General features: G+C 45.8%; 2 protein-coding genes and 1 long non-coding RNA gene across 5 annotated transcripts in view; all 3 read left to right on the top strand.

Annotated features, from left to right (window-relative positions):
* Positions 1-25,752, top strand: part of RCAN1 (regulator of calcineurin 1) — a 118,281-nt gene extending 92,529 nt beyond the window's left edge. Inside the window, exons 1-4 of one of the 2 annotated variants that reach the window (XM_056559577.1) lie at positions 10,626-10,905; positions 17,712-17,885; positions 18,322-18,481; positions 24,776-25,752. In XM_056559577.1, coding sequence (XP_056415552.1) covers positions 10,819-10,905; positions 17,712-17,885; positions 18,322-18,481; positions 24,776-24,954 — 600 coding nt within the window. In that variant the 5' untranslated portion in view covers positions 10,626-10,818 and the 3' untranslated portion in view covers positions 24,955-25,752. Of the gene's footprint in view, positions 1-10,625; positions 10,906-17,711; positions 17,886-18,321; positions 18,482-24,775 lie in introns of those variants that run through there. The other variant, XM_056559576.1, reaches the window with a different exon arrangement.
* A 16,500-nt stretch (positions 25,753-42,252) lies between these two features.
* LOC130358090 (uncharacterized) lies at positions 42,253-120,092 on the top strand. Of its 2 annotated transcripts, none has more exons than XR_008889411.1 (3): positions 42,253-42,671; positions 112,110-112,233; positions 120,028-120,092. It is a non-coding gene; the product is annotated as an uncharacterized LOC130358090 (long non-coding RNA). The 2 variants fall into 2 exon arrangements; XR_008889412.1 differs by having other exon boundaries at positions 112,110-112,320; positions 120,028-120,073.
* Positions 120,089-121,123, top strand: LOC130358089 (potassium voltage-gated channel subfamily E member 2-like). Its single transcript, XM_056560896.1, has 2 exons — positions 120,089-120,107; positions 120,623-121,123. Exon 2 carries the CDS (start codon positions 120,640-120,642, stop codon positions 120,997-120,999), a length of 360 nt encoding a protein of 119 aa, XP_056416871.1. The 5' UTR covers positions 120,089-120,107; positions 120,623-120,639; the 3' UTR covers positions 121,000-121,123.
* The last annotated feature ends 23,056 nt before the right edge of the window (positions 121,124-144,179 follow it).

Here is a 144,179-nt window from a genome sequence, read left to right as displayed (position 1 = left end):
AGTTATTTCATGGTGAACAAGGAGCCATTTTTGCCTTAAAAGTTACCACCTGCTGCCATGTTGAATCTGCCAGCCACGACCTTCAATATACCATTATGTGTCAACCATCATTTGTGTCCCCTGGGCTGGACTGATGTTGGATGATGCTTGTGCAGTACGTCCTGTTGGACCCTCACCCTAATATAGTTCATGGTCATACAGTCGACAAGTATCTGTGATGTGTGTTGCCGAATTCTAATCGCCATACATGTGATGCCCTAATAACAGCGCCTTTTGATGGTCCGATGCTATTTCCTTGTAGTGCTATACAATGCTGCCACCATACAGTGCAAAAATAATATACTGCACAGTGTCACAAAAGTACCGTATTTTTCGCCGTATAAGACGCATTTTTCTTCCCCAAAACTGGGCGGGGGGAAGTTGGTGCGTCTTATACGGCGAATACACACCTATCGCGGCGGTCCCTGCGGCCATCAACGGCCGGGACCCGCGGCTAATACAGGACATGATGCCCTGTATTAACCCTTCAGACGCGGCGATCGAAGCTGACCGCCGCGTCTGAAAGGAAAGTGACACTAACCCGGCTGCTCAGTCCGGCTGTTCGAGACCGCCGCGATTTAACCACGGCGGTCCCGAACAGCCCGACTGAATAGCCGGGTTAGTGCTTACAGGACACCGGGAGGGACCTTACCTACCTCCTCGGTTTCTTCTCCGTTCAGGGATACCCTGTATGCCGGCGCTCTCCTTCTTCGTCGTCGCGTACGTGCGTCGGCGTGCGTAACGATGTGATGGCGGCGACGGAGAGCGAGGATACCCGGCCGGCAGCAGAGACGTTCCGGAGCGTCGGGGACACGGCGACAGTGATGGAGCGACATCCAGGGCAGCGGTGACGGGTCCGGTGCGGCGGGGACACGTGAGTATTACCTCCTATGCATCGGTCTTCAATCTGCGGACCTCCAGAAGTTGCAAAACTACAACTCCCAGCATGCTGGGAGTTGTAGTTTTGCAACATCTGGAGGTCCGCAGGTTGAAGACCACTATTGGGTTCAAAATCTTAATATTTTTTTTAGATTTTGCACCTATAAATTGGGTGCGTCTTATATGCCGGTGCGTCCTATAGGGCGAAAAATACGGTAAATATCACCATATAGTGCCCAAATATTAACAAAGGGCTCCAAATATTAACAAAGGGCTCCAAATATTAACAAAGGGCTCCTTACGTTAAATAATTTATGATCCTCTATCACACCGGGAGATGTGCAGCCTTTTTGGCCATATTCGCTTCATGTAATGGGGCCCTTAGAGACCTGGTGCCAACAAGCGGTGCCCCTTTCAGTGATGGCAGCTGATATGTTCTGTGCTACTTCATAGACCGCACTGATCACAAGGCCGGAGCAGGTTATGGACACTTTTTGGGTTTTGTGATAGATTTTTTTGTTCCTACAAGGTGCTTCCAAACCCCCCCCCCCCCAAAAAAAATAAAAAATAAATAAAATAAAAACAGTTTACAATGTGGATCCTGTCTGTACTTTCCAGGAAGTTCATCTGAGGTCTCCGCTTCATGGTGCCTTATGTGAACAGCAGACAGAGAGTCTGGTGTTTTTATTCTAGGGACTTTCTCCCATGTGGATCATCTATCAAGAGGTTAATTGTGATCCGCCATTAGATACAGAAGCTCCAAACACATTAAATGGGCCTTAATGTTCACGCGCTCTCCTGCAGGATCTCACCCGAGCTCGGGGCCCAGTCGGCGCAAATCCAGAGTAATCTGCAATATTCAGTTACGGTAAAACAATAATTCCGATGAAACATTGTCCTTTCTGGTGTCACGGAGACGCCCTGTGCCGGCTCCTTTATTTGTTGTTCTCTTATTCACAGTTTGCTTTCTGGGAATGCAGTGTCCCAGTACAGTGTCCCAGCTATCTGTGTTAGGGGTATGGGAGGTTAAAAGAAACTTATCCCCTCTCCACAGGATAGGGGATATGTAGCTGATTGCGGGGTCCCAGTGGTCGGACCCCCGTGATCTCCAGGACAGGACACGTCGGGACCCGGCACGCCACGGATTACTATGGGAGCACTGAAAAGACCCGAGTATAGCTCTCAGGCATTATCCAGGCTCCCATAGAAATGAATGGATCGTGTGCCGTCTTGCTGTAGATGACACACGCTCCTCACTAAGATCACCAGGGTCCCGCCCCGGTGATCGCAGGGGACCCCAGCGGTCGGACCCCCTGTGATTAGCTACTTTATCCCCTACCTGCCTAACTGTCTTTTGTATATTGCACTGCCATGACACTGAGGTATTGCAGACATGTAGGGGTTAAACATTCGCATTTTATTTGTATTGGATGAGTGGACCATTGGTCACATGACACACTCCCCTAGTTTCTATGCAGTTCTAGAGTCTGCATATTCACTGTTGTTGGAATGTCCACCAGTGTCTTCCGTGAGGACATTCCCCAATCTTTCTGCCGCGTGAACATAGCCTAATGGGGATGTGCGGCCGACCATGATGTGAAATGAAGATCTGTACGATCGATCAAGCAATTCTCGAGCCGTGTAAAAGGCTTGACCAGCCGTTTGCCCATCCCCACTGCATCCTTTCGTGTTTCCTGCATACTAGCGTTGGGAATTGCAGCACATTTCAGGTGACTCAAATGAAGCTATTCTTGTTTAGTGGGTGTACTGGAGTGCCGCTGTACAGGGAAAATTGGTGAAGCAGAAGTTTTTTCTAAAGACCATGGGTGTCCCAGTGGTTAGATCCCTAGGTGTCATAAAGTCATAGCATATTTAGTGATATGCCAGCAGTTTACAATATGGAAATACCCCTTTGATAGGTCTTTGATACTGGACCTCCTATAAGTTATACCTGTGTTTCCCAACCAGTGTGCCTTCAGCTGTTCCAAAACTACAACTCCAAGCATGCCCGGACAGCCGTTGGCTGTCCGGGCATGCTGGGAGTTGTAGTTTTTCAACAGCTGGGTGCACACTTGTTGGGAAACACTGAATTATATTATGTATTCTATATGGCAGCATGGTTTTTGGGTCTGGTTTGTGGGAATAATGTGTATGGTTTCTGGGTGTGGTATGATGCGTGCGTTCTGGAATAGGACAGGATCTCGCTGCAAATCATCAGTCTAATAGTATAAACACAATGACTGGTACATCAGGGGCTATAACTATTAGGCACGTGCTGACATATACACTGACCCCTGTTCCGATCTGCAATGGTCCGAGAGGTGGGACCTGATCCAATCTTTAGTTGAGTGATGGGTAATATTTACTTGACAGGGGTATTGTCAAGTCCCTCCACTTACTCCCATCCCATACCCTTAAAATAAACACATAACACCAGAAAGGATTAAATTGGCCACAGCAGCCATTGTATTATTATAAACATATAAACTAACAAAGTATATTCAACTTGATCTCCACAGACGAGGACCTCGGAGCCTTTTACCTACAGCCGATGTACCCACTGGCTCGGAGGAACGACAACAATGAACCTGCATGCCCGACCGAGGCCTAAGCCCCCCCATCCTTCTTTCACTCTTCCCAGAACCACCCGCCATGAAACTTTTCCGCCCCGGAGTCCAGAACCAACTTTGGTTCCCTCCACCACCTTAAAACCTCTTCCTGTTGCTCCCAACTCCGAGGACCCCCTGCCACAACAGAAACACCTGACCCCCCTTAGGTGTTAGCGTCCCTCCACCACCTCTATGCCATCCCGCAAGCCCAAACACCACAAATCAGTACCTGGCATTTAAATAAATCCCATCCCACCTCCAAAAAAAGCCCCTTCCCCAGACTCCAAATCAGAATGGCATACAGCAACTGAGCCATTACGAGCCAAAAATGTACTCATCACTATGTTAACCTATATCCGGGCCTTATTTATTTAATCCACTGACCTTGCCAGCTTCCAAACCTTTCTCGGCACAATGTCCGATCAGACCATGACAGTCCGTGGATACATAACTAAGACAAGAACGGGCACCACCTGAATAAATCTACCATTGGGTGCAAGCTGGTTGCCATGAGACACATGTGAAACCAAGAAAAGAAAAAAAAGCTAGCAACTATAATGCTGCACACCAAAATAATTTGTGAAAAATACCATATATAATACAAAAAATTCCTTTATTGCACATATAAGAAACAGATATATGGGTACAGACATTTAAAAACAATTAAAATAATAAGAAATCTGGATGGAGGAATGTAATACTACTTCATCCACCCCGTGCTGGGTGAATAATCCCCAAAAAGGAAAGGGGAATCCTAGCCAAAGAAATATATTTATATATCAATCTGCCAATAAAATATGACCATAAACCTCAATGCCACGCAAATAATACAAAATTACTGGTGTATAAGTTCACCAAAAATATATACACAGATGACAAAAACAGAATACAATGCCTTAACCTGTATTCCTGGAAGACTCAACAAATACCATGAAAATAAAGTAAAGTGCACAGTCAGAAATCCCTAAAAAATACTCAATATAAGGTGCGTGTGGCTCAAGGGAATGTATAGCGATTGCTAGCTGGTAAATATGTATGGCTAGGGTATCCTCATCCAAGCACGGGGGGCGGCAGACACCACGCGTTCCGCCTCCAGCTACGGAGTTTTCCTCAGGAGTGATCTGTCCCCTCTCTTATATACTCTATAAATTATGTAACACCTGCCCCCCGTGCTTGGATGAGGATACCCTAGTCATACATATTTACCAGCTAGCAGTCGCTATACATTCCCACTTCAGCCACCAAGCAATGCCGAAACACAGCCAGAAATTGGAACCTTGACAAAAAGGACCCATTACCATGCCTCAAGAAGGTGCCATAAAAAAAGGGGACCTTGAATGATACCTCCCCAAACATTCAACCGGATACACTTCAGCCCCTGGAACGGCAAACAACACAACCCGCTTTCCTCTTCCAAACTGATCTGTCTTGGAGCTGTGCAACCTAAAGTTCACTCTATCAGCAAACAAATCAACATCATCATTCCACAATCCCCCAGCCCTCCTAATAGAGGGGCTAACTAACTCCCCTAAGCGGAAAGCCCCAAAAAAGGCAAAAGAAAAAGCTAGCCGTAAAAGAACAAACTCCCCTTCAGATGAACACACTTCCCTCAATCTTGCAGTTAATAACCCTAACAGATGAAACGATACTGGCCTCCGCTGATCAGCCACACTCCAACCCTTCATAAACCCCCTCAAAGCCTGCCGGACTAAAAGGATTTAGTTACACCCCCAACACCCGGGCCCGGCAGCCGAATGAAACACCAGCCATCTACTTACTAACCTTAAACACCGACCACCCCTCCTCCCTGCAATGACCCAACAACAATAACAGTTGCACATCTGCCCCCACATCCGCACCAAACAGACCACCCCATTCCTCCCACTGCCGCCACACAGCCGTGTATGCAGACCATGTAGAATGGGCCAAAAAAGCCGCAATCAAACCATCCGCCGCTGAAATGACACGTCCCACAACTCCTCTGGGCACAGGAATCCCTCCACATCCGCCTGAGGCACCAGCAACTGGAATGTGACCACTGTAAACGAGAAAGGGCATCGGCAATCTCATTCTTCACCCCCCACACATTCAAAGATAAACACAACAGCACAAAGTATTGCAACAACCGAATCACTGGAGGCGAAGATGCCGACAAATTCTGAATAGCCATCGCCGCCCATATGTTGTCACAATGAAAACAAATCTTTTTATTCCTAAACCTGTCCCCCTAGATGGCTAAGGCCACCACAATGGGAAACAGCTCGAGCAAAACCACATTTTTCAAGACTCCTTCAACAACCCATCTGTCTGCCCAAGGACCAGCACACCAACTGCCCTGACAAAAAACTCCAAAACCAACAGTATCAGTATACAATTCAAAATCCGCTGCATCCACCACCTCCTCAATCATCAAAGACCTCCCATTATACTGATCCAAAAAAGTGGCCCACACCCCAAGATCATCCCGCAATTCTCGTGACAACCTGACAAAATGATGCGGAGAAGCCACCCCTGCTGTAGCCCTAGGCAACTTTCTACAAAAAACTCCCCATGGGCATGATCCCACAAACGAAGTTTAAGTTTTCCCAGCAGAGATTGAAGGGCATGCAACCTAATCTTCCTGCTCCGACAAGCCACCTGCACCTCCTCCCACAAACCCACCAACTTATCCTCTGGCAATCTACTCTCTATCAAAACCAAATCAATTTCAATGTCCAAAAAACTAAGAACACTATGACCTTTTGTCTTGTCTGGTGCCAAGGGGACCCTGAAACGCCTAGCCACCGACTCCAAAGTGTGCAAAAGGACTGAACACCCATTAGAACCCGATGGGCCCATACACAAAAAATCATCCAAATAATGGATGAGTGACTTCCAGCCGGACACGTCGAGGCCCACCCATTCTAATAATGTACTCAAACATTCAAAATATGTACAGGAAATAGAACAACCCATGGGCGAACACCTATCTACTAAACAGCCTTCATCCCAAAAACATCCTAACAAATGCATACAATCTGGATGAACAGGCAAAAGGCGGAAAGACGATTCTATGTCCGTTTTTGCCATAAAGGCCCCTGGACCATAGGACCGAATCCAACCAATTGCTGCATCAAATAAAGTATAACTCGCAGAACATAAGCTAGGGTCAATCCCATCATTAACGGAGGACCCACGGGGAAAGGAGAGATGATTAATCAGCAGAAACTTAAAGGCTCTTTCTTGGGAACTACTCCCAAAGGGGACACCCTCAGGTTTTCCACCGGAGCCACAGGAAAAAGACCATACATTCGACCTAAACCCACTTCTTTAGCCAACTTATCCCACTCCACCTCCGGATGCTCCAAAGCGGAACACAAATTCTGCGTTCTTAACACTCCCCCTGAACTAACAGACGAAATAACAAAACCAAAAGAAAACCCCTCTAACAACAAACCAGCAGCCGCCCTGTTAGGATATCTATTTAGGAATGGTTCTCTACCACTCTCACTGTTGTCACCCTCTTTTCCCAAACCTTCCCCACTCCCTCTGGGACGCCCCTTGAAACACCATTGACAATCCATGGCTTCCGCCACAGCCCGAACACTTGTTCTTGAACTTGCACTTGGATCCGAACTTAAACACACCCTCATTAAAGAGGAAGCACAACTCTTTTTGAAAGGCTGCCGAGCGCCGGATGATCCCTACCCTTCAACCAAAAACTAATATCTTTGGTATCCCATCTGATAGCAGATTGCTAAATTGCTCGTCATAACAGAGCCAAACCTGGCCCCCATAAACTCTATGGGGAAGATTTTTCAAAACCTGTCCAGAGGAAAAGTTGCCCATAGCAACCAATCAGATCGCTTCTTTCATTTCACAGAGGCCTTGTTAAAAATGAAAGTGGGGATCTGATTGGTTGCTATGGGCAACTCAGCAACTTTTCCTCTGCACATGTTTTGATAAATCTCCCTCTATATGCCTCCCCAATGGAATCTAGATAGTAAAACAAAGCGGAGCAATTCTCCGGCGCCTTTTCCCCAATAACACTAGCAACAATTGCAAAGGCCTGTAACCAATTAGGAAAAGTACACAGAATCAAGCAATACTGACGATTCTCCTCCTTCTCAGTCTTTTCCTCAATCCGCTTGCCATCCAGATAAAATTTTTCCAAGGGAAGCAAAAAAATTTCACATACTCCCCACGCCAAATTTGCTCCTGCACATCTTGTTTAAGATGCGCCCCCAAAGGCCCTTCAAAACACACACATTCCTCCCCTCTAGCAGCATCCGCCAACCGAGTAACAACACTATCCACACTCCCACAATGACCCAGCTCCAGAGTTTTCACCGACACCGATACCCCAGACCCAGAAACCACACTCAGACTATCCCCCACCCCAGCAGACCACCGACTGGGCAAGGCACTCACAATATCACTCCGAACCCAAACACCAGCAGACCCCACGCCGCCACTGGCAAACTAACGCTATCCCCCCAAAGCAGAACTAAGCCCCGCCATTAAATCCCGCAAACCCACAAAAAATTCAGACACTCCCCTCTACACTGAATCCCCCTGTGCTACCCCAGCCCCCCGGCAAAAAAGTAGGAAAAACTGAAGGGTGCTCATCTGGCTGCCTGGGTGCTGTGGTCCCAGCAGCCGAAGATCTGGATCCCAGAAGCTGTCCATCCGTACTAGGTCCTGCCAGAACCCGTTCCTCAAGCTGGCCGATACCAAGACCCGCAGCAGTGAGGTCCGTCTCGGGGGCCAGCTGGCCCAGCAGCAGCAGATCCTCTGCCTGCTCCCCCCCTGCCCCCTCATTCCACACACCAACCCCTTAATCCCAACTCACAAACTCACATCCCCTCAAAAGACCATTAACCCCCTCTGTTCCAGTCCTGACAAACCCTGTCATGAGGGCCTCCTGATAGCTATGCTTCAGTCCGGCCTATCTTGAAATCTGTTGTGTCAGCAAGTTGTACAGTGTACTGTGTGTGTAGGAAAGGGTTAACCCTCTGCTCGGGGAGCGGTGATGGCGGTATACAGCTGTAATTACTGTTCGCTGTTATAACATTATTTCTCCTCTGAGCATTCGTATTTCCTCGAGTGTCCTGTCTGCACACACATTAGTAACCTCTGGTCAATATCCCAACGCTTGTTTCCCTGTCCGGGGGGACCAGACCTCGACCCCTCCGCTTCCTCTGCAGTAAATGATCGGCAGCTCTTCTTTTCTTTGGGACTATACAGTTTTTGTTTTTTTTACATATTTTGTGTCTGTGCTTCACTAGATCTCTGTATTCATTGTTAAAGGAGAATTATTATGCATAAAAACTTAATTGGGACGCCCCTCCATCTCCTGCACGGGCCCCCTGCTCTCCCCAGGAACGGAGCATCACAAATGAAGCCGAGGCCAACGCGCCCCCTCCATATATTTCTATGGGAGAGATGGAGATCGCTGAACAGAGATATATGGAAAGGGGACGGCCCGCTACAGGGAAGAGCCAGGGTCCGTGCAGGAGATTGTGAGGGTTCCCATTGGTCGAACCCCTTCACCACCTTCTCAAACACAAACAACCGACTAAACCCAATCACCCCCTACAGATTATGTACACAGTGACCTCAGGATCAGTACAGGATAAGTAATGTAATGTATATACACAGTGACCTCACCAGCAGAATAGTGAGTACAGCTCTGGAGTATAATACAGGATATAACTCAGGATCAGTACAGATTAAGTAATGTAATGTATGTACACAGTGACTCCACCAGCAGAATAGTGAGTACAGCTCTGGAGTATAATACAGGATATAACTCAGGATCAGTACAGGATAAGTAATGTAATGTATGTACACAGTGACCTCACCAGCAGAATAGTGAGTACAGCTCTGGAGTATAATACAGGATATAACTCAGGATCAGTACAGGATAAGTAATGTAATGTATGTACACAGTGACCTCGCCAGCAGAATAGTGAGTACAGCTCTGGAGTATAATACAGGATATAACTCAGGATCAGTGCAGGATAAGTAATGTAATATATGTACATAGTGACCTCATCAGCAGAATAGTGAGTACAGCTCTGGAGTATAATACAGGATATAACTCAGGATCAGTGCAGGATAAGTAATGTAATATATGTACATAGTGACCTCATCAGCAGAATAGTGAGTACAGCTCTGGAGTATAATACAGGATATAACTCAGGATCACTACAGGATAAGTAATGTAATGTATGTACATAGTAACTCCACCAGCAGAATAGTGAGTATAGCTCTGGAGTATAATACAGGATATAACTCAGGATCAGTACAGGATAAGTAATGTAATGTATGTACACAGTGACCCCACCAGCAGAATAGTGGGTACAGCTCTGGAGTGTAATACAGGATATAACTCAGGATCAGTACAGGATAAGTAATGTAATGTATGTACACAGTGACCTCACCAGCAGAATAGTGAGTGCAGCTCTGGAGTATAATATAGGATATAACTCAGGATCAGTACAGGATAACTAATGTATGTACACTGTGACCTCACCAGCAGAATAGTGAGTACAGCTCTGGAGTATAATACAGGATATAACTCAGGATCAGTACAGGATAAGTAATGTAATGTATGTACACAGTGACCTCACCAGCAGAATAGTAAGTACAGCTTTGAGGTATAATACAGCATATAACTCAGGATCAGTACAGGATAAGTAATGTAATGTATGTACACAGTGACCCCACCAGCAGAATAGTGAGTACAGCTCTGGAGTATATTCTCCGTTACATCGGTTACATAGTTTCGCCTCCTAGTTTACTAACAGCCATGGTGTGTTTTTGTGCTTTATTTTGTTCTCCTCTCAGATAATGCCCGTGTGTCCAGTCGGGCTGCATGCATTAACATTTTCCATCTTAAGACCGGCTCAAGTGGGGAGAGCATGTAGCCTGAGTGTTGAATGGAATTACTAGCTGTGGAAACTATGTAGCCAGAGGTCCTGATAAAGGAACTTGCTATGCAAACCTCAGCTGTTTTTCCATCCTGCAAAGCAGAAAAAAAAAAAGAAGTAAATTAGCATAGGGAAAGTGACTAAGGCTGACGTCACCCCCTTCCCAGCCAGTTCTGCTCCGTCCTTCTTCCCGGCTACTTGGAACAGGAGTTTGCTCAGGAATTCGCTGCCCCATAGGACTCAATCTGCAGTTTGGCTGGGAGGAGTTGGGGCCGGTGCCTTATAAACACAGTTTAGTGTAGGTTCAGCTTCCTTAAGTGTCTCCGCTCCGGTCTTGTAACTTCAGTCAGCTCCACTGTGCTCAACTAACACTCAAGATGCATTTCAGTAACTTCAACTACAGCTTCGCCTCCTTGGTGGCCTGTGTGGCCGATAATGATATCTTCTATCAGAGTGATATCCGGGTACGTAGAATATATATATATTTTTATTTATGTATTATTTTGTATGGCCTTACGTTTTTACATATTAGATGTAGCAGAGCCAATCCTGTGTTTTCTGAAATGTTTCTATGCACCGACTATACGTAGTGACATCACAATAGGTCACGTAAATCGACAATCTGGTCTCTGCTACACTGACCCATTCGGCTATGCTGCCGCCCGTAGCAATAACACATCAGGATTATCTTCTGTCCTATGTAAAAACCAACACGATACTCGCAATGAGCAGAGTAAAGTCAATGCATATGGAGGAAGTTGTTTCCCGACCGGTGTGCCTCCAACTGTTGCAAAACTAGAACTCGCAACGTGACACCACCAGCAGAATAGTGAGTGCAGCTCTGGAGTATAACACAGGATATAACTCAGGATCAGTGCAGTATAAGTAATGTAATGTATGTACACAGTGACCTCACCAGCAGAATAGTGAGTACAGGTCTGGAGTATAACACAGGATATAACTCAGGATCAGTACAGGATAAGTAATGTAATGTATGTACACAGTGACCTCACCAGCAGAATAGTGAGTACAGGTCTGGAGTATAACACAGGATAACTCAGGATCAGTACAGGATAAGTAATGTAATGTATGTACACAGTGACCTCACCAGCAGAATAGTGAGTACAGCTCTAGAGTATAATACAGGACATAACTCAGGATCAGTACAGGATAAGTAATGTAATGTATGTACACAGTGACCTCACCAGCAGAATAGTGAGTACAGCTCTGGAGTATAATACCGGATATAACTCAGGATCAGTGCATCTCCCATCTGTTGCAAAACTACAACTCCCAGCATGGCGATATCCTAGTTGGGAAACACTGATCTAAGGGGTCTTTTTCAATTTAGACCGTCAGAATTATGAATGCAGCTCTGGAGTATAATAAGGGTATGTTCACATGTGCAAAACATGCATCGGTTTCTTTGTCAAAATCATGCTGGGTCACTTTAGAAGACCATTGACTTTAATGGGGGTAAAGTGCCTTTACGCTTTTTTTCTGCACAGTGACTTGACACGGTTCTGCTCCTCCGCGGCTTAGCAAAAAACCGCAGCGGCGCAGCACTTCATATGGGCATTGGTTTTACACTTATGGTGAATTTACATGTTGAAGATTTGTTGCAGAAATTTCCAATTTATCTGATCTAACCTAATTTAGAGGAATGGAACCAATTTATTATTACAGAAATCTGCCGCCTGGGAACTCAAAAACTGTCTGTAGTTTATATGGTTACTTTTTCCATTTGTTGATTTTTGCTGTTTTGGAAATCTAGCATTTTAAAGTCCAATAATATAACATACAAAAAAATAAATAAATAAATAAATATTAAGAATTTGAGGGGATTGCTAAGAATTCGAGAAATCTATCGTTTTTGCACCAGGATTCGGCGGCACCCGAGGATGACGTCTCTTCTGGTGATGTTGCTGTTATCTTTTCTTCGTTCGTCTTCCCTAGGTGATTGTTTTTCATTTGTACCTTTTTTTAATTTATTTTTTTACGTATTCCTCTTTGTCTGCTAATCCAGAATATATTCCAGCAGCTATGTAGCACGGCTAACACAGGTTACTGGATTTTCCAGAAAAATTCAGTAGGGATAAATTCACACAGGACGGATTTGTTGCGGTTTTTCTCTGCAGATTTGTCCAGGTAAAAATCTGCACAGGATTAAAATCTGCGCAGGATTACAGTACCATTTTGGCGGATTAAACCAAGGATTTTTAACCCATAATTTTTTTTCTTCTTCACATAATCTGCAGTGTGATATCTGTACCAAAATCGCTGCGATTCGGTGTGGATTTGTCTTGCAGATTACTTGCGTATTCTGTGGCCCGTCTGAATTTACTTACACGGGACTGTCAAGGATAAACACAGGACCGGGTACCATGCTACTACGCAAGCGGTGTTACCGTCACCAGAAAGCAAAGCCTACGGTTCTGGGATGGTAAAGTGTATGGCCTTTATAAGGTTTTATTCACACAGTGTAAATCTTGCAGAATGTCTGCCCGGAAATCAGTTGGCGCTACGACCACTCGGAAATGCGGTGTGTGTCTGTAGACGGCAATGCATTTCCGTGTGGTTTCTTGCCAATTCTTTACGTGGAGGCCGGAATTGGAATTTTTGCAGCAGATGCGCAGGGTGCAGCAGAATCCCATTGAAAACGAAGGAGCTCTGCTGCAACGGAATAACGTCCACCCCCTCCCCCACTCTAACAGGAGAAAAATATACACTGTGCCATCCAGAGCGCAAAAAAGCCTTGGCGAAGTTCACATCCCCGCCTAGCACCGCCGCTTTCAGGGTTCGTTTGGCCTAATGTGAACTATAAATTCTGCGAAACCTTTTAGGCCGTCAATTAGCATTTTTTTCAAACAGAATATTCGCAATTCTGCCCGTGATAGATCTTCCCCACTGTATGGACATTATGGTAGGGGGGCACTTGGCGGAGCATGCGGGCATTTACCGAGGAAGTGTTTTGGGCACACAGTTTCCCCTGGTTTGTCCACGCTGACCAGCATCGTCCAGTCTGTCTTCATGAGACGGACATGAGAAGTTCTGCCACTTTTTAATATACAGTGACCCCCCCGACCTACGGTGGCCCCGACATACGATCATTTCAACATACGATGGCCTCTCAGAGGCAGCATCAACATACGATGCTTTTGTATGTCGGGGCCATCGCATAAACTGCTATACGGCAGTGTAGACTGCTTCAGCTGCCACCGGATAGCCGTTTACGGTGCCCCGTGTGGTCCGCTGACGATCACTTACCTGTCCTCGGGGCTCCGGCCCGTCCTCTTCGGGATCCCCTGCATCGTCGGCGCTCTCCATCGTCGTCATCACATCGCTGCACACGCCATCCCGTCATCCAATAGAAGCGGCGTGCGTAGCGACGTGATGGCGGCGACGGAGAGCGAGGATGTCGGGGAAGCAGAGGCCTTGCCGGAGCGGCGGGGACACCCCGGGGGCAGCGATGGAGGGCGACATCCAGGGCAGCGGTGACGAGCGGTGACGGTCCGGAGCGGCAGGGACAAGTGAGTATAACTTCCCATACCAGTGGTCTTCAACCTGCGGACCTCCAGATGTTGCAAAACTACAACTCCCAGCATGCCCGGACAGCCGTTGGCTGTCCGGGCATGCTGGGTGTTGTAGTTTTGCAAGGTTGTAGACCACTGTCCTATACTTTACATTGCACGGATCCCTCAACATACGATGGTTTCAACAAACAATGGTCCATTTGGAACGGATTACCATCGTATGTTGAGGGACCACTGTACTTTGGGGCATCTCCCTCTTTGTGTCTTATTTGCTCATCATTTTAAATACCTCTGCTTGCTGTCAGTAAATGGAGGCATTCTTGTTTACATCCAGAGGCTGAGAACCTATGGAATATACATCTCTGACAGTAAGTCACTTTTGTTGCCTGAATCCTTGGATTCTGTGCAAATGTAATAAATGTCAGCTCCTTGTTCTCTGAATGATTTCCTTGTTATTATGGGCCAGGATTATCATGCAATGTGTTCAGGGGAATGCCAAATATGTACAGGCTGAGACTGCCCCCTGCTGGTCACTTTGTAGAAGTGTGTGGTAATAAGAAGGTTTACACTGTGTTTTGCATTTACCTTTAATGTACAGGTTTTTATATTCTAGAAAGGGGGGCAAAAATGTATATATGTAAAACCAATGCTGAAAACAGATACCGCTATATGCCATACAGCAAAATCCGCATCCCATTGATTTTTATTAATTTTTTTTGCCTTAAATAACAGCGTAGTCAATTGCGCTTTTGTATACAGCAAAATAAAACATTTGGAAACATAAACCTATGAAAAGTCGGCAATCGTAGACACTATTGGGGAGATTTATCAAAACCTGTCCAGAGGAAAAGTTGCCCAGTTGCCCATAGCAACCAATCAGATCGCTGCTTTCATTTTGCAGAGGCCTTGTTAAAAATGAAAGTAGTGATCTGATTGGTTGCTATGGGCAACTGGGCAACTTTTCCTCTGGGCAGGTTTTAATAAATATCCCCCTGTGTAGATAAATTTGCTCTCTTGATCAGTTACGTAAAAAATGGCCCAGTATCTGCCTTTTATGTTGCGCAGAATTTCCAGCGAACTCCCAATTCCTCGTCGAAAGTTCCACTATAGAATTTAAGAAACAAATGGCAGCAGGAGGCTGCTGCAAGTGGATTCTGCTCGGAATTTCCTTGTGGAAATTTTTAGCAGAATCGCCACAGTCTGAATGAGCCCTTATAGTAAGGTTCTCCTTGTTGCCCATAGCGACCAGTTACAGCTCTGCTTTCATTTTACAAGAGCAATATGAGAAATGAAAGCTGAGCTATGATCGGTTGCTATGGGCAACAAAAAGTACAGGAATATTATATTCTATAGAAATATTGTTGTATTAGTCGGAGTTAACATCTGTGTCAGAGGCTTCGTTTGAGGCCTCCTTCGCAGATTCCGCTCAACTTTAACGGGGTCCATTGGGTTTCTGTCATTTTGCTTGATTTTACCAAGAAAAGGCCATATTACCATTGGCTTTAAAGGAGATCTCCAGCAAAATATAACTTTATCAGTTATTGTAAGTAGCTGACCGCTGGGGGTCCGACCATTGGGGCCCCCCCCCCCCGCGATCACCAAGATGGGACCCGGCACTCAGTGAGGAGTAGGTGCTGCAGCCAGCACGTGCCCCATTCATTCCTATGGGAGCGCAGAAAAGACCCAAGTATCGCTCTCGGCATCATCAGCGCTCCCATAGAAATGAGTGGAACATGTGCTGTCTAACGGTAGATGACACGCGCTCCTCACTGAGAGCATCGGGAGTGGTCGGACCCCCGCGATCAGCTACTTATCCCCTATCTTGTAGATAGGGGATAAGTTAATTTTAGCTTGAGATCACCTTTAATGGGAGTTGCGCAAATGACATAGCCCCATGAGTTGCGCTGTTTACGTAACTCCTGGAGATACTAGAGGAGCTACGCCATTTAAACTACTCCCATAAACTTGAATGGGAGTTATGCAAATATGGTAACTCGCCCCACTTAGGCTGTTTTCGGCTTTTGGTCCACTTCTGGTGGCTGCAAACAGGCCTGGAGGGGGCCAGGAAGCAGATAGGCCTGAGGCCTATCTTGTATTTACGTATGATGAATAAATTGTAGATGGATGGATAAAGAGATACAAGATGGATAGACACAGCGCCAGTACTGACTGAGTGGAGTCCATTAGAGGTAAATGTTGAAGCCCACTGCATTATATCCCATACCCGCACGGTAGGATGCATTACTAATAGATTCCCAAATGGACTATGGTGTAGTATAGATTGGTATGGAATAGCATAGTCCACTATGCCATCCCATATATCCCCTGACAGTAACCGACGGGGCACTCTATCAGTGACTCTCACAGGACTCTGTGGGCACGTTTGGGTGTTAGGCCACGTGTGTTCTCTGAATGTAATATGAACGTAGCCTTACACACAAATCTCCCGCTATAAATAGAGATGTGTGCGCATATAGGCTTATATATAGATACATTTCGTCAGTAGATAAAATTGCCACCATTAATGATTCCGCTCATGAATTATTCTACATACGTACAATACATAATGAGAATGGCGTACGTGTAGTAGTTGTCATCGCCGCACAGCATTTGTGTCAGGGTTGACAGTTGTTATATATGCCGCCATTTTCTTTTTATTATTTTACCACTGACAAATAGAAAAGCCTGACTTCCAACGTATCGCGACAGGTAGAGCGTCTTGTTGGATGTCTGCCGTCACCTCAGCTAGGTCAGCATTATACGGAGCCACGCTATCGATGACACGGAGCCCTCATAAACGGAATTAAGAGGACGCGTTCTCCCCTTATTACCGTGACATTCTTTCCACAGGGGGAGTGACAGCTGCTCTTTTCAGTAGGAAAGCGACAGCTGCGGCGGTGGAAAACATATTAATTTATTGTACAGACAAACTTGTCAGCACTTCTTTGTCAGTAAGCTGTCATTTAGGCTCCTAATCGGCGCATTACGCCCGGCACGCTTGTGGCATAGAGAGGCGCAATTCATTTGTCATAACCAACAGTTCTGACAAGAAAGACTCTGTCATCGGTGTCGCTAGCGTTCCCATACATCAAGTTCTCCAACTCTTGCAAAACTACAACTCCCATCATGCCCTGACAGCCTTCGGTACGCTTTATGGCCAGAAGGAGTCCCCACCCAGGGACAGAATGACCTACTTGGGAACAAGTGGATCTCCCCCCGGCGAGTTCCTTAATAGCACAGAAACCGAACCAGATTGTTTATGTATTTTGTTGTAGATTTGCCTACAACAAAATGAGCGTAAAATATATATATATATATATATATATATATATATATATATATATACATAGCAACAGGAGAATACAGCAGCACACTGCTAGCACAAAGATATAGATAAAACATGAGTATATAGATAGAACATAAAAAGCTATACAGCTGTAGTGCAATAAATGAAGATATGAAACTATGAAATTATGAGGTACTTAGCTTGCAAATTTGGCGCCAAATAGCGTGGACCGTCCCACCACGGTAAGGTGACCTCATTCTGGGACGGACCCTACACATACATATATATCATTTTTTTTTATCTGGACTTTTATTTGAATTTTGCTGCAGATGTGACTACACGGGGTTTGTTTGTAGTCTGTCACCATGGAAACACATAGGTCTGTCTGTTCTCTGATGGATTCGTGGGAATATAATGAATATAACAATTTTTCTTATTTCCTCTCTTTCAGACCAAGTTCGAGTCTCTCTTCAGGGCATACGATAAAGACGCCACCTTCCAGTACTTTAAGAGTTTCAAGAGGGTGAGGATCAACTTCAGTAACCCGCTGTCGGCCGCCGAGGCCAGAATCCAGCTGCACAAGACAGAATTCCTGGGGAAGGAGATCAAGCTGTACTTCGCACAGGTCAGTCTCGGACGCTATTCACACTTGAGCTTGAGGGTGAACTGTAAGCGCAGCCAGTAAGTGTGAATGTTCACTTTGTTATTGCTTTCCAGTAGACAACCATTAATGGCTGGCGTTATAGTTTCCATAGAGCAGTGTTCCCCAATCATTGTGACTCCAGCTGTTGCAAAACTGCAACTCACAGCATGCCCGGACAGCCAAAGGCTGTCCGGGCATGCTGTGAGTTGCAGTTTTGCAACAGCTGGAGGCACACTGCTTGGGGAACACTGCCATAGAGCATGAAATGACACCCATTTTCCCCTGATTCCTAAAGGGGAAATACTACGACGCATTATAGTGGTAGGGACATGTATTTTTGTTTTTGCTGGGTATAAGTAGTTTGTAAGTGGAGTGATCAGTCTGAATAGGACCCTGTCCCTGTCTTGTTCTTTTGTAGACCTTGCACATAGGAAGTTCACACCTTGCACCACCAAACCCTGAGAAACAGTTCCTCATCTCCCCTCCATCCTCCCCTCCTGTGGGCTGGAAACAGGCAGAAGACGCCACCCCGGTTATCAACTACGATCTTCTATACGCCATCTCTAAACTGGGTCCAGGTAGGCACTGTTATATATATATCTGTCTATCTATATCTAAATCTATATGTATGTAGAAAATTATGATCTTCTATACGCCGTCTCTAAACTGGGTCCAGGTAGGCACTGTTATATATATATCTGTCTATATCTAAATCTATATGTATGTATAAAATTATGATCTCCTATACGCCGTCTCTAAACTGAGTCCAGGTAGGCACTGTTATATATATATCTGTCTATATCTAAATCTATATGTATGTATAAAATTATGATCTCCTATACGCCGTCTCTAAACTGGGTCCAGGTAGGCACTGTTATATATATATATATATATATATATATCTATATCTAAATCTATATGTATGTATAAAATTATGATCTCCTATACGCCGTCTCTAAACTGGGTCCAGGTAGGCACTGTTATATATATATATCTATCTATATCTAAATCTATATGTATGTATAAAATTATGATCTCCTATACGCCGTCTCTAAACTGGGTCCAGGTAGGCACTGTTATATATATATATCTATCTATATCTAAATCTATATGTATGTATAAAATTATGATCTCCTATACGCCGTCTCTAAACTGGGTCCAGGTAGGCACTGTTATATATATATATCTATCTATATCTAAATCTATATGTATGTATAAAATTATGATCTCCTATACGCCGTCTCTAAACTGGGTCCAGGTAGGCACCGCTCTGTCTATCTTAATGTAAGAAAATGACACAAGCATTTCTACACAGAGGGATATGTGTATGTATGTATATATATATATATATATATATATATATATATATATATATAATTTTTTTTTCTTTTCTTTTTTTTATATTATATAATTCTAATATCTCTCTCATATCTATCTATCTATCTCTCTCATATCTATCTCATATCTATCTCATATCTATCTATCTATCTCATATCTATCTATCTTATATCTACCTACCTATCTCATATCTATCTATCTATCTATCTCTCTCTCTCATATCTATCTCATATCTATCTATCTATCTCCTATCTATCTATCCATCCCATATCTATCTATCTCATATCTATCTATATATCTCATATCTATCTATCTCTCTCATATCTATCTATCTATCTCATATCTATCTATCTATCTCATATCTATCTATCTATCTATCTCATATCTATCTATCTCATATCTATCTATCTATCTCATATATATCTATCTGTCTATCTCATATCTATGTATCTCATATCTATCTATCTTTCTATCTATCTCATATCTATCTATCTTTCTATCTATCTCATATCTATGGGTACTATATAATATATGTTCTATCAGCAAGCCGCACAGTATGCTCTGAATGTAGATAGAATGCTGGGAGATGTAGTTTGGCAACAGCTGGAGGCACACAGATTGGGAAACACTGCTCTAGGCAATGAACGGAGTGCCTTCCATGCATGGTGAGCTCCAGTCATTCCTGGGGATATTTCAGCTCTATTCTATAGATCATTGGGGTCACCCGGCCAAACCTGACTATTCCAGCAGGACCGGGAAACGGTATGGGGGAGATTTATCAACACCTGTCCAGAGGAAAAGTGGTGCAGTTGCCCATAGCAACCAATCAGATCACTTCTTTCATTTTTCACAGGTCTATTTCTAAATGAATGAAGCAATCTGTTTGCCATGGGCAACTGCACCCTCTTTCCCTGCACAGTTTTTGATAAATCTCCCCCTTATATGTTTATGGGGGCCTCTTGACTCTGATCAGGCACTTGGATATTATCTGCCTAATCCTTTTTGTTCTTAGAAAGATAAACCACCATGTCTTAAAGGGGTACTCAGGTGGAAAACTTTTTTTTTTTTTTTTTTTTTTTTTAATCAACTGGTGCCAGAAAGTTAAACAGATTTGTAAATTACTTCTATTAAAAAATCTTAATCCTTCCAGTACTTATTAGCTGCTGAATACTACAGAGGAATTTATTTTCTTTTTGGAACACGGAGCTCTCTGCTGACATCACGACCACAGTGCTCTCTGCTGACACCTCTGTCCATTTTAAGAACTGTCCAGAGTAAGAGAAAATCCCCATAGAAAACATATGCTGCTCTGGACAGTTCCTAAAATGGACAGAGATGCACTGTGGTCGTGATGTCAGCAGAGAGCTCTGTGTTCCAAAAAGAAAAGAATTTCCTCTGTAGTATTCAGCAGCTAATAAGTACTGGAAGGATTAAGATTTTTTTTTAAATAGAAGTCATTTACAAATCCGTTTAACTTTCTGGTACCAGTTGATTTAAAAAAAAAAAAGTTTTCCACGGTAGTACCCCTTTAAAGGAGATCTGTAGTGCTCTGAACTTTATGCTCTGAGCTCTGTGTTCCGAAAAGAAAAGAATTTCCTCTGTAGTATTCAGCAGCTAATAAGTACTGGAAGGATTAAGATTTTTTTTTTTTTTATATAGAAGTAATTTACAAATCTGTTTACATTTCTGGCACCAGTTGATTTAAAAAAAAATTAATTAAATAAAAGAAAAAAAAAAGTTTTCCACCGGAGTACCCCTTTAATGTCTCGGTCCTTAGGGAAAGGTAAATATACTGCATTCTCTTATCACAAGATACTGTTTGCTGATCCAGCTCTGCTACATCTGCCTAGCTCCAGTTCACTGGGTCCTTTGCCCAGATAATAGGGGTGAGATGCCACATCTCGCGTCGCTCAGTGGTCATTTCTTTTTCTCGCGCAGGAAGTGGAAGCTATTGACACAGAAGGTTTCCTCAGCCGCGGCCATAAATAGCTGCTGATTACAGAACATGCGTGGGGCCAAGTTTCCATTCTTTCCAGACAAAATCATTGGCTTATGTATTTTTTTTCTATGTAGCACATTTTTTCCTACATTAGGCTAAAGGGGAAAAATAAAAAAAAAATATCCCAGGACACAGCTGACAAACAACGCCTCATCCTCTTACTAATGTGGGAAAATTGGCGCAGGTCACACACAGGAGAAACCTTCATTAGATGTGACTAATGGAACCTGATTTCCAGGCTGTCTTAGTTTATTATCCTACATCATTGTTTTCCAAACGGTGTGCCTCCAGCTGTTGCAAAACTACAACTCCCAGCATGCCTGGACAGCCGTTGGCTGTCCAGGCATGCTGGGAGTTGTAGTTTTGCAACAGCTGGAGACACATTGTTTGGAAAACACTGTCCTATATGACCTGGCACTAGAAAACATTTTGTTCTAAATCAACTGGTGCCAGAAAGTTAAACAGATTTGAAAATGACTTCTATTTAAAAGTCTTAATCCTTCCAGTACTTATCAGCTGCTGTATGCCCCACAGAAAGTCCTTTGATTTTTGAATTTCCTTTCTGTCTGATCACAGCACTCTCTGCTGACAGCTCTGTCCATTTTAAAGGGGTACTCATGTGGAAACCTTTTTTTTTTTTTTAAATCAATTGGTGCCAGAAAGTTAAACAGATTTGTAAATTACTTCTATTAAAAAATCTTAATCCTTCCTGTACTTATTGGCTGCTGAATACTACAGAGGAAATTCTTTTCGGTTTGAAACACAGAGCTCTCTGCTGACATCATGAGCACAATGCTCTCTGCTGACCTCTGCTGTCCATTTTAGGAAGTGTCCAGAGTAAAAGGAAATCCCCATAGCAAACATATGCTGTTCTGGACAGTTCCTAAAATGGACAGAGATGTCAGCAGAGTGCACTGTGGTCATGATGTCAGCAGAGAGCACTGTGGTCATGATGTCAGCAGAGAGCACTGTGGTCATGATGTCAGCAGACAGCTCTGTGTTTCAAACGGAAAAGAATTTCCGCTGTAGTATTCAGCAGCTAATAAGTACAGGAAGGATTAAGATTTTTTTTAATAGAAGTAATTTACAAATCTGTTTAACTTTCTGGCACCAGTTGATTTAAAAAAGAAAAGTTTTTCAGCGGAGTACCCCTTTAAACAGATTTGTAAATTACTTCTATTTAAAAGTCTTAATCTTTCCAGTACTTATCAGCTGCTGTATGCCCCACAGAAAGTCCTTTGCTTTTTGAATTTCCTTTCTGTCTGACCACAGTGCTCTCTGCTGACACCTCTGTCCATTTTAATGGGGTACCCCGGTGGAAAACTTTTATTTTTTTAAATCATCTGGTGCCAGAAAGTTAAACAGATTTGTAAATTACTTCTATTAAAAAATCTTGATCCTTCCTGTACTTATTAGCTGCTGAATACTACAGCGTAAATTCTTTTCAGTTTGAAACCCAGAGCTCTCTGCTGACATCACGAATACAGTGCTCTCTGCTGACACCTCTGTCCATTTTAAGAACTGTCCAGAGTAGGAGAAAATTCCCATAGCAAACATATGCTGCTCTAGACAGTTCCTAAAATGGACAGAGATGTCAGCAGAGAGCTCTGTGTTCCAAAAAGAAAATAATTTCCTCTGTAGTATTCAGCAGTTAATAAGTACTGGAAGGATTAAGATTTTTTAATAGAAGTAATTTACAAATCTGTTTAACTTTCTGGCACCAGTTGATTTAAAAAAAAAAAAAAAAGTTTTCCACCGGAGTACCCCTTTTAAGAACTATCCAGGGTAGAAGTAAATCCCCATAGCAAACCTATCCTGCTCTGGACAGTTCCTGACATGGACAGAGTTGTCAGCAGAGAGCACTGTGGTCATACAGAAAGGAAATGCAAAAAGAAAATTACTTCCTGTGGATCATACAGCAGCTGATAAGTACTGGAAGGATTAAGATTTTTTTATATAAGTTATTTACAAATCTGTTTAACTTTCTGGCACCAGTTGATTAAAAGGAAAAAAATGTACCCCTTTAATTTTACAATGCCCACACAGCTTTCTGCAGACCATGAAAGACAATAAGACATGGTGGTTTATCTTTCTAAGAACAAAAAGGATTGGGCAGATAATATCCAACGTGCCTGATCAGAGTCAAGAAGCCCCCATAAACATATAAGGGGGAGATTTATCAAAACCTGTGCTAAGGAAAAGTTGCCCCTAGCAACCAATCAGATCGCTTCTTTCATTTTGCAGAGACCTTGTTAAAAATGAAAGAAGCGATCTGATTGGTGGTTGCTATGGGCGACTGGGCAACTTTTCCTCTACAGAGGTGTTGATAAATCTCCCCCATTCAGTTTCCCGGTCCTGCTGGAATAGTCAGGTTTGGCCGGGTGACCCCAACGATCTATAGAATAGAACTGAAATATCCCCAGGAATGACTGGAGCTCACCATGCATGGAAGGCACTCCGTTCATTGCCTAGAGCAGTGTTTCCCAACCAGTGTGCCTCCAGCTGTTGCATAACTACATCTCCCAGCATGCTTCCTACATGCAGAGTATACTGTGCGGCTTGCTGACAGAACATATATTATATATTACCCATTACTTCTATCTATAGCAGCGTTCTCCAACCAGTGTGTCTCCAGCTGTTGAAAAACTACAACTCCCAGCAAGCCTTCGGCTGTTTAAAGGGTATTCCAACAAAATAAATCTCAATTGGCTCCAGAAAGTTAAACAGATTTGTAAATTACGTTTAAAAAAAAAAAAAAATCTTAATCCTTCCAATAGTTATCAGCTGCTGAAGTTGAGTTGCTCTTTTCTGTCTGGCAACAGTGCTCTCTGCTGACATCTCTGTCTGTCTCGGGAACTGCACAGAGTAGAAGAGGTTTACTATGGGGATTTGCTTCTAAATTGGGCGGTTCCCTAGACAGGTGTCATCAGAGAGCACTTAGACAGAAAAGAACAACTCAATTCCAGCAGCTCATAAGTACTGAAAGGATTAAGATTTTTTTAATAGAAGTAATTTACAAATCTGTTTAACTTTCTGGAGCCTTCTGCTGGGGACCCCGGGGATCGCTGCTGCAGCACCCCGCTATCTTTACTGCGCAGAGCGAGATCGCTCTGCACGTAATGACGGGCAATACAGGGGCGGAGCATCGTTACGTCACGGCTCCGCCCCTCGTGACGTCACGGCGGGCTGTGATGTCATGAGGGGCGGAGCCATGATGTCACGCTGCTCCGTCCCCTGTATCGCCCGTCATTACGCACAGAGCGATCTCGCTCTGTGCAGTAATGATAGCGGGGTGCTGCAGCAGCGATCCCAGGGCTCCCCAGCAGCGGGACCGCGGCGATCTGACATCTTATCCCCTATCCTTTGGATAGGGGATAAGATGTCTAGGGGCGGAGTACCCCTTTAAGTACCCTAACAGATAATAGTGGGCATCTACCAGTATAAGTCTATATGGGAGAAGCTCCAGAATTAGCCACAAATTGATTAGGCAAATGTTAACAATTTCCATTAACCCTTGCCTCCTCTTTCTTCACAGGAGAGCAGTATGAACTACACGCTGCCACAGACACCACCCCCAGCGTGGTTGTGCACGTCTGCGAAAGCGATCCCGAAAACGAACTAGAGGTGGAAGAAGACGAGGACGGCATGAGCAAACCCAAACCAAAAATGATCCAAACAAGGAGGCCAGACTACATGCCCATCCACCTGAGCTGAAGAGGAGGACAGACGCGTTTCGAGGACAAACGCCAATTTCACTCCATGAATTTTTTTTCTCCATACCTGAGGACGACAGAACTCAGCGTGTACCGCAGTGGTGGGAGAGGCTGAATTTATACACAACGCGGCTCTTCCAAACCGGTGTGTTTTTTGGCTTGTTTTATTATTTAGCCGGCCAGGCAGCACCCTTGGGTTTCGGAGAGTCCATTGGGCCCTATACATTGACTGATAGAGGGGAGATCCAATGCCGGTTTCAAGGCCTCTTTGGGTTTTTTTTTCTTTTCTTGCTTTTCCGAAGACATTTATGTCATGGAACGGCGGGGGCTGGCTGTTTTGCGGCCTGTCGCGGGCAGAGGCGCAGGTGGCTTTACTATTAACCTACCTTTGTACATAGTTGCTGGTATGCGTTCAGCTGTCCATTGCAAGCTGGGAGGAAGAGTACTACATCATTTTTCCATTTTTTATTATTATTATTTTGCATGTGAACTCGATGCTGACACTTTTTCTATCATAGAATATGCTTAGAATTTTTGTGTTTTCCCGGTCACCGGACTGTGTGATTGCAACTGCGGAAAAAAAACAGGATGAATTTTTTTGGGTGACATTTTTGCAGCAAAAAATTTGGACTTTCTACCTTACTGGTTCATTAGCTATTGATCGTACGTACAGTCCGATATTCGGCAATGTCAGTGACTTTACCTTTGCAGTCTAATAGCTTTTTATGAATTCATCTTGAATGTGTACGCTGTCCGTGTGATCCTGGGAAGACCGTGAGATAAAGTATGCAATACCTTACTGCCTGTGTGCTGCTTTTGGAGTCTCCACTGTCATCGTTTTTTTGGAAATTTAAGATGGTGTTTGTCGTCGTTACTTAGTCACATGACCTGTCAAACATTATGTTTTGCGACAATCTGCACGGTTTACGTGTGGTAGAGGGGTTTCCAACCATAGATATTTATGGCATATTAACTGGATACTGCTGGGACCCCCAGTGGCTGAGTTTGCTTGCTGTATAGGGTTGTCAAGTGTTCTGTCCAAGATCCTTGCCTCTTGTACTGAGTACAAAGCGGCTGCACAGAGTATCTCTTGCACCAAGGAACCTGTCCTCTGACATTGATTTGAACAGACGCTGTGTAATACCTAGTTTCTCCAGTGGTGGCACTGTAGGGAAACTGAACACTTACTCCTCACAGATTACTGCTGATTACTAGGGGGTCCCAGAAGGAGGATTCTTATTGTAAAGGGATAGTCAATAGCGGAGAACCCATTTAATGGAAAAATAACCTCCTCCGGGATTAGGGAATGGAAGAGTCCATTCTCAGGATAGACTCGGTACCAGCAGTCATTCTGTTATGGTATATCCAGTGGAAACCCCCTTTAATTATACAAACGTACATACTGTATACCTTGCATATATTTGCAGGAGACCCGAGGTGGTCTAATAGAATTGTATATACCAGGATAAGGCTTTTTTTTTTTTTACATCTAGTTGTTTTTTTTGCCACCTTTTAGTGTATACGCCAGGGGAAACTCCAAAATTATACATTACACTCAAGCCGAAGACTGTCACTGGGCCAGAATAACCCTATAGCTAGACCTAGTCATCGTGTATGTTGGGTAAATGTGATGTGAACAGGACCTAAGATGCATCCCTGGGAGACCCGATTATATACTGTGAGCACAAAATGGAAGATTATAGTACTGTAGTTGTGACCTATTTTGGGTAAGATGTATATATTCCTACCCATTCTGAAGATATACTATACATACTTACCCTCATTTGAATCCCAAATCCTGAGACCTATAATCTTTGGTTCTTTTTTTATACAAAATAAAATAGACCCACCCCTTTTGTGGTCCAATTTTAAAAGACCGCCCACGAGGAGCCTGCAAGTATGCATTATATACGGTGTGCATTTTAGGACATAGTCAGCCGTAACTCCGTCCTCCGTCAGGTGAAACGGCGTCCCGCCTCCTCCCTCGGGCCAATCTCCGTCAGACGTCAGCCGCAACTCCCTCCTTTGTCATCCTAAAGTCTCTCATCCGAAAATCCGTCATCCCTCAGACGAAAAACTTTCCTGCCATATAGCAGAACCGAGTCAGTGTCCACTTTCTGCTATACGGGTTCCGCTGTACACGCTATTCAATGTCGGCTCTGCTATACAGACTCTGTAGCACATGTAGCATCTGTAGTACACGTGCAAGTTTCACAGTTTCGACTCTGCTATACATGCCGTGCAGCGTCGGCTCTGCTATGCGGCAGGAAGTTGCTTCTGAGGGAGAATCGTCTGAGGCATGACGGCGTTTTGGACGAGGGAGTTTCGGAGGAGGGAGTTGTGGCTGAAGGATGAGGACAATTGGTGTGAGGGAGGAGGCGGGATGCCATTTCACCTGACGGAGGACGGAGTTGCGGCTGACTACTAACGCCGATTGGTCCGAGGGAGGAGGCGGGACGCCATTTCACCTGACCGAGGACGGAGTTACGGCTGACGACTGACTATGTCCTAAAATGGACACCGTAATTATAGGATATTTCACTTATGGGTTTGTAATTGACGTTGGAGCTCCATCCGTACTGCAGGAACATACTTCTCATACTCTGCAATTTCTTGCCCTGCCATGTGGTGGTGCTGTTCATACACTATTTCTCCAGTCTGTAGAAAATAAAAAAAAATAAAAAAATAAAAAAATGTAAATCATTCTTTCAGTGAAACTAAACCAAGTAGTTCTTGTTGTCAAAGCTCTTTGCCATTCAGCTGGTTATATGAGGGACCTGTGGTGTGCCTTTCCTTATTTTAGTAGGAATTTTGCTTTTTTTTATTTTTTTATTTTTTTTTCAATAATATTGTGTATACTGTTGCCTAAGAATCAGACGTTAGTGTTTATGAATATTATTTGCTTTGACGTGATCTGCAGCTACTTAATACGTGCTGTAACCTATATAGCAGTGGTCTTCAAACTGTGGTAGACCTCTATATGCTGCAAAACTACAACTCCCAGCATGCCCGGACAGCCAACGGCTGTCCGGGCATGCTGGGAGTTGTAGTTTTGCAACATTTACAGGTCTACCACTGTTTGGAGACCTCACACAGAAGGTCATGAATGGTTGTGTCTACAACATGACTAGAGATGAGCGAACTTACAGTAAATTCAATTCGTCACGAACCTCTCAGCTCGGCGGTTGCTGACTTTTCCTGCATAAATTAGTTCAGCTTTCCGGTGCTCCGGTGGGCTGGAAAAGGTGGATACAGTCCTAGGAAAGAGTCTCCTAGGACTGTATCCACCTTTTCCAGCCCACTGGAGCACCGGAAAGCTGAACTAATTTATGCAGGAAAAGTCATCAACTGCCGAGCTTAGAAGTTCGTGACGAATCGAATTTACTGTAAGTTCGCTCATCTCTAAACATGACCTATTGTGCAGTATAGACGTTACCGTATGTGTGTGAACCCTATCTTCCCACCCCCTGCAGTGATTGACACCCATACAGTGTTAGGACGGTTTTACACTAGTATGAAACAGGACTCCTTTTTGCATCCATATTAAAGGGGTACTCCGGTGGAAAACTTTTTATTTTTTTTTTTATCGACTGGTGCCAGAAAGTTAAACAGATTTGTAAATGACTTCTATTAAAAAAAAATCTTTACCCTTCCAGTACTTTTTAGCAGCAGTATGCTACAGAGGAAATTCTTTTATTTTTGAATTTCTTTTTGTCTTGTCCACAGTGCTCTCTGCTGACACCTCTGCTGTCCGTCTCAGGAACTGTCCAGAGCAGCATAGGTTTGCTACGGGGATTTTCTCCTTTTCTAGACAGTTCCTGATACGGGCATCAGGTGTCAGCAGAGAGCACTGTGGACAAGACAAAAAAGAAATTAAAAAAGAAAAGAATTTCCTCTGTAGCATACAGCTGCTAATAAGTACTGGAAGGGTAAAGATTTTTTAAAAGAAGTCATTTACAAATCTGTTTAACTTTCTGGCACCAGTTGATTAAAAAAAAAAAAAAGTTTTCCATCGGAGTACTCCTTTAAGCCCTGACCTGATGACCCGACAGCTGTCCGTTTGGGTCATCAGACCCATGGCCAGGACTTCTGTCCATAATATGGAAGCAAAAATGCGTCTTGTGTTATACACACATTCACTGATGACATCACACGTCATATATATATATATATTTGGGGAGATCAAAGCTTAAAGGGGTTACCCAGGAAAAAAACTTTTTTTTATATATATCAACTGGCTCCAGAAAGTTAAACAGATTTGTAAATTATTTCTATTAAAAAATCTTAATCCTTTCAGTACTTATGAGCTTCTGAAGTTAAGGTTGTTCTTTTCTGTCTAAGTGCTCTCTGATGACACCTGTCTCGGGAACCGCCCAGTTTAGAAACAAATCCCCATAGCAAACCTCTTCTAAACTGGGCGTTTCAGGTGTCAGAGAGGATTTAGACAGAAAAGAACAACCTTAACTTCAGAAGCTCATAAGTACTGAAAGGATTAAGATTTTTTAATAGAAGTAATTTACAAATCTGTTTAACTTTCTGGAGCCAGTTGATAGATATATATATATATATATATATATATATATATATATATATATATATATATATATATATATATATATATATATATATAAAAATATAAAGTTTTTTCCTGGAATACCCCTTTAATCTAGTTCATGCTGTTACCCTGTAATGTTGATCCACAGGAACCAGAACAAGTGCTTCTGTAAGGCTTCGGTTACACCATATTCATAGATGGGTGGAATAGGTCTATAAGCCTCATATAGACTATACAGATAACAACCTATCGATGACATAATCCCTTATATGGGATGGGAAATAAAGAACCACTCATGCATTTTTTTTCTTTTTTTTTATGCCTATATCGAGCAGCATAGGCTATTATTTGCGAATAATTTAAAGGTTATTGTATGCCTTGTGCATACCTGTTTTAGCTGATGTGGCAGGCATGAAAAAAACACGTAAAAAAACTGTATAAACACTATGGGGGAGATTTATGAAAACCTGTCCAGAGGAAAAGTTGCTGAGTTGCTCATAGCAACCAATCAGATTGCTTCTTTCCTTTTTTAACAAGGCCTCTGAAAAATGAAAGAAGCGGTCTGATTGGTTGCTATGGGCAACTCTGCAACTTTTCCTCTGGACAGGTTTTGATGAATCTCCCTCTATAACAACCATTAACCTCACCCCATAGAGATAGCAGTAGTACACAGAGCTGGAGGGGAGGGGTATAGCCTATAGTATACCTACTCAGGGGCGTACCTAGAGCATTTGGCACCCGGGGCGGACCCTTTGTTTGGCACCCCCCCCCCACACACACACACACACACACACACACACACACATATGCACCCCCTTTAATTACACCCCCTCCCTCCCCCCAGGGGCTGACAACGATCGAGGCCCCCGGACCAAAAAAAAGGTAAGGGCCCCTGCTAGTCTCTGCAGCTCGTCAATCTTCTGCCACTCCCCTATTCCACCCAAATCCCACACACAATAAAAAAAAAATTATATATGTAAGAAACACTTTAACGTAGGTAAATTTCCATGACCAATAATACTGGTATACAAGGAGTAAATATATACCACCACACAATAACTGGATAATACCCCCATACTGTACTGAATAAAACCACTATACACAGACCATTATACTATACAGGATCTGTACACAATATAAGTGATTATATACAGGACCATATGGTGGTAGATATCAGCTGTACACAGGATCTGTGTACCATATAAGTGATTACAGTTACATTTTGGGACTCACAATTACGTATTTTCAGATCAGCGGCGTCCTCTTTCCTTTTCTTCTCCGTCCGGATAAGACCGCCATGTAGATCTCTTAACATCTGCAGGAAAAACTTGTCAGACTCTGCATTTTTTCAGAGCCCTCCCCTCCTCGACACAATCTTTCCATCTATAGGCCCACAAACTGTAATGATGCCCTCCTTTGTGTCCTGCACAGTAAAAGGGCAGGTAGGTAGATAGCCCGGTAACCCCCTCTTTCCCATAGGTATATGCAGAGCTACACCCCCCCTCTTTACCATAGGTATATGGAGAGTTACACCCCCCTCTTTCCCATAGGTATATACAGAGTTACACCCCCCCCTCTTTCCCACAGGTATATGCAGAGCTACACCCCCCCCTCTTTCCCACAGGTATATGCAGAGCTACACCCCCCCCCCTCTTTCCCACAGGTATATGCAGAGCTACACCCCCCCCCCCTCTTTCCCACAGGTATATGCAGAGCTACACCCCCCCCTCTTTCCCATAGATATATGCAGTTACACCCCCCTCTTTCCCATAGGTATATGCAGAGCTACACCCCCCTCTTTCCCATAGGCATATGTAGAGTTACACCCCCCCTCTTTCCCATAGGCATATGCAGAGTTACACCCCCCCCCCCCTCTTTCCCATAGGCATATGCAGAGTTACACCCCCTCCTATTTCCCATAGGCGCCTGTACTGCGTGCTGCGTGGGGACGGAGGTCACGTCTCCTCTGTGTAGCTGCAGATGTGGCTCACACAGAGGGGACGCCTTCTCCTGTATGTGCGTGTATCGCGCATACAGGAGAATGTAGCGCTGTCTGCTGGGGATCTGGGACGAGTGTCCCAGATCGTCAGTAGTGGCGGTGGGTCAGTCCGCCCCTGGCACCCCCCTTGTGAGTGGCACCCGGGGCGGGCCACCCCCCCCCCCTTGGTACACCATTGTACCTACTATATATCCTGATCTTATAGAGATAGCAGCAGTGTACAGATAGAGCTGGAGGGGAGGAGTATATCTACTATATATCCTGATCTCTTAGAGATAGTAGCAGCAGTATACCCTCCTGGACACACCTTTACACCCTATCTGCCTTGGTGCACCTGGATGTAGATGTCTGGACTATAAAGTGAGCACAAGAGCAGAGCTGGCTTCATGGACTGCGTATACACAGTATTATCAGCAGCCTGGGATCTATCGGTGATGACCGATATCAGCTATCCCACTGATGCCCTCCAATAACCCTCGAGATGCCGTGATCAGTACTGATTAAGTATTAGGAGGGGCGTGTAGAGACTCATTGGACCACCTGCAGTCTCCTCACCTGCCTCCATCGCCGTTCCAGTGATGCTCCTCTATAGAAGTAGATTGTCCATTACACTGATCCGTGTGGAGACATCACATCCCAGAAAAAAGGCAATAAGAAGTGATCAAAAGTCACATACAGTGACCCCCCGACCTACGATGGCCCCGACATACGATAATTTCAACATATGATGGTCTCTCAGAGGCCATCGCATGTTGAAGGCAGTATCAACATACAATGCTTTTGTATGTCGGGGCCATCGCATAAACGGCTATCCGGCAGTGCAGACTGCTTCAGCTGCCACCGGATAGCCATTTACGGTGCCCCGTGTGCTCCGGTGATGGTCACTTACCTGTCCTTCGGGCTCCGACACTTCCTCTTCGGGATCCTCTGCATCGTCGGCGCTCTCCATCGTCGTCATCACGTCGCTGCGCACGCCGTCCCGTCATCCAATAGGAGCGGCGTGCGTAGCGACGTGATGGCGGCGACGGAGAGCGCGGATGCCGGGGAAGCAGAGGCCTTGCCGGGGTGTCGGGGACGCGGCGACAGTGATTGACGGCGACATCCAGGGCAGCGGTGACGGTCCGGAGCGGCGGGGACAGGTGAGTACAACTTCCTCTAACAGTAGTCTACAACCTGCGGACCTCCAGATGTTACAAAACTACAACACCCAGCATGCCCGGACAGCCGTTGGCTGTCCGGGCATGCTGGGTGTTGTAGTTTTGTAACATCTGGAGGTCCGCAGGTTGTAGACCACTGTCCTATACTTTACATTGCACGGATCCCTCAACATGCGATGGTCCATTTGGAATGGATTACCATCGTATGTTGAGGGACCACTGTATACGCAAAAGTGGTACCAATAAAAACTACAAATCACGTCACAAAAAATTAGCCCTCATACAGCCCTGTATACGGAAAATAAGAAGTTATAGGGGGTCAGAATAGGGCAATTTTAGACTTACTTATTCTGTTAAAGTTTTTTTTTTTTTAAGCAGTACAATAATAGAAAAGCGTGTAAACATGGGTATCTCTTCGTATTGGCCCACAGAAAAAAAACAAAAAACATGTCAGTTTCACTATAAAGAGCACTTCAAAACTGAAAATGTCCTGTGCCCTCAAGGCAAAAATAGGCAAAGATAGCCACGTTCTATTGTTTGCCTAAAGTGCATAAAGGCACTAACCCTCTTAAAGGCTGCCCTATAGTGTCAGTGAATGGTTCCCTGACAGAGGCCATAGGCATCTATGTTGATCGGATACTCCGAAACGTTGTCACGACCCTGCCCTTTTATGTCCGTGACACCATGGATTTCCTTAAAAAGGATTGATGACATTACCATGGAGAAGGGGGTGGGGCACGCAAGCATCGATGTCGAAGCACTTTACAGTTCTATTCCGCATGAATGTGGGCTGATGGCTGTTGACCATTATCTGAGAACAAGGGGAAATTTTTTTCAAGCACATAGTCGTTTTGTTTCTTCATTAGTACAATACATTTTGACTCATAACTATTTTCTTTTCGATGGGAGGATCTACTACCAGCTCAGGGGGACCGCCATGGGGAGCCCCTGTGCCCCCACATATGCAAATCTCCTCCTGGGCTGGTGTGAAGACCATCTGGTCTTCCCACCAGATGACAACATCTGGACACAGCATAGAGTGGTCCCTCAACATACGATGGTAATCCGTTCCAAACGGGCCATCGTTTGTTGAAACCATCGTATGTTGAGGGATCCGTGCAATGTAAAGTATAGGACAGTGGTCTACAACCTGCGGACCTCCAGATGTTGCAAAACTACAACACCCAGCATGCCCGGACAGCCGTTGGCCGCTGTCCTCGCCGCTCCGGACCGCCACCGCTCCTCACCGCTGCCCTGGATGTCGCCCTCCATCGCTGTCACCGTGTCCCCGACGCTTCGGTAAGGCCTCTGCTTCCCCGGCATCTTCTCTCTCCGTCGCCGGCATCACGTCGCTACGCACGCCGCTTCTATTGGATGACGGCGTGCGCAGCGACGTGATGACGACCATGGAGAGTGCCGACGATGCAGGGGATCCCGAAGAGGACGCGCCGGAGCCCCGAGGACAGGTAGGAGACCATCACCGGAGCACACAGGGCACCGTATACGGCTATCTGGTGGCAGCTGAAGCAGTCTGCGCTGCCGGATAGCCGTTTATGCGATGGCCCCGACATACAAAAGCATCGTATGTTGATGCTGCCTTCAACATGCGATTGCCTCTGAGAGGCCATCGTATGTTGAAATGATCGTATGTCGGGGCCATCGTAGGTCGGGGGGTCACTGTATTCTGTTATGGGCCAGATACATAGACGACATTTTCGTTCTATGGTCTAGCTCTAACGAAAACATTTTGGAATTTGGATAGGGGATAAGATGTTTTCAGCGGAGCATCCCTCTAAATTTTGCATAATTCCATGGCGGAATCCTATTGAAGTCAATGGGGGCTTTTGAATTTTGTTTTGAGCACACAGGAATTCAGTCGAAATTCTGCTCCTATTCCGCTAAAATTTTCACAGCAAGCAATGCAGACCGGAATCACAGGAATTGCGCTGTGCGAACATAGCCTTATAGTTTTGCAACAGCTGGAGGTCCACACGTTTGGAGACCTAGGTTCTAAAATGTCGCTGCTACATCGCCCGGTGTTACAACCCTGGAAATTTTCTGACCATCAGTTAAAGGGGTATTCCAGGAGAAAAAAAAATGTTTTATATCAACTGGCTACAGAAAGTTAAACAGATTTGTAAATTACTTCTATTAAAAAAAATCTTAATCCTTTCAATAATTATCAGCTGCTGAAGTTGAGTTGTTGTTTTCTGTCTGGCAACAGTGCTCTCTGCTGACATATCTGCTTGTCTCGGAAACTGCACAGAGTAGAAGAGGTTTGCTATGGGGATTTTCTTCTAAACTGGGCGGTTCCCGAGACAGGTGTCATCAGGGAGCACTTAGACAGAAAAGAACAACTCAACTTCATCAGCTTATAAGTACTCAAAGAATTAAGATTTTTTTATAGAAGTCATTTACAAATCTGTTTAACTTCCTGGAGCCAGTTGATATATATATATATATATATAAAAAGTTTTTTCCTGGATAACCCCTTTAATCTTGTCAGTCTTCACTGCAGTTCCGGCATGCTATTCAAGAGCCAAAAAGTAGAGATGAGCGAACTTACAGTAAATTCGATTCATCACGAACTTCTCGGCTCGGCAGTTGATGACTTTTCCTGCATAAATTAGTTCAGCCTTCAGGTGCTCCGGTGGGCTGGAAAAGGTGGATACATTTCTAGGAAAGAGTCTCTTAGGACTGTATCCACCTTTTCCAGCCCACCGGAGCACCGGAAAGCTGAACTAATTTATGCAGGAAAAGTCATCAACTGCCGAGCCGAGAAGTTTGTGACGAATCGAATTTACTGTAAGTTCGCTCATCTCTACCAAAAAGCTCAGGATGGACTGTGACCCCGTATAGAGGTAGTAGAATTGGATTATAAAACGTCTAAGGGGGAGATCAAAACCAGAGGAAAAGTTCCTGAGTTGCCCATAGCAACCAGATCGCTGCTTTCATTTTTGAAAAGGCCTGTGCAAAATGAAAGTAGCGATCTGATTGGTTGCTATGGGCAACTCGGCAACTTTTCCTCTGGTTTTGATAAATCTCCCCCTTAGTAGGTAAACCATAACCAATAACCTGCTCTATAGGAAATGGACTGTTCTCCTGCAGGATCTATGGTCCGACCGCCACTTGTTCCATTGATTCCTATTGTCTTCTTATAAAACTGGACGTCCATGTTGTTTTCACGTGTCGTGTAAATGTTTCCAGACAATAAACTTCCTTTGTATTATTACGTTTATATCAACCCGTCTTGGTTCTGGGTTTTTGTGTGTGTGTTTTGATGTCTATAGTATGTGAAGGACCTGCATAAAATTGTTGGGTGCATCAGCACGCAACTTCCACTAGTGTTTCCTGACCAGGGTGCCTCCAGCTGTTGCAAATCTACAACTCCCAGCATGCTCGGACAGCCGAAGGCTGTCCGAGCATGCTGGAAGTTGTAGTTTTGCAACAGCTGGAGGCACCCTGGTTGGGTTACACTGATATAACAGTTGCACTTAAAGGGGTACTCCAGTGGAAAACTTTATATATATATATATATATATATATATATATATATATATATATATATATTTGTTTTTTATCAACTGGTGACAGAAAGTTAAACAGATTTGTAAATGACTTCTATTAAAATATCCTTACCCTTCCAGTACTTATTACCAGCTGTATGCTACAGAAGAAATTCTATTCTTTTTGAATTTTCTTTTTTTTGTCTTGTCCACAGTGCTCTCTGCTGGCACCTCTGTCCATATCAGGAACTGTCCAGAGCAGGATAGGTTTGCTATGAGGATTTTCTCCTGCTCTGGACAGTTCCTGATACGGGCATCAGGTGTCAGCAGAGAGCACTGTGGACAAGACAAAAAAAAGAAAATTCAAAATTAATAGAATTTCCTCTGTAGCATACAGCTGCTAATAAGTACTGGAAGGGTAAAGATCTTTTAATAGAAGTAATTTACAAATCTGTATAACTTTCTGGCACCAGTTGATTTAAAAAAAAAAAAAAATGTTTTCCACCGGAGTAACCCTTTAAGCTACCTTATTAGTTTTGCAACAGCTGGAGGCACACTGGTTGGGAAAGACAGGTATAACTTATAATAGAAAGTCCGGTATCAAAGGGGTATTTCCATATTGTAAACTGCTGGCATATCACTAAAAAGGCTATGACTGTATGACAGCTGGGGATCAACCAATGGAACTCCCATGATCCTCTGAACAAACTTCTGCTTCACTGATTGTTCCCTGTACACTGGCACCCCAGCACCCCAGCACACCCACTGAGCAGAGACAGCTCCATTTAAAGGGGTACTCCAGTGGAAAACATTTTTATTTTATTTTTTAAATCTACTGGTGTCAGAAAGTTAAACAGATTTGTAAATTACTTCTATTTAAAAATATGAATCCTCCCAGTACTTATCAGCTGCTGTATTCTATAGAGGAAATTGTGTAGTTCTTTCCAGCCTGACCACAGTGCTCTCTGCTGCCACCTTTGTCCATGTCAGGAACTGTCCAGAGCAGGAGCAAATCCCCATAGCAAACCTATCCTACTCCCGACAGTTCCTGACATGGACAGAGGTGGCAGCAGAGAGCACTGTGGTCTGACAGAAAAGAACTACACAACTTCCTCTGTAGTATACAGCAGCTGAAAGGTACTGAAAGGGTTAAGATTTTTAAGTAAAAATAATTTACAAATCTGGATAACTGTCTGGCACCAATTGATTTAAAAAAAGGGCTTATAGGTATGCCCTGGAGTCCTGGGACTTAAGGACCCAGGGCGTACGCTCGTGGGAATTCCGGTCCCCGCAGCGATATCGGGTCAATCGGGTCTACGGTGACTCATAAAAACACTCTTTAGCAGCAGGAGTGGGGTGGTAGTGATGGACGATCGTCTTGAATCAGGACTCCTGCCGTGGGGTGTCCTTAACGGCACCCGCTCCGCCCCTATTCCATAGGGCAAGAGCGGGTGCCAGGAGTATGTACCTTGAGCGGGGGCCCCAGATCCCCGGCATCGGCGTCTGGATCAGGCCCCCAAGAGCGGAGTCAGCGGCAGGGAGGAGGATCTTGGAGCAGCAGGAGGAGGTAAGGCTAGCCTCCTGCTGTTGCTTAGCAACAACTCGGAGCATGCACAAAAGGGCATGCTGGGAGTTAAGCAACAGCAGAAGGCACAACTACAACTCCCAGCATGCCCTTTGATAGTTTGTGCATGCTGGGGGTTGTAGTTATGCAACAGCTGGAGGCACATTTTTTTTCTATGAAAAAGTGTGCCTCCAGCAGTTGCATAACTACAAGTCCCAGCATGCCCTTCGGCTGTCACTGCATGCTGAGAGTTGTAGCTTTTGCAACAGCTGGAGGCACACTGGTTACGAAACACCGAGTTAAGTAACAAACTCTCAGTGTTTTGCAACCAGTGTGCCTCCAGCTTTTGCATAACTACAACCCCCAGCATGCACAGACAACCAAAGGGCATGCTGGAAGTTGTAGTTTTGCAACAGCTGGAGGTTCCATCCCCCCTAATAAAAATGAAAAACCTCTCATATGGCACTGTTTCCAAAAAGGAGCCTCCAGCTGTTGCAAAACAACAACTCCCAGTATTGCCGGACAGCCATTGACTGTCCAGGCATGCTGGGAGTTTTGCAACAGCTGGAGGCACCCTGTTTGGGATTCACTGCCGTAGGGTAATTTTGGTATCAGAGGCAAGTCTAATTCTTGTATCAGGGTCTGTCCCCAGGCAAATCCCTAATTTAGGCCTCAAATGCGCATGGCGCTCTCTTTGGAGCCCTGTTGTATTTCAAGGAAACAGTTTAGGGCCACATATGGGGTATTTCCGTACACGGGAGAAATTACACTACAAATTTTGGGGGGATTTTCTCCTTTTATCCCATATGAAAAGCTAAAGTTGGGGTCTACACCAGTCTGTTAGTGTAAAAAAAAAAAAAAAAAAAAGTTACACTAACATGCTGGTGTTGCCCCATACTTTCCATTTTCACAAGAGGTAAAAGGAAAAAAAAGACCCCCAAAATTTGTAACGCAATTCCTCTTGAGTACGGAGATACCCCATATGTGGGCGTAAAATGCTCTGCGGGCGCACAGAGAGGCTCAGGTGAGAGCGCACCATGTACATTTGAGGCCTAAATTGGTGATTTGCACAGGGGTGGCTGATTTTACAGCGGTTCTGACATAAACGCAAAAAAATAAATACCCACATGTGACCCCGTTTTGGAAACCACACCCCTCACGGAATGTAACAAGGGGTACAGTGAGCCTGAACACCCCACAGGTGTTTGACGAATTTTTGTTAAAGTTGGATGTGAAAATGAAAAAAAAAATAATTTCACTAAAATGCTAACATTTTCACAAGGGAAAATAGGAAAAAAAGCCCCCCAAAATTTGTAACCCCATTTCTTCTGAATAAGAACATACCCCAGATGTGGATATAAAGTGCTCTGTGTGTGCACTACAATGCTCAGAAGAGAGGGAGCGCCATTGGGCTTTTGGAGACAGAATGTGTCCAGAATTGAAGGCCATGTGTGTTTACAAAGCCCCCATAGAGCCAGAACAATGGACCCCCCAACATGTGACCCCATTTTGGAAACTGCACCCCTCACAGAATGTAATAAGGGGTGCAATGTGCATTTACGCCCCACAGGTGTCTGACAGATTTTTGGAACAGTGGTCCGTGAAAATGAAAAATTACATATTTCATTTGCACAACCCACTGTTCCAAAGATCTGTCAAACGCCAGTGGGGTGTAAATACTCTTTATTTCCATCTCTTCTGAGCATTGTAGCAGTTTGCTGTCTCGGCATGCTGGGATTTGTAGTTTTGCAACATCTGGAGGGCCACAGTTTGGAGATTAATGTGCAGGGGTCTCTAAACTGTGGCCCTCTAAACCTTGCAAAACTACAACTCCCAGCATGCACGAACAGCAAATGGTTGCCTCGGCATGCTGAGAGTTATAGTTGCATGCCTCCAGCTGTTGCGTAACTACAACTCCCAGCATCCCCTTCGGCGATCAGTACATGCCGGGAGTTGTAGTTTTGCAACAGCTGGAGGCACACTGGTTGTAAAATACTGAGTTAGGTTACAGAACCTTACTCCAGGTTTTCCAACCAGTGTGCCTCCAGCTGTTGCAAAACTACAACTCCCAGCATGCACAGTCTGTCAGTGCATGCTGGGAGTTGTAGTTTTGTAACAGCTGCAGGTTTGCATCCCCCTTCCCCCCCCCCCCATGTGAATGCACACAGATGAGTTTCTTGCTCCAAGTCTGAGCTGCTGCAAATTTTCCAGAAAACCCGCTGTAAACACCCGCCAGTGCGAATGTACCCTGAAAACACTACACTACACAAAATAAAGGACAAAACACTACATATACACACGTACACTCACCCCCCCCCCCCCCCCCCCAATAAAAAAAACTCTTGTACGGAAGTTTTCTAAAACGGAGCCTCCAGCTGTTGCAAAACAACAACTCCCAGCATTTCTGGACAGCCATTGACTGTCCAGGCATGCTGGGAGTTTAGCAACAGCTGGAGGCACCCTGTTTGGGAATCACTGGCGTAGAATATTTTTAGTCGCGGAGGCATTTGTAATGCTTGCATATGGGTCCGCCCCTAGGCAAATCCCTAACTTGGCGCTCTCTCATTTCAGAGCCCTGTCATATTTTTCAGGGAAACCGTATAGGGCCACATGGGGTATTTCCGTAATCGGGAGCAATTGTGTTACAAATTTTGGGGGGCTTTTTCTCCTTTTACCCCGTATGAAAATGAAAAGTTGGGGGCTACACCAATATAAAATAAATGTACACTTTCATGCTGGTGTTGCCCTATACTTTTCATTTTCACAAGAGGTAAAAGGGAAAAAAAGACCCCCAAAATTTGTAACACAATTTAGTACGGAAATTCCCAATATGTGGGCGTAAAATGCTCTGCGGGCGCAAGACATTGTCCATTTGAGGCCTAAATTGGTGATTTGCACAGGGGTGGCTGATTTTACAGCGCTTCTGACATAAACGCAAAAAAATAAATACTCACATGTGACCCTTGGCTTTTTGAAAGCAAATTTTGCTGAAATGGTTTTTGGGGGGCATATCGCATTTAGAAAGCCCCTAAGGTGCCAGAACATCAAAAAAACTACAACATGGCACTATTTTGGAAACTACACCCCTCAGGGAATGTAACAAGGGGTATAGTGAGCCGTGAAACCCCACAGGTGTGCAGGGGTACAGTGAGCATTTACGCCCCACAGGTGTCTGACAGATTTATACATGACTTTTATACCGACTTTAACGAAAAGTTGTCAAACACCTGTGGGTGTTAAGGCTCACTGTTCCCCTTGTTACGTTCCTTGAGGGGTGTAGTTTCTAATATGGTATGCCATGTGTTTTTTTTTTTGTTGCTGTTATGGCACCATAGGGGCTTCCTTAATGCAACATGCCCCCAAAAACCATTTTAGCAAAATTCACTCTCTAAAATCCCATTGTCACTCCTTGCCTCCTGAGCCTTGTAGTGCGCCAGCAGAGCACTTTACATCCACATATGAGGTATTTCCTTACTCGAGAGAAATTTGGTTACAAATTTTTGGGGGCTTTTAAATTTAAATTTAAAAACTGGGTCTACAAGAACATGCGAGTGTAAAAAAATTAAGATTTAGAATTTTCTGCTATTCCTGTGAAACATCTAAAGGGTTAACACATTTTCTGAATAACATTTTGAATACTTTGAGGGGTGCAGTTTTTATAATGGGGTCATTTATGAGGTATTTCTAACATAAAAGCCCCTAAAATCCACTTCAAATTGAACTGCTCCCTGAAAAATTACAATTTTGAAATTTTTGTGAAAAATTTGAAAAAATTGTTGCTGAACTTTGAAGCCCTCTGGTGTCTTCCAAAAGTAAAAACATGTCCACTTTATGATGCAAACATAAAGTAGACATATTGTATATGTGAATCAATATATAATTTTGTGCAACACAAAAAGAGAAACACAGCCGCACATCCACCATTTGTATTTTGATCTACTTGCTTCTCAGCATAATTTCAAAAACAAACAGGTTGTTAGTATACATTTTGATCAAAAAGTACAAGCCCACTCACCACGTCAAGGCCACCTCGTTAGAGTGGGTCCCTAACCTGACACTGCCTCCGAGACCCCATGCCCAACGGGGGGAGCGACCCAGTGGCCAGGCAGCCCCGCTACTGCCTGACCAAGCCCCCGGCTCTCGGCCACTCCACCCCACAGACAAAGCATCACAGAAACAATGGCCGCCACAGAGCACCACACCAGTGTGAACACCTACCATGTGCTCCCTGCCAGAGGGCTGGGAGAATGGTAGGAGGAAACCTATATGCAGTTTCCTGCTAATTAAAAACAAAAATGGACAGAGGTGTCAGCAGAGAGCACCGTGGTCAGACGGAAAAAAACAACTCAACTTCCTCTGTAGTATTCAGAAGCTGATAAGTACTGGAAGGATTAAGATTTTTTAAATAGAAGTAATTTACAAATCTGTGTAACTTTCTGGCAAAAACAAATACTGGGCGGTGTTCTGAAATATTTCTGGACCAGCGTCATTTCCATCCGCTACATCACTTGCGGCTGAACCTACCCTAGCCCGTCTTAGCTAATCAGAAGCTGCTACATTAGCAGTCGAGAAACATTTCAGAACAGCGGCGGGCTTCTCGCCCAGAACATGATTGGCTGCTCTCTGCACTGCACGCAGCGGGCCGACATTGCACACAGTCGGCTCTGCTTCATATGTGTAGCAGAGCTTGCTCTCCTCTGCTACACATGCAGCAGAGCCAGCTGTGTCATTTTGACAACTTTGCTTAATTATGGCTATAAATACGAAATATAAATATGACTATAAACATGAAAACAGGCAGTGTGAACATGGCCTCATGGGGACGCACTAGATGTCTGTTATATTTGTCAGTTGCTCCTAAGCAACAGCCGATCATATGCCACCCTATATGTTATAAGAAAAGGTGGTGGTGTATATAGGCCTCTGCTGAGGAGCAAGTAAGTGTCATGTGTAACTAACGTGCGAAGGGCTAGTTTCTTAAAGATAAATCTTTTTTGAACCCCTTAAGGACTCAGGACATACAGGTACGCCCTGAGGTCCTGGTACTTAATGAAACAGGGCGTACCTGTACACCCTTGTGAATTCCAGTCCCCGCCGCTTGCCGGGCAAGCGTCGGGGACCGGAATTCCCACGGGCGTACAGGTACGCCCTGTGTCCTTAAGTACCAGGACATCAGGGCAAACCTGTATGCCACGTGTCCATAATGGGCATGTCCTGGCATGCTGGGAGTTTTAGTTTTGCAACAGCTGGAGGCACCCTGGTCAGGAAACACTAAGCGGAAGCTTTCCCTCCTGCAGGTCTGCGTTTTAGCAGGGTGAAGTTGACCCTAATGAACGGCCAAGGCCCATGGGCCTGTGCCCTGTATATTAGTGAGGGTCCCAAGCAGAAGACCCCATCCTATGACAACCTTATAGGACATATGCACAGAGGTCATCTTCATGGGACAACCCTTTTTAGGGCAGGGTCACACGTGCCGTATTTCGCTGCATATTTTCTAAAGCTGATTTTGGTACCCATTGACTTCAATAGGTAGGAAAATATGCAGCAGCAAAATACGCAACAAAATACGTCACGTGTGACCCAACCTTAAAGGGGTATTCCAGGCCAAAACTTTTTTTTTATATATCAACTGGCTCCGGAAAGTTAAACAGATTTGTAAATTACTTCTATTAAAAAATCTTAATCCTTCCAATAGTTATTAGCTTCTGAATTTGAGTTGTTGTCTAACTGCTCTCTGATGACTCACGTCCCGGGAGCTGTGCAGTTCCTATGGGGATATTCTCCCATCATGCACAGCTCCCGGGACGTGACATCATCATTGAGTAGTTAGACAGAAAACTTCAGAAGCTAATAACTATTGGAAGGATTAAGATTTTTTAATAGAAGTAATTTACAAATCTGTTTAACTATCCGGAGCCAGTTGATATATATAAAAAGAGTTTTGCCTGGAATACCCCTTTAATTGTTGAATTAATAAAGTAATAATATAGGCAGCTAATATGTCATCGCTATGTGCCAATAGCTGGCCCCTCATTGACTACAACAACCCTAGCCCTCCACATATAAAGAGGTTATCCAGGAGGAAGAAAATAAACAATAGGGGGGAGATTTATCAAAACCTGTGCAGAGGAAAAGTTGCTGAGTTGCCCATAGCAACCAATCAGATCACTTCTTTCATTTTGCAGAGGCCTTTTTAAAAATGAAAGAAGTGATCTGATTGGTTGCTATGGGCAACTGGGTAACTTTTCCTCTGTATACAAAAAAGAATGTTGCAGCAGCACTCTTGGTCAAAAAATGGAGGCTCTTAGCTCACTTTTTGTTTAAAGTGTGCCCCCCATCCACCACACGGAGGTGGCCTCATTTCGGATGGGAGGTAGTTGTGCTGGCTATTTTTCTTTTTGTTTTTGCTGTTCAATTTAGGGGGAGTGGCACCCTCTCTAGCCGTGCACCCCTCCCTATTCACAGGAGGTTTTTTAAATTGATAGTGGATCCGGCATGTCCCCCAGTCAGAGGCCATATGCCCAGCAGAGGTGAGGGAAATGAGTGTTAGGGTCCCATCGAAAATGAGGCCACATCCGCTTGATGGATGGGGACACATTTTGATCAAAAAAGTGCGCTATGAACCTCCATTTTCTGACCAAGAGTGCTACTGCAACCTTCTTTTTTGTATACTTAGTATTTGCCACAGCAGCGTGCACCCGAGTATTAGGTAGTTGTGCTGGCTATTTTTCTTTTTGTTTTTGCTGGGCAACTTTTCCTCTGGGCAGGTTTTGATAAATCTACCCCTACCTTCCCTCGCTCACAGTCCTCCATATCCGACTACCTGTCTCCGCACTGACGCCACAGGAGGAATGTATTAAAGGGGTACTCCAGTGGAAAACAATTTTTTTTTAATCATCTGGTGCCAGAAAGTTATACAGATTTGTAAATTACTTCTATAAAAACAAAACTTAATCCTTCCAGAATTTATCAGCTGCTGTATGCTCCAGAGGAAGTAGTGTAGTTCTTTCCAGTCTGACCACAGTGCTCTCTGCTGACACCTCTGTCCATGTCAGGAACTGTCCAGAGCAGGAACAAATGCCCATAGCAAACCTCTCCTGCTCTGGACAGTTCCTGACACAGACAGAGGTGTAGGCAGAGAGCACTGTGGTCAGATTGGAAAGAACCACACAACTTCCTCTGGAGCATACAGCAGCTGATAAGAACTGGAAGCTTTAATCATCACCTTGCCAAAACCTGGCAAATCTACAGAACTCTCCCAAAATTACTGACCTATTTATTTATTAAACCAAGATATAAATATATTTGCTAAAATTCTAGCAACATGGCTAGCTTCTATTTTACCTTCCCTTATCGGTCCGGACCAATCAGGATGCATAGCAGGAAGACTAGCCAAGGATTCAGCAGCCTACCTTCAGGTGGTGAAGTGGTTAAACCACACCCTGGAGTCACGAACACAAGGGGTTAATGCCATCTGCCCCTAAGGTAATTCCATCTGCCCTGCATCACACCCTGACCATAAACTTTTGGCGTTACGAACAGGATATGGGTGTGCGCCTTATCCCTAAATTACCCCCCCCCCCCCCAGTCTGAACTGTGTCCAGCACTGCAGAGTAAAACGCACGAGATGCGAACCAAAATTTTGCCAGAAAGTGTACAGGACTTTGTCAGTAAAGAGTGCTTAATCCGAGGCGCTTGTGAAATAGAGGGGGAGGGGAAGAAAAGACTGTTATCTGCCTTTGTGAACTGTCCTAGGACTGTGCCGACCATGTGTAAAATCAGGTCCGAAGAAATGCTAATGTGGTGCTCGCCTTGTGGATGTCTATGTGGTGATCAGGATGTTGCTGTGCAGATTATAAAGGGTGCTATTAACCCTTGTCAGTCGTGACGCCAGGGTGAGGGTTAAATGCTGTGTGTCTTGGCCTATCACCACCATTCCCAAGGACGATAGGTGTTTGCAGAATAAAGTATTGTCCACAACCAGAGCTTCGCTGAAAACTTGCATCAACTTTTACTGAAGATTTTCTGTAACATGCAAACATACAAACAGTCTTTGTAACAGAGTCAATGAACAGTTTGGCTGAGATTGACCGTTGGTTGGGACTTTGAGCAAGTTCTTTAGCTTGCAGGAATTTAGTATGTGCAGATCCGCTGGATATGGGGTTACGTTTAGGTCCAGGGTCCTTGGCAGTAATTACGGAGAATTTAGTAATTCAGCCGAGGCCGCAAGGCTTTGGCCTGGTAATTGTCGTTGTAAGTTGCGGAGGTCCTACCTCATTCAGGGACAGCAACCCAAGAGAGAGAATAATGGCCGCAGCTCCCTTATATGGGCAGGGGCTGGCCGTTTTAGGATTGGTCCATGCCATCTGTCAATCAGCCTCACAAAGCATTGTGGGTAACACATGGCCCATGAACCTCCAAAGGTCCTTTTCACTAACCATAGAGACTAAACCTCGTCACGTGACCCGCAGGTCCTGCGACGCTAGCGCAAGGTAAGTACACTTTCTATATACATTTATACACATTTACCTTAACAATATATTCACTTTCTAAGGGGTGACTAGGGGAAGACTAGATCTGAGGACCCCACGGTTCCAAGGAACTCTGACTTTGGGGACCACTACCAAGGTACTGTATGTAATACGGTACCGGGACACCACTCTATGTAACAAACCATTGCCTGTACCTGCAAGGGTTAAAGATGTGTCAGAGAAGAGTGCAAAAATTGCCCACGCTTGTCAACGTCCCACCCCCGGGGCGTGGAAATCATGTTGCTGTATCGATGCCAAAGTGGAACTCTAAATATCCGCCCCTTGTTGCCCCTTGGGGGAGCGGAAGTGAGCGCTGCACCGCTGAAGCACTTCTGGCGGGCGGCCATTTTCCCGAAGCCCAGCATTAAAGGAGAAGTGCCGCCGGATCCTCTCAGTTTGCCGGAAGTCTGTGAGTGGAGTAACATGGCGGAACAGGCAAGAACGAGGTATGAGAGTCCCAAGATGGCGCCGGAGGCCCGGAAAGTTGCCACGGCGCACATGTTCCAAGAGCTGGCAGATCGTCTACAACGGATCTCCATCGGGGCCGAAGAGGCCTGCTACCGAGTCCCGCTGCCCGAGGATGATAAAGACTGGCTAGCAACCCCAGCAGAGGGAACGCCGGCATCTTCCCGAGGATCATAGACAGTGAGGATGTTCCCTCACCACCAGACCTGGGGATCCTGGGATCCATACAGAGGAGTTAGAAGTGAGTGCCCCAGCTGAGGCCACTTTCTCTACCCCTCCTTCTACCCCTAGCCCAGAGCAAATTCCCCAGGTCCAGAAGTCTGTAGTATGTTCCCGGCCACCACCGTTACCCCGGTGGCTATTTGGCTTTGAGCGTGACTGATCCAATACAGGAGAGAGCACCTTCTTCCCCTGCCGGGGAAGCCCCATCCCCCAGTTTTGACGGCCCAGTCCGAGAGGGCTAGGTGAGAAGCCCAGGTGGCCGAAATTGTAGAGGGCATGAGGGCACAAAGAATGAAGAAATATGGGCCGAAGCTGCTATATGGGCTATATATGAAGAAATATGGGCCGAAGTGCAGCAGCAAGACATCAAAGCAATAGGCCCTGTACATTAGAATGTTGGACCATCCCCTGTAGCTAATCAGTCTATTATCCCAGTCCATAATAGTCAATAATGTCAAATGTCTAACGACTTTCCTGTCCATTGTGTGCAGGGTGCTCTACTGGCCAGAGAGTTCTCCTGGGAGCTAGATAAACACGTATAGTGAAAGAGCTACCATGTATAAAGGTAATATCGTCATGTTTTGTCAGAAAATGTGTATTTGCTATTTGTATAATGTTCTGGGGAGAAGTAGCTATAGCCGAAGGGCCCCAGCAGCTAAGGCATTCAGGTAGAAAGCCTCCGGCCACCGGATCCGAATCAAATGAGGCAGTTGCAAGACTTAAAAACTTCACATGTCTAACCATCCCAGTTATCCATACCCTTGCTAACAAAGGAGCCTGTGAGGACATTCTCACCAATGCTACATGGACTCGTCCCCTGTCATTTGTTGTTTATTCCTCAGACCGAGAAGAACATTTGGTATCAATGCTCCAGAAACTGTTTGTATCATCAGTTCCCGATGGCCACTTTAATGTCGTCCGCCCTCCAGGACTGCACGCTGAGGATGGCTGTTGTTAAGAGGGGGAGTTTGTGGTGGCCCAGTACAGGAGTTGCACCCCTGTACCCTTGCTGTCCTGTCAGGCAGCTTCAATACAGTGACCCCTGCCCCCCCCCGGCACCTGTACCCTATGTATATTCCTAAGTGCCTGTGTTGTAAAGTGTATTGCATATAAAATGTGTTATGCCTTTAAGACCTGTTGTCATGTGAATGTAAACATGGAAGGTACCAGTGACCATGTGACCTACAGGGTGACCTATGGGACCCCTCAGAGTCTCCCCCATATAAGCCCTGGGTGGAGCCTCTGCTCACTCTCTGACTGTTGAGACCCAATTAGCTCCTAGCAGGCTATAACTACCCCTCCCCCTTATTACAATAATTAATTAAATAATAACTGACACAACAACAATTCAACTTTTTATGGGTGGGGATCGGCCACAGCTTTATTTATAAAATTACTTATATAAATAACAATTTAACTGTAACAAAGACACCGATTGGCTTCTTGCCAACCCGAGAGGTGCTGCCACACTGTCCTGTGTGGAGGTCTACCCCGGGTTGACCCCGCTTTCACCGTCTTCTTACCGCCACGGAGGAGACCAGTTAGCCCTACACTGGGCTCCGACCCCCACCCAAGAGATACTGGATAGCCAACACCTGGGGCCACTTCAGCCCCCCGGACACACCCAACACATTTCCTCTCCAGGAAATCCGCTCAACACATTTCCTCTCCAGGAAATCCGCTCAACACATTTCCTCTCCAGGAAATCCGCTCAACACATTTCCTCTCCAGGAAATCCGCTCAACACATTTCCTCTCCAGGAAATCCGCTCAACACATTTCCTCTCCAGGAAATCCGAGGTACCTGCCGCCAGGACCTATTTCTTATATAAATTTGTATTCATTCATTTTATTTATTAATCTTTTTTTTTTTTTTTAATAACTCTTGTGCGAACACATCTCTCAGACTCACCTATACATCAAACAGAGCCGCAGCACTCGCACCACCTTGCGGAAAACCACTCGCAAAACATAACACATATGGGAAACATCAAACTGGGCGAAAATAGCAACGCAACATGCAGATCGCCAGCGCCCCACGCGCTGCGCTACCCTCTCCGGAAACCAAGCCATCTCCGCCGGCCCCGATACAAAAGAGGGCGAATCTCAAACTCACAACACCCCATCCTATCAAAGAAAAGCAAAACCCAAAACAGACAAAAAACTCGAAACTGAATAATCGGGGGCGTGGAGCAAAAAAGAAAAAGGGGGGGGGGGGGGGGCGCCCCACAGCCACCCCGTCAAGCAATAGGACGACAACCCGAAAAACAGAACAAGCTGCGCTACCTGGATCGCCGAAGCAGTCTCGGACAAAAAAGGGGGCCTTTAATTTTTATAATTTTTTTTAATTTTTTAATTTTTATATTTTTTATTACTGTGTTGCAAATTGCACAAAATAGGCACCCAAAAAACAGACACCCCAGTCCCAGATGAGGAGAAAGGAAGTGCCCCATCCACATAGCCCCGAAAAAAGCCAGCGCAAACCTCGGATGAGCAAAACGACGCAAAAGTGACAACCAAAAATCCGACCCGCAGCTGCCACCAAGTGACCCAAAAATGATAGGAAAAACCGGTCGCCGACAGCAAGGCCACCCACTCGCGGGCCCAGCCCCTAGGTACGCACCAACATCCCACCAACCACAAAGTAGAAAAGAAAAAATTAACCCCCGCCATGCGCCAACCGCACCCCACTGGGTCGCAGCACAATGGGAAAGCCACCCACCTGTTTTCTCCTTTTTTTTTTTGAATAGAAGGTGATTCACATGAACAGGTGAAGATACCCGGCGTCATGTACTAAGAATGTTATTTGGATGCACAGAGAACACAGCCCAAATCTCGAACCTAATTGGAGAGGTGACACAGCAGTCAACTTCCGTCATCACATCATATGAAAACGAAATAGGAATAAACATCAGAGCCCGGAAGGTTACTACAAAGGGCATTCCAGGTACGAAAAACAAATCCCCTATCCACAGACACATTTGGATCCTCCGGGACCCCCCTCCACTGTAGACATCCCGGCCACCACACCACCAACCACTCGCAAACGCCTTACCGTGAGTGTGACCAAGTCGCAGGAGCCACCAAAGCGGACCAAGAAATACACACCAAACTCCACGATGACCCACGGGCCAGCCACACAGGCAAACCTTCCGACTCCGCTCAAGGGAGCAACCTCCGGAACCACTGCCAGAGAAAAACGAGACAAAGCGTCAACACCCAATACCGACCCCAGGGAGCACAGCCCCAAAATAAATAGTAACTCCAAACAGCGAAGCACTAGGCACAACAAGCCGAACACAAGAAGAAATCCGCAAGAGTAATATCAGTGACAACTCCCCGAATGTCAGACCGACAACACGCCACGATCACTCAAAGCACCCAAGAAAAGAAGAAAAGTAACACCAAATTAGAGCGCTACCAAGCGCAGGGGCCAAGCCAACCCACACAGTATCGTTACAAGTCCAGAACATGAGCTGCCGAAGCAAGCACCCAAAGTCCCACAACCAATACCAAGGCAAAAGCGCTAACAAAACCCAAGCATGGCAGAAACCTACTGACTACCAAGACCCAGGGCTAAACCACCCAGCAGCACCACTGGGAAACCAAACCACACCAACAACCAACCAAACCGGCCACATCCGGAAACAGAGCGAGCTTCCCGTGAGCTGCAACGGGGGACAGAAAGCAGGCCTGTCCACTGCACGACACATGAAAAAACCCCAACCAGCTGAAACGTCAGCCCTTAGCGCACCCGGGGCACATATGCGGGGGCACAGATACCACACACCCTCGGCGGCCAGAGACAACCTGGAGGAAAAAACTCCGCCCGGAACCATATTCCACGTGGAACAATCAGGAAACCAGCAAGGACCGTCACCAGGGCACCTAGCGAGCCCCGAAGAAACCAAAACAGAGAAAAACGCAATCACACCCAGACCACAGGAAAGCAGCAGACCAACGCCAACGCGGCATGCGGAACCCATGCTAATCTACTCAGTATTGTTCCAATTTTAACATATGTGCTGCCGAAGCGAGCACCAAATATGGAACGCTTCACAATTTGCTTGTCAGTCTTGCAACAACAAACCACACCCCCACAAGCGCAGAGCACAGGAGAATCGCCCTCCGGAATACCACCACGAACAGAAAAACTCACAAGGCAAGGCAAACAGAGACTCAAGCGAACCTACCCCCGGAGACTCAAGCGAAACCAACCCACGAACACAGCAGCTAAAGCACCCAAAACGACATACAGAAGTCCCATGCCTACCAGAGATTGGGAAAATACGGAGAGATAAACCAAACAAAAGGGGGAGAAAACCAAAAGAAACAAAACCGTAACTGGGCGGCATCCACCGAATCAGGAAAAGGAACAAGCCGCAGGAGCTAAGTCTGCCAAACCCGGCCACCCAGAGCGTAAGGCCAAAAGAGCACTCACCGCAGAAAACATTTATTTTTTTATGATACCCTACCAAAGCACCCTGAAATAGAGGAGGAAAGCAGGATTAGAACTCTGGTCTCCCACACAATACACATTCAACTGATGGCTGCTCAGACCACTGACCTACAGCCAGCACCCAAGAAGAGATGTACCCAACTCCCAACCAGAGACCAAACTCAACATACACACAGAAACAAAAGGACGAACACTGCACAGAACGCAGCCATAAGCGCACTAACCGGGGAAGTGGCCAAGCCCCGTATCAGAACACCCACCAATTCCAGAAGATGGAGAAGCCAACAGCTGGAAGAATCACTTCACCACCGCCGCAGGCGTGGGACAAGGCAAGTCGGAGACCGCCGGGTCGCGGGCACTCCGCCACCACACTCACTACCCCTCCACGGGGGGCATTGGAGAGGCAGGAGGAAGAAGGGGGGGGGAGATCTGGGGACACGGGGTGGAGAGGTGATGGGGGGGGGGGGGGCAGACGCAGTGGGCAGGGGGGGGTGGTAAGGGGAGAGGTGCCAGCGTGGGCGGAGTGAGAAGCTGGGTAAATGAGAGGGGACGATAGGAGAGCTCAAATAGTTTGCGCCGTAATCTGAAAGAGCCCGCAGTACCCTTGCCATTTTCTCGGATTGTTTTATTTATTTATTTTTTTTGTGAACGCCGTTTATTAATACATATAGTAGAAAAATTTACCGAATATGCTAAACAGAAATGTCATATGTGTATTAAATTACCAATATTATTTATTATGTATATCATGTGTATAATGAAATTTTATATTTATTTATTTTAATTTAAAATTATTTTATTTGAATTATTCATTTATTTATATTTGCGTGCACGCCATAGACGGAACACTTCAAACGACGACATATTGTTATACCCCAGACATGCACGCATGAGGAGATACCACATACATGCATGTCTGCAACACACATATTTTTTTTTTTATTTATTTATTTCTAGTTATACCTATATATACACTTTTATTTATTTATTTATCAATTTTTTTCCATTTATTTACACATATATATATATATATATTTTATTTTTTTTTTGTATTATTTATTTATTTTTTTATTTATTTTTTTTTGGATGGGGAAAAGGGGGCAAACCAAACTTTTATTATTGAAGGGTTAAATGACCTTTATTGACTTAATTCTTTTTTTTTTTTTTTGTTTGCAATGTTATAGCTCCATAGGAGCCATAACCCTGCACACGCTGCTCCTAACACTGATCACTTGCCATGTATTAACATGGCAATGATCGGTGCCATCAACGATTGATTAAGCCTGAATTTCAGGCTTGGAGCAATCAATCAACGAGCGGACGCGCAGGAGGCAGGTAAGTGACCCTCCTGCTGTGTCCCAGCTGATCGGGACAACGCGATTAGATCGCGATTGTCCCGATCAGCCCGACTGAGCAGCCGGGATGCTTGAAAGTACATCTTCAGACGCGGTGATGAACTTAGATCGCCGCGTCTAAAGATGTAATGCCGGACATCTGCCCGATCGGCGATGTCCGGCATAGCATAGATCCTGGTTGCTAAGAGCAACCGGGACCTCACGGATATAACGTATATAGCATTATATCTGAAGGAGCGCAAATGGACGTTAATAAGCGTCCATTTGCACATAGGGAGTTAAAAAAGCAGCAGCCCCCCAGGGGCCGCTGCCTCCAGAGCCAGGGGGGGGGGGAGGGGGGGAAGAGACGGAGGGGACCGCAAAGAGGAAAAAGAGACGGAGGGGGACAGGGGGGGGGGGGGACAAGGAAAACAGCAGAGCATGCTCATAAGGAGCATGCCCATAGGGAGGGATAGAGGCACAGGCAGGGGAGAGGGCTTTGGCCACGGGCAGGGAAGAGGGCAAAAGGAACGGGCGGGACAGGGCTCACAGGGACTATAGTGGGTAGGAGAGCGGGACTGTGAGAGGTCCGCCAGCCTCCCAAACCCGCCTCGGGTGCAACAGGAGGGGAGGCCAGCTCAGCCACAAGGGAGCATGCCAGCCCTCACCCTCCTGCTCCATCCGGGCCACAAATAAAAGGAAGACACATACTAGCCAGCAGTCAAAACTCCGGGTCCTGGGCAGATTGAGGGGGGAAGGGAGGCACCACAGCTATAAATACCCAGGGGAGGGCCCCTGAAAGCCCGGGAAACTATTAGACCCCTGATTGGTGCACTCCTTCCCGCCCCACCCATGGGACATACCACTATAGTTACCAACAAGTTTTTACAGACGGGGGAGGGGGCTAAAAACCTTGCCTGTATATTTCTTAACCCCTTAACTGCTCACCAGTCAGGGGGCAAGCTAGTTATGCACAGCATGCCCCTCCATACTGCTTAGCTGAGTTGCAGTAAGGTCAAGTCCTGTCAGAGTGTGTCTGGAGTCCAGAGGAGGCCTAATGTCTACCACGGATCCACAAGTCCACTATCCGCCCCCCCAGGTCCAAGTCAAAACCTGGTAAGCTACAAACGGGGTATAGTCAGTCTCAGTCAAGTCCGTCCAAGTCAATCTGTCTCAGGTCAGCGTGGCTCTGCATCAAATCATCCCAGTCCACCATAAGTCCCAGCAAGCCCTGTGGTCTCTAAAGTCCCTGGTCACCTCCTTGGGCCTAGCCAAGCTGTATAGACTGTTATACCTGTCTTACTCAGTAAAGCTGCCGTTGTTCCGTAACTTGGTGTTGGAGTCATTATTTTCCCCCGTGCCCAGCCCAGGATCCAGCGGCCTACCTTCAGGTGGCGATGCGGTTAAACCACGCCCTGGCATCACAAACACAAGGGGTTAATGTCATCTGCCCCTAGGGTAATTCCATCTGCCCTGCATCACACCCTCACCACAAACCCTTCCAATTAACCTATCCTTATCAGTATTGAATTATCTACAAGCAGCTCATACCTTTGAATGGTGCCAGAAAAGCATCAAATCTTAGGGAGTCAATCTGATATACCCTCATTCCAAGTTGTATAAAATGAATTATATACCAATCTAAGCAGAATTAACCTCTGATATACATAAGTACTCTAAAATGGAAATATCTGGGGTAGGGCATGTGGCTACCTTTAAAATGTTTCTACTGCCCAAACTATTGTACCTTTTCAGAACTTTACCAATTTACCTCCTGGGTTTTTTAGTCTCCTCCATTTTATCTATCTTTATATGGGCAGGGAAAAGATCTTGTTTAAAAGTGACTTTATTATCCAAATCCAATCGGGCGGGAGGAATAGGTGCCATAGGGCGGGGCTATGACGTCACGAGCTCCTGGCCCTGGCTCCAGACGCTGAACAGTGGAGTACCCCTTTAAAGAACTTTATTTAGCATATACACAAGCGAAGCGGATATACAGTATGTATCAATCCCATATAGAATCAGAGTATAAAATTATTCTGAGATGGTATCTTACACCAGACAAAATAGCACAAGTATATCCAGAGGCAGTAGATACATGTTGGAGGGGATGCGGACAAAAGGGAACGACTTCATATATTCTGGAGTTGCCCCTTAATACAACCCTTTTGGGAACATTGTAGAGGTTTCACAGAGGATTTATTGAGAATCAAAGTCAGTTGGTCACCACAGTTAGTGCTTCTTTTTGTAGGAACCCAGGCAATTCCTCGGACACTTAGAGACATTCTGTATTATAAGTATTATAGCTAAATTAGGGCTCCCTAAACCTTGGACAATAGCAACGATTCCAACACATAATATGATAATGTTAAGGATCGTCCGAGGGGAGTCTTTCAAATGTGATTGTGCTGATATATACTGCCAAGTGTCGACATAAGACAATATACACCACACAGGATGTTGGTATAATTCTCTCTTAGCAGGAAACTCAGCTGTTCCCCAAAAGAGTTCTGTTTGATCCAGGAAGTACATTTAGTTTTTACATTGGACAAAGAAGGAGGTTTAGTTATGACATCAGAATTAGCATGTTACTTTTTGATTGGTTGCTTGATTATTGTGTCCGTATATATAAGCATATCTAGTGTCCATTAATTTCTTGGCAGAAGTTTCTCTACTGGGAAATTCCAGATTTCTCTGTTTGTCAGATATTTAGTCTATTACTCCTTATCTCAGTTGCATCAGCGTCATGGCAAGGCCTCAATCGTAGTCACGAGCATATTGCAAGCTGATGTATATGGGTTAAGGGGTAGGTAACAGATATATTTTTCCAGAAGCAATGGCAATAATAGATAAACTTAATTTAACATATGCTTTTGAATATACCTTAGCCAGAGGTACTGGTTCACTCATCCAGTTTAAAGGGGTATTCCAGTAAAAAACTTTTTATTTTATATATATATATATATATATATATATATATATATATATATATATCTCAACTGGCTCCAGTAAGTTAAACAGATTTGTAACTTACTTTTATAAAAAAATCTTAATCCTTCCAATAATTATCAGCTGCTGTAGTTGAGTTGTTCTTTTCTGTCTGGCAACAGTGCTCTCTGCTGACATCTCTGTCTGTCTCGAGAACTGCACAGAGTAGAAGAGGTTTGCTATGGGGATTTGCTTCTACTTTGGACAGTTCCCGAGACACGTGTCATCAGAGAGCACTTAGACAGAAAAGAACAACTCAACTTCAGCAGCTCATAAGTACTGAAAGGATTAAGATTTTTTTTAATAGAACTGATTTACAAATCTGTTTAACTTTCTGGAGCCAGTTGATATATGAAATTTTTTTCCCCCTAGATAACCCCTTTAACAATAGATGGATAACATAGTCTGCCTCTCCTCTTAGTATAGATTTTTAATAACTCCTACTCGACAAGAAATCCTGGAAAAGAAGACTGCCCTTCTCATTGCCCCAAAAAAGAGCTGCGTTAGGCCATGTTCACACTACGGAATTCTCGCGGCTGAATTCCGCGAGCGGAGATTCCGCCTGGCAGCCGCCGCCGAAGATACTTCGGCGCTAGGGCACCATTGACGGCTATGCAGTGCTTGCGGATCCGCGCAAAGAATGAACATGTTCTTTCTTTGCGCGGAACAATTTCAGCGGCGGAATTGTCCGCCGCGGAAATTCCGCAGTGTGAACGGGTCTCGCGGAGACCAATTCACACTTATGTTAAGTTCACACCGTGGAATTCCGCTCTTGGAATTCCGCGAGAATTCCGTAGTGTGAACATGGCCTAAGGATGCAGGCGAAGTATGGTGTTAAAAACAGGCCGAGCTAGATAGAAGATTCTTGATTCAAATAGTTTAGCTATTTCAGTTATAATTTGTTAACAATAAATCCAATACAGGTAGGTGTATATATATCCTAGGGGGGTTACACCCCGGTAGCTATGTTTATGTTTATATACAGAGTAAGGGGGCATTCACATCACGATTTTACCATCCTACTTCTTCTCACGATTTTTAACTTTGAAATCGTACAAATCTGCACGCCAAGTCGTATCCATTGACTTCCATTCATTAATGTTAAACAACAAATGCATCAGTTTTGATCCGCATCCGATTTTGCACGATTTAAGATCGGAGGTAAAATCGTGGTTGACCACGATTTTTCGTCCAGATTCAAAATCGGATAGAAATTGTGTCCGATTTTTTTAAATTATTGATGTCTATGTAAATCGCATGGAACCGCACACAATTTTTTTGTACGCATGCGCTGTAGACTTCAAAACACATACACTTCAAATATATAAAACTTTATTGCCATTGGCATACAGATTAATTTTAAAAACAGGATCAGATTTTTATTGAAAATCGGATGGAATTTTCATCTGTACGATTTTTGGATACGATTTTAAAATCGGAAAGCAAAGAATTTTTTTTACATATGATTGCATACGGTTTTTTGCAATCCGATTTTGTCCGATTTTGCGGTCCAATAATCATATGGTTAAATCGTGATGTGAACCTAGCCTAACCTGTTCTTTGCTTTTTATTTGATTGATGTATTGATGTAAACTTTTGAATGAAAAAAATTATAATAACTATTGAAACTAAGATTTTTAAATAGAATGATTTACAAATCTGTATAACTTTCTGCCACCAGTTGATTTTAATTTTTTTTTCCCACTGGAGTACCCCTTTAAAGGGGTGCTCCGCCCCTCCAAAGGATAGTAACAGCGCACAGGACTTCAAAGGTAAAATGGTTTATTTACCCGGCATGCAACGCGTTTCGCTGGATAACCAGCTTCATCAGGCATGCCATGCCTGATGAAGCTGGTTATCCAGCGAAACGCGTTGCATGCCGGGTAAATAAACCATTTTACCTTTGAAGTCCTGTGCGCTGCCTCTATCCTGGTTTGTTCCCTGGAGGGATCCGCTTAATTTCTTCGCCTGTGTGTCCAGGAGCAGCTGCCGCTCTTCGCCCGTTGCAGGGTCACTTCACGCCTTCACCATAGTTGTACTTGGTCGCAGTACAACTATACTTGGTGAGCAAGTTTTCTTGTCTATTATCTTTTCTTTGACATTACGCTATCACACTAGGAGCGCTCTCCTTGTTTGTCCAAAGGATAGTGGATAAGATGTCTGATCATAGGGGATCCAGCTGCTGGGACCCCCCGTGATCTCCGGGCCAGAATAAATGTACTGAACACAGAAGCTTGGGGCTTCCATGTTTGTGACCTCATGCCACGCCCCCTACATTCATGTCTATAGGAGGGGGCGGGGCAGCTAGTACATAGCTGTCATGCCTCCTCCAATAGACATGCATGGAGGGGGCATGGCGGCTGTGGTCGCCAGTCATTCGGCACGGAGCGGAGTTGGCTCCATGCCAAAAGATCACCCCGCAAAAGATCACAGGGGGTCCCTGGTGATCAGACATCTATAGGTGAACTCTGGGATATAACAACTTATCCCCTATCCTATGGATAGGGCATAAGCGTCAGATGGCAGGGGGTCTGACCGCTGGGTATTCCACGAAACGGTGTGGGTCCTGTGCATGAAAACCAGACAAAGTGGCGCACAGAGGTAATAGAATAAAATTGCGCTTTATTGTAACTTGGCATCATAGGCTCAAAGGCTGAAGAAAAAAAAATCCTGGAATACCCCTTTAAGTCGTCACGTTAGTTTTTGAGGCAGGGTCCGTTGAACTGTGTGCTCCATTAGCGTGAAACAGCTGTCACCGATCAGAGCACTACACATTGGTGTCTATGCCTGCTGAATTCTTGTATGGACTGAATAAATGAAGAAGTTAAAAGACTTGCTGAGTGCCACTTCTTTCTTTTTTTTTTTTTTTTACATACAGTGGCAAAACTACAACTCCCAGCATGCCTGGACAGCCAAAGGCTGTCCAGGCATGCTGGGAGTTGTAGTTTTGAAACAGCTAGAGTTCCACCATGAAAGATACACATAGCTGGGGACAAAACACTAAATAAAAAGGATTCACAATAATTACATCACAATCCTTAAATGGTCCTTCAGCTGCTGCGGTTCTTTCAGGTCTCCTGAATGTGGGAAATTTTTTTGCAACATATGGATGAACCCATTGGGGGGAAAGGGGTATAATTCCTTAGCGCAGATTTTTGCGCGATACTTAACCTGCTGAACAAGTGTGTAGTTTTCGCAGTTGCGGCGTAAAATGTATTACATTGTGCGTGTTAGTTCATACATTTGCGCAAATAACAAGGGGCCCCTGGTAGTGCGAAAAAAGGTAAAAGAAATTCACACACATTGCTAACCTAACTGGTCACTGGAGTACATTAGCGCTAACATTGTTTTTGCTCATGTTACAGCGAGCGCTCTGATCCCCGCCTCCAGATCGGAGCGCCCGCTGCCTGCCTCTGTGGCCCCCGGTCCCCGTCGTCTCCCGGTCAGAGACACCGACCGGGAGCGCGGGTCCTACTGTCCCAGGGTCGCGGCTCGCGTGGCGGCTGGCCACCGCTCACGTGCCGCGTCCTTCTCCTTCTCCCCTGCGCTCCGGCACGCTACGGCTCCATCCTCGGCATTCTGGCTCGCGCGGCCCTGCTCCCCACGGCGCGCGCGTGCCGTCTATGGTAAATTTAAAGGGCCAGCGCACCAATAATTGATGCGCTGGTTCCTGATTCCCCCACTGTGTTCCTGCCTATTTAAGAGCTCTACCCCTTCCTGCCCTTGCCGGATCTTTGTGCCTAGTGCCATTTTTAAAGCGTTCCCTACTGTTGTGTATTGCCTTGTCCGTTGCCGTACCCGTTGTCCTCTCGCCTGTGAACCTTTGCCGCCTGCCCTGACCTCTGCTACGTCCGACCACGCTTCTGCCTTCTCCTTTGTACTTCGCCTGTCTCAGCAGTCAGTGAGGTTGAGCCGCTACGGGTGGACACGACCTGGTTGCTACCGCCGCAGCAAGACCATCCTGCTTTGCGGCGGGCTCTGGTGAAAACCAGTACCAACTTAGAACCGATCCTCCGGTACGGTCCATGCCAATCCCTCACTGACACAGAGGATCCACCACCAGTCTGCCGAATCCTGACAGCTCAATTGATAAATTCAGCGCACCAACCAGCATATCTGCTAACCATGCCCTCTGCCCCTAAGTACACAACAAGGATGACTAAGTCAGTGTAGACCACATAAAATAGCACAAAAAATTTGACGATAATTTTGGCGCAAAATACAAACACAACACATTCAATTTTGAAGGTGCGTGCTAATTGATATATTCCTCCCAAGGTGTTTGCACTATTAAGGGTCTGTTCACTCTACAGAAATTCCGTCCAAAACTTCCATGAGAAAAATCCGGAGGGATTCCGCTTGGAGCAGCCTCCCATTGATTTTACTAGGATTACGATGCACCGTTCACACTGTGGAATTTCCCTTGCGGGAATAGCAGAATCCAGATTCCACTGAAAGTGACAGAATCCCATTTTTTTTCATATGTAACTTTTTTCTTGACTCTTATTTCTGTGGGTAAATTCTGTGTGAAATACATCAATTACGGGTGGTAATGATTCTGCAATTGAGGAAACGGCATCAGCACTATCCAAGCTCTCCAATGTTAATTAATGTCTCTCTCTCTCTCTTTTTTTTTTTTTTTCCCGCTCTAAGATGCAAATCCATGCTGGGCATCTGGTTGGTAAAAAGAAAGAAAGAAAAAAAAATGTAATCTACAACTAATCCATCTAGTGAATTATTGTAATAAAGATTACAGTTGTAATTTGCTAAGTGGCCACAAGATGGGAGTAGAAAGCTTACAAAGTTTACAGGCAGCTCTAATGCTGGAATAACTGTGAGATATAGATAGATTAGATATATAGATATGAGATAGATAGATAGATATGAGATAGATAGATATGAGATAGATAGATAGATATGAGATAGATAGATATGAGATAGATATGAGATAGATAGATATGAGATAGATAGATATGAGATAGATATGAGATAGATAGATATGAGATAGATAGATTAGATAGATAGATATGAGATAGATAGATTTATAGATTAGATAGATATGAGATAGATAGATATGAGATAGATAGATAGATAGGTAGATATGAGATAGATAGATAGATAGGTAGATATGAGATAGGTAGATATGAGATAGATAGATATGAGATAGATAGATATGAGATAGATAGATATGAGATAGATAGGTAGATATGAGATAGATAGATATGAGATAGATAGATAGATAGATATGAGATAGATAGATATGAAATAGATAGATAGATAGATATGAGATAGATAGATAGATATGAGATAGATAGATAAATATATAGATAGATATGAGATAGATAGATATGAGATAGATAGATAGATAGATAGATAGATATGAGATAGATAGATAGATATGAGTTAGATAGATAGATAAATATATAGATAGATATGAGATAGATAGATAGATAGATATGAGATAGATAAATAGATAGATAGATATGTGATAGATATGAGATAAATAGATAGATTTGAGATAGATAGATATGAGACAGATAGATATTAGATAGATAGATAGATAGATAGATGTGAGATAGATAGATAGATATGAGATAGATATGAGATAGATAGATAGATATGAGATAGATAGATATGAGATAGATAGATAGATAGATAGATATGAGATACATAGATAGATATGAGATAGATAGATAGATATGAGATACATAGATAGATAGATATGAGATAGATAGATGTGAGATAGATATGAGATAGATAGATGTGAGATAGATAGATATTAGATAGATAGATAGATGTGAGATAGATATGAGATAGATAGATAGATAGATAGATAGCAACAGGAGAATACAGCAGCACACTGCTAGCACAAAGACATAGATGAAACATGAGTATATAGATAGAACATGAAAAGCTATACAGCTGTAGTGCAATAAATGAAGATATGAAACTATGAAATTATGAGGTACTTAGATTGCAAATTTGGCGCCAAATAGCGTGGACCGTCCCACCACGGTAAGGTGACCTCATTCTGGGACGGACCCTACACTGTGAATATGCCTCTGTGTGAACAGTACAACAGGCATTGCAAGGTCTGAAACATCCAAGGCACCTTATATACACCTAATAGAGGTGGGTGGGGTGCAGGAGCCAACATGGAGGTAGCCACTCCCCCGTATGTGTAATACAACCAAAGAATAAGTTGGCCAGCACTATTGATCCAAACTATTGTAAAGACCTGGCTTGCAGGTGCATGCTGCTGGGCTAAATATACAGCAACAGGAGTATACAGCAGCACACTGCTAGCACAAAGACATAGATGAAACATGAGTTTTACTCATGTATTATCTATATACTCATGTTTCATCTATGTCATGTTTTATCTCTTTATCTATATACTCATGTTTTATCTATATCTTTGTGCTAGCAGTGTGCTGCTGCTGGGACGGTCCACGCTATTTGGCGCCAAATTATCAAGCTAAGTACCTCATAATTTCATATCTTCATTTATTGCATTACAGCTGTATAGCTTTTCATGTTCTATCTTTATACTCATGTTTTATCTATATCTTTGTGCTAGCAGTGTGCTGCTGTATTCTCCTGTTGCTGTATATTTAGCCCAGCAGCCTGCACCTGCAAGCCAGGTTTTTACAATAGTTTGGAATTAATAGTGCTGGCCAACTTATTCTTTGGTTAGATAAATAGATAGATATGAGATAGATACATAGATATGAGATAGATAGATATGAGATAGATAGATATGAGATAGATAGATATGAGATAGATAGATATGAGATAGATAGATAGATAGATATGAGATAGATAGATACATATGAGAGATAGATAGATAGATATGAGATAGATAGATATGAGATAGATAGATAGATATGAGATAGATAGATAGATAGATATGAGATAGATAGATATGAGATAGATAGATAGATATGAGATAGATAGATAGATAGATATGAGATAGATAGATAGATATGAGATAGATAGATAGATAGATAGATATGAGATAGATAGATATGAGATAAATAGATGACTGGGGGTTGGTTAGAGGGGTGGTGAACATGGGTGACAGGAAAGTGGACAAGGGTGAAGGGGCGTAACAGAGGGGTGACAAATGGGGGTGGACTGGGTGCGAGGGTGCATTACCTTAATTAAGCTGGGTAACATCAGGCCGGCTGGGGACAATCCGGTGCACTATCCCCATTGCATTCAATATCTCCTGGCCTGCGTGCCTCAGGGGGGCGCTGTGTGCACAGTATACTGTAGGGGGGCGCTGTGTGCGCCCGTACACGCAATGCGTACGCAGGGTTCCCTTCCCCCCTGTGTCGCCATGACGCGCAGGCAGGGGCGGGAGATTTAACAAATAAAAAAATTGCCAATTGGAGCCCATGGAACCCCCGGTAGTTCTCAAGGGAACCCCGTGGTTGGGAATGGAGGGTATAAAATAAGCAACATTCAAACTGCTGAATATGTGTATATAGAGTTTTTTTTTTGGGAGCATTATTGATCCACAGAAAAGTGATCTCTAGTTCCTATACTGCACTCCGGGGGGTACGGCTCCGCACAGGGAAGTCGCCACTGTGAAATGGTCGGTGTCTCTAATAAAGAGTCCATTCAGCATATATTAGTCAGTCAGCTCATCCACCCGTTCTATCAGCTCACAGGGAGGAGAATTTTCCCATATGTTGTGCAAATAATGTGTCTCCAGCTGTTGCAAAACTACAACTCCCAGCATGCCCGGACAGCCAAAGGCTGTCCAGGCATTCTGGGAGTTGTAGTTTTGCAACAGCTGGAGGCACCCTGTTTGGAAAACACTGCTATAAGGGAATCAGAAGTTGCACAAATCCTGGTTCTTTAAATTGTACCGCAGTTTGCATTTCATCCACTTGGTGGAGACATTGCATCAGTTACTAAAGTAGATAATAATCTCTAACTGTGGCTCTCCAGTGCCATTGGCTGTCCGGGCATGTTGGGAGTTTTGCAACATCTGGAGGCACACTGGTTGGGACACACTGCTTTAAAGTGTTAAATAACCTCTACTTACTAGGCATTACATTCATGGCACCCCTGAAATTCTTCTAGAAAATTAAGTATTTCTCACAGAAAAGGATTGCAGTAACACATGTTTATTCCCTTTGTGTGTATTGGAACTAAACCAAAAAAGGGAGAAAAAAAGCAAATTGTAGATAATGGGGGAGATTTATCAAAACCTGTGCAGAGGAAAACTTGCCCAGTTGCCCATAGCAACCAATCAGATCGCTTCTTTCATTTTTCACAGGCCTTTTTAAAAATGAAAGAAGGAAGCTGATTGGTTGCTATGGGCAACTGGACAAGTTTTCCTCTGCACAGGTTTTGATAAATCTCCCCCAATGTGACCAAACTCCAAAAATGGTCTGGACAGAATTATTGGCACCCTTAACTTAATATTTGGTTGCACACCCTTTGGAAAAAATAACTGAAATCAGTCGCTTCCTATAACCATCAATAAGCTCCTTACACCTCTCAGCCGGAATGTTGGACCACTCTTCCTTTACAAACTGGTCCAGGTCTCTCTTATTGGAAGGCGCCTTTTCCCAACAGCAATTTTAAGATCTCTCAACAGGTGTTCAATGGGATTTAGATCTGGACTCATTGCTGCCACTTCAGGACTCTCCAGCGCTTTGTTGCCATCCATTTCTGGGGGCTTTTTGACATATGTTTGGGGTCATTGTCCTGCTGGAAGACCCAAGATCTTGGACACAAACCCAGCTTTCTGACACTGGGCTGTACAATGTGACCCAAAATCTGTTGGTAATCCTCAGATTTCATGATGTCTTGTACACATTCAAGGCCCCCAGTGCCAGAGGCAGCAAAACATCCCCAAAACATCATTGACCTCCCCCATATGTCACTGTAGGTACTGTGTTCTTTTCTTTGTAGGCCTCATTCTGTTTTCGGTAAACAGTAGAATGATGGGCTTTACCAAAAAGCTCTATCTTGGTCTCATCTGTCCACAAGATGTTTTCCCAGAAGGAAAACTCAAGTTCATTTTGGCAAATGTATTCTTGCTTTTTTATGTCTCTGTCAGCAGTGGGGTCCTCCTGCGTCTCCTGCCGTAGTGTTTCATTTCATTTAAATGTCGATGGATAGTTCGCGCTGACACTGATGCTCCCTGAGCCTGCAGGACAGGTTGAATATCTTCGGAACTTGTTTGGGGCTGCTTATCCACGATCTGGACTATCCTGCGTTGACACCTTTCATCAATTTTTCTCTTCTGTCCACACCCAGGGAGATTAGCTACAGTGCCATGGGTTGCAAACTTCTTGATAATGTTGCGCACTGTGGACTAAGGCAAATCTAGATCTCTGGACTTGTAACCTTGAGATTGTTGCTATTTTTCCACAATTTTGGTTTTCAAGTCCGCAGACAGTTCTCTTCTCCTCTTTCTGTTGTCCTTGCTTAGTGTGGCGCACATAGACACACAATGCAAAGACTAAGTGAACTTCTCTCCTTTTTATCTGCTTTCAGGTGTGATTTTTATATTGCCCACACCTATTACTTGCCCCAGGTGAGTTTAAAGGAGCATCACATGCTTGAAACAATCTTATTTTTCCACAATTTTGAAATGGGGCCAATAATTTTGTCCAGACCATTTTTGGAGTTTGGTGACATTATGTCCAATTTGCTTATTTTCCTCCCTTTTTTAGTTTAGTTCCAAAACACACAAAGAGAATAAACATGTGTATAGTAAAACACATGTGTTACTGCAATCCTTTTCTGTGAGAAATACTTCATTTTCTAGAAATATTTCAGGGGTGGCCACATGTACGGCCATGACTGTATATATTCCCACATTCCTAGCAGTAACTATATCACCATCTTTGCTGAGTTGGCGTTATCAGTCGTCTTGCCCATCTAGGGGCGTCTGACGACTTCCAAGGAATCAGTAATTGTATTCCATGGCACATATAAATCACAGAATTATTATAATGTTTGCATCTAATAATAATATAACTATAACCCTTTGAATACCCAGCTGAAAAAAATGCAGCCGTGCAATTCGGCACAAAACTGCATGTTAAGTCTCGGAACTGAGTTTAGCGCTAAGAGTTAAATCTATTGCTGGGAAAGGTGACTGAGTCCAAATATGGCGGCCATTATAATTCCTACAGAGATTATTACCCAAAGTCCTAGGTGGTAGATTTGTGCAGTGAATATACTGGGGCAATATTATACCAGGTGGTGCCCACAGAGTGTGGCACATGCTGGGAGTTGTAGATTTGCAACAGCTGGAGGCACCCTGGTTGGGAATCACTGGATTAGATAGATAGTGTCAGACTGTGTACACACCCTATTAACAGGGGGAATGGTAACGCCCAGTTGTCAATGTATTCATGCTTGTCCAGGAGGAATAAAAAGAGAAACTGCACAATAGATAATTTTTAATAAAGATTCAACAAAATTGTTTTTTTTTTAATGGAGAATATAATAATTTACAGATTGGTCAACAGAGCCAACGGGGGTTCTCTTTAAAGAGGTTATCTGGCATTTTGCAAAAATGTATAACTTACTGTGGCCGGGGGAAAAAAAACTATACTTACCTAGCCCCGGTCCCCTTCTGGTCCGGTCCCCTGATCCTCTATCTTCTTCCTGCTTCTTAGATGGGCGCTTGTTGCAGGGCCTGCCAATTACTGGTCACATTGGTGTCCCATCTCATCCAGTGTCCTCATCCCGGAATAAAATAGAAGATTAGGGGACCGGATTGAGATGACTGGGAGCTGTGGGAATCGGTGCTAGGTAAGTATAGTTTTTTTGTGTTTTCTTTTTTTCTAGTTTTTTCTTTTTTTCTTTTTTTTAGCCCCAGCAGGATATAAATGTTTGCAATATGGTGGATAACGCCTTTGAATGACTGCAAGACGCAACCTATGGATATGAATAGTGCTGTATCTAGAAAAAAGCTGACTTACTGACTTCGTCCCAGCCTGTACTTCAGCTCGGACAAAGATGATGATGCAGCTGGACAGAATGATGTTCTGGATGGTATAGGGACCCCTAGTGGTCTTTTTTTATAAAAAGGATTTTTATAAAAAGGAGATACTGAGCATTTGCCCATTTAAGTGTTCTAGAAGGATTTGGTGGGTTTAATAGGTGCCAAGGGTGTGCATACCTGCCCCCTGCAGGGGAAGTGTGTCCCCTGCAGGGGGCAGGTATGCACACCCACGGCCTTTCTGGTTATAATAGCTGATCGTAGTTCCAGACCAGAAGGAATTGCTAGTGTTGCTCGTGAATATTCGCAATGCGAATTTTATTCGTGAATATCGCATATTAGCGAATTTGCGAATATTCTCGAATATAGCGCTATATATTCGTAATTACGAATATTCGTTTTTTTTTGTTTTTTCACAGTACACATCACAGTGATCATCCCTCTCTGCTTCCAGCTTGTGTGGTGTAAAGAAGGCTCTAATACTACTGTGTGAGACTGGCGTACGGATTCTCGCATATGCTAATTTTTGTATATGCTGATTTTCGCATATGTCAATTTTCGCATATGCGAAAATAAAACGAGAATATTACGTATATGCGAATTTAGCGAATATATGACGAATATTCGTCCATATATTCGCAAATTCGAATATGGCCTATGCCGCTCAACACTAGAAATTGCTGGGAGGAGAGTGTCCAGTGGAGCAACGCCCTTATTTTATCCTTCTTTTTGAAGAAGAGGTTGTAGAACTTGTAGTTCCTGCCTACAGCTGTTCTCAGAATTTTTGTCCCTGGTGTCAAGTGGTTAGTGACTTTAAACTTCTGGAGGGAGATTTGTCAAAACCTGCCCAGAAGAAAAGTTGCTGAGTTGCCATAACAACCAATCAGATCGCTTCATTTTTCAGACGCCTTTTCAAAAATGAAAGTAGTGATCTGATTGGTTGCTATGGGCAACTCAGCAACTTTTCCTCTGGAGAGGTTCTGATAAATCTCCCCCTGATGTCCAGGATTTACTTCTTAACCCTTAAATTCTGGTTTACAGTTTTGCAGCTCCTGAAGACATATGGTTCATCACCCGATCCCTGGTGTCAAGTGTGGTTGACCAGTGCTTTGTTTCTCCGATCCCTGGTGTCAAGTGTGGTTGACCAGTGCTTTGTTTCTCCGATCCCTGGTGTCAAGTGTGGTTGACCAGTGCTTTGTTTCTCCGATCCCTGGTGTCAAGTGTGGTTGACCAGTGCTTTGTTTCGCCGATCCCTGGTGTCAAGTGTGGTTGACCAGTGCTTTGTTTCTCCGATCCCTGGTGTCATGTGTGGTTGACCAGTGCTTTGTGTCTCCGATCCCTGGTGAGCTTTGGCATGTGTCCAATGGATTAGCACTCATTCTTGCAATGCATTTGTTTTGTACTGCACTTAAAGGGGTACTCCCGTTGAAACCTTTTTTTTTTTTTTTTTTTTATCAACTGGTGCCAGAAAGTTAAACAGATTTGTAAATCATTTCTATCAAAAAAATCTTAATCCTTCAGGTACTTTTTAGGGGCTGTAGACTACAGAGGAAATGCTTTTCTTTTTGGATTTCTATTATGTCACAAACACAGCGCTCACTGCTGACCTCTGATGTCCATTTTAGGAACTGCCCAGAGCAGCATATGTTTGCTAGGGAGGGATTTTCTCCTGCTCTGGACAGTTCCTAAAATGGACAGCAGAGGTCAGCAGAGAGCACTGTGTTTGTGACAGAATAGAAATCCAAAAAGAAAAGCATTTCCTCTGTAGTCTACAGCCCCTAAAAAGTACTGGAAGGATTAAGTTTTTTTTTAATAGAAGTCATTTACAAATCTGTTTAACTTTCTGGCACCAGTTGATTTAAAAAAAAAAAAAAAAAAAAAAGGTTTTCCACGGGTTTAACCCCTTAAGGACCAGGCCATTTTACACCTTAGGACCGGAGCGTTTTTTGAACATCTGACCACTGTCACTTTAAACATTAATAACTCTGGAATGCTTTTACCTATCATTCTGATTCCGAGATTGTTTTTTCGTGACATATTCTACTTTATGTTATTGGTAAAATTTTGTCGATACTTGCATCGTATCATAGTGAAAAATTTCAAAATTTGCTGAAAAAATTGAAAATTTAGCATTTTTCGAACTTTGAAGCTCTCTGCTTGTAAGGAAAATGGATATTCCAAATAAAAAAAAAATTTATTCACAAATACAATATGTCTACTTTATGTTTGCATCATAAAATGAATGAGTTTTTACTTTTGGAAGACACCAGAGGGCTTCAAAGTTCAGCAGCAATTTTCAAATTTTTCACAAAATTTTCAAACTCACTATTTTTCAGGGACCAGTTCAGGTTTGAAGTGGATTTGAAGGGTCTTCATATTAGAAATACCCCATAAATGACCCCATTATAAAAACTGCACCCCCCAAAGTATTCAAAATGACATTCAGTCAGCGTTTTAACCCTTAAGGTGTTTCACAGGAATAGCAGCAAAGTGAAGGAGAAAATTCACCATCTTCATTTTTTACACTTGCATGTTCTTGTAGACCCAATTTTTGAATTTTTACAAGGGGTAAAAAGAGAAAATTTATACTTATATTTGTAGCCCAATATCTCTCGAGTAAGCACATACCTCATATGTCTATGTAAAGTGTTCGGCGGGCGCAGTAGAGGGCTCCGAAGCGAAGGAGCGACAAGGGAATTTTGGAGAGTACGTTTTTCTGAAATGGTTTTTGGGGGGCATGTTGCATTTAGGAAGCCCCTATGGTACCAGAACAGCAAAAAATCCCCACATGGCATACCATTTTGGAAACTAGACCCCTTGGGAAACGTAACAAGGGGTAAAGTGAACCTTAATACCCCACAGGTGTTTCACGACTTTTGCATATGTAAAAAAAAAAAAAAAGATTTTCACTAAAATGTGTGTTTCCCCCCAAATTTCACATTTTTGCAAGGGTTAATAGCAGAAAATACCCCCCAAAATTTGTAACCCCATCTCTTTTGAGTATGGAGGTACCCCATAAGTGGACCTGAAGTGCACTACGGGCGAACTACAATGCTCAGAAGAGAAGGAGTCATATTTGGCTTTTGGAGAGCAAATTTTGGTCGGGGGGCATGTCGCATTTAGGAAGCCCCTATGGTGCCACAACAGCAAAAAACCCTCACATGGCATACCATTTTGGAAACTAGACCCCTTGAGGAACGTAACAAGGAATAAAGTGAGCCTTAATACCCTACAGGGGTTTCACGACTTTTGCATATGTAAAAAAAAAAATATTTTTTTTCACTAAAATGTGTGTTTCCCCCCAAATTTCACATTTTTGCAAGGGTTAATAGCAGAAAATACCCCCAAAAATTTGAAGGTACCCCATAAGTGGACCTGAAGTGCACTACGGGCTAACTACAATGCTCAGAAGAGAAGGAGTCATATTTGGCTTTTGGAGAGCAAATTTTGCTCGGGGGGCATGTCGCATTTAGGAAGCCCCTATGGTGCCAGGACAGCAAAATAACCCCCACATGGCATACCATTTTGGAAACTAGACCCCTTGAGGAACGTAACAAGGTGTACAGTGAGCATTTACCCCCCACTGGTGTCTGTCAGAACTTTGGAACAGTGGGCTGTACAAAATTTTTAATTTGCACAGCCCACTCTTCCAAAGATCTGTCAGACACCTGTGGGGTGTAAATTCTCACTTCACCCCTCATTATATTCCGTGAGGGATGTAGTTTCCGAAATGGGGTCACATGTGTTTTTTTTTTTTTTTTTGCGTTTGTCAAAACCGCTGTAACAATCAGCCACCCCTGTGCAAATCACCTCAAATGTACATGGTGCACTCTACCTTCTGGGCCTTGTTGTGCGCCCCCAGAGAAGTTTGCGCCCACATATGGTGTATCTCCGTACTCGGGAGAAATTGCATTACAAATTTTGGGGGGCGTTTTTCCCTTTTACCTCTTGTCAAAATGAAAAGTAAAGGGCAACACCAGCGTGTTAGTGTAAAAAATTTATTTTTTTACACTAACACGCTGTTGTAGACCCCAACTTCACCTTTTCATAAGGGGTTAAAGGAGAAAAATCCCCCCAAAATTTGTAACACAATTTCTGCCGAGTACGGCGATACCCCATATGTGACCCTAAACTGTTGCCTTGAAATACGACAGGGCTCCAAAGTGAGAGCGCCATTCGCATTTGAGGCCTGAATTAGGGACTTGCATAGGGGTGGACATAGGGGTATTCTACGCCAGTGATTCCCAAACAGGGTGCCTCCAGCTGTTGCAAAACTCCCAGCATGCCTGGACAGTCAACGGCTGTCCAGCAATACTGGGAGTTGTTGTTTTGCAACAGCTGGAGGCTCCATTTTGGAAACAGTGGCGTACCGGACGTTTTTCATTTTTATTGGGAGGAGAGGGGGGCTGTGTAGGGGTATGTGTATATGTAGTGTTTTTTACTTTTTATTTTATTTTGTGTTAGTGTAGAGTAGTGTTTTTAGGGTACAGTCACACGGGCCGGGGATTACAGCGAGTTCCCGCTGCGAGTTTGAGCTGCCGCGCAAAATTTGCTGCATCGCAAACTTGCAGCCTGATACTCACTGTAAGCCGCCTGCCCATGTGAATGTACCCTGTACATTCACAGGGGGGGGACCTCCAGCTGTTACAAAACTACAACTCCCAGCATGCACAGTTTATCAGTGCATGCTGGTAGTTATAGTTTTGCAACAGCTGGAGGCACACGGTTGGGAAACACTGAGTTAGGAAACAGACAATGTTTCCCAACCAGTGTGCCTCCAGTTGTTGCAAAACCACAACTCCCAGCATTCTCAGACATGCTGGGAGTAGTAGTTCGGCAACATCTTTAGAGCCAGATGTTGCCGAACTACAACTCCCAGCATGCTGGGAGTTGTAGTTTTGCAACATCTGGAGGACTACAGTTTGCAGACCACTAATACAGTGGTTCCCAATCTGTGCCCTTCCAGATGTTGCAAAACTAGAACTCCCAGTATGCCAAAACTGTCCAGGCATGCTGGGAGTTGTAGTTCTGCAACATCTGAAGGGCCAGATGTTACAGAACTACAACTCCCAGCATGCCTGGACAGTAAGGGCATGCTGAGGATGTGTAGTTTTGCAACATCTGGAAGGGCACAGTGGTCTCCAAACTGTGGACCTCCAGATGTTGCAAAACTGCAACTCCCAGCATGCCCAGACGCCAAGGGCTGTCTGGGCATGCTGGGAGTTGTAGTTTACAGGGTCCCAATACAGCAATGCATGTCGCTTTACGGCGACGTGCATTGCTGTAAAGGGCCCGACCGCGGCTGAAGATCTACTCACCTGTCGCCGCCGTCTTCATCGCCGGGATCCGGGTCTTCAGGGACGAGGTAAGTACCGGGGCCGGTCCCCAGCACTCCCGCGTCCCCCGCCGCGTCCTCCGGTCTTCCTCCCGTCCTCTCCGGACTTCAAGGGGCCGGGCAGGACGGGAGGAAGTAACCGCCCCTCCTGCGATTGGTCGGTTAACTAACCGACGGATCGCAGGGGATAGGAGGAGGTGGCCGGCTTGCCACCTCGCTCCGATACTTCAGCATGGTCCTGGCTGTCTGTGACAGCCGGGATCATGCGAAATTACCGGGCGGTCGGGTCCCAGAGACCCGATCAGCCCGGTATCGCCGCAGATCGCAAGGGCGATTTCCCTTGCGATTTGCGGCGATCGCCAACATGGGGGGCCTACATGGCCCCCCTCTGTGTTTGCCCTGGATGCCTGCTGAAGGATTTCAGCAGGCACCCGGTTCCGATCTCTGCCCGGCGCGCGGCAGGGACCGGAAATACAACAGGACGTTCTCTAACGTCCTTGGGCATTAAAGCCCAGGTAGTGAGGACGTTAGAGAACGTCCTATGTCCTTAAGAGGTTAACAGAAAGCAGATTCTTATTAGGATGGAGTATGAGGATGATGGATGGGGCAAACCTGTAATGATACAGTAGGGTTATTAGAATGTGGGTCAGTGAGTTCAGATACTGCTGGATGTTACAATTATGGGAATCTTACTGTACATTTACACAATTATAGATAAATGATATTTATTGCTCATCACTGGGAAGGTGACAACCATGTTTAGGATTTTGCAATCGAAATCTATCATTTCAGACAGGCTTTTCGGAATTCCCAAACTGAAGAGTAGAGATGAGCGAACTTACAGTAAATTCGATTCGTCACGAACTTCTCGGCTCGGCAGTTGATGACTTATCCTGCATAAATTAGTTCAGCTTTCCGGTGCTCCGGTGGGCTGGAAAAGGTGGATACAGTCCTAGGAAAGAGTCTCCTTTGACTGTATCCACCTTTTCCAGCCCACGGGAGCACCTGAAAGCTGAACTAATTTATGCAGGAAAAGTCATCAACTGCCGAGCCGAGAAGTTCGTGACGAATCGAATTTACTGTAAGTTCGCTCATCTCTACTGAAGAGGTCATTTTTATAAGGAACTTATTCCCTGGTGGATTTGTGCATTGATTTTACACTATGCCAACAGATTAATAGGGTCCATCACGTTCACACACCAGGTTACAGCTCTCAGAGGGGTTTTATTCTCTAGGGCAGTGGTCTTCAACCTGCGGACCTCCAGATGTTGAAAAACTACAACTCCCAGCATGCCCGGACAGCCGTTGGCTGTCCGGGCATGCTGGGAATTGTAGTTTTGCAACATCTGGAGGTCCGCAGGTTGGAGACCACTGCTCTAGGGTCTATGGTAGTGGGCACTTATGGTGGCGTGTTTGGCTCAAAACCTGGGGGTGCTGTGCAGTAAGGCCCGAGTCCAGCCTCTGTGGGACAAGACATTGGACTGGCAGAGAAACTGAGAGGCTTTGGGAGCCATTGCTAAATCAGAATTAGAGGGCCCAGTGACTGGCGAGGGATAGGCTACCGTGTGGTCTTGAGGAGCCTTTTGAAGCCTATCAGACTTAGTAAACAGCTTTTGACTAGCTGGCACAGTTCCTTTAACCCCTTAAAGGGGTATTCCAGGCAAAAACTTTTTTATATATATCAACTGGCTCCGGAAAGTTAAACAGATTTGTAAATTACTTCTATTAAAAAATCTTAATCCTTCCAATAGTTATTAGCTTCTGAAGTTGAGTCACTGTTTTCTGTCTAACTGCTTTCTGATGACTCACGTCCCGGGAGCTGTGCAGTTCCTATGGGGATATTCTCCCATCATGCACAGCTCCCGGGACATGACATCATCATTGAGCAGTTAGACAGAAAACTTCAGAAGCTAAAAACTATTGGAAGGATTAAGATTTTTTAATAGAAGTAATTTACAAATCTGTTTAACTTTCCGGAGCCAGTTGATATAAAAAAAAAAAAGTTTTTGCCTGGATAACCCCTTTAACCCCTTAAGGACTCAGGGTTTTTCCGTTTTTGCACTTTCGTTTTTTCCTCCTTACCTTTAAAAAATCATAACCCTTTCAATTTTCCACCTAAAAATCCATATTATGGCTTATTTTTTGCGTCGCCAATTCTACTTTGCAGTGACATTAGTCATTTTACCCAAAAATGCACGGCGAAACGGAAAAAAAAATCATTGTGCGACAAAATCGAAAAAAAAACGCCATTTTGTAACTTTTGGGGGATTCCGTTTCTACGCAGTGCATATTTCGGTAAAAATTATACCTTATCATTATTCTGTAGGTCCATACGGTTAAAATGATACCCTACTTATATAGGTTTGATTTTGTCGCACTTCTGGAAAAAATCATAACTACATGCTGGAAAATTTATACGTTTAAAAATGTCATCTTCTGACCCCTATAACTTTTTTATTTTTCCACGAACGGGGCGGTATGAGGACTAATTTTTTGCGCCGTGATCTGAAGTTTTTATTGGTATGATTTTTGTTTTGATCTGACTTTTTGATCACTTTTTATTCATTTTTTAATGTTATAAAAAGTTACCAAAATACGCTTTTTTGGACTTTGGAATTTTTTTGCGCGTACGCCATTGACCGTACGGCTTAATTAATGATATATTTTTATAGTTCGGACATTTATGCACGCGGCGATACCACATATGTTTATTTATTTTTTTTTTTACACTGTTTTATTTTTCTTATGGGAAAAGGGGGGTGATTCAAACTTTTATTAGGGAAGGGGTTAAATGACCTTTATTAACACTTTTTTTAAACTTTTTTTTTGCAGTGTTATAGGTCCCATAGGGACCTATAACACTGCACACACTGATCTCTCATCCTGATCACAGGCGTGTATTAACACGCCTGTGATCAGCATTATCGACGCTTGACTGCTCCTGCCTGGATCTCAGGCACGGAGCAGTCATTCGTCGATCGGACACCGAGGAGGCAGGTAAGAGCCCTCCCGGTGTCCGATCACCTGTTCGGGACGCCGCGATTTCACCGCGGCGGTCCCGAACAGCCCGACTGAGCAGCCGGGATACTTTCAGTTTCACTTTAGAAGCGGCGGTCAGCTTTGACCGCCGCTTCTAAAGGGTTAATACCGCACATCGCCGCGACATTCAGTCAGCATTTCAACCCTTTAGGTGTTTCACAGGAATAGAAGCAAAGTGACGGAGAAAATTCATAATCTTCACTTTTTACACTTGCATGTTCTTGTAGACCCAATTTTAAATTTTTACAAGGGGTAAAAGGAGAAAATGTATACTTGTATTTGTAGCCCAATTTAGCTCGAGTAAGCACATACCTCATATGTCTATGTAAATTGTTCGGCGGGCGCAGTAGAGGGCTCAGAAGCGAAGGAGCGACAAGGGAATTTTGGAGAGTACGTTTTTCTGAAATGGTTTTTGGGGGGCATGTTGCATTTAGGAACTGTGTGTTTCCCCCCAAATTTCAAATTTTTGCAAGGGTTAATAGCAGAAAATACCCCCCAAAATTTGTAACCCCATCTCTTCTGAGTATGGAGGTACCCCATAAGTTGACCTGAAGTGCACTACGGGCGAACTACAATCCTCAGAAGAGAAGGAGTCATATTTGGCTTTTTGAGAGCAAATTTTGGTCGGGGGGCATGTCGCATTTAGGAAGCCCCTATGGTGCTAGAACAGCAAAAAAAAAAAAACACACGGCATACCATTTTGGAAACTAGACCCCTTGAGGAACGTAACAAGGAATAAAGTGATCCTTAATACCTCACAGCGGTTTCACGACTTTTGCATATGTAAAAAAAAAAAAAAAAATGTTACTAAAATGTGTGTTTCCCCCCAAATTTCACATTTTTGCAAGGGTTAATAGCAGAAAATACCCCCCAAAATTAGTAACCCGATTTCTTCTGAGTATGGAAATACCCCATGTGTGGACGTCAAGTGCCCTGCGGTCGAATTACAATGCTCAGAAGAGGAGGAGCGCCATTGAGCTTTTGAAGAGTGAATTTGTTTGGAATGGTAGTCAGGGGCCATGTGTGTGTTACGCCGAGCGCTCCGGGTCCCTGCTCCTCCCCGGAGCGCTCGCGGCGTTCATCTTTCTGCAGCGCCCCGGTCAGACCCCCTGACCGGGAGCGCTGCACTGACACTGCCGGCGGGGATGCGATTTGCATAGCGGGACGCGCCCGCTCGCGAATCGCATCCCAAGTCACTCACCTGTCCCGGCCCCCGGCTGTCATGTCCTGGCGCGCGCGGCTCCGCTCCTTAGGGCGCGCACGCGCCAGCTCTCTGAGATTTAAAGGGCCAGTACACCAATGATTGGTGCCTGGCCCAATCAGCCTAATTAGCTTCCACCTGCTCCCTGCCTATATTACCTCACTTCCCCTGCACCTCCTTGCCGGATCTTGCTGCCTTGTGCCAGTGAAAGCGTTTAGTGTTGTCCAAAGCCTGTGTTCCAGATCTTCTGCTATCCTCATTGACTACGAACCTTGCCGCCTGCCCCGACCTTCTGCTACGTCTGACCTTGCCTCTGCCTAGTCCTTCTGTCCCACGCCTTCTCAGCAGTCAGCGAGGTTGAGCCATTGTCGGTGGATACGACCTGGTTGCTACCGCCGCAGCAAGACCATCCCGCTTTGCGGCGGGCTCTGGTGAAAACCAGTAGCATCTTAGAATCGGTCCACCGACACGGTCCACGCCAATCCCTCGCTGACACAGAGGATCCACATCCAGCCTGCCGAATCCTAACAGTGCGTTTACAAAGCCCCCCGTGGTGCCAGAGCAGTGGACCCCCCACATGTGACCCCATTTTGGAAACTACACCCCTCACAGAATTTAATTAGGGGTGCAGTGAGTATTTACACCCCACTGGCATTTGACAGATCTTTGGAACAGTGGGCTGAGCAAATGAAAAATAAAATTTTTCATTTTCACAGACCACTGTTCCAAAAATCTGTCAGACACCTGTGGGGCGTAAATGCTCACTGCACTCCTTATTACATTACGTGAGGGGTGTAGTTTCCAAAATGGGGTCACATGTTGGGGGGTCCATTGTTCTGGCACTATGGGGGCTTTGTAAACACACGTGGCCTTCAATTCCGGACACATTTTCTCTTCAAAATCCCAATGGCGCTCCCTCTCTTCTGAGCATTGTAGTTTGCCCGCCGAGCACTTTACATCCACATTTGGGGTATTTTCTTACTCAGAAGAAATGGGGTTACAAATTTTGGCTGGCTTTTTTCCTATTTTCCCTTGTGAAAATGAAAAATTTAGGGTAACACCAGCATTTTAGTGAAAAAACATTTTTTTTTTCATTTGCCCATCCAAATTCAACAAAAAATTGTCAAACACCTGTGGGGTGTTCAGGCTCACTATACCCCTTGTTACGTTCCGTGAGGGGTGTAGTTTCCAAAATGGGGTCACATGTCGGTATTTATTTTTTTACGTTTATGTCAGAACCGCTGTAAAATTAGCCACCCCTGTGCAAATCACCAATTTAGGTTTCAAATGTACATGGGCTCTTACTCCTGAGCCTTGTTGTGCACCCGCAGAGCATTTTACGCCCACATATGGGGTATTTTCGTACTCAGGAGAAATTGTGTTACAAATTTTGGGGGTCTTTTTTTCCTTTTACCTATTAGCTTCTGAAGTTTTCCTTTTACCTGTTTTTTACACTAACAGGCTGGTGTAGACCCCAACTTTTCCTTTTCATAAGGGGTAAAAGGAGAAAAAGCCCCCCAAAATTTGTAGTGTAATGTCTCCCGAGTACGGAGATACCCCATATGTGGCCCTAAACTGTTTCCTTGAAATACGACAGGGCTCTGAAGTGAGAGAGCGCCATGCGCATTTGAGGACTAAATTAGGGATTGCAAATGGGTGGACATAGGGGTATTCTACGACAGTGATTCCCAAACAGGGTGCCTCCAGCTGTTGCTAAACTCCCAGCAAGCCTGGACAGTCAGTGGCTGTCCAGAAATGCTGGGAGTTGTTGTTTTGCAACAGCTGGAGGCTCCGTTTTGCAAACACTGCCGTACAATACGTTTTAAATTTTTATTGGCGGGGGGGGGCAGTGTAAGGGGGTGTATATGTAGTGTTTTACCCTTTATTATGTGTTAGTGTAGTGTAGTGTAGTGTTTTTAGGGTACATTCACACTGGCGGAGGTTTACAGTGAGTTCCCTGCTAGGAGTTTGCGCTGCGGCGAAATATTTGCCGCAGCTCATACTTGAAGCAGAAAACTTACTGTAAGCCTGCCCGTGTGAATGTACCCTGTACGTTCACATGGGGGGCAAACCTCCAGCTGTTTCAAAACTACAACTACCAGCATGTACTGACAGACCATGCAGGCTGGGAGTTGTACTTTTGCAACAGCTGAAGGCACACTGGTTGGAAAGCCTTTAGTTAGGTTCTGTTATCTAACTCAATATTTTCCAACCAGTGTGGCTCCAGCTGTTGCAAAACTACAACTCCCAGCATGTACTGATCACCGAAGGGCATGCTGGGAGATGTAGTTATGCAATAGCTGGAGGGATCGCAACTACAACTCCCAGCATACTGGAGAGCTACAGTATAGAGACCACTGCAAACTGTGGCCCTCCAGATGCTGCAAAACTACAAATCCCAGCTTGCCCAGACAGCAAACAGTTGTGTGGGCATGCTAGGAGTTGTAGTTTTGCAAGATCTGGAGGGCTATAGTTCAGAGACTACCATATAGTGGTCTCAAACTGTAGCCCTCCAGCTGTTGTAAAACTACAACTCCCAGCATGCCCAAACAGCTGTCTGGGCATACTGGGAGTTGTAGTTTTGCAACATCTGGAGTGCTACAGTATAGAGACCACTATATAGTGGTCTCGGACTGCAGCCCTCCAGATGTTGCTAGGCAACTTACCGACTTCCGTCGGATCCAGGGAGCTTGCTGCACGACATCGATGATCGTCGCCCGCAGCCTCCGCAGATCGGTAAGTGGACTCCAGCGCCGGTTTCCCCGTTCTGCCCCGCCTATTGTGGGTGGGCAAGACGGGGAAAACGAAAGTTAACCCCCCCCCCCCGCCCCCGATCTGCTATTGGTGGTCGCGTCTAGACCACCAATAGCAGGGATAGGAGGGGTGGCACCCCTGCCACCTCACTCCTATCTCTTCAGGGGGATTGTGGGTGTCTTAGACACCCGCGATCCCCCTTATATTCCGGGTCACCATAGAACCGTAATGACCCGGAATCGCGCAAATCGGAAGTGTAAATTCACTTGCGATTTGCGCCGATCGCCGACATGGGGGGGTCTGATGACCCCCCTGGGCATTTGCGCGGGGTGCCTGCTGATAGATATCAGCAGTCACCCCAGTCCGGTCCCCGCCCGGCGCGCGGCGGGATGCGAAATTCCCACGGACGTATGAGTACGTGCCTGGTCCTTCAGAGGTTAAAGGGGTACTCCGGTGGAAAACTTTTTTTTTTTTTTTTTTTATCAACTGGTGGCAGAAAGTTAAACAGATTTGTAAATTACTTCTATTAAAAAATCTTAATCCTTCCAGTACTTATTAGCTGCTGAATACTACAGAGGAAATTATTTTCTCTTTGGAACACAGAGCTCTCTGCTGACATCATGACCACAGAGCTCTCTGCTGACATCTAAGCATATGTTTTCTATGGGGATTTTCTCCTACTCTGGACAGTTCTTAAAATGGACAGAGATGTCAGCAGAGAGCACTGTGCTCGTGATGTCAGCAGAGAGCTCTGTGTTCCAAAAAGAAAATAATTTCCTCTGTAGTATTCAGCAGCTAATAAGTACTGTAAGGATTAAGATTTTTTAATAGAAGTAATTTAAAAATCTGTTTAACTTTCTGGCACCAGTTGATTAAAAAAAAAAAAAATAATAATAATAATTCCACTGGAGTACCCCTTTAACACAGAAGTGGTGAGCAGAGGACTACAATTTCCTTTCAGGTAAAAAGTTAAAAAGGTTTTATTTCCACTAGTCCTTGTATGATATCCTATTTTATGTTGGAGTCATGTGACACAGTGGGGGGCATGTAAGATGGCAACTAAACCCTGTTTGTTATGATCTATGATTAACCCCTTAGGACCACGGGTTTTTCCATTTTTGCATCTTCATTTTTTCCTCATCACCTTCTAAAAATCATAACGCTTTCAATTTTGAACCAAAAATTCCATATTATGGCTTATTTTTTGCGCCACCAATTCTACATTGCAGTGACATCAGTCATTTTACCAAAATATCCACAACGAAGCGGAAAAAAATTCATTGTGCAACAAAATTGAAGAAAAAATGCAATTTTGTAACTTTTGGGGGCTTCCGTTTCTACGCAGTGCATATTTCGTTAAAAATGACACCTTATCTTTATTCTGTAGGTCCATACGGTTAAAATGATTCCCTACTTATATAGGTTTGATTTTGTCGTACTTCTAAAAAAAAAAATCATAACTACATGCAGGAAAATGTATACATTTAAAGTTGTCATGTTGTGACCCCTATAACTTTTTTATTTTTCCGCGTACGGGCCGGTATGAGGGCTCATTTTTTGCGCCGTGATCTGAAGTTTTTATTGGTACCATTTTTATATTGATCAGCCTTTTTGATCACTTTTTATTCATTTTTTCATGATATAAAAAGTGACCAAAAATACGCTATTTTGGACTTTGGAATTTTTTGACCGTGCGGTTTAATTAATGATATATTTTTATAGTTCGGACACTTCTGCACGCGGCAATACCACATATGTTTATTTTTATTTACACTTTTTTTTTATAGGAAAAGGAGGGTGATTCCTACTTTTATTAGGGAAGGTGTTAAAAGATCTTCATTAACTTTTTTTTTTTACACTTTTTTTTGCAGTGTTATAGCCCCCCCTGGTGGCTATTTCACTGCACATACCGATCTCATACACAGATCATTGCAGTGCATTGACACGGCAAAGATCAGTGTAATCGGCGGTCGATTGTTCAAGCCTAGATTTCAGGCTTGGAGCAATCAATCGTTGATCGGACTCGACGGAGGCAGGTGAGGGGACTTCCACTTGCGTTCTAGTTGATCGGGACATTGAGATTTCACCACGATGGTCCCGATCAGCCTGACTGAGCTGCCGGGAAGCTTTTACTTTCATTTTAGATGCAGTTATCAACTTTAAACGATGTGTCTAAAGGGTTAATAGCGCGCGGCACAATGATCGGTGCCACATGCTATTAGCCCAAGGTCTCGGCTGTCATTAGCCACCAGGTCCAACCCGGTATGATGCGGGGTCACGGCATGACCCCGCGTTTTATACCGTGACCGTGTGCGGAGCATACATGTACGCCCTGTGTCCTTAAGAGGTTAAGACAATTGCCGAAACATGTTAGACCTATGCATGTGTCTGTTCTGGCTATCTGAACATGCTTTTAACCTGATGAAATAAAGCAAGAAGTTTTATCGTATTGTGGTGTCAACAGGGTGTAAGGTGTAATTGTCAGTTCGTGATGCCAGGGCACCGTTAACCTACACGGTCCAAGGTTTAGACAGCTTCTCTTGGGCCAGGTGTGGGGTAATACATACACTGATGAAAGGTGACAGATAACTATCTTTACTTTGCTGCAGGTAGCAGATCCTAAACACTACAGTCTCTTGCGCAGAGGGATGGGCAGAGTGGAACCCGAGTAGCCTGTCGCCTTTCTGGGAGTTGTAGCTGCTGTTGAATGCAGCTTTAAGATCATTATCAGCACATGCTGAATTAACTCGACTGACTGACTGAAGTAGAGATTTTCCCTAAGAGCTTTGCTGACTGCCAGGCTTTGACATTCACCTGTGCGCCATTTTTTTTTTTTTTTTGAGATTGGTGTGGCTGTGGAATTTTTTAGTTTTCTTCTCACTAGGCTTCTCCTCATGGTACCTCAGCTTACTAGCTGAAACACACTCTCCTTCACTCCAGCGAAGGAACTAGACTTCAGTTCACACTGAGCTCTGACTGAACTAGACTGAACAGCTCCTCCCCCCTCTACACTACATAAGGACATAAGGTACAGTGCATAAATGTATACATAACATACCATAACAATATATTACATTATAACAGGTCAGACAATGGAGCCGAGGGCTCAACAGAAAGACAGCAGTGATGCCCGAGACCGTCTTTAGCCCACAGGTTAGCCTTTGGTGCTGGGACACCACAGTATTGTATCATCCGCTGGATATCTTTCTTATTAGCATACTTTAGTGGTTGGGACCATGCCTCCGGGTTGTCCGTGCAGCACATGATACAAGAGAGGGTGAGAACTGACTCGTGTGTTTAGGCCAAAAAATATGAACTAGTTGCTTGGAATGGACTGTTTGGCTCTGGAAAGGTTTGATTGTTGCTTGTATACAGGCTGTGTTGTGTGTGTAGTTGGTCCTGTGTGGTGGCACTTTTCTGTCCTGAGTTGTTGGGACTGTGCTATAGGACTACTTTGTTGTGTTTGATGGTGGAGATGAGTTGATAACTAGCCATGAGACTAGGACAGAGGGTTGTAGAAGAAAATGTGGGCTGGCGAGAGGCCTAATGCTGGTGGAGAGGTATTCCCTGTGACACTGAGACAATACAGTGTAACACTAGTGATAGTACCAGAGAGGAGGTGTTAGAAGTCATGTGTTTTTGGTATAAACAGTTTTCGTAGACAAAGTGGCCAACATTTATCATTGTCTTTAGACTGTTTTTTGTGTCTAGAAAAGGTGCAAAAAAGGCTTGCAATCCACTGATTTTGGCAAAACACATGATATGGAAGGGTTTTATGAACTGCACCTTTTTGTAAAAAGGCACGAAGCCACTGAAAAGTCTTTAAAGGGGTACTCCGGCGCTAAGGCATCTTATCCCCTATCCAAAGTACCCGGGTGATGGTGTTCTGGTTTTACCAGAGATAGGACAAACAACTAGCCTCTCACACCCTACAGACATTCAGCTTATACTTCACACATTAAGTGGCTGTCGTGGCATCAACAATGGTTATCTATGGTACCATGTATTTTGAAATTGTGTGATCAGAGTAACTAATTGTGTATTGTGCACTGTATTATATCGTATTTGACGATTATTGATATATTATTCTATTTATTCCTTTTCTGGAGGCTGTAGAGGTAGCCACCATCTTTACATTATATGGTTGGGACCCTCCCTTTTTTGGGCTATGGTAGCCATGGTATGGGGTTAGTGTTTGAGGACTACACTCATCCATTTGTTCTCACATAACTTTCAGTGATTTTAAATGTCTGTGCAGTTCTTTTTGTGTCCAATAAAAATGTATTTTTCTTATTTATAACATAGTTTTTATGGTGTGCATCATTGGCTCATAGTTGTCAGATAATCCTTTCCTCTTGTTATACAAGTACATTGACATTCGACTTGCCGCTTCTGTACTTGATAGTGAAGCTGTAGTTAGCTAATCTGGAAGCCCATCGCTGTTCAAGGGCGCCCAATTTGGCAGTGTTCAGGTGGGCCAAAGGATTATTATCCGTGTAGACAGTAAATGGCACAGCAACCAAATACACTTTGAACTTCTCTGTCATGGCCCACACCAGGGCCCACACAAGGGCGAGAAGTTCCAGTTTGAACGAACTGTAATTGGAACACTGTCTTTTGCTTTTCGACCCAATCAATAGGTAGTCTTCCACTGTAATTCTACTTCGCCGTTGCCTGTAAGTGAGCTGTAAGGGGTTCTGCAATTTGGGCGAATTGTGGGATGAAATACTTTTGAACTCGAACAACCCCATGGGTGTCACAAAGGCGGTCTTCTCCCAATCCTCCGAGGCCATGGGCACTTGCCAGTACCTGGTGTTTAAGTCCAAGGTGGAGAAGTAAGCAGCAGACCAGAGGGCAGTAAAGAACTCCTCAATTCTTGGCAATTCTTGACTAGGACGAGGGGCGCTGCCCAGGGACTCTGACTTTCTTGAATCACGTCCGCCTCCTTCATGTCGGCTAGCCTCTTCTTGACAGTCTGATACATGCCAGGTGCGGACGGTGCCACTCTTTGATAGGAAGGCTGTCGCCTGTGAGGATACGGTGCCAGATCATTGAAGTTTTTCCGAAGTCTGGGTTCCAGCAGGGCCTGATAATCCCAATTCTTGACTCCAGGACGTGCACGGCACCATATGTTGGTTTCATTGTTGGGTTGTAAGGTCACGGATCTGATATCTTGAACTCGTGCTCTTCAGATCTCGCCTTGCTTGTTGGCAAACTTCTGTTCCGCTTGTAGGACTTTCAGGGCATGCTGCACAGCCTGTTGGTCTGAAGGGGGCATATGGGGTAGAGAGGCATGCAAGGTATCTAGGCATCTAGAATCTCAGTAAAACAATTCCATATAATTTTCATCCCCAATATGAATTCAGCAGACCCCAAATCTGTCCATTAACACCTTGTTGCCCTACTTTGGAGTGATACTGTCTAACTTCTGGACAGTCTTTAGGGCATTCTGTAGAGCTACATCATACACTCTCAAGGTCTCACCTGGCTTTTGTCGCCTTTCATACAGCCGGAGACGTACCTCTGATGGAGAATGAGACTCAAATACTTGGTTGAGTCCTTCAAAGATCTGCTCTACAGTTGCCTTCTCAGATGCTGGCCAGGTGCGGACTTCCTCTAGTGCCGGTCCCTGTACTTGTCCTGTAAGCAGCTGCACCTGTTGATTAGGAGGGAAAGAGTAAACGACAAACAAGCTCTGGATCCTCTCTTTCAAATCCCTCAGGGTGAAGGGGTCTCTATTGTAGGTAGGAAGGACAGGATTCCCCATGAATACCGTGCTGTCGCTGGAACATCAGGGTTGTTGATGCTTGCAGGAGCCAGGACACTAGGTGCTGGACCAGGTGGGGGGCTCGACGCTGGAGATGGAGGGGCACTGACGTTGATCTGTGGTGCTGGGTTCAGACATCTTGTGGAGGAGACTTAATAACCAGGCTTGTGGACACTACCAGAATGATGACAGCAGACTTGGGTACCGGAGACTATATGTTGATGATCGGTGATACTTGCAGAAATTGCGGTGCAGCGCTGACTTTGTGGGCAACAGCCGGAGATGAGTGCAGCAGCCGGAACTTCCAAGATGTCTGCGCCCAGGGAACTTTCTGCTTGGGTCCGGTCAGGAAAGTCTTCTCCTGTGCAACACAGGGCGGTCCTTTTGGTTCCTCCCCGCTGAGTCGAAGAGGCATCATTGCTGGGGACTAACGTGGGCAGAGCTGCGACCGCTTGCGCGTGCGGGAATCGCTGGACCGGATTAACTCTTTCAGGTACAGACTTTACACAGGGCTGCTGTTACGCCTAGCGCTCCGGGTCCCCGCTCCTCCCCGGAGCGCTCACGGCGTCTCTCTCCCCGCAGCGCCCCGATCAGTCCCGCTGACCGGGAGCGCTGCACTGTCATGGCCGTCGGGAATGCGATTCGCACAGCGGGACGCGCCCGCTCGCGAATCGCATACCAGGTCACTTACCCGTCCCGGTCCCCTGCTGTCATGTGCTGGCGCGCGCGGCTCCGCTCTCTAGGGCGCGCGCGCGCCAGCTCTCTGAGACTTAAAGGGCCAGTGCACCAATGATTGGTGCCTGGCCCAATTAGCTTAATTGGCTTCCACCTGCTCCCAGACTATATCTGCTCACTGCCCCTGCACTCCCTTGCCGGATCTTGTTGCCTTGTGCCAGTGAAAGCGTTTAGTGTGTCCAAAGCCTGTGTTACCTGAACTTTTGCTATCCATCTTGACTACGAACCTTGCCGCCTGCCCCGACCTTCTGCTACGTCTGACCTTGCCTCTGCCTAGTCCTTCTGTACCACGCCTTCTCAGCAGTCAGCGAGGTTGAGCCGTTGCTAGTGGATACGACCTGGTTGCTACTGCCGCAGCAAGACCATCCCGCTTTGCGGCGGGCTCTGGTGAACACCAGTAGCCTCTTAGAACCGGTCCACCAGCACGGTCCACGCCAATCCCTCGCTGACACAGAGGATCCACTACCTGTAAGCCGAATCGTGACAGCTGCATGACTTTTACACGGTTCACAATGGCAGACAATAAACGTTTCTTCACCTCCCCCTCTATTTCACAAGCGCCTCTCAACATGCAAGTTTCACTGACAAAGTCCCATACAGTTTCTGTCGCATGAGCTCCTGCATTTTTCTCTGCAATACTGGACACAGTTCAGACAGGGGGGCAGTATCCTGTTCGTAGGACGACAAAAGTTGTGGTGAGGGTGTGGATGAAGGGCAGATGTTATTACCCTAGAGGCAGATGGCATTGACCCCTTGCTTTTGTGATGCCAGGGCGTGGTTATCCTCTACATCACCCGATGTATGGCCGCTGGGCCAGGCACGGGGCAAATAATCACTCCGATGCAAGGTTACAGAACAACAGCAGCTTTACTGAGGCAGACAGATGGAATAGTCTTTACAGCTCAGTTAGGCCCAAGAAGATGACCAGTGATTTAAGGAGACTTGAGGGCTTACTGGGACTTGTAGTGGACCTCTACACAATTAGACTTTAGTAGATTGAATAGACTTGTCTATGACTGACTAGACTTCTCCCCTGTGGTTGCCCACCAGGTTTGACTTTCACCTGAAGGGGTACACGGTTGATGGAATTGTGGCTGTGTGGTTAGGCCTTGGTCTCCCTCAGAACACCGGACACTCTCAGGTCTTGACTATACTGTAGCTCAGCAACAACTAAACCGCTCTGACTGAACTAGCTCCTCCTCCCAAGTATATAAGGGAGCAATTTGGAGGGGTCCTATCAGTCACCCACAAGTCACCTGGTCACTGACACCTTCCCTGGTTACATGACTTGGTAACAACATTTAACCCCTTAAGGACACATGACGTTCTCATACGTCTCCATTTCCGAGTCCTTAAGGACACAAGACGTATGAGAACGTCATGTGTTTTACCGCCCCCCCGCAACCATCTGGAGGGGAGCCGGTCCCCGATGCCTTCTGAAATCGTTCAGCAGGCATCGGGGCATATCGCCCAGGGGGGTCATGATGACCCCCCATGTCGGCGATGGCCGCAGATCGCTGGACAATTCAGTCCAGCGATCTGCGGCGGATTCCGGGTCAATCGGGTCTCCAGTGACCCGGTGACCCGGAATTATTGGCCCCGAACAGCCATAGCCAGCAGGGGTGAGGTGGCACTGGTGCCACCTCACGATCGCCCTGATTCGTCGGCCGGATTCGTCGTCGGCCGACAAATCAGGGCGCCTGCTGCGGGTGTCACTCCCGCAACCCGCTCCGCCCCTCTTCCGGAGGACGTGAGCGGGTGCGGGACGTGCACCCCGGGTGCTGGGGACCCCGATCCCAGGCGTCCCTGTTGGGATTGGGGCCCCAGGAGCAGCGGCGGCGACGAGGGACTGACCTGATGCGGCTGGATCGTTGGAGGTGAGTGACAGCCTCCTGCTGTTGCTTAGCAACAGCTCCCAGCATGCAAAAAGGGCATGCTGGGAGCTGTAGTTATGCAACAGCAGGAGGCAGACCACCACAACTCCCAGCATTCCCTTATGGGCATGCTGGGACTTGTAGTTTTGCTACAGCTGGAGGCACATTCTTTCTATGGAAAAGTGTACCTTCAGCTGTTGTATAACTACAACTCCCAGCTTGCACAATCAGTTAAAGTGCATGCTGGGAGTTGTAGTGGTGCATCTGGTGGTTGCATAACTACAACTCCCAGCATGCCCGTTGGCTGTCTGACTGCTGAGAGTTGTAGTTTTGCAACAGCTGAAGGCACACTGAGTTAAGTAGCAAACCAGTGTGGCTCCAGCTGTTGCATAACTACAATCCCCAGCATCCCCAGCCAAAGTAGTATGCCTCCAGCTGTTGCATAACTACAAGACCCAGCATGCCCTTCTGCTGTCCGTACATGCTGGGGGTTGTAGCTTTTGCAACAGCTGAAGGCACACTGGTTGCAAAACACTGAGTTTGTTACCAAACTCGGTGTTTCACAATCAGTGTGCCTCCAGCTGTTGCAAAACTTCAACTCCCAGCATGCACTGATAGACCGTACATGCTGGGAGTTGTAGTTTTGCAACAGCTGGATGTCCCCCCCCCCCCCCCCAATGTGAATGTACAGGGTACACTCACATGGGCAGAGGATTACAGTAAGTATCCGGCTGGAAGTTTGAGGTACGGCAAATTTTCTGCCGCAGCTCAAACTGCCAGCGAGAAACTACTGTGAACCCCCGCCCGTGCGACTGTACCCTAAAAACACTACACTACACTAACACACAATAAAATAAAAAGTAAAAAACAGTACGTATACACATACCCCTACACAGCCCCCCTCCCCTCCCCAATAAAAATGAAAAACGTCTGGTACGCCACTGTTTCCAAAACGGAGCCTCCAGCGGTTGCAAAACTACAACTCCCAGCATGCACTGATAGACCGTACATGCTGGGAGTTGTAGTTTTGCAACAGCTGGATGTCCCCCCCCCCCAATTTGAACATACAGGGTACACTCACATGGGTGGAGGATTACAGTAAGTATCCGGCTGCAAGTTTGAGCTGCGTCAAATTTTCTGCCGCAGCTCAAACTGCCAGCGAGAAACTACTGTGAACCCCCACCCGTGTGACTGTACCCTAAAAACACTACACTACACTAACACAAAATAAAATAAAAAGTAAAAAACACTACATATACACATACCCCTATACAACCCCCCTTCCCTCCCCAATTAAAATGGAAAACGTCTGGTACGCCACTGTTTCCAAAACGGAGCCTCCAGCTGTTGCAAAACAACTACTCCCAGTATTGCCAGATAGCCGTTGACTGTCTAGGCATGCTGGGAGTTTTACAACAGCTGGAGGCACCCTGTTTGGGAATCACTGGCGTAGAATACCCCTATGTCCACCCCTATGCAAGTCCCTAATTTAGGCCTCAAATGCGCATGGCGCTCTCACTTTGGAGCCGTGTCGTATGTCAAGGTAACAGTTTAGGGCCACAAATGTGGTATCGCCGTACTCGGGAGAAATTGCCTAACAAATTTTGGGGGGTATTTTCTGCTATTACCCTTTTAAAAAATGTAAAATTTTTGGGAAAACAAGCATTTTAGGTAAAAAAAAGATATATTTTTTTACATATGCAAAAGTCGTGAAACACCTGTAGGGTATTAAGGTTCAAATTACCCCTTGTTACGTTCCCCGAGGGGTCTAGTTTCCAAAATGGTATGCCATGTGTTTTTTTTTTGCTGTTCTGGCACCATAGGGGTTTCCTAAATGCGGCATGCCCCCAGAGCAAAATTTGCTTTCAAAAAGCCAAATGTGACTCCCTCTCTTCTGAGACCTGTTGTGCGCCAGCAGAGCACTTTTCACCCCCATATGGGGTGTTTTCTGAATCAGGAGAAACTGGGCTTCAAATTTTGAGGGGTATTTTCTGCTATTACCCTTTTTAAAAATGTAACATTTTTGGGAAACCAAGCATTTTAGGTAAAAAATATATATATTTTTTTCACATATGCAAAAGTCGTGAATCACCTGTGGGGAATTAAGGTTCACTTTACCCCTTGTTACGTTCCCTGAGGGGTCTAGTTTCCAAAATGGTATGCCATGTGTTTTTTTTTTGCTGTCCTGGCACCATAGGGGCCTCCTAAATGCGGCATGCCCCCCAAAAACCATTTGTCGCTCCTTCCCTTCTGAGCCCTTTACTGCGCCCGCTGAACAATTAACATAGACATATGACGTATGTGCTTACTCGAAAAAATTTGGGCTACAAATACAAGTAAAAATTTTCTCCTTTTTACCCCTTGCAAAAATTAAAAAATTGGATCTACAAGAACATGCGAGTGTAAAAAATGAAGATTTAGAATTTTCTCCTTCACTTTGCTGCTATTCCTGTGAAACACCTAAAGGGTTAATACACTTACTGAATGTCATTTTGAATACTTTGGGGGGTGTAGTTTTTATAATGGGGTCTTTTATGGGGTATTTCTAATATGAAGACCCTTCAAATCCACTTCAAAACTGAACTGGTCCCTGAAAAATAGTGAGTTTGAAAATTTTGTGAAAAATTTCAAAATTGCTGCTGAACTTTGAAGCCCTCTGATGTCTTCCAAAAGTAAAAACTCATAAATTTTATGATGCAAACATAAAGTAGACATATTGTATATGTGAACAAAAAAAAAATATATTTTGAATATCCATTTTCCTTACAAGCAGAGAGCTTCAAAGTTTGAAAAATGCTAAATTTTCATTTTTTTCATCAAATTTGGGGATTTTTCACCAAGAAAGGATGCAAGTTACCATAAAATTTTACCACTACATTAAAGTAGAATATGTCACGAAAAAACAATCTCGGAATCAGAATGATAACTAAAAGCATTCCAGAGTTATTAATGTTTAAAGTGACAGTGGTCAGAATTGCAAAAAACGCTCCGGTCCTTAAGGTGTAAAATGGCCTGGTCCTTAAGGGGTTAAAGGCACATTAACCTCAGAAAGACAATTTAATAAATCACATAAGGCACTGTTAACCATTTAGGGTATGCAGAATGAAGGTGGACTTGGGCATTGAAATAGAGTCCCCCACACAGGACAGAAAAGATTACAGGAGGCAACTCCTGTACTGGGCCACCACAATTCAGTATAAACCATCTTGATAAGGGGTCTCAAACATTGGCCCTTGATAAGTGGTCTCAAACACCCTCACCACAGAATGCTCTCTCAGCCTTGAGAGGGGTAAATTCTGGTGATTGTCATGGCCCACAAGTGCAGGGCCGGTGCAAGGATTTCTGCCAACACAAGCGAAGCTCCATTTTGGTGCCCCCCCAAGTCGACCCCCAAACTCCACCACCGCCCACCAGTACATATAATGTAGTAGATGTGACCTGCAGTCCTATGTAACACCACAGATAACAGTGATAACCCTTCGAGTATAGATAATGTAGTAGATGTGACCTGCAGTCCTATGTAACACCACAGATAACACAGTGATAACTCTCTGAATACAGATAATGTATAGATGTGACCTGCAGTCCTATGTAACACCACAGATAACACAGTGATATCTCTCTGAGTACAGATAATGTAGTAGATGTGACCTGCAGTCCTATGTAACACCACAGATAACACAGTGATAACTCTCTGAGTACAGATAATGTAGAAGATGTTACCTGCAGTCCTATGTAACACCACAGATAACACAGTGATACCTCTCTGAGTACAGATAATGTATAGATGTGACCTGCAGTCCTATGTAACACCACAGATAACACAGTGATAACTCTCTGAGTACAGATAATGTAGTAGATGTGACCTGCAGTCCTATGTAACACCACACATAACACAGTGATAACTCTCTGAGTACAGATAATGTAGTAGATGTGACCTGCAGTCCTATGTAACACCACAGACAACACAGTGATAACTCAGTAACAACCCCAGCGTCTCCCCCCCCCCTTATCAATCATAAATATACAACCCCTCCCCCTCCTCAGACTCCTCACCCTCAGCTCCCAACCTTCCGATAGCTTCCCCCCCTGCACCCCATCTTTGTATTTATGTTCTCCCCAGCCTCCCCTCCGCACCTCATCCTTAGTCTTCTCGCAGCTCCGTTGCTCCTGAGGCCCGGCCGGCCCGTGCTCAGCAGCATTGCTAGGGACCCAGTTTCACCTTGTGGAGATGCAGGGGGAGTGACGCATTGCTCCCCCTTACCCCTAAAATAGGAATGTACTGACACCAAAGTGCAATGTTCTGCACCCATATATGAGTGTGCAGAGCGTTGAACCGTAGTGTAAGTACATTCCTATATTAGAGGTAAGGGGGTGCAATGCTCTACCCCCTACCCCTCACATAAAAATGTACAGACACAAGGGTGCAATGCTCTGCACCATCATATAAGGGTGCAGAGCATTGCACCCTGGTGTCAGTACATTCCTATATTAGGGGTAAGGGGGTGCAGAGCATTGCTCTCCCTTACCCCTAATGTATAGACACTAGGGTGCAATGCTCTGCAACCTCATAAAAAGGTGCAGGGCATTTACCCTAGTGTCTGTACATTCCTATATTTGGGGGTAAGGGAGTGCAATATCCCTCATATATGAATGTTCAGACACTAGGGTGTAATGTAATACACCCCTTACCTCTAACATAAGTATGTACAGACAATAGGGTGCAATGCTCTGCACCCTTATATAATGGTATAGGGTCCTAGAGAACTTTCGGAGCCACACCTTATCTCCAAGCTGTAAGGGCTGAGCCGAAGCATGCCGATTATAATCTTTCTGTTGGCGTTCATGTACTTCACCCATTTTCTTCTCAACAATGTCTTTGACTTCCTCTATTCTTCGTTGATGCTCCGACACCCAACCTTGGGAAACCTGGGGGAATTGTTGAAAGGTGCCTGCAGCCCGAAGGTCCGATCCTTTGGCAATTGGCCGTGTCGGCCCATCATCAGGAAAAAGGGGGTATACCCTGTAGAACAGTGGACAGTGTTGTTGTAAATTTCCAGAAGTTCAGGCAACAACCGGGGCCACTCTTCGTGTTTTGAGACAGAGGCAGCTCTGAGCATTTGGATAAACACTTGATTGATCCTCTCGCAGAGCCCATTCCCTTGGGGATGGTAGGCCGTCGTCCGGAGCTTCTTGCAGTCATGCAACTGGCAAAGTTCTTGGAACAACTGGGCTTCAAAGGCGGTTCCCCGATCCCTGAGGACCGATTCGGGACACCCCAGAGGTTGGATCCAATGACGATAGAAGAGCTGAGCAGCTGTCTTGGCGGTAAGGTCCTTACAGGGACCACAACCACCCACTTGGAGTAATGATCGACCATGGTCAGAGCATGGCAGTAGCCGAATCGAGTGGGGGCCAGCTTCACATGATCCAAGGCAACAATCTGGTTCGGCCTCTCCATACAGAGGGGATGTAAAGGGGCCCTTGCGTCCCTTCGGGGATTCTTGATGACATTGCACACGGAGCATTCAGCGCACCATTTCTCGATGTCTCCCGCATGCCTATCCAGTAAAATCTTCTTCTAACGGTGGCTTCAGTCTTATGGACCCCGAAATGCCCGGACTGGTCATGATAGGAATTCAGGACCATGGCTGCATCTCTTCTAGGGACCACAATCTGATGTATGCGATCTCCGGAAACTGGGTCCAGGGAATTTCGGTAGACCAACACCTTGTGTGGGAATAGGCAATTCCTCTGTCACCACAGCCGTTTCAGTTCAAAGATCCCTTGTGTCTTATGCAGCCGAGTGGGCACTTTCTTATGGAGGCAATAGTCTAAGAGGTCCCCGATAACCCGTCTTTTGTCCTGAAGTGTCTTCCATGTGGATAAATCTTCAGGGACTTTGAGAGATTCAGGTTCGTCACCCTCCTGGGCAGTTAGAGCACTCTGGCCCACAAACCTTTGGTAGAAGGGAGGCATCTCCACATCTTCCCACACATCTTCAGCAGGAGGTGCTTCCCCCGGGGCATGCGAGAAAGTACATCCGCATTAACGTTAGTTTTTCCGCTGCGGTACTTGATGTTGAAATCATAGTTAGCCAACCGGGAGGCCCAGCGTTGTTCAAGAGCCCCCAACTTAGCAGTGTTCAAATGGGCCAATGGGTTGTTATCAGTGTAGACCGTGAAGGGAGTAGCAGCCATATAGTCTTTAAACTTCTCTGTAATGGCCCAGACCAAGGTCAGGAGCTCCAGTTTAAAGGAACTGTAGTTAGCGTCATTCTTTTCGGCGCCTCGGAGATGTCAGATGGCGTAGGCAATTGCCCTCTCTTTGCCATCTTGTACCTGAGATAAGACTGCCCCCTGACCTTCGAAGCTAGCGTCTGTATATAGATGGAACGGTAGGCTGTAATCAGGATACCCCAAAATAGGGGGTTCTGTGAGGAGGTACTTCAGGGCTCGGAAGGCATTTTCTTGATCTTCGGCCCAATGTATGGGTAGCCTCCCATTATAATTCTCCCGGGCAGTTCCTCTCAGTAACTCGGTCAAGGGTCCGGCAATTTGGGCAAAGTGGGGGACGAAGCGTCGGTAATAACCCGCAAATCCCAGGAAACTTCGGACGTCTCGCACTGTCTTGGGTGTAGGCCACTCTCTCACAGCACTCACTTTGTCCGGATCAGGCTGAACTCCTTGTGCACTGATGACATGTCCCAGATAGTGTACTTGCGGCTTCAACAAGTGACATTTAGAGGGTTTAACCTTGAGCCCATGTTGAATAAGGACTTGGAAAACCTCTTTCAGGTGGTCCAGGTGCTCCTGATATGTCCTGGAATAGACAATGACGTCATCTAGATACAAAAGAACACTCTGGAAGTTGAGATGTCCCAAACATCGCTCCATTAAGCGTTGGAAAGTAGCCGGTGCATTGCACAGTCCAAAGGGCATGCTTTTGAACTCTAAGAGTCCCATTGGGGTCACAAATGCTGTCTTCTCTCTATCCCCCTCCGCCATTGGTACCTGCCAGTAACCGCTTGTCAGGTCAAGTGTGGAAAAGTAGGCGGCAGACCCCAGTGCAGTCAAGGATTCTTCAATATGGGGAAGAGGATAGGCATCCTTGTGAGTTATGCTATTCAATTTCTGGTAATCTACGCAAAAGCGGATAGTCCCATCTTTTTTTTTCACTAGGACCAAAGGTGCGGCCCAAGGGCTCTGGTTTTCTTGGATAACATCAGCCTCTTTCATTTCCACGAGCATCTTCTTTATGGTCTGATACATTCCAGGAGCCACAGGGCAATGCCTCTCCTTAATGGGTGGACTGTCCCCAGTGAGAATCCGATGTTTGATCATCGTGGTCCTGCCAAAATCTGTGGGGAACTTGCTAAAAGTCTCTTGATATTGTTTAGCGACTTGGATGACTCCTTCCACCTGTTCCCTGGGGGTGTCTTCATCCCTATTTGCAGCTGAACCCTCCAGGGTTCCGCTGGACTCTGATCAGGTCCTCGTTGGGCCGCTTGTGACTTTGAGACCACATCTCTTGCATCCAAATGGTGCAGCTTAGCCACAGGCGTATATTTGGGTAGCTGGACAGAGAGAGATTAATTAGTCTTACCGGAACTTTTCCGTTTCGTACTGTTACCAGGCTTCTAGCGGCTCGCACCAAGGGACAATCTTCCTGCATGATGGGCTCCATGAGCGCTTGGTAATCTTGATTTTTCACCCCAGGTCGGGCACGACACCAAATAACTGTCTCCGTCTGTGGTTGCAGAGTAACAGCGCGTATATCTTGAATCCTGACTCGACAGATTTCTCCTTGATGATTCACAAACTTCTGTTCTGCTTGGAGGATTTTGAGGTGGTGTTGTGCAGCTCGCCAGCCTGGAGGTGACAAGTGAGGGAGAGATGCATGCAGTGCACAGACAATATCATCAAAACAGTGCCTCATGATATTCATTCCTAAGATGAAGTCAGCTGTACCTTCATCCCTAACACTGGTGACCATCACACCCTGCCTTCCTAACACATGCTCTCCCACCTTCACCGTGGGCTCCCAGTAGCCATGCCTGGGTACTGGTTTCCCGTTCCCTGCAATTACTCTAAATTCTGCTTCTCAATACTTATAGAAAACTCCCTGCAGAATGGTGGACAACTGAGACCCTGTATCTATCAGAGCTTGCAACCGGATACCCTCAACTATAACCTGTAGATAAGGGCAAGGAGCCACATACATAGACAGTCCTTTCTTGTCGCCGGTTGGTTCTGGACCTTCAGCATCTACTCCTAGGGTGCGGCCCTCGACCCCAGGGGACGCCCGTTTAAAGTCCAGCATTGGCTCTTCCAGTGTCCATTCTTGTTACAATAACTACAGACAGGTCTCTGATCTCCAGGCGGTCTCACAGGAGGGGTATTAGGTGGATCAGCAGGGCGGGGGTCAGGTTTCTTAGGTGGAGGTGTTGCAGATCTAGAAGGATTGGGCCGCACAGCCATTTTTTTTAAAGGCCTTGGCTAACTGTTCAATGTCCTGCTTAATGTCTTGTAGATAAGCTGTCCAAGGGCTAGAAGTGTCACGATGCCGGCTGGCAGGTAGTGGATCCTCTGTGCCAGAGAGGGATTGGCGTGGACCGTGCTAGTGGATCGGTTCTAAGTCACTACTGGTTTTCACCAGAGCCCGCCGCAAAGCGGGATGGTCTTGCTGCGGCGGTAGTGACCAGGTCGTATCCACTAGCAACGGCTCAACCTCTCTGACTGCTGAAGATAGGCGCGGTACAAGGGAGTAGACAGAAGCAAGGTCGGACGTAGCAGAAGGTCGGGGCAGGCAGCAAGGATCGTAGTCGGGGGCAACGGCAGGAGGTCTGGAACACAGGCTAGGAACACACAAGGAAACGCTTTCACTGGCACAATGGCAACAAGATCCGGCGAGGGAGTGAAGGGGAAGTGAGGTATAAATAGGGAGTGCACAGGTGAACACACTAATTGGAACCACTGCGCCAATCAGCGGCGCAGTGGCCCTTTAAATCGCAGAGACCCGGCGCGCGCGCGCCCTAGGGAGCGGGGCCGCGCGCGCCGGGACAGGACAGACGGGGAGCGAGTCAGGTACGGGAGCCGGGATGCGCATCGCGAGCGGGCGCTACCCGCATCGCGAATCGCATCCCGGCTGGAGACGGTATCGCAGCGCACCGGGTCAGTGGAGCTGCCCGGAGCGCTGCGGTAGCGAGAGAGAAGCGAGCGCTCCGGGGAGGAGCGGGGACCCGGAGCGCTCGGCGTAACAGTACCCCCCCCCTTGGGTCTCCCCCTCTTCTTAGAGCCTGAGAACCTGAGGAGCAGACTTTTGTCTAGGATGTTGTCCTCAGGTTCCCAGGATCTCTCTTCAGGTCCACAGCCCTCCCAATCCACCAAAAAGAACCTTTTTCCTCTGACCGTCTTGGAGGCCAATATCTCTTTCACTGAGAAGACGTCAGAAGAACCGGAGACAGGAGTGGGAGAAACTAACTTGGGAGAGAAACGGTTGATGATGAGTGGTTTAAGAAGAGAGACATGAAAGGCATTAGGAATACGGAGAGAAGGAGGAAGAAGAAGTTTGTAAGAGACAGGATTAATTTGGCACAAGACTTTGAAAGGACCAAGATAGCGTGGACCCAGTTTGTAACTGGGGACACGAAAGCGGACATATTTAGCGGAGAGCCATACCTTGTCTCCGGGAGCAAAAATGGGGGGAGCTCTTCTTTTCTTATCGGCAAACTTTTTCATGCGAGATGAAGCCTGTAAAAGAGAATCTTGGGTCTCTTTCCATATGGTGGAAAGATCACGAGTCACTTCATCTACAGCGGGCAAACCAGAGGGCAAGGGAGTAGGGAGGGGGGGAAGAGGGTGACGGCCGTACACCACGAAAAATGGGGATTTGGAGGAAGATTCAGAGACTCTAAAGTTATACGAGAATTCGGCCCATGGTAGAAGATCTGCCCAATCATCCTGGCGGGAGGAAACAAAATGTCGTAAATAATCACCCAAGACCTGGTTAATTCTTTCTACTTGTCCATTGGATTGAGGATGATATGCAGAAGAAAAGTTTAATTTAATCTTGAGTTGTTTACAGAGAGCCCTCCAGAATTTTGACACGAATTGGACGCCTCTATCCGAGACTATGTGTGTGGGCAACCCGTGAAGACGAAAAATGTGTACAAAAAATTGTTTAGCCAACTGAGGCGCTGAAGGAAGACCAGGAAGAGGGATGAAATGTGCCATCTTGGAGAATCGATCAACGACCACCCAAACAACAGTGTTGCCACGGGATGGGGGTAGGTCTGTAATAAAATCCATACCAATCAGAGACCAAGGCTGTTCGGGGACAGGCAGAGGATGAAGAAAACCAGCGGGCTCCTGGCGAGGAGTCTTATCCCGGGCACAGACAGTGCAGGCTCGCACAAAGTCCACGACATCCGTCTCCAGAGTCGGCCACCAATAGAAGCGAGAGATGAGTTGCACAGATTTCTTGATGCCTGCATGACCTGCGAGATGGGAGGAGTGACCCCATTTGAGGATTCCGAGGCGTTGGCGTGGAGAGACGAAGGTCTTTCCTGGAGGAGTTTGCCTGATGGAGGCTGGAGAAGTGGAAATCAGGCAGTCAGGAGGAATGATGTGTTGCGGAGAGAGTTCAACTTCCGAGGCATCCGAGGAACGAGAGAGAGCATCGGCCCTAATGTTCTTATCGGCAGGCCGAAAGTGAATTTCAAAATTAAATCGGGCAAAGAACAGAGACCACCTGGCCTGGCGAGGATTCAGCCGTTGGGCAGACTGGAGATAGGAGAGGTTCTTGTGATCGGTGTAAATAATAACTGGAAATCTTGATCCCTCCAGCAGATGCCTCCATTCCTCAAGTGCTAATTTAATGGCTAGAAGCTCTCGATCCCCGATGGAGTAGTTCCTCTCCGCCGGAGAGAAGGTCCTAGAAAAAAAACCACAAGTAACAGCATGCCCGGAAGAATTTTTTTGTAGAAGGACCGCTCCAGCTCCTACAGAGGAGGCATCAACCTCCAATAGGAAGGGTTTAGATGGGTCAGGTCTGGAGAGCACGGGAGCCGAAGAAAAGGCAGACTTGAGCCGTTTAAAGGCGTCTTCCGCTTGAGGAGGCCAAGACTTGGGATTGGCATTTTTTTTGGTTAAAGCCACGATAGGGGCCACAACGGTAGAAAAATGTGGAATAAATTGCCTGTAATAATTGGCGAACCCCAAAAAACGTTGGATAGCACGGAGTCCGGAGGGGCGTGGCCAATCTAAGACGGCAGAGAGTTTGTCTGGATCCATTTGTAGTCCCTGGCCAGAGACCAAGTATCCTAGGAAAGGAAGAGATTGGCATTCAAACAGACATTTCTCTATCTTGGCATAAAGTTGATTGTCACGAAGTCTCTGAAGAACCATACGGACATGCTGGCGGTGTTCTTCTAGATTGGCAGAAAAAATCAGGATATCGTCCAGATATACAACAACACAGGAGTATAAGAGATCACGAAAAATTTCATTAACAAAGTCTTGGAAGACGGCAGGGGCGTTGCACAGGCCAAAGGGCATGACCAGATACTCAAAGTGTCCATCTCTAGTGTTAAATGCCGTTTTCCATTCATCCCCCTCTCTGATGCGGATGAGATTATAAGCACCTCTTAAGTCCAGTTTGGTAAAGATGTGGGCACCTTGGAGGCGATCAAAGAGTTCAGAGATGAGGGGTAGGGGGTAGCGGTTCTTTACCGTGATTTTATTAAGACCGCGGTAGTCAATGCAAGGACGTAGAGAGCCATCTTTTTTGGACACAAAGAAAAATCCGGCTCCGGCAGGAGAGGAGGATTTACGGATAAAGCCTTTTTTTAAATTTTCCTGGATGTACTCCGACATAGCAAGAGTCTCTGGGGCGGACAGAGGATAGATTCTGCCCCGGGGTGGAGTAGTGCCCGGGAGGAGGTCAATAGGACAATCATAATGCCTGTGAGGAGGTAGAGTCTCAGCTTGTTTTTTGCAAAAAACATCCGCAAAGTCCATATAGGCCTTAGGGAGACCGGTTACAGGGGGAACCACAGAGTCACGGCAAGGGGTACTGGGAACCGGTTTTAGGCAGTCCTTGAAACAAGAGGGCCCCCAACTCTTGATCTCCCCAGTGGACCAATCCAGGGTTGGGGAATGGAGTTGAAGCCAGGGTAGTCCAAGGAGGATTTCGGAAGTGCAATTGGGGAGGACCAAAAATTCAATCTTCTCGTGATGAGGTCCGATGCACATTAGAAGGGGCTCCGTACGGAAACGTATGGTACAGTCCAATCTTTCATTGTTTACACAATTGATGTAGAGGGGTCTGGCGAGACTGGTCACTGGGATGTTGAACCTGTTGACGAGAGAGGCCAAAATAAAATTTCCTGCAGATCCGGAATCCAAGAAGGCCATAGTAGAGAAGGAGAAGGCAGAGGCAGATATCCGCACAGGCACAGTAAGACGTGGAGAAGCAGAGTAGACATCAAGGACTGTCTCACCTTTGTGCGGAGTCAGCGTACGTCTTTCCAGGCGGGGAGGACGGATAGGACAATCCTTCAGGAAGTGTTCGGTACTGGCACAGTACAGGCAGAGATTCTCCATGCGGCGTCGTGTCCTCTCTTGAGGTGTCAGGCGAGACCGGTCGACCTGCATAGCCTCCACGGCGGGAGGCACAGGAACGGATTGCAGGGGACCAGAGGAGAGAGGAGCCGGGGAGAAAAAACGCCTTGTGCGAACAAAGTCCATATCCTGGCGGAGCTCCTGACGCCTTTCGGAAAAACGCATGTCAATGCGAGTGGCAAGATGGATGAGTTCATGTAGGTTAGCAGGGATTTCTCGTGCGGCCAGAACATCTTTAATGTTGCTGGATAGGCCTTTTTTAAAGGTCGCGCAGAGGGCCTCATTATTCCAGGATAATTCTGAAGCAAGAGTACGGAATTGTACGGCGTACTCGCCAACGGAAGAATTACCCTGGACCAGGTTCAACAGGGCAGTCTCAGCAGAAGAGGCTCGGGCAGGTTCCTCAAAGACACTTCGAATTTCCGAGAAGAAGGAGTGTATAGAGGCAGTGACGGGGTCATTGCGGTCCCAGAGTGGTGTGGCCCATGACAGAGCCTTTCCAGACAGAAGGCTGACTACGAAAGCCACCTTAGACCTTTCAGTAGGAAACTGGTCCGACATCATCTCCAAGTGCAGGGAACATTGGGAAAGAAAGCCACGGCAGAATTTAGAGTCCCCATCAAATTTATCCGGCAAGGATAGTCGTAGACCAGAAGCGGCCACTCGCTGCGGAGGAGGTGCAGGAGCTGGCGGAGGAGATGATTGCTGAAGCTGTGGTAGTAGCTGCTGTAGCATCACGGTCAGTTGAGACAGCTGTTGGCCTTGTTGCGCTATCTGTTGTGACTGCTGGGCGACCACCGTGGTGAGGTCGGCGACAACTGGCAGAGGAACTTCAGCGGGATCCATGGCCGGATCTACTGTCACGATGCCGGCTGGCAGGTAGTGGATCCTCTGTGCCAGAGAGGGATTGGCGTGGACCGTGCTAGTGGATCGGTTCTAAGTCACTACTGGTTTTCACCAGAGCCCGCCGCAAAGCGGGATGGTCTTGCTGCGGCGGTAGTGACCAGGTCGTATCCACTAGCAACGGCTCAACCTCTCTGACTGCTGAAGATAGGCGCGGTACAAGGGAGTAGACAGAAGCAAGGTCGGACGTAGCAGAAGGTCGGGGCAGGCAGCAAGGATCGTAGTCGGGGGCAACGGCAGGAGGTCTGGAACACAGGCTAGGAACACACAAGGAAACGCTTTCACTGGCACAATGGCAACAAGATCCGGCAGGGAAGTGCAGGGGAAGTGAGGTATAAATAGGGAGTGCACAGGTGAACACACTAATTGGAACCACTGCGCCAATCAGCGGCGCAGTGGCCCTTTAAATCGCAGAGACCCGGCGCGCGCGCGCCCTAGGGAGCGGGGCCGCGCGCGCCGGGACAGGACAGACGGGGAGCGAGTCAGGTATGGGAGCCGGGATGCGCATCGCGAGCGGGCGCTACCCGCATCGCGAATCGCATCCCGGCTGGAGACGGTATCGCAGCGCACCGGGTCAGTGGAGCTGCCCGGAGCGCTGCGGTAGCGAGAGAGAAGCGAGCGCTCCGGGGAGGAGCGGGGACCCGGAGCGCTCGGCGTAACAAGAAGAAGGTGTTGGAAGGTCAGGCTGAGAAGGGACAGGTGACTGGGGCTATGGCCCCGGAGATTCTGTAGCGGGAACATTAGCCTCCTCTGTCTGGGGTCCTGATTCGATCACTTTAACTGCTAGTTTCTTAAAAGCTGGGAAAGCCATGTCGGGATTTTGCACGGCCAGCATCCTAAGTTGGGCCTTGGCCCATTTGTTCAGTGCCCCTTCTATAAAACGGTCCACGGTTGCCCTGATCGGGCGTGATGCCGTCCAGCTTCTGTACCGCCTCTAATGCACTCTGTAAAGCTACTGCATATGCTCTGAGAGTCTCACCTGGTTTCTGCTTCGGTCATATAGTCTGAGGCGTACCTCAGAGGGGGAATGAGATTCAAACACCTGAGAAAGTCCTTCGAAAATCTGCCCCACTGTGGCTTTGTCAGATGCTGGCCAGGTGCAAAGTTCCTCCAAGGCAGGTCCCTGGAGCTGTCCCAGAAGCAACTGTATCTGTTGATGGGGCGGTAATGCATACAATCCGAAGAGGCTGTAGAACTTCTCTTTAAAGTCTCTCAATGTGAAAGGGTCACCATTGTAGGTGGGAAGCACATGATTCCCCAAGAAGACAGGTGCAGCAACAGGGGCTCCCAATACATACGGAGAGGCTGGAGGTGGACTTACTGGATCCTGCTCTCCCTGTGACGAAGGTCTGCTGGAATCACAGGGAGAGCACGTCTTTGTGAGGTAGAGAGTGTTGGTGAAGGCGGCAGTACCCTTCTGACTAGGGGTGGAAACCCCATTGGTGGGGTCACTGGAGCATCGCCCCCATGCTGCTCAGGTGGGGTCTGTGGCACTGCAGGTTCCGACATATATTTGGTATGCTGGCCCTTTAAGTAGATCTTGAATTCCTAGGTCCCGAGGAGATACGCAGTTGTTCTCTAATCTGGAACTTGAGAACGTAGATTTCAAATTTGAGAGCGGTGACTTGAAACTCAATAGCTTTTAGTTGAAATTTTAGTGTGTTGATCGGCAGCTGAAGCGACTCTATATAAGACTTCAATTTGGCAATCTGGTGTCTCAGAGTCCTGTACTGTTCCGGCTCTTTACGACTTCCAACCCGCTGTCGCACTCTGCGCCTTTTTCCCCGCTGAACTATCTCTCTGTTTTGATCTCTGGCTCCAGACTCCAACAAAATGGCCGCCACGGCACCGAGGGCTTCAGTGGGCGGGGTCTCTGGATCACGCGCGCAGGAGGGCCCCGCGCTGACTTCAGCTCTTTCTCTTACAACTTGTAACTCCACTGTACACTTTGCCTCCCCCCTTACTTTACATGCGCACTTTCTCCACACAGCACTGTGCGGGCAACCCCTTACTCCGGAGTATAAATCACAATACATGAATAAAGTCCATTACTTTCTGGGGGGGGGAGTACAACTTCACTAGTGGCAAGAGCAGTAGGCACATACCCGAATCCTGTTCGTGCAACACCAAATAGGCTTGTTGTGGCGGATGAGAGGATACTGTCTTGTGGGAGTGTAGGGTGTTTAGGGTGTCGTTGTGCAGGATAGTTAAGGGCGCTGTTAACCCTTGTAACTCGTGATGCCAGGGTGAGGGGTTAAATGCTGTATTCTTGATAGGCCTATTGCCACCCTTCCCAAGAGCAATAGGTGATGCAGAAATAAAGGATTGTCCACAACCACTGTTAACTGAAAACTTGCAGGAACTTTTACTGAGGAGTTTCTGTACATGTACTAATAGTAACAGTCCAGATAACAAAGTCTCTTTACATAAAACTCGAGCAGCGATTGACAGTCGGTTGGGATCAGGTAAGCCCAATTTAGCTTCTGAAGGATTGTATAGCAGAGATCCGCTGGATTTAGCTGGTCCTACCTCTTCCAGAATCAGCAACCCAAGAGAGAAGAAGACGATCAAGATGGCACAGGTCCCTTATATGGGCAGGGGCCGGCCATTTTGGATTGGTCCATAACGACTGTCACTCACCGTTACAGTGCATTGTGGGTGATAGGTCACGGGAACCTCCAAAGGTCCTGTAGCAAAACCATAGAGTTTCAATCTGACCACGTGACCCGCAGGTCCTGCTACGCTCCGAACAGGTAGATAACTAAATATATACATATATATCCTTATACAGTAACCCCCCGACATACGATGGCCCCGACATATGATAAAATCGACATACGATGGCCTCTCAGAGGCCATCGCATGTTGATGTCAGCATCCACATACGATGCTTTTATATGTCGGGCCATCGCATTAACTGCTATCCGACAGCGCAAAATGCTTAAGCTGCTGTCGGATAGCAGTGTAATGTGCCCCAGCAGGTTCACTTACCTATTCCCGCTGCTCCGGGTCCACTTCGCGATCCTCCGGTGTCTTGCGCATCTTCTCCAGGGTCCGGGCCTCGATTTCCGGCGTCGTTATTACGTCACTACACACGCCGCGCCGGCGCAGCAGCGTAATAACGTCACCAGAAAACGAGGCCCGGACCCTGCAGAAGATGCGGAAGAAGCCGGAGGATCGCGAAGAAGACACCGGAGCAGTGAGACAGCATCGGGAGCCCCTGGGACAGCATCGGGAGCCCCTGGGACAGCATCGGGAGCCCCTGGAACAGCAGCGGGAGCGGTGAGGACCTGGTCCGGAGCGAAGGGAACAGGTGAGTGCAGCTTCCTATACTTTACATTGCACGGATCCCTCAACATACGATGGATTCGACAAACGATGGGTCGTTTGGAACGAATTACCATCGTATGTTGAGGGACCACCGTACTTACCGTATATACTCGAGTATAAGCCGACCCGAGTATAAGCCGAGACCCCTAATTTCAACCCAAAATCCCAGGAAAAGTTATTGACTCGAGTATAAGCCTAGGGTGGGAAATACCTCATCCCCCCCTGTCATCATCCAGACCCGTCATTAACATCCTCATCATCCCCTTGTCATCATCCCACACATCCCCCCTTCATCATCCCCTTGTCATCATCCCACACATCCCCTTATCATCCCACACATCCCCCCTTCATCATCCCCTTGTCATCATCCCACACATCCCCCCTTCATCATCCTCTTGTCATCATCCCACACATCCCCTTATCCCACACATCCCCCCTTCATCATCCCCTTGTCATCATCCCACACATCCCCTTGTCATCATCCCACACATCCCCCCTTCATCATCCCCTTGTCATCATCCCACACATCCCCTTATCATCCCACACATCCCCCCTTCATCATCCCCTTGTCATCATCCCACACCCCCCCCCCTTCATCATCCCCACCCCCCTTCATCATCCCCACACCCCCCCCCCCCTTCATCATCCTCTTCTCATCATTCGCCCTCAGTGGTCTTCAACCTGCGGACCTCCAGAGGTTTCAAAACTACAACTCCCAGCAAGCCCGGGCAGCCATCGGCTGTCCGGGCTTGCTGGGAGTTGTAGTTTTGAAACCTCCGGAGGTCCGCAGGTTGAAGACCACTGCGGCCTTCAACATCATCCAGCCCCCTCTCACCCCCTTTAGTTCTGAGTACTCACCTCCGCTCGGCGCTGGTCCGGTCCTGCAGGGCTGTCCGGTAAGGAGGTGGTCCGGTGAGGAGGTGGTCCGGGCTGCTATCTTCACCGGGGGCGCCTCTTCTCCGCGCTTCCGGCCCGGAATAGAGCCGTTGCCTAGACAACGACGCATCTGCGTCGTTGTCAAGGCAACGTGACTATTCTGAGGCCGGGCCCGAAGCGCTTAGAAGAGGCCTCCCCGGTGAAGATAGCAGCCCGGACCACCTCCTCACCGGACCACCTCCTTACCGGACAGCCCTGCAGGACCGGACCAGCGCCGAGCGGAGGTGAGTACTCAGAACTAAAGGGGGTGAGAGGGGCTGGATGATGTTGAAGGCCGCAGTGGTCTTCAACCTGCGGACCTCCGGAGGTTTCAAAACTACAACTCCCAGCAAGCCCGGACAGCCGATGGCTGCCCTGGCTTGCTGGGAGTTGTAGTTTTGAAACCTCTGGAGGTCCGCATGTTGAAGACCACTGCGGGTGAGGGAGTTCACTCGAGTATAAGCCGAGGGGGGTGTTTTCAGCACGAAAAATCGTGCTGAAAAACTCGGCTTATACTCGAGTATATACGGTATATTAATATTGAATAGAACGACTATATAGTTATAGACTAAATGTGAGGTGACAAGGGGAGATCTACAACAGAGGGACCCCAACGTCCTAGGGACTCTGGCTATGGGGACCTCTATAAAGGTAACCTATATAATACGGTACCGGGACTCCACACTTGTCTTTCTTTTTTAAGGGCAACACACAGAATTTGACCCTTTGCAGGCTGTCCCACTATATGAGGAATCCATAGGAGGCACGTACTACACCCTCACACTGTCCATCCAGCCATTTACCTTCCTCAGGTAGAACAGACCGCCATTGTTATAATATACAGGCCATGAGCCGACGACGCTATATCTCACATGCAATCAAGGGCGAAGGGGCACAGCTCTCACCGGGTCCCATTATGAGTTTTCCATCCAATTAAGTTGGAAATAATGACATTTAACCTGTTCCTTTCTGCCTTGTATGGATTATAGTCCACAGGCTGCCCAGGATAAAAGTCATCAATAAAGTCATCTACCTGTGTCTGCATAACAGAATGTTATATAAGAGACCTCTGCTTAGTCCCTTCTTGTTAAAATAGCCCCCCAAAGAATAAGTTGATCACAGGATGTCGTACTACTAGAGCCCCAAGTGATTAGCTGTAATCGGTGGGAGCAGCAGATACTCAAATTCCCTGCAGCGCCTCTGCAGGACAAAGCAGGAGAAATACAATTGTTTGTAAGGACCCATGCACACACTACGGAAATCATGTTCTGAAATATTCTGTCTAGAATTACGCTTGCAGCAGATGTGTATGGGGTTCTGCTGCACTTTTAGAAATACAGAAGTTCCATGTTCATCCTTTCAGTGGAATTCCACCCAGAATTGCATTGCAGTCAATGGAACGGCGCTGCGAGTCAAATTCCGCTTTGAGTCATTCCAATCAGAATTTAGTAGTGTGTATGGGCCCTAAGGGTAATGCATATGTGGTGTCCCGGTACCGCATCCTATACGCTACCTGTATAGAGGTCCCCATAGCCAGAGTCCCTAGGACGTCGGGGTCCTTCTTATCTAGTCCGCCCCTTGTCACCTCTCATCTAGATATTAGTTGTCTAACAGTTTACTTAGGATTTATATAAATATAATTGGACAAATGTATATTAATGGTTAATTACCTGTACGGAGCGTAGCAGGACCTGCGGGTCACATGATCAGGTAAACTCTATGGTTTTTGCTTAAGGACCTTTGGAGGTCCCTGTGATGTATTTGAACCATCATTCCTTGTACCGGTGAGTGACAGTTACTCGGACCAATAGAAACGGCCCTGCCCCTGCCCATATAAGGGAGCGGCGGCCATTGCTCTCTCCCTTTGCTCGTGGGCTGTGATTAGAGAAGGATCTGCTTCTGCCATCAGTGAGTTTAGGCCTGAGCCTTGCGGCGACGGCTGATATCTTCTAAAACTGTGAGTGTAATCAATGCCTAAGCACTCTGCAAGATCACGGACCATATCTATCCCCTAAATCCGGATGGATCTTCGCAAATTACCCTAAATTTTGAGACTTATATCAACGGTCAAGGTCCGCAACAACTGTCAGTCACTGAAGTGTATGGAGACTGTGTTAACCTCTTCAGGACATAGGGCGTATGGATACGCCCTGCATCCCGAGTCCTTAAGGACCGAGGGCGTATCCATACGCCCGTGGGAATTCCGGCCCCCACCGCTAGCCGGTTGGGGACCGGTGCCCGATGCCTGCTAAAATCGTTCAGCAGGCATCCCGGCATATCGCCCAGGCGGGTCATTATGCCCCCCCATGTCGGCGATCGCCGCAGATCACTGGACAATTCAGTCCAGCGATCTGCGGCGATTCCGGGTCAATCGGGTCTCCAGTGACCCGGTGACCCGGAATTACTGGCTGTTCGGGGCCGTCTCTGACGGCCCCGAACAGCCAGAGCCTGCAGGGGTGAGGTGGCACTGGTGCCACCTCACGATCGCCCTGATTCGTCGGACGGATTACCGGCCGACCAATCAGGGCGCCTGCTGCGGGTGTCACTCCCGCACCCGCTCCGCCAGTCTTCCGGAGGACGTGAGCGGGTGCGGGACTTGCACCCCGGGTGCTGGGGACCCCGATCCCCGGCGTCAATGTTGGGATCGGGGCCCCAGGAGCAGCGGCGGCGGCGGTGACGACGAGGGACTGACTCTCCGGCGTGGATCGTTGGAGGTGAGTGACAGCCTCCTGCTGTTGCTTAGCAACAGCTCCCAGCATGCAAAAAGGGCATGCTGGAGCTGTAGTTATGCAACAGCAGGAGGCAGACCACCACAACTCCCAGCATTTCCTTATGGGCATGCTGGGACTTATGGTTTTGCAACAGCTGGAGGCACATTTTTTCTATGGAAAAGTGTACCTTCAGCTGTTGTATAACTACAACTCCCAGCTTGCACAAACAGCTAAAGTGCATGCTGGGAGTTGTAGTGGTGCATCTGCTGGTTGCATAACTACAACTCCCAGCATGCCCGTTGGCTGTCGGTGACTGCTGAGAGTTGTAGTTTTGCAACAGCTGAAGGCACACTTGTTGTGAAACTCAGAGTTTTTTTTTTTACCTAACTCAGTGTTTCACGACCGGTGTGCCTCCAGCTGTTGCAAACTACAACTTTCAGCAGTCACCGTACACCATGCACCGTACATGCTGGGAGTTGTAGTTTTGCAACAGCTGGAGGCACACTGGTTGTGAAACACTGAGTTAGGTCACAAACTCAGTGATACATAACCAGTGTGCCTACAGTTGTTGCAAAACTACAACTCTCAGCAGTCACCGACAGCCAACAGGCATGCTGGGAGTTGTAGTTATGCAACAGCTGGATGTCCCCCCCCCAATGTGAACGTACAGGGTACACTCACATGGGCGGAGGATTACAGTAAGTATCTGGCTGCAAGTTTGAGCTGCCGCAAACTTTCTGCTGCAGCTCAAACTGCCAGCGAGAAACTACTGTGAACCCCCGCCCGTGCGACTGTACCCTAAAAACACTACACTACCACAAAAAATAAAATAAAAAGTAAAAAACACTACGTATACACATACCCCTACACAGCCCCCCTCCCCTCCCCAATAAAAATGAAAAACGTCTGGTACGCCACTGTTTCCAGAACGGAGCCTCCAGCTGTTGCAAAACAACTCCCAGTATTGTCGGACAGCCGTTGACTGTCCAGGCATGCTGGGAGTTTTGCAACAGCTGGAGGCACCCTGTTTGGGAATCACTGGCGTAGAATTCCCCTATGTCCACCCCTATGCAAGTCCCTAATTTAGGCCTCAAATGCGCATGGCGCTCTCACTTTGGAGCCCTGTCGTATTTCAAGGCAACAGTTTAGGGCCACATATGGGGTATCGCCGTACTCGGGAGAAATTGTGTTACAAATTTTGGGGGGTATTTTCTGCTTTTACCCTTTTTAAAAATGTAAAATTTTTGGGAAAACAAGCATTTTAGGTATGCAAAAGTCGTGAAACACCTGTGGGGTATAAAGGTTCACTTAACCCCTTGTTACGTTCCCCGAGGGGTCTAGTTTCCAAAATGGTATGCCATGTGGGTTTTTTATTTTGCTGTCCTGGCACCATAGGGGCTTCCTAAATGCGGCATGCCCCCAGAGCAAAATTTGCTTTCAAAAAGCCAAATGTGACTCCATCTCTTCCGAGACCTGTAGTGCGCCAGAAGAGCACTTTTCACCCCCATATGGGGTGTTTTCTGAATCAGGAGAAATTGGGCTTAAAATTTTTAGGGGTATTTTCTGCTATTACCCTTTTTAAAAATTAAAATTTTTGGGGAAAACAAGCATTTTAGGTAAAATTTTTTTTATTTTTTTACATTTGCAAAAGTCGTGAAACACCTGTGGGGTATTAAGCTTCACTTTATCCCATGTTACATTCCCCGAGGGGTCTAGTTTCCAAAATGGTATGCCATGTGTTTTTTTTTTTGCTGTTCTGGCACCATAAGAGCTTCCTAAAGGTGACATGCCCCCCAAAAACCATTTCAGAAAAACGTACTCTCCAAAATCCCCTTGTCGCTCCTTCCCTTCTGAGCCCTCTACTGTGCCCGCCGAACACTTTACATAGACATATGAGGTATGTGCTTACTCGAGAGAAATTGGGCTACAAATACAAATAAAAATTTTGTCCTTTTACCCCTTGTAAAAATTCAAAAATTGGGTCTACAAGAACATGTAAGTGTAAAAAATGAAGATTGTGAATTTTCTCCTTCACTTTGCTGCTATTCGTGTGAAACACCTAAAGGGTTAAAACACTTACTGAATGTCATTTTGAATACTTTGGGGGGTGTAATTTTTATAATGGTGTCATTTATGGGGTATTTCTAATATGAAGACCCTTCAAATCCACTTCAAACCTGAACTGGTCCCTGAAAAATACAGAGTTTGAAAATTTTGTAAAAAATCGGAAAATTGCTGCTGACCGTTGAAGCTCTCTGGTGTCTTCCAAAAGTAAAAACTCATCAATTTTATGATGCAAACATAAAGTAGACATATTGTATATGTGAACCAAAAAAAATGTATTCGTAATATCCATTTTCCTTACAAACAGAGAGCTTCAAAGTTAGAAAAATGCAAAATTTTCAAATTTTTCATCAAATTTACGGATTTTTCACCAAGAAAGGATGCAAGTATCGACAAAAATTTACCACTATGTTAAAGCAGAATATGTCACGAAAAAAAAATCTCGTAATCAGAATTATAACTAAAAGCATCCCAGAGTTATTAATGTTTAAAGTGACAGTGGTCAGATGTGCAAAAAACGCTCCGGTCCTTAAGGCCAAAATGGGCTCCGTCCTGAAGGGGTTAAAGAGACTGTTACTATTCATTGGATGTACCGCAAGCCTTTAAACTGCAAGCCTTTAAGTAAAGTTTATTCAAGTTCAACTACCTTGTGGACCTTCAGTCAGGCCGGAGAATTACCTCAGCATACTAGCCCTCAGCCTGGCGTCACGAACAATAGGGTTAACCTTAACCCCTGATATACTGAAGCAATACCCTAACTACACTATCCCTACTCCAGAGGCCTACCACACATAGATGTGTCAGGACCTTCAGAGCAAAAGACAGTAATTGCTCTTCACTCAGGCTGATAGATGAGGGTTCGGAATGGAGTACCCCTACCCCTAAGTAAATTAATTAAAAACATTGAAACCTCCAACCTTAAAATGGCAAAATTGGTCTTCTTGAGGGGTTGTCTTTTCGAAGAATACATGATCAACGAGAAACTGGAACTCCGGTCTGGATAATGGGGTGGTCTTCTCAAATAGGTGGTCGTTTCGAGAGGTTTCACTGTATAGTGTAGCCTGCACTGAATAGGGTGAAACCTCTCCAAAAGACCACCCCTTTAAGAAGACAATCCCAGATTTTGTGTGAAGCATTTTCAGACCACTGTACATTATGCATAGTGGCCATTTTGTTCGAGAAGACTAACCCCATGGAAGACCATTTTCCATGCAATTTTGGGTGGTCTTCTCAAAAAGGTTTCCTTATATATGATAGTTGGGTTGCATTGCCTCCCATTATGTTCTTTGCCGGTTCATGATTAGTATAGACCATTGGTCTCTAAACTGTGGGCCTCCAGCTGTTGTAAAACTACAACTCCCAGCCTTCGGCTGTTCGGGCAACTCCTAGCATGCCCGGACAGCTGTTGGCTTGTCTCCAAACTAGTCTCCAAACTGTGGAACTCCAAACTTTGGACCTCCAGCTATCTATACCAGTGGTGTCCAAACTGTGGACCTCCAGCTGTTGGCTTTCCAGACATGACGGGAGTTGTAGTTTTGCAACAACTGGTCTCCAAACTATGAGCCTCAAAACTGTGGAACTCCAGCTGTCTTTACCAGTGGTGCCAAAATTGCGGACCTCCAGCTGTCTTTACTAGGGGTGCCAAAATTGTGGACCTCCAGCTGCTGCAAAACTACAACTCCCAGCATGCCCGGACAACCAACAGAGTTGTAGTTTTGCAACATCTGGTCTCCAAACTGTGGACCTTCAGCTGTCTATACCAGTGGTCTCCAAACTGTGGCCCTCCAGCTGTAGCAAAACTACAACTCCCAGAATGCCCGGACAGCCGTTGGCTGTCCGGGCATGCTGGGAATTGTAGTTTTGCAACAGCTGGAGGGCCACAGTTTGGAGACAACTTTTACAGACTAAACATTTGCTGTATTGCATTGTGGGAGACATGATGGTTACATAAGACACTGTAAACTACATTACAATTAATTTAATAGGTGTATTGTGTGTGTGTTTTTTTTAACCCTGGCACCACGTTTGGGTGTCATCTTATTCTGACGTAACTCACAGACGGGTATGATGACTATGTCCCTGCTCCAGTCATGGCTAAGGACGTGGGCGCCACCCTTGTCTTTTCTCATGATCTGGGCGCTGAGCCAGCAGGTATTCGGTGAGCACATTTCCCGCCAGGTCATGCACCGAAGCAACACCGCATTAGGAGGACGTGCCCCGGTGCCCTATTCTAGTGGTAGAACCCATTCCTGAGCTCCTGCACCAGCACGTGGTAAGACCGCTCCTCGTAGCCACCATTATATCAGCCTCATCTAACCGCATTTCACTTTTAACCCCTTCATGACCCTCCAATTTTGGGGTAAGAATTTGTTTTTTTCTTTTCATCCTTGTCCTTCAAGGGGGAGATTTATCAAAACCTGTGCAAAGGAAAAGCTACCCAGTTGCCCATAGCAACCAATCAGATGGCTACTTTCATTTTGCAGAGGCCTGGTTAGAAATGAAAGAAGCGATCCGATTGGTTGCTATGGGCAACTGGGCAACTTTTCTTCTGGACAGGTTGTCGAGGGACAAGCTGGAGTTGTCATTTGTTCCTTTTTCGAGGTATGAGCTCTTAATCCTATTTTTTAGAAGGTGGGTAAAAAAAATTGCAGCAATTTTGGCATTAGCGTAACTACCAGGGGTAGAAAGATCCCGCAATTCAAGGGTGCCCTTTTTTTTATCAGCCAAGATGTATATATGAAAAAGGTTTTAACATTTTTTTCTATGTAGTATAATAGAAAGGTTCATGTTTTTTCAAGATGTACAACATATAAAAAGTTTTTGATTCTGACAGTGCCCATTTAACTCCTCAACGTAAATATACGTCCTGCGCCGACTCCCGCGATACAACATTGATCGCCACATCTGAAGTGAAAGTGACACCTTCCCGGCAGCTCAGAGGTGCTGTTTGGGACTGCCACGTTGAAATCGCGGTGTCCCGAACAGCTTGCAGGACGCGAGGAGGATCTGCTATTGCATGGCAGTGATCAGTGTAGGAAATCAGTGTGTGCAATGTTATAGTCCCCTATGGGGGCTATAACATTGCAAAAAAATAAAGTGTTAATAAATGTGATTTAACCCCCTATGGGGGCTATAACATTGCAAAAAAATAAAGTGTTAATAAATGGGATTTAACCCCTTCCCTAATAGATATATATATATATATATATATATATATATATATAAACATATGTGGTATCGCTGCGTGCATAAATGTCCGAACTATAAAAATATATCATTAATTAAACCGCACGGTCAATGGCGTACGCGCAAAGAAATTCCAAAGTCCAAAATAACGTATTTTTGGTCACTTTCTATACAAAAAAAAAAAATGAATAAAAAGCGATCAAAAAGTCCGATCAAAACAAAAATGATACTGATAAAAACTACTAGGGATACCGCCACTGCGGCAGCGTTGGTAACCGTGAGTAGCCACCTGAGGGCAACATTGTCACCAGGTCAATATAAGCATAAGTGTTAGCACCATTACTGCATAAACCGCATAGGTGCTCTAGCTACATGTGCGCTCACGGTTCCGCTTTTTCCCTACTATTTACATCTCTCTATTTTTGTAATTAGTTTAATTTTTGATAATATTTATCCTTGTACTGTATCTTGCCTGGTTAACCCCTGATGAACCCACCGATGTGGTTGAAACGCGTCGGGTACACCAGAACAAGGGCTATTATTTACTACTAGGGATTTCTAGGGTGTAGTCCAAGGGGTAGATCGGGGCAGGGGTCGCCCTTTCTAGGGCGAGTGCTCCGACGGTCCCTGTGGGAGCAGGGGTAGACCTCACCACATCTCCCCGACAGGGATTACTAGGGTGACCAAATAATTGTGTACCCTGCTCTTCTAGACCCTATCCCTCTATACAATACACACCTCATCCATACACGGTCTGTATTGCATATCACAGATCTGGTGTCCAATTACCATACTGGCTTAATTCTGTTGTGGGGCCTATGCTTTTAGAACGTGTCTGATTAAAAGTTATATTTTAAGTGTGTACCCCCCTGTGACTTCTGATAAAAACTTCAGATCACGGCGCAAAAAATTAGCCCTCATACATCCCCATATGCTGAAAAATAAAAAAGTTATAGGGGTCAGAAGATGAAATTTTAAACGTATACATTTTCCTGCATGTAGTTATGATTTTTTCCAGAAGTACGACAATATCCAACCTGTATAAATAGGATATCATTTTAATCATATGGACCTACAGAATAAAGAGAAGGTGTCATTTTTACGAAAAATGCACTGTATAGAAACAGAAACCACCAAAATTACAAAATGTCATTTTTTTTTCAATTTTGTCGCACAATGATTTTAAATTTTTTTTTGGTTTTGCCATTTTTGGGTAAAATGACTGATGTCATTACAAAGTAAAGTCCAGAGGTGTACATACCATAGTGACAGACCGTGTGGCCGCTATGGGGAGAGGGGTCCCTGTCCTGGTTGGTCCAATACCTTTTGCTACCTTGGAAGAACGAACACCTACTTAAGAGACTATACCTCAAAGAGGTAAGTAATGTGCAAAATAGAAGCACCACCAAAAATACAAAAAAAATTATGCACAAATAAATAACTAAACAAGAAATGGAAGAAAGTTAACAAAATCTTTATTAAAGTATATCATAAATTAAAAAACGATAGCACAAATACATAATAAAAACAAGGCACCGAAAAACACTACAGATGGGTAGGTGAGGACTGGAACTGAGTATAGAGAGGTAATAGATATAAATATAAATACGAGGTCAAAGGGCAATGAGAGTATATGTCAGAAGGCTGCTGAACGCAAGCACGAGGGCAAGGAGAAAATGAACAAAGGGATCAAACCCAAGGACCAGAGGGAACAAGTATGCCAGACCTTACCTACCAACCCCAACGATCGTTTCACCACTAAATGGCTTCACACCCCCTGAGGAAGCCATTTAGTGGTGAAACGATCGTTGGGGTTGGTAGGTAAGGTCTGGCATACTTGTTCCCTCTGGTCCTTGGGTTTGATCCCTTTGTTCATTTTCTCATTGCCCTAGTGCTTGCGTTCAGCAGCCTTCTGACATATACTCTCATTGCCCTTTGACCTCGTATTTATGTTTATATCTATTACCTCTCTATACTCAGTTCCAGTCCTCACCTACCCATCTGTAGTGTTTTTCGGTGCCTTGTTTTTATTATGTATCTGTGCTATTGTTTTTTAATTTATGATATACTTTAATAAAGATTTTGTTAACTTTCTTCCATTTCTTGTTTAGTTATTTATTTGTGCATAATTTTTTTTGTATTTTTGGTGGTGCTACCTTGGAAGAACCTACTCTTCTCTCCAGGGAACTGCGTTATTAGCAAATTAATGGAGGGGGGGGGGGGGGGATTTACCAATGGGTCATAAAAAGCAAGGGGAAATTAACACCAGACTTCTCTGTCCTGGGGGAAAAAAAATCAGATGCCATAATAGGAGGCCCATTTTATGGTTCCACTTTTTTTTTTTTATTATGTACGCCACTGTTTAAGTCCCTAGATTCCAGCATTGCCTATTTCCCTCTTTAAAAAGAATAAACAAAAACAAACAAATATCATTAATTTTAATTAATAATGCCATCATTGTATAGTTTGGGTCACTATGGATGTGGCCATACCAGTTATGTATTTGTGGTGTCCCGGTACCGTATTGCATACCGTACCTTGGTTAGGGGTCCCCAAAGTCAGAGTGCATGTTACAGAAAATCTTCAGTAAAGTTTACGCAAGTTTTCAGCAAAGCTCTGGTTGTGGACAATACTTTATTCTGCATCTACCTATCGCTCTTGGGAAGGGTGGCGATAGGCCAAGCCATACAGCATTTAACCCTCACCCTGGCATCACAACTGACAAGAGTTAACTATAACCGTGATATACCTCACAGCAACACCCCAACTGCCATACACCCCCACAAGGCACCACATATTTATCTGTTTTTTCCCCCCTTTTTTAGCCCCTCCATGAAACTAGACTGTGTTACTGTATTGTTTCTGCAATACTCCCATATCCCTGTATTGTAGTGAATTATTGCCTGTCAGTGTTTTACTGACAGGTAAACTATTAGGCCCTAATAGGCAACGGGAGATATGGGGGTCTTTGCTATGCTCCAGGCTGCCATGATAACTTATTTGCACTAAACGATTCCATTCAGAGGGCTTCAGAACTTCTCTAAACATGTGAAGTTGTGCTGAAGCGAGGAGTCTACAATATTGGCAGATTATGTAGAGAGATTAGGTATAATGCCAGACATCAGTCCGATAGGGATGTCCAGTATTAGCCATGGGTCCTGGCTGCTGATAACATCCTGAAGCCACCTAAGCGCAATTCACACAATGGGAGCGGGACATTTACCCCTGATGTCCAAAAGGGGTTATTGAAAAATATATAATAACTAGACCCCAATAGGGAAATAAAGCAGAGTGGTGGTCCTCGGTACAATATACAGCAATCTACTCTTCAATGGAACATATTTATATTTTGATCATGTTTCAGTGCTTTTACATGCTGTAGACTGAATCCAGGGCTTCATCATGAACGGTTCTTACCTGTTGTGGACACAAGTGACATCATCCTAACACAACACCTTGTTTTATTTCCACAAGTAACATGTAACAGTATTGTTTATTACAGACCAAACCATCAATATATAACTAGCCCAAACTTTCCCAGGTAAACCAAACTGTTTGGGTGCCCAATCTGTGAAGGGTTATAAGGCGACCCTTTTACAAGGGGAATAAGCAAGGTATTGTCATTGTGCTATTCATGGTCATCTATGCTGCATTTAGGCGGACTTAGTAGGGTGCGCAACACTTCTTTACAGGTGTTAGAAAATAAGGAATGTGCTATACTGCAACCTCAGTGTGTGGCGGCCCAGTACAGGAGTGGCACCCCTGTTCCCTTGCTGCCCTATCCAGCAGACTCCTTACAGTGACCCCTGGACCCCCCTGCATCCAATCCTTTGTATATCTGCTTCTATGCTTGTTATATAGAGTATTGTATATAAAATGTGTTATGCCTTTATGACCTGTTAACATGTGATTGTAACCCAGTGAGGTACCAGTGACCATGTGACCTAAGGGTGACCTATGGGACCCCACCAGAGTCTCTCCCATATAAGCCCTGAGTGGAGCCTCCTCTTTTTAAGTCTTTGCTGAGTTGCACTAAGGTCAAGTCCTAGGTGAGTGTCTGGAGTCCTTAAAGGGGTTCTCCGGTGCTTAGACATCTTATCCCCTATCCAAAGGATAGGGGATAAGATGCCTGATCCCCTATCCAAAGGATAGGGGATAAGATGCCTGATCGCGGGAGTCCCGGGTCTTTCCTTTGGATAGGGGATAAGATGTCTAGGGGCGGAGTACCCCTTTAAGCTAACAATCGAGTTTACAAGTTTTTATAGCCTTAGCTGAATGGCAGCAGTTTTTCCAATGGTTTACAGCTTCAGTCTTGAACTATTGACCCTCCATTCCCTTCACTTATACAAGTGTCTCTAGTCCTGCAAAAAACATCTTTACTTAATCCCTTATCAGTGAGAGGCTAGGTTACCCATGGGTTCCCTGTAACAGCAGAACACAACACTATGGAAAGTATAAGTATTACCGCTCCTAATTGTGCGTTGTGTACCATATAAAAGCACATGAAAAGCTTCTTCACGGTCACTTAACGTGTTCGTTTTGCAGTTACGTGAGGCACTGCATGCATTGGTCTTTATTCTTACAGTAGAGAAGTCATTAATTATAACTTTTTGTTAATTGGGACATTTAAACTTGCTTTTTTTAATTTTTATTCCAATCTAAATTTAGTAGGAGTCGGAGTCGGTGCATTGTTTGCTGACTCCGACTCCAGGTACCCAAAATTTCGTCCGACTCCGACTCCACAGCCCTGCTTAAGAGGTCTAAAGTCTACCACGCAGCCACGGACCCCACAGGTGAAGTCAAAGCCTGGTAAGCTACATAAGGGGTAAAGTCAGTCATAGTCTGCCATAGTCAAGTCAGTCCAAGTCAATCTGTTTTCAGTCAGCGTGGCTCTGCAGCAAATTCTCCCAGTCTACCATAAGTCCCAGCAGGCCCTGAGGTCTCTAAAATCACTGGTCACCTCCTTGGGCCCAGACAAGCTGTATAGACTGTTACACCTGTCTGACTCAGTAAAGCTGCCGTTGTTCCGTAACTTGGCCCAGGATCCAGCAGTATTGCTTTGAGTGGTGTAGAGGATAAACCATGCCCTGGTGTCAAGAACACAAGGGGTTAATGCCATCTGCCCCTAGGGTAATTCCATCTGCCCTCATCACACCCTCACCACAAGTGCATGGTGATTGGTATGAGTCTCTGGTAGATGGTCTCAGCACCTTTCCATTTTCACTATATAGACCAATTAGCAGATAACTTTCCAAAGATAGCAGTCCCGTATATCCGCTGGCATTTAGTGCTACTATGTAACGAAGATTATATATATATCAATCACTTGAGAGAAATATAGAAAGACGGAGCACTGACCAGTAATTATTAAAGCAGGATCAGCTTTATTCTCAATGCAGGTACATCATGTGCGGGGGAGCGGACTGCCGGGAACGACTTCGGGCAACGGACCGTATCTCGCTTCTGCGCCTCCTCAGGCCCCCTTGGGGCCTGAGGAAGCGCAGAAGCACGATACGGTCCGTTGCACGAAGTCGTTCCAGGCAGTTTGCTCCCCCCCCCCATACATGATGTACCCGCATTGAAAATAAAGCTGATCCTGCTTCAAAGGGGTCTGAGGAAGCACAGAAGCACGATACAGTCCATTGCCCGAAGTTATTCCCGGCAGTCCGCTCCCCCGCACATGATGTACCCGCATTGAGAATAAAGCTGATCCTGCTTGAAGATTTACTGGTCGGTGCTCAATCTCTCTATGTTTCTCTCAAGTGATTGTGATTGGTAGGAGGATTACTACTATGAGTGGTTATGGGATGCTTACCGATCACCATACAGTGAGGATGCGGTGTAGCACCAGTCTTAGAGGGATAGAGTTTGTTATCATACTATGATCATGGAGGTCTGATCTTGGAACTCTACCCAATCCAGAGGATGAGGGGCGTCAGCGCAGCTCCAGACCTGTGTCCCCTTCCCTGTTTTTAATCTGTTTCTATCGTAACGCCATTGCTGTATTATGTCCCAAGATCGCCGTCATAGTTTTGATTACGCAGCCTCTGACCTTTTTTCTATTTAGGTTTAATTGGTTTTCCATCGTCATAGATAACATTTCTGGTACAGTGCGTGGTCCCCCAGACGTATGCTTCGTTCACTACAGACAGGACTACAAACCTGCTGGAAAAGCTCAAAGATTAAAGGCTTTATAGCCAGTGAATGAAGGAGGCCCTTACATTTTCTGGGGAAGATTGAACATCAGCTAGAGAACCATATATGGTTTCCTGTGAGGAACTCGCTATAGATATTTCATAAATACTGCTAGGAATGTTTAACGTCAGGGTCATATAAGATATACATGAAACATTTATCTAGCAAATACAAGTAAGCGTTCATTAAACTGCAATGAATAGCTGTAGGCATGGCATACCATTACATCAACCAAGGGGGCCAAGAAAGCATCAGGGACCCATCATAATGAGCTCTTACTCTAAGGAATATGTGATGTCCCAGTACAGGTACACGGCCCTGTACTACCTGTGGGACCTGTCAGGTTGAGTCCCTCAGTGACCTTTGGGCTCCCCTGCAGGGTCTCCCCCTTTTGTCTCCACCTGTCTCCCTGTTGTTTTATATGGTGGGTATGTCACTTTAATGCTTAGACAGGATCCCTATGTTTGGATATTATAAAGGACCTGTGGGAGGTCTCAAGGACCTGTGTGTAAATTGTCACATGTTATGTTATGCAGTCACATGATTTGTTGTCACATGTACTCCCAGAGAGCACCAGCTTAACCTATGACCCTCAGCTTGACCAATGGGCTTTAGTCCAGCCCCCCCACTATATAAAGGGGGGGGGGGGGGCATTACAATTCTCTCTCTTCTCTTCCATCTCAAGTCTTTGCTGAGACAGCAACCACCAGAGAACTCAGGGCAAGTGATCAGCATCTGGAAGGCAACAAAGCTACCGTCTCTCCAGTAAGTCTCAAGTCTATGTCTGCTGTCACTGAAACTAGTCAAGTCCTGCATATAGTCAAGTCACGTCCTGCACATAGTGTCAAGTCAAGTCTAATTACAAGTCAAGTTAACTACAAGTATATTGGTCCAGCAAGCTGCGAGGTCCTCTGGATCCTGGCTGCCTCTCTGGGAATTCTGGCCTTAGCTATGAAGATAATTACACCCATCTTCTACTCAGAAAAGCCTCCATTTAACCATAACTGGTTGTGGACTCTCCTCTCACTACTAGCAATTGGGATATCGGAGAATCCGGGCGTGTGGTGTTCTGGAGCCCGAAAACCACACTGGCATCACAAACACATAGGGGTTAATACCATGAGATCCCACCATTCACACCACCACACCCGTGGTCCCGCCATGTACACTGGTGGTTACCACAAATATAACTTCTGGGATGATATATTTTGTGTATGCTATTGTATTGATCCAGTCACCATCTTGTTCAATTGATAATGTATACTCTAATCTATTTCCAGACACAGAAGAATCCCTCATGGAATCCCTTCGTATCAACACAACACTGCTGAATAAAATCCTCTCATTCCTGTCAGAAGGCCAATGTACCGGCTGTAACCGTTCCACCTCCGTAGTCAGTGCCCAAGATGAAGACCCAGTCAGACTGGCGTACATCCTAATACTGATGTGTGCCTTCGCCTTCTTCACCTTGGTTATTATGTACTGGAAAATCTATTCTAGGCAGCCAGGAAATTCTACAGATCCCTATCATACTTATATCATAGGAACATGGAAGATGGAACAAAAACTCCTTGACACTCAAAAGGACACTTCACTAACTATTGAAAACAAAGCAGTAACATTTAGTAATACTGGAGCAGAAGCTGAAACACCTTAGCTAATGTTTTAACATGTACTGGATATATGTTAAATGGCCTGAACTCCTGTGTAAAACTTACTAAGACCTATGTCAAACCACAGACTATCTTCAACATAAATACAATGGTCCATTCTCTTCCGTATTATTTGGTTAATGGTTTCCCCACTGGTCTTTGTTTATTGAAGGGGTACTCCGCCCCTAGGAATCTTATCCTTGATCACCCTGCTGCACCCGGCGTCACCTGGCCATCACCCCCCCTCCCACAGACTTGCATTGAGGGGGCGTGGCCGTGACATCACAAGTAGGGCTTGACCGTGATGTCACAAGCCTCCGTCAAGCATCACCAGAAGTTCGCTCTGTGCACCGGATGTCTGGGGTGCCAGAACCAAAATCCTTTGGATAGGGGATAAGATGTCTAGGGGCGGAGTACCTCTTTAAGTCTCAGACATAACATGTATATTTGACAATGTGAACGCAGCAAACAATTGCTAACCATAATAGTGATATCAGTATGGACGGTATGTCACCAATTTGCATTCACTTGCAAGTGTGTGGGTGGTTTTGATCTAAAGTGTGTTTTTGTCTTAAAGAGGACCAAGGGCCAAACAAAAGAAAAGTTTATATTTTGACTGTGATGAAACAGCTTACGGTGCCCCGATTCTACACCTTTTTACAGTTTCTTGATACTCTCTTCAGTTCCTGAGATATGAGGGTTTATAGTTTGTCTGGCAATTCAGGGAAAACTTAATTTCAATAATGGGAGTGGTTAAAAGGTGATGGGCGGGATTATACAGTCAGGGAGTGTGTATTAGGCATTCAGGCCCCTCAATGTACAGTGGTCCCTCAACATACGATGGTAATTCGTTCCAAACGACCCATCATTTGTCCAATCCATCGTATGTTGAGGGATTCGTGCAATGTAAAGTATAGGAAGTTATACTCACCTGTCCCCGCCGCTCCGGACCGCGTCCTCACCGCTCCCGATGGTCTCCCAGGGGCTCCCGATGCTGTCCCGCTGCTCCGGCGTCATCTTCGGGATCCTCCGGTGTCTTCCGCATCTTCTCCAGGGTCCGGGCCTCGCTTTCTGGTGACGTTATTACGTTGCTGAGCCGGCGCGGCGTGCGTAGTGACATAATAACAACGCCGGAAAGCGAGGCCCGGACCTTGGACAAGATGCAGAAGACGCCGGAGGATCGCGAAGTGGACCCGGAGCAGCGGCGATAGGTAAGCGAACCTGTCCATGATGCTTAAACTGCTATCCGACAGCAACTTAAGCATTTTGCGCTGTCGGATAGCAGTTAATGCGATGGCCCCGACATATAAAAGCATCGTATGTCGATTTGATCATAAATCGGGGCCATCGCATGTCGGGGGGTTACTGTACAACATTCACACCCTCTGACTGTATAATTCTGCCCATCACCTGATATTAAGTACTTTTAATAAAAGTTAAATCTGACACTTTTTTAGAGCTTCCTAATAAGGTATGTGAACAGTTTACAGTGCATCTGGAAAGTTTTCAGACCCTTTGAATTTTGTTTACATTTTGTTATGTTGCTCACATAAAAAGTTTCTCCCCATTTTTCTGCACTCAATACCCCTTAATGACAAAGTGATAACATAATGTTACAAATGTTTGCTAATTTATTAACCCCTTAAGGACGCAGGACCTAAATGTACGTCCTGGTGAGCTGGTACTTAACGCACCAGGACGTACATTTACATCCTAAGCATAACCACGAACATCGAAGCGATGCCCAGATCATGCGCGGCAGGTCCCGGCTGCTGATCGCAGCCAGGGACCCGCCGGTAATGGCGGACAGCCGCGATCCCGCGGATGTCCGCCATTAACCCCTCAGATGCCGTGATCAATACAGATCACGGCATCTGCTGCATCGCGGACACTAAAATGGATGATCGGATTGCCCGCAGCACTGCCGCGGCGATCCGATCATCCAGGACGGCAGACGGAGGTCCCCTCACCTGCCTCCACTTCCTTCCCGGCGTCTTCTGCTCTGATCTGCCTTCCCGCAGACCAGAGCAGAAGATGACCGATAACACTGATCAGTGCTATGTCCTATACATAGCACTGAACAGTATTAGCAATCGAATGATTGCTTTAAATAGTCCCCTATGGGGACTATTAAAGTGTAAAAATAAAAGTAAAAAAGGTAAAAAAATTAAGTAAAAAAATGTGAAAAAACCCCTCCCCCAATAAAAACGTAAATTGTCCCATTTTCCCTATTTCACCCCCCAAAAATGTTAACAAAATATTTTATATACATATTTGGTATCGCCGTGTGCGTAAATATCTGAACTGTTAAAATAAAATGTTAATGATACCGTACAGTGAACGGTGTGAACGTAATAAGAAATAAAATTTTAAAAAAGTCCAAAATAGCTGCTTTTTTTAACATTTTATTCCCAAAATTTTTTTTTTATAAAAAATGGATTAAAAGTTTCATATAAGCAAATATGGTATCAATAAAAAGTACAGATCACTGCGCAAAAAATGAGCCCTCATACCACCGCTTATACAGAAAAATGAAAAAGTTATAGGTCTTCAAAATAGGAGGATTTTAAACATACTAATTTGGTTAAAAAGTTTGCGATTTTTTTTAAGTGCAACAGTAATAGAAAAGTATGTTATCATGGGTATAATTTTAATCATATTGACCAAAAGAATAAAGAACACAAGTCATTTTTACCTTCAATTGTTTGGCGTGAAAACAAAACCTTCCAAAATTAGCAAAATTGCGGTTTTCTTTTTAATTTCCCCACACAAATAGCATTTTTTTTGTTTGTGCCATACATTTTATGGTAAAGTGAGTGAGGGCATTACTACGGACAACTGGTCGCGCAAAAAACAAACCCTCTTACTAGTCTGGGGATGAAAATATAAAAGAGTTATGATTTTTTGAAGGCGAGGAGGAAAAAACGAAAACGTAAAAATAAAATTGTCTGAGTCCTTAAGGCCCAAATGGGCTAAGTCCTTAAGGGGTTATAAAAGAAGAAAATATAATCTTGCAGTGACATAAGTATGCAGACCCTTTACTTAGGACTTGGCTGTAGCCCCTTTGGCAGTGATTCCGGCCTCCAGTCTTATTGCGGATGAGGCCATAAGGTTTACACACCAGGATTTGGGGATTTTCTCCTATTCTTCTCTGCAGATCCTCTCATTCTCTGTCAGGTTGGATGGAGACTGTTGGTGGAAGCCATTTTCAGTTCTCTCCAGAGATGTTCCATTGGGTTTGGACTCTGGCTGAGCCACTCAAGGACATTCACAGAGTTGTCCCTAAGCCGCTCCTGTGTTGTCTTGGCCGTGTGCTTAGGATCATTGTCTAGTTGTACAGTGAATATTCAGCACAGTCTGAGGTCCAGAGGGCCCCGGATCTGGTTTCATTAAAGGGGTACTCTGGCGCTAAGACATCTTATCCCCTATCCTAGCTGTCACGCCCCCTCCCATAGGCTTGTATTGAGGGGGCGGAGCGTGACATCACACGGGGTGGAGCCGTGACGTCACAATGCTCCGGCCCGTGATCGCCAGTCATCAGACCTGGAGCGAACACGCTCCGGGGACTGATTGTAACGGGGTGCTGTGTGCAAGATCACGGGGGTCCCCAGCGGCGGGACCCCTGCGATCAGGCATCTTATCCCCTATCCTTTGGATAGGGGATAAGATGTCTTAGCGCCGGAGTACCCCTTCAAGAATATCTCACTATTTTGCTCCATTTAGCTTTCCCTCAACCCTGACCAGTCTCCCTGTCCCCACATGGTTTGGTTTTTGCTCAGCTATGAGACCTTATATCAGTGTTTCCCAACCTATTGGGGCACACCTCGGAAGAAAATGTTTCCACGGGGCACCGTTACCGAGGTTGACGAGCAAAAAAAAAATGGTGGTGGGGAGGAAACGGTAAAAAATGCAATGCACTATATCTATTTATCAGTGGGTATGTAGTGCTGCTTTATACAGCAACTCACCAATGACGTCTTTTCTAATTTGTGTCATTGCCTTCTCTTCTCCATCTGGTCCGCGCCATCATCACGATTTCTTCCACACACAATTCTTCACCGTTAAACCTACAAAACAAACCTATTAGGCTCCACATGGGTTACAGAGGGGTGTAGAGGAGTGTACATGAATGAAAGAGGGGTGTAGAGGAGTGTACATGGGTGACAGAGGGGTGTACAGGAGTGTACATGGGTGACAGAGGGGTATAGAGGGCTGTACATGGGTGACAGAGGGGTGTAGAGGAGTGTACATGGGTGACAGAGGGGTACAGAGGGCTGTACATGGGTGACAGAGGGGTGTAGAGGAGTGTACATCGGTGACAGAGGGGTGTAGAGGAGTGTACATGGGTGACAGAGGGGTGTAGAGGAGTGTACATGGGTGACAGAGGGGTGTAGAGGAGTGTACATGGGTGACAGAGGGGTGTAGAGGAGTGTACATGGGTGACAGAGGGGTGTAGAGGAGTGTACATGGGTGACAGAGAGGTGTAGAGGAGTGTACATGGGTGACAGAGGGGTGTAGAGGAGTGTACATGGGTGACAGAGAGGTGTAGAGGAGTGTACATGGGTGACAGAGGGGTGTAGAGGAGTGTACATGGGTGACAGAGGGGTGTAGAGGAGTGTACATGGGTGACAGAGGGGTGTAGAGGAGTGTACAGAGGGGTGTAGAGGAGTGTACATGGGTGACAGAGGGGTGTAAAGGAGTGTACATGGGTGACAGAGGGGTGTAGAGGAGTGTACATGGGTGACAGAGGGGTGTAGAGGAGTGTACATGGGTGACAGAGGGTGTAGAGGAGTGACAGAGGGTGAAGAGGAGTGACAGAGGGGTGTAGAGGAGTGTACATGGGTGACAGAGGGGTGTAGAGGAGTGTACATGGGTGACAGAGGGGTGTAGAGGAGTGTACATGGGTGACAGAGGGGTGTAGAGGAGTGTACATGGGTGACAGAGGGGTGTAGAGGAGTGTACATGGGTGACAAAGGGGTGTAGAGGAGTGTACATGGGTGACAGAGGGGTGTAGAGGAGTGTACATGGGTGACGGAGGGGTGTAGAGGAGTGTACATGGGTGACAGAGGGGTGTAGAGAAGTGTACATGGGTGACAGAGGTGTGTAGAGGAGTGTACATGGGTGACAGAGAGGTGTAGAGGAGTGTACATGGGTGACAGAGGGGTGTAGAGGAGTGTACATGGGTGACAGAGGAGTGTAGAGGAGTGTACATGGGTGACAGAGGGGTGTAGAGGAGTGTACAGAGGGGTGTAGAGGAGTGTACATGGGTGACAGAGGGGTGTAGAGGAGTGTACATGGGTGACAGAGAGGTGTAGAGGAGTGTACATGGGTGACAGAGGGGTGTAGAGGAGTGTACATGGGTGACAGAGGGGTGTAGAGGAGTGTACATGGGTGACAGAGGGGTGTAGAGGAGTGTACATGGGTGACAGAGGGGTGTAGAGGAGTGTACATGGGTGACAGAGGGGTGTAGAGGAGTGTACATGGGTGACAGAGGGGTGTAGAGGAGTGTACATGGGTGACAGAGGGGTGTAGAGGAGTGTACATGGGTGACAGAGGGCTGTAGAGGAGTGTACATGGGTGACAGAGGGGTGTAGAGGAGTGTACAGAGGGGTTTAAAGGAGTGTACATGGGTGACAGAGGGGTGTAGAGGAGTGTACATGGGTGACAGAGGGGTGTAGAGGAGTGTACATGGGTGACAGAGGGGTGTAGAGGAGTGTACATGGGTGGCAGAGGGGTGTAGAGGAGTGTACATGGGTGACAGAGGGTGTAGAGGAGTGACAGAGGGTGTAGAGGAGTGACAGAGGGGTGTAGAGGAGTGTACATGGGTGACAGGGGTGTAGAGGAGTGTACATGGGTGACAGAGGGTGTAGAGGAGTGTACATGGGTGACAGAGGGGTGTAGAGGAGTGTACATGGGTGACAAAGGGGTGTAGAGGAGTGTACATGGGTGACAGAGGGGTGTAGAGGAGTGTACATGGGTGACAGAGGGGTGTAGAGGAGTGTACATGGGTGGCAGAGGGGTGTAGAGGAGTGTACAGAGGGGTGTAAAGGAGTGTACATGGGTGACAGAGGGGTGTAGAGGAGTGTACATGGGTGGCAGAGGGGTGTAGAGAAGTGTATATGGGTGACAGAGGGGTGTAGAGGAGTGTACAGAGGGGTGTAGGGAGGTGTACAAGGGTGACAGATGGGTTTAGAAGAGTGAACATGGGTGACGGGGGCATAGGGGGTGGACATGGGTGACAAGGATGTGGTCAGAGGGGTGGACAATGGAGGGTGTACATGGGTGACAGAGGGTTGGATGGGGGGGGGGTGGACATGGATGACAGGAGGGTGGACATGGGAGACAGGGGGTCAGAGGGGTGGAGAAGTGTGACAAGGGGGTAAAAGAGGGACAGGAGTGACAGGGGTGAACTGGGGTGACAAAGGGACAGATGGGTGACAGGGGTGGTGGACAGGGGTGGCGGACAGGGGTGACGGGGGAGGTGGACAGGGGTGACAGGGGGGATGTACAGGGGTGACGGGGGGGTGGACAGGGGTGACGGGGGGGGTGGACATGGGTGACGGGAGGGGGGGTCGACATGGGTGACGGGAGGGGGGGGTGGACATGGGTGATGGGGAGGGTGGACATGGGTGATGGGGGGGTGGACATGGGTGACGGGGGGGGGGGTTGGACAGGGTTGAGAAGGGGTAACGGGGTGGAAAGGGTACGGTACCTTAAGCAAGCCGGCCCGCGCAGCTTGCAGTTCCACGGCAGACACGGGAGTCCGGCGCAGATGCAGCTTGGTCCGACACAGGGCACCATTTTCGTCTCACAGCCGACGCAGGGGACGCAGCGGACGAAGGGGGATGCTGCGTGCGCAGTGCGCACGCAGGCTTTCCTTCCCCCCATGCGCTGTCAGTCTATGCGCGCAGGCCGGAGCAGGACATTAAAAATATATATATCACGGCAAAATCCCGCGGCGCCACGAGCAATGCAAAACGGCACACGTGTGCCGTGGCACCACTGGTTTAGAGCGTCGGGTGCAGCACCGGAGGCTTGCAATGTCATGGTCCTTTCCATAGACTTGCATTGAGAGGGTGTGGCCGTGACATCACGAGCGGGATGTGACTATGACGTGACAAGCCTCTGCCCCCACATTGCCAGTCAACCGTCACGGAGCAAAGTTCTGTGCACCGGATGTCCGAGGTGCCGCAGCCGAGATTGTAGAAGTCCCAAGAAGCGGGACCCCCACAATCAGACATCTTATCCCCTATCCTTTGTGTGGTGTCTCGGTACCGTATTATATACGTTACCTGTATAGAGGTCCCCATAGTCAGAGTCCCTAGGATGTCGGGGTCCCTCTTTTATAGTTTTCCCCTTGTCACCTCTCACTTAGTCGATGACTATATAGCAGTTCTTATTAATATAAGTATAGATATGTATATATTTCGTTATCTACCTGTTTGGAGCGCAGCAGGACCTGCGGGTCACGTGAATAGTTTAGAACTCTATGGTTTTGCTTTAGGACCTTTGGAGGTTCCCGTGGCGTATCACCGACAATGCAATGTAACGGTGAGTGACAGTCGTTACGGACCAATCAAAAACGGCCGACCCCTGCCCATATAAAGGACCTGTGCCATCTTGATCGTCCTCTTCTCTCTTGGGTTGCTGACTCTGGAAGAGGTAGGACCTCCACAGCTTACAAGACGATTTACTAGGCCAAAGCCTTGCGGCCTAGGCCTCTAACCTAGCGGATAGACTAAACAATTCCCCGCTACTCATCACAAGATCACTGGACCTAAATACTCCCCTAAATCCAGCGGATCTCTGCTATACAATCCTTCAGAAGCTAAATTGGGCTTATCTGATCCCAACAGACTGTCAATCGCTGCTCAAGCTATATGTATAGAGATTCTGTTATCTGGACTGTTACTATTACTGCATGTACAGAAATTCATCAGTAAAAGTTCCTGCAAGTTTTCAGTTAACAGCGGTTGTGGACAATCCTTATTTCTGCATCACCTATTGCTCTTGGGAAGGGTGGCAATAGGCCTATCAAGAAACCCAGCATTTAACCCTCACCCTGGCGTCAACAAGGGTTAACCGCACCCTTAACTATCCTGAACAGCAACACCCGAAATACCCTACACTCCCACAAGACAGTATCCTCTCATACACCACCACACCCCCTTTAAGGTAACAGATGTTCTTTTCGGAAAAACCTGCATAACCTTCAAACACAAGAACATGAGTTCATGCCGAATTCGTATTGCAAGGACTGAGCTTCTAACTTTTATTCATGTTAAAAAAAGAAAAAATAAATTAACAAAAAATTAAATCCCAAAGCCAAAAAATAATCAGCACCCCCTCGTCAGACATATATGGGTATAGTAAAGCTTACATGGGTGACATATGACATATATAACACAAAGCTTCTAGAGAGCTGTAGGATGGACAAGGCCTTCACATTGGAGAATGAGGATCGGTTATTTCCCTCTTCCCCATAGTTATAAATGGACCATGATATGGTTCCTTCTAGAGATGAGCGAACTTACAGTAAATTTGATTCGTCACGAACTTCTCAGCTCGGCAGTTGATGACTTATCCTGCGTAAATTAGTTCAGCTTTCCGGTGCTCCGGTGGGCTGGAAAAGGTGGATACAGTCCTAGGAAAGAGTCTCCTAGGACTGTATCCACCTTTTCCAGCCCACCGGAGCACCTGAAAGCTGAACTAATTTACGCAGGATAAGTCATCAACTGCCGAGCCGAGAAGTTCGTGACGAATCGAATTTACTGTAAGTTCGCTCATCTCTAGTTCCTTTATATGAAGTGGCAGGGAGGCCTGGAGATTGTAGAGGAAAAGCTGTCCTGCCACCTAGGAATGCATTGTATGTACTATAGTGTAATAAAACTTTACATCCACCAAGCAGCTTCCTCAGGACGCCCAGCGCTATTTTCGTGCTGCATTAAGCAGAGATCCTGCTAAAATTATTGTTTCCATATCCGGCTTATGTAACATTACATGAAATCTATTCATAAGGGACACATTGCTACATTCCCCCTGTACTGATACTATATATAGGAAAGTAGTCTGTCTTAAAGGGGTACTCCGCTGCTCGGCGTTTGGAACAAACTGTTCCGAACACTGGAGCTCGTGTCGCCATAGCCCCGCCCCCTCATGACATCACGCCCCCTCAATGCAAGTCTATGGGAGGGGGCGTGACGACCGTCACGCCCCCTCCCATAGACTTGCATTGAGGGGGCGGGGGGGGTGACGTCGTGAGGGGGCGGGGCTATGACGTCACGAGCTCCCGGCGCCGGCTCCAGTGTTCGGAACAGTTTGTTCCAAACGCTGAGCAGCGGAGTACCCCTTTAGAGGAGTAGTTATCCAGGGAAAAAGCTTTTTTTTTTTATATATCAACTGGCTCCAGAAAGTTAAACAGATTTGTAAATTACTTCTATAAAAAAAATCTTAATCCTTTCAGTACTTATGAGCTGCTGAAGTTGAGTTGTTCTTTTCTGTCTAAGTGCTCTCTGATGACACCTGTCTCGGGAACTGTCCAGAGTAGAAGCAAATCCCCATAGCAAACCTCTTCTACTCTGAGCAGTTCCCGATACAAGCTGAGATGTCAGCAGAGAGCACTGCTGCCAGACAGAAAACAACAACTCAACTTCAGCAGCTGATAATTATTGGAAGGATTAAGATTTTTTAATAGAAGTAATTTACAAATCTGTTTAACTTTCTGGAGCCAGTTGATACATAAAAAAAAAGTTTATTCCTGGAATACCCCTTTAAAGATATAACTTACAGATTAAGAGGAAACCCTCAGCTCTCCTGATATGTCTGTTTTAGGAAATACGTCTTTTCCCTATGAATCAATTCAGGAACAGATTTTCATAGAACTTTGCATTGTGTTGTTCCTCTGTTATTACTCCTGTAAATGTATGAACTAATTGAAGGCTGTTGTTGCCATTCCCCATGTCAGTAGGATGTGTTCCTACACTGATGCTGTCAGGACATTATTGGAACGGGTTAAAGGGGTACTCCAGTGGAAAATCTTTTTTTTATTTTATTTTTTTAAATCAACTGGTGCCAGAAAGTTAAACAGATTTGTAAATTACTTCTATTACAAAATCTTAATCCTTCCAGTACTTATTAGCTGCTGAATACTACAGAGGAAATTCTTTTCTTTTTGGAACACAGAGCTCTCTGCTGACATCACGAGCACAGTGCTCTCTGCTGACATCTCTGTCCATTTTAGGAACTGTCCAGAGTAGGAGAAAATCTCCATAGCAAACATAAGCTGCTCTGGACAGTTCCTAAAATGGACAGAGATATCAGCAGAGAGCACTGTGCTCGTGATGTCAGCAGAGAACTCTGTGTTCCAAAACTAAAAGAATTTCCTCTGTAGTATTCATCAGCTAATAAATACTGGAAGGATTAAGATTTTTTAATAGAAGTAATTTACAAATCTGTTTAACTTTCTGGCACCAGTTGATAAAAAAAAAAAAAAAAAAAGTTTTCCACCGGAGTACCCCTTTAAAGCGTGTTGGGACATTCCTCATTGACAAGAGGAATGGCAACATCCAGTTTATAGTTTATATATTTCCAGGAGGAAAAACAGAGGAATGACACATTGCAGAGCTCCAGCAATCTAGTGCAATCTACTCCTCAGAAAAGAAATTAAAAATAGAGACGATCTGCGTGACCCCTTTCTGCTCCAGCTCATGGATAGAGTTCCCGATTGTTGGATCCCTTATCCTAAGGGATTCACATTTTTTGACACTAGAAAACACCTATAATTTAGAGTGTGAAAAAAAGTGAAACCACTAGGTGGCGCTGTGTTGTTTCTATGTTTACCTTTAATTGGTAAGAAACCAAAATCTATATTACAATTAAAGGGGTGCTCCAATGGAAAACAAAATGTTTTCAAATCAACTGGTGCCAGAAAGTTATAATGATTAGCAAATGACTTCTATTTAAAAATCTTAATCCTTCGAGTACGTATCAGCTGCTGTATGCTCCACAGGAAGTTGTGTAGTTTAGTTCTTTCTCTCTGCTAGGAGCAAATCCCCCATAGCAAACCTCTCCTGCTTTGGACAGTTCCTGTCAGCAGAGAGCACTGTGATCAGACTAGAAGGGACAAAACATGCCCATCCTGCTGGAAGTGGCCATCAGAAGATGGGTCCACTGTGGTCAGAAAGGAATGGTAGGCTGTCGTGTGTATACCAGGCTCAATTGCTACTAAAGGGCCCAAAGTGTGCCAAGAAAGTGTCGCCCACACCATTACACCACCCGCAGCCTGAACCTGATACAAGGCAGGATGGATCCAGGCTTTCATGTTGTTTACGCCAAATTCTAACCCCCCCCCATCTGACTGTCACCACTGGAATGAAGACTCATCAGACCAGACAACATTCTTCCAGGTTGGACATCTTGTGCTTTCAGAGATGGTATCCTGCAGACCTTGGTTGTTGGAGCAAAAGGAAGAGGTTGCCGGCTCCCAGACTGGGTAAAAATTGTAGCTTTATTGTATCACATCTTAAAATCCAGTGCACAGAAGATGAATAAAAACATGAGAGAAGAGCAAGACATAAACGCACCGACGCGTTTCGACTTCACTGTAAGTCTTAGTCATGGCGACTACAGGTCACAGCATGGCTTCCTTTTATATCCTAATATCCTGTGTCGTCATAGGGTCAGGGTGTCCCACCCACTAGTGGGAGGTGTACTAAGGTGCAAGGCAATATAAAAAAAATATAACATTGTAAAGTCAAATAGACAGAAAAAAACAAAATATTTTTTTTTATAAGTATATATCAAAAAACCTCAATAGAGAAAAAAAATAAAAAAATATTATACATACATAAGATATTAATAAATAGAAGTTAAATCATGTCTGTAATTTAAACCAGACGGGAAGCGTGAATCCAAACACAGGATCCAGAACGCTTCCCGTCTGAATAGTGCCTTGCACCAGTCGCCACCCCTGCGTGGGGGGTCGTACCCTTTCCAGACCCGTGACTGCAATTTTGGGGATAATGCCATTATGTTTCTCTACTATATGTCTCGTGATGCCTGACATGGATCTATTAGTAAATTGTCCTGGTGATGGTATATGTAAGTGTTCCTGTTTCCTAACTTTAAGTTTTCTGCTAGTACAGCCGATGTATTGTAATGTGCCCTCCAAACAGGTAATACTGTATATGACACGGTGGGTTTGACAATTAATATAGCTCTTAATATTATGACTGTTATTTGTAGTACATGATTTAAATGTTTTAGTGCTAATCATGTATTTACAGCAGCCGCATCTGTCGCGGCCGCACAGGTAACTACCTTTTGTGGAAAGCCCGGTGTCTTCCTGTGTATTGTATGTAGCTAAATCACTAGGTGACAATTGACTATGTAAGGACCGTGCTTTGCGGGGAACAACTTTAACACTATTTTTATCCAAAATTTGCGACATAAGGGAATCATGATGCAATATGGGTACGTTTTTATAAATAATGTCACGAATGCCGTTAAATTGGTCAGAAAAAGCAGTGGTAAAAACTAGTGAGCTGTCCATATCGTACTGTGTAGTGATCGGTCTATCATTCAAGTAGCGGTGGCTTGGAATTACCAATACCCTCCGCTCTTGCTATTGTGTGTGTGTTGTACCCCCTATATCTAAGTCGTTGTTTAATCTCTATGCAGGTATTTCGAACAAACTCACCTATAGGGAGATTCTGTGTAACATGATGGGGGTGGCAACTTGTAAAATGTAATAAACTGTTGCCCGAGCAAGGTTTGCGGTACAGTTTCGTATGTATACGACGTTCCTCTATGTCGCCCATAAGGGTGACATCAAGAAAATCAATGCTCACAGGATCCGTGTGTACAGTAAAAATCAAAGATAAATCATTATCATTAAGGAAATTAGAAAATTGTTTGGCTTGTGAAGATGTTCCTCGCCACACTAGGAGGAGGTCGTCTATGTATCGTCCATACCACCCTATGAGATGGTAAAAGGGATTGGCTGGTGAAAACAAGACGACCTCCTCCCAGTAGGCCATATATAGATTAGCAAGTGAGGGAGAAAATTTGGAGCCCATCGGGCAACCGGTAATCTGTAAATAATACATAGCATTGAAGCAGAAAAAATTGTGCTGTAACAGAAAAAACATCAAAAACCTCCAAAATATATTCTTGTAAATTATAATCATAGTTACTATATTTCTTAAGGGGATGAGACACAGCCATCACAGCCCCATCATGCGGAATGTATGTATATAGGACGGTGATATCACAACTCATCCAACTATCCTGCTCAGTCCCCTGCAAATCACCGGTCACCTGCAAAAGAGATTTGGTATCTTTAATGTAGCCAGTGGTTCTAGTGACCGATGGCTGTAACAAATCGTCCAACCATGAACTTAATCTCTCTAGTAATGAGTCGATCCCCGCAACAATGGGTCTCATGGGTGGGGGGAATTTATCTTTGTGAAGTTTGGGTAATGCGTGGAATACAGGACATTTCACATGCTGAGGTATTAAGGATTCTTTCTGTGATGATAGATGACACTACGCCCTCCTCCAGAAGTTTGGTCAATTTGGTTCTCACGGTTTCTGTGGGGTTCGCACTCAGCTTCCGGTAGGTGTTGTTATCTTGTAACATTTGCATGATTAGTTTTTCATATAATGCCGTGTCCAGAACTGCGATAGACCCCGCCCCCCTTATCTGACTGGCGAATAATGAGAGCCTTATTGTCCGATAATTCTTTTATGGCTTTCCTTTGAGATACTGTAAGATTGTGTTTAGGGTAAGTATTATTCTGTTGTTGTAGATAAAGAGTTTTCAGATCCTGCTCCGCCCTTTCTTGGAATATATCCATACTTTCCGATCTGGAATTAATAGGGTAGAAATCCGGATTCTTTATCTTAAAAGTTTTGGCTGTGCTAGAAAACTTATCCAGGGTATCAGGTGTCTGCTGTAAATCCACAAGAATTTGTGTAGCAACCTGCTCTTGAAAAGTGCTGCATAGTGGCATTTGGCTTTTTCCTCTGATGTTCAAAACTGGTATATCATTAGAATCAATGCCACTACTAAACTCACTGCTAGAATCTAAGAGGAAATGTCTTTTAATAGTCAGAAGGCGAACAAATCTGTTGACATCAAGGATGGTACTATACAGGTCGAAATCACTAGAGATGAGGGAACTTACAGTAAATTCGATTCGTCACGAACTTCTCGGCTCGGCAGTTGATGTCTTTTCCTGCGTAAATTAGTTTGGCCTTCAGGTGCTCCGGTGGGCTGGAAAAGGTGGATACAGTCCTAGGAAAGAGTCTCCTAGGACTGTATCCACCTTTTCCAGCCCACCGGAGCACCGGAAAGCTGAACTAATTTATGCAGGAAAAGTCATCAACTGCCGAGCGGAGAAGTTTGTGACGAATCGAATTTACTGTAAGTTCGCTCATCTCTAGAAATCACTGGTGGGAACAAAAGTGAGGCCTTTTTCAAGGACCTCTATCTGGGCTTTATTAAAGGGGTAGTCCAGTGGTGAAAAACTTATCCCCTATCCTAAGGATAGGGGATAAGTTTGAGATCGCGGGGGGTCCGACCGCTGGGGCCCCCTGTGATCTCTCTGTACGGGGCCCCGGCTCTCCGGCCAGATAGCAGGTGTCGACCCCCGCACGAAGCGGTGGCCGACACGCCCCCCTCAATACATCTCTATGGCAGAGCCGGAGATTGCCGAACGCAGCGCTTCGGCTCTGCCATAGAGTTGTATTGAGGGGGCGTGTCGGCCGCCGCTTCGTGCGGAGGTCGACACGCCCCCTTCCCGCGGGCTGTCGGGGCTCCGTACAGGAGATCGCAGGGGGCCCCAGTGGTCGGACCCCCCACGATCTCAAACTTATCCCCTATTCTTAGGATAGGGGATAAGTTGGTCACCACTGGGTCACCACTGGACTACTCCTTTAAGGATCTGTGCAGATAAATTGACCACAGAATTATTCACTGTCGGTACTTCTGCTGGTATTTGTTTTTCCTCGTGTACACAGTCCTGATATTTTCTTCCCGACCTGTGTTTCCTCCGTTTCCTTTTGTATTTTGTGTTATGTCCTTGTTCGCATGCTGCGTTTTGCCGTTTTTTGACGGTTGTTGGTTATTGGGGTTGGATGCGGTTGATCTCACTTCGTACTCGCTGTCCGTCCCATAATCAGTGGCCTCGTTATCCGAGGAGCTGAAGCTAACATTTGTCTTCTGAGATGTGTTGTGTGACTGTTTTAGTATAGGTCTTCCTTTGTTTGATTTTCTGTTTTGCCAATTATACACTGTATTGCTCGTGTAATCTCTCAAATCTCTGTTGAATTTTGTTTTCTTAATGCTGGTCACTGTTTCCTCCATCTTTAACAGATGTTCATTCATTTTATTTTGCAATGTTTCAAAATCCGCAGATTGTTTCTAGGGCTCAATGGATATGAGGACTTTATTAATGCTTTGTTCTAGATCTGCGAGTTTTAGCTCCTCCTTTTCTATAATAAGAAACATGAGTTCCAAGGAGCACCTCGTTAGAGCCTCGTTCCACCTGGCCATAAAATCATCATCATATGTGGTGGTGCATTTTTTCCTTATACGAAGGCCTCTTGGGATCATGTGTTTTTCCAAATATTGGGGTAAAGTCGTGGCATCCCACCAGGTTTTAAGCTGCAAAGATTTAAAATTTTCCAGATCCCACATCAGCCTTTTAAGGTCAAATACAGATGATGCGTCTTTGCCTCCTGAGAACACATTGGCAATTCTGGCTTGATGGGTCGCAGCATTCAATGTAGAAAAATCAGGCAGACTGCATTGAACACACCTTTTCCTCTTCAAACTTTTGCCCTCCCCCCGCTCAGAAATAACGACAGACACGGTACTTCTCTTTTAGTGGGCTGAGGTGGTGGTCACAGCTCCAAATTTATTAATAGTAATAAACAGCGCTATAGCGTGCAACTCTAACTCAACACTGCATAGCAGTAACCATATAACAAAAATGGTGATATTGACCTGTTCCACAGCCGCAGAGGAATGCCAACCGTCGGATCCCCGATGGGCATGACTGCCCACGGCATCTTCCATCTTCTCAGCTCATAACATTTCCATGCCAGCTGTGACTAAAAGGAAGACAAACGGAACAATTCAAAACACAGGACTGAAATAAGCACAAACAGCACATAAAGAAAAAGGAAACACCACGGGAGCAGTCAAGCCTCTAGTACGGCTTCCCATAATTTCAAAAATCTTTTTATTTTTAAATTTTTTATTTGTACATATAAATTTTATTTTATTTTATTTTATTATAAGTTTTATAAGATTTTAATATATATATTTTTTTAAATAAGGGTGAACAAGCAAGCCCACGCGCCGAACAACCGGAGCGCGGGCCTAAACAGACAGAAATACAAGATAACATACAAATCAATAGAAGGGCGGGAGGGCGGGATGTCTCTCGTCGCTGGTGAGGTAAGAGGAAGGGATGAAGCAGGAGGGTCTCCTATATCCCCTATGGGCATAGCTACCATCCCCTAGTTCCCACCCCGACCTGTGGGAGGGCCTTCTCTTCTCCGTGCATGTTAACCCCCCAGTGTCCATACAGTCAGTGGGACCTATTCCTATTACGGACAGGTCCCATACATAATAGTGTTAGTAAGTACAGGCATGGAAGATGCTGTGTCACTGTTTTGTGTGGACATTATGTAGCAAAATGAAAATCCTTCAGTGCACTTAATGTAATTATAAGTATATGGTGTGCGGGAACTATAATCAAAAAGTCATATGATATAAATGTACTTGGATAATCCGGGCTAGCACGATACACCACGGCAAGATAAAGGTTCACAGTAGAAAAAGGAAGGTATCAGCTCACCACTTGTAGTATCACGTGTTCCCAATGTAATCACACAACTCACCTCTCCAGCGGGAGCTTCGGACGGATCTCAGGGGCCGAGTCCCCAGGTGAGACAATTGGAGCAAAAGGAAGAGGTTACACAATACACAGGAAGACACCGGGCTTTCCACAAAATGTAGTTGAATTTGAATTTTCTCCTTTACTTTGCTGCTATTCCTGTGAAACACCTAAAGGGTTAACACACTTACTGAATGTCATTTTGAATACTTTGAGGGGTGCAGTTTTTATAATGGGGCCATTTATGGGGTATTTCTAAACAGAAGACCCTTCAAATCCACTTCAAACCTGAACTGGTCCCTGAAAAATTCCGATTTTGAAAATTTTGCGAAAAATTGGAAAATTGCTGCTGAACTTTGAAGCCCTCTGATGTCTTCCAAAAGTAAAAACTTGTCAATTTTATGATGCAAACATAAAGTAGACATATTGTGTTTGTGAATCAATATATAATTTATTTGGAATATCCATATTCCTTATAAGCAGAGAGCTTCAAAGTTAGAAAAATGCAAAATTTTCAAAATTTTCATGAACTTTTAGAATTTTTCACCAATAAATGATGCAAGTATCGATGAAAATGTACCACTAACATAAAGTAGAATATGTCACGAAAAAACTATCTCGGAATCAAATTTATAAGTAAAAGCATCCCAGAGTTATTAATGCTTAAAGTGACAGTGGTCAGATTTGCAAAAAATGCTCCTGTCCTTAGGGTCATAATGGGCTCCGTCCCCAAGGGGTTAAACAACTGGCAGAAAGAACTAACCTGACTGTCTCAAAATCAGACAAGGGAGGCTCCATAGTCATATGGAAAACATCTGACTATGAAGCTGAGGCTCTTAGGTTACTAGGTCTGACTGACACCTATCAGAAATTAATGAAAAATCCTGTGTCTAAAATAATGGAAAAACTGAGGTCCCACCTCCACACGTATGTTAGCAAAAATATTTTAGACACTAAATTAGCGGAGAAGTTGCTGCCCACCACACCCAAGATTCCCAAATGGTACTTGGTACCAAAAACACACAAAAATGTCATCCCTCCCCCGGGACGCCCCATTGTAGCGGGGATAGGAGCACCTACGGAGTACCTGTCAACTTACTTGGACTGGTTACTCTCCCCTCTCCTACCACACACCCCTACTTTTTTGAGGGATACGAGCTGTCTGTTGTCAGCTCTGGAGGATTTTGTGTGGCATGAAGGGTATTCCCTGTGCTCCATTGATGTGGAAAGCCTCTATACCCGCATTTCACATAATGCGGGTATAGAGGCTATTAGTGAGTTCCTCAGAAGCACTGACAAGTCTGACACCTTTATAGAGTTTTTTGCAGATTCTCTCAGATTAGTTCTAGACAACAATGTTTTTCAGTATGCCAACCAATGGTATAGGCAGACCACGGGTACGGCCATGGGGCCATCGATCTCATGTGCCTAAGCAAACAATTTTTTATGCATTTTTGAAAAAAACGTATTTTTACAAAAAATAACCCCTACATTAGACATTTGTGGATGATGTGTTTGTGGTATGGGGGGACACTGAGATTGAATTCCTCCAATTTGGGAGATATCTTAATGAGTCCAACAATGTTAATATGCTATTCACCTCACAATTTGGAGGAATGCAATTGGACTTTTTAGATACCAGAATTCTCATAGAAAATAATTGTATCATCACCACAGGGTACAGAAAGCCCACCTCTAAAAACGCACTCTTGCATTACCAGTCCTCACATCCCCAACAACTCAGGGACAGTATCCCCTATGGACAAATGGTACGTCTCAAGCGTATCAATAATAATTCCATATTACTAGAACAACAACTGAATTGTTACGCCTAGCGCTCCGGGTCCCCGCTCCTCCCCGGAGCGCTCACGGCGTCTTTCTCCCTGCAGCGCCCCGGTCAGTCCCGCTGACCGGGAGCGCTGCACTGTCATGGCCGTCGGGGATGCGATTCGCACAGCGGGACGCGCCCGCTCGCGAATCGCATCCCAGGTCACTTACCCGTCCCGATCCCTTGCTGTCATGTGCTGGCGCGCGCGGCTCCGCTCTCTAGGGCGCGCGCGCGCCAGCTCTCTGAGACTTAAAGGGCCAGTGCACCATTGATTGGTGCCTGGCCCAATTAGCTTAATTGGCTTCCACCTGCTCCAGACTATATCTGACCTCCTCCCATGCACTCCCTTGCCGGATCTTGTTGCCTTGTGCCAGTGAAAGCGTTTAGTGTGTCCAAAGCCTGTGTACCTGAACTTCTGCTATCCATCCTGACTACGAACCTTGCCGCCTGCCCCCGACCTTCTGCTACGTCTGACCTTGCCTCTGCCTAGTCCTTCTGTCCCACGCCTTCTCAGCAGTCAGTGAGGTTGAGCCGTTGCTAGTGGATACGACCTGGTTGCTACTGCCGCAGCAAGACCATCCCGCTTTGCGGCGGGCTCTGGTGAAAACCAGTAGCCTCTTAGAACCGGTCCACTAGCACGGTCCACGCCAATCCCTCGCTGACACAGCGGATCCACTACCCGTAAGCCGAATCGTGACAGTAGATCCGGCCATGGATCCCGCTGAGGTGCCGCTGCCAAGTCTCGCTGATCTTCCCACGGTGGTCGCTCAGCAATCGCAGCAGATTGCCCAACAAGGACAGCAGCTGTCGCAGTTGACCGCCATGTTACAGCAACTTCTGCCTCTGCTACAGCAGCAACCATCTCCTCCGCCAGCTCCTGCACCTCCTCCGCAGCGAGTGGCCGCTCCTAACCTACGCTTGTCCCTGCCGGACAAATTTGATGGGGACTCTAAACTCTGCCGTGGATTTTTGTCTCAGTGTTCCCTGCATATGGAGATGTTGTCGGACTTGTTTCCTACAGAACGGTCTAAGGTGGCGTTCGTAGTAAGCCTTCTTTCAGGAAAGGCCTTGTCTTGGGCCACACCGCTCTGGGACCGCAATGATCCTGCCACAGCCACAGTCCAGTCCTTCTTCGCTGAAGTCCGAAGTGTCTTTGAGGAACCTGCCCGAGCCTCTTCTGCTGAGACTGCCTTGCTGAACCTAGTCCAGGGTAATTCTTCCGTTGGCGAGTACGCCATACAATTCCGTACTCTTGCTTCTGAACTATCCTGGAATAACGAGGCTCTCTGCGCGACCTTTAAAAAAGGCCTATCCAGTCGCATCAAGGATGTGCTGGCCGCACGAGAGATTCCTGCCAACCTCCAAGAACTCATCCATTTGGCTACCCGCATTGACATGCGTTTTTCTGAGCGACACCAAGAGCTCCGCCAGGAAAAAGACTTAGATCTCTGGGCACCTCTCCCACAGCATCCTTTGCAGTCTACGCCTGGGCCTCCCGCCGAGGAGGCCATGCAAGTGGATCGGTCTCGCCTGACCCAGGAAGAGAGGAATCGCCGTAGAGAAGAAAACCTCTGTCTGTACTGTGCCAGTACCGAGCATTTCTTGGTAGATTGCCCTATCCGTCCTCCACGCCTGGGAAACGCACGCACGCACCCAGCTCACGTGGGTGTGGCATCTCTTGGTTCTAAGTCTTCTTCCCCACGTCTCACGGTGCCCGTGCGGATTTCTCCTACAGCCAACTCCTCCCTCTCAGCCGTGGCCTGCTTGGACTCTGGTGCCTCCGGGAATTTTATTTTGGAGTCCTTTGTTAATAAATTCAGCATCCCGGTGACCCGTCTCGTCAAGCCGCTCTACATTTCCGCGGTCAACGGAGCCAGATTGGACTGCACCGTGCGTTACCGCACAGAACCCCTCCTGATGTCTATTGGACCCCACCTCGAGAGAATTGAGCTCTTCGTTCTCCCCGGCTGTACCTCTGAGGTCCTCCTCGGTCTGCCATGGCTCCGGCTTCATTCCCCCACCCTTGATTGGACCACCGGGGAGATCAAGAACTGGGACTCTGCCTGCCACAGGAAGTGCCTCTCCCCCCCCTCCCAGTCCCATCAGGCAAGCCTCCGTGTCCCCTCATGGCCCCCGTCCTTGTGTCTCCCTGCCCCGTGCCAAACTTCACCCTCTGCCCTCCCTCCCCATTCCAACTCCTGCTGTACTGCCTCCCGTTGAGGAAGCCCTCCATTCTTTCCCGGTGTCCTCATCCCAGGGGAGGCAGTTACCGGACAAAAAAAAGGGGAGACCTAAGGGGGGGGGTACTGTTACGCCTAGCGCTCCGGGTCCCCGCTCCTCCCCGGAGCGCTCACGGCGTCTTTCTCCCTGCAGCGCCCCGGTCAGTCCCGCTGACCGGGAGCGCTGCACTGTCATGGCCGTCCCGGTCCCCTGCTGTCATGTGCTGGCGCGCGCGGCTCCGCTCTCTAGGGCGCGCGCGCGCCAGCTCTCTGAGACTTAAAGGGCCAGTGCACCATTGATTGGTGCCTGGCCCAATTAGCTTAATTGGCTTCCACCTGCTCCAGACTATATCTGACCTCCTCCCATGCACTCCCTTGCCGGATCTTGTTGCCTTGTGCCAGTGAAAGCGTTTAGTGTGTCCAAAGCCTGTGTACCTGAACTTCTGCTATCCATCCTGACTACGAACCTTGCCGCCTGCCCTCGACCTTCTGCTACGTCTGACCTTGCCTCTGCCTAGTCCTTCTGTCCCACGCCTTCTCAGCAGTCAGTGAGGTTGAGCCGTTGCTAGTGGATACGACCTGGTTGCTACTGCCGCAGCAAGACCATCCCGCTTTGCGGCGGGCTCTGGTGAAAACCAGTAGCCTCTTAGAACCGGTCCACTAGCACGGTCCACGCCAATCCCTCGCTGACACAGCGGATCCACTACCCGTAAGCCGAATCGTGACATGAATGAATTAGACACTTGTTTTGAGCAGAGGGGCTACCCCAGAAAGGTCATTAATAAAGCCCGTAGACAAATTGAGCAAACACCAAGAAACGTATTACTTACAAAGAAAAAACAAAATGACCAACTAAACAGATGCTGTTTCCAGAATACCCCCTTAAATGATCACATTAGAAAAGTTATCAATAACAACTGGTACATGATCCAGAGGGACGAGGATTTAAAAACTATATCTGAGTCCAAGCCACTGATCACCTACAGAAAATATTCCACCATTTCAGACTTCCTAAAAAAACATCAAAAAAAACAAAAAACAAAACAAAAATGTTCATGGCTCTCTGACAGCAGACCAATCGGTAATTATAGATGCGGTTCATGCTCGTTCTGCTCCTATAATTCACAGGCCAAGGAGATAAGATTAGGAGTCGTTCTTGTTAATGTTAATGTTAATTTATAACGTGCCGCTCGACCCATGTGGTCTATTGTTTAAAGTGTACATGCGGATATTTTTATATCGGCAAAACTATAAGGCCTCTTTTTCATAGAATCAGAGAACACTGGCGATCACTTAAAACCAAAAAGGGCTCTATGCGTTTTATAGATCATATGCATGGTACACACGATGGCGATCCAAGGGCGTTACAATTTGCTGCCTTGGAACGTGTGGAACATGCCTATGATGCTAATAAAACATTATGGATAAAAGAGGCACGATGGATCCTACGTACTGAAGCCACAGGTATTTTAGGTCTTAATGACCATAACGAAATGAATGTACTTTTATAAATACCATTTTTTGTTACTGCTGATTCACATACAAAGGGATTGCTTTTAATTCATTTTCTATACCCTTATGTTCCATTGTAAGTCATTGTTTGTCACACTTTAAGGTCGTTTGTATACCTGATGTATCTTCCCCACTTACCTGTATGTAGTTCGGACCCTGATTTGGTTGCTATGACCACAGCAAGCCGATTTTAAAAGCACACCCCCGGACGTGTAACTCCAGGTCTGAAGAAGCGCATGCGCGCGATACGGCCCGTTACCTGAGTCTCCAGCACACGCCAGCTCCGCACGCCATGTACTCGTGGAGGATGGAATAAAGACACATATTTATCCGGTCAGTGCTCCGTTTCTACTTTGTTCTCTTAAAGTGAATGTGTACTGCCTAGCACTTTTCACGTTGAGCGCTACATTACCGGACAGGTGTCATAACATGGCTGTGGTGTGAATACTGTTACAACGCTGCACTAGCCAGGTTCTATACAGAAAGGTGCAAGGTCCATTCTTTTTACATTGGACTAATACAGGATGTAACTCAGGATCAGTACAGGATAAGTAAGACTGTTGAGACCCAATTAGCTCCTAGCAGTCTATAACTACCCCTCCCCCTTACTACAACAAATACTTAAATAATAACTGACACAACAACAATTTAACTTTTCCGTGGGTGGGAATCGGCCACAGCTTTATTTATAAAATTACTTATATAAATAACAATTTAAC

This window comes from Hyla sarda, chromosome 2 (assembly GCF_029499605.1).
Source record: "Hyla sarda isolate aHylSar1 chromosome 2, aHylSar1.hap1, whole genome shotgun sequence".
NCBI lineage: Eukaryota > Metazoa > Chordata > Amphibia > Anura > Hylidae > Hyla > Hyla sarda.
This window is presented reverse-complemented; position numbering and strand designations above follow the sequence as displayed.

Coding starts and splice junctions, on each gene's coding strand:
- LOC130358089 (XM_056560896.1), top strand. CDS start 120,640: ATGGAATCCCTTCGTATCAACACAACACTGCTGAATAAAATCCTCTCA.